We start from the raw sequence: 141,802 nt of genomic DNA on the forward strand, positions 1-141,802 counted from the left end.
TGATTGAAGTGACTTCAATGCGGAACAGAAATAGATTTCCAAACCTACCGTAGCTACGGTAGAATGAAACCATCACTTCCAATACAGTTACATAGCTTCAAGTAACGATTGAAAAAAGCCACATAGTCGTAATATGTAATAGAACACTAGCCAATCACCTGTCGCCAATAAAGAAAAAAACGCTTATAATTGTGTTCAAGAACTAAATCATTGCTGCCTACTTCGGGCAGCTTTTTCTAAAACATCGTAAGCTAATCACCTCGTCTTGCTAGAACCGCTAACTGCCGTCGACCCGGTGCAATTATTTCCTGATTGGCTCACAATTATCGGCCTTTCCTATGGTCGTGTTTTTCAGCCGTTCTTCCGAGCAGCGCCTGCAACAAGCCGCCTACGGCCAACGAAATCCGTTCAATACAAATATTAGACTATCACTAACCGCTCTAAAGTTCAGTCAGTTGTGGATTACGATTCAACTCCCGCATCGCTACCATCACCGCCGCGGACGTTTCTGCCGAGTTCTGCTCGATTGGTAAATACCCGGTTTGTTCTAGACAGTCAAGCATGTGTTACGTTGGCAGCAGCCGGAAAATCACTAGACACAGAAGCGCATCGAAAATTTTCGCCAAATCAACAATAACAACAACAGCATCAGATTCCAGGTGAGGCTTGTTTGCTCAACTACCGATCGATTGGCAGAACTTGTTGCTGTTCAAACTTGGAATTTCGGTCAAGCAAAACCGAGCTCCAAGGAAATCGTGTTTCAGAGTGCTGGTATTCCAGCAACAAAATTACTCATATTAGAATAAAAAGTTTTCCTATTTTTAAGCATATTATTAATCCAAAACTCATAATATTTTGCAGTGATTGTTTAACCTGTAGTATTCCATCGTCCTGGTTCTTACGTTAAATTCTCCACGCCTTGAATAAGTTTATTAATGTTCCAATCAGAACGATAAATTCAACGTGTTGTAATTAGTGAATGAAATTTTTATTCATTCATTTATTTGACACGACTTAGGCTAAACAGAGCTGGTTAAGGCTAAAAAAACGAAACCTCTAGTATATTCCTTTACGCTCTTGAATAATTTTTCCTCAGGGGAAAGGTCTATTTACCATAAAGTGAGGCTTGAGGAACTTTTCGTTTACTAATCGCACCATCGTCCATTGATTCGTCGTCACTGTTGTTTCTTTCGTTGTGGATGCTATTATTTATTATTGTTTGAAACTGTTGTGGCTGTTGTTATTTATACTATGGGATGCCTTTTCAAAATTCGTCCAGTGTAAGAATGGGTAGAACTTAATCGTGACTATCTCCTGTTATACTAAACGCAACAACACAATTCTTTCTCCATGCCATCAGAATAGTGTTTTTGAAAAATTAGTAAAACAGACCTTCTGCATCGTTCTCTCATTCGCTTCTCGAATGTCGTGGCGAGCAGTCGCCACAACAGATCAAGTATCAACAACATCATCAGTATCGCATTAAACTTCTGAGTACTTTTATTTTTACGCTTCTGAATATTTTTGGAACTGGTTTCTTGATTAGAATTTGGTAACTGAATTTAGATCCTTAATTTATGGTAGGAATTCTGATTCAGGAATTCAAATTCAGTTTTCTTGAACTAAATTCAATTTCAGAATTCTTGAACAAAATGACTTTTGGATCAGAATTCGGGAACAAAGTTTCATATCTAAACTCCGAACCTGAATTTTGGAATTGACTTCTGAAACAGAATTTAATTCCTTTTCAGGAACTGAAGTTGGAACTTGAATGCTGTGACTAGGTTTTGGAACTGAATTCAGTTCAGATCCGGAATTCAAGTTCTAGAATTCAATTCGGAAAATGAGTTTGGTTCAAGAATTCGAGAACTAAATTCATGAACTGAATTTTTGATCCGGATTTCTAACCTAAATTTTGCAACTGAATTCTAAGCATGTCCCAGGTTTCCGTCCTTTTCAGTTGCAGCTCCTAAATCCTGATCCAGTGTTTAGGTTCTGGTGTAAATAAATAAATGAAGACAAAAAGTATTCAACAGTTGTGAGCATAGGATAATTCCCACAAATTAGTTCTTTTTAGAACTATGCAAGTATTTCCAAAGATCGCAAAGAATGCGAAGTTATCCTATAAAAACATTGTTGTATTATTGTATTTTACGTTTCGTCTTAGACTCGTCAGTGCAGAGCAGTTCAAATTGAACTGCTTATTGCAATCTTAAACAGTTCAACTTGAAGCTCTAAGCAGACTCTGCACTGACGAGTCTAGGACGAAACGAAAAGTACAGTAAAAACGGTTATGTGCCCTAAGCACATACATAGGCTAACCCCTAAATGAACATTGTTGTATTATTTTACTGATTTTCTCCCTCGTGACAGAATATGTCAGTCGTCAATCAGTTGAACTTTAATATAGAAACTACTACTTCGTTACAATTCTAGAAGCGAAGTAGTAAATGATGCAAAATTTATTCGTATTCACGTCCCCCAGTTATGTCTATGATATTACCCACCCGCCTTTTTTCGTTTTTATTATGTTTTGGATTGTTAGTGTCGATGTTAGCCGTAGCAGATGTATCTTATTGTTGTTTTTTATTGTTGACAATTTTCGTCTCAGAAGTCCTGGAGTTGTTTTGAGTTAGCACAAAACAGTTGCCGATATCCTTGAATGTATGGGGTTCCTTTGTCTCATATCTCGCCAGGCTTACCGAAGTGGGTAGGTTTCTTGATAGTACTGACACATTTGTTTATTTGTTTCTTATGATTCATCTGACATAGTTTGTCTTAATGAATAAAAATAATGAGCTAAATACACTAAAATAATAATCACGATCACATATCCCGTTGATTGGCGTATGTTATGAGCGCTTTGAATAGGGTGCTTTCGCTTTCGAAAATTAAGTAAGAAGGGATCGACTTCTTCAAACGCATGCGTCATAAACGAATAAATTTTCCGTATGCCGTAAAAGTTCCTGCACACTTCCTTCTTGATGGAAAGAACCTCGCCACCTTGCTCCATCTGTTTTTGAATAAATCATTCTCTAAGACTCGCAAGAAAGGCCATGCTCACGCACAGCAATGACATTGTCCTCAACATGCACGGATATGTTTTGTTTGACGTTGTTATGCTCAAAACTGTGGGTTTCGTGCTTTTCCGCCACAAATTTGGCTACTGTCATTTCGTACTTGAGAAGGAACTGTAAGTGTTTTGCATTTTTAAATTTGTTCAACTGCAGCTCTTGTACCTTGTGTTCAAATCGAATAGTGCTCTAACTGAAACCAATAACAGTTGACCGTGATCGTGCAACACACACTGTCGATGCTTTTTGATGAACCTTTAGGATTGTACAGCTCCCAATCATCTTATGGTTCACTACATCGAATTGAGCTGTGTTTCTGTCATCGATACCATCGAATTGAGCTGTGTTTCTGTCATCGAGCACGTCTATTTTGATCAAGGCACTTAAGCTGAAAATCTATTCATCACACACCATAGTTTAACTTAAAACAAATTGTTGGTTTTGAGTTAAGAGGCCTGTATGTATGTCATTTTGAAATCAACAAATAGGTTATGTCTGGATAAAACTTGATCCGCATTAAATCGGGACGATTGAAATCTATGTCGTCGAATCGACTCTATTTCGAAATGGTTTTGATGATATAAAACAGTTGAGCGATCTAATCGAACGTATACTAAAAATATGTAATTCCCAATATTTTGTTGAGTTAAGATACTTTTAGATGAAATTTATTCTTTTTTCACGCTACCATTGAAGTGTCCTTCGATTGCTGTGGTAGAATACCAAATATGTCAAAAATTCTACAGGACCTTTGTTTGCTTTGATGAACAATTTTTATGTACTTCTTTTCTGTTCTTCTATCAAGTTCATATACTCATTTTTTGCGAACCCACACGGATAGAAAAAAGCGGCCAACATAGATACTTGCCAACGTGTTACATTCAATACGCCGGCCGGTGCCGATCGCCAGCAGAAGGCGGAATCTGCCAAAGTCATTATATTATCTAAATATACTATCCTAGTTTTAAGTTATTTGTTAATTAAAATTAGAAAAAGCCCTTGGTACCTTATAGCTTTTTTTAAGTGCCTTAAAAAAAATTATATAATTGAATAAAAAATATACTCATTTGAAACGAAAATTTGAGTTTCTTATCCACAGCTGTAAATCGCTTGCCAAATCTGTTTTTTTTTTCTAGCGAACATAGTGCAACGAATTTATATCTTTTATCAGTACTCAAATCATAAACAGACTTAATTAAAACAAATAAACCCGAAGCTTTTCCAATTACTATTTCTATTCATTTTACATTCAAATTACTCTGGATGTGAAACGCACCATTCAAGATTTTAATACGTTCTGGCTGAGGAGGATACCTATCACTTGAGACAAGATAGAGTGCAAATTGGTACAGTCATTTCTGAGATCTCGACCTTTTTATTGGAAACACACACAGAACATCCAGACACTTTCTCAATTAGTTGAGCTGAAGCTAATAATATAGGAAACACGATCCTTTCGGTATTAATGTGGAACACATTTTTGTTTTCTATATAGAGGTGCAAACTAGAAACTCAAGAAAAATACACGTACAGATGTGGTCAGGTTTTGAACAAATACAGATCAGTCAATTTTGTATCAATTATTAATATTATGTCACCATTTGGTTGGAAATATTTCTACGTATTGATTTTAATGTTCATAGCCATGTATTTTTAATTGTATATCGTTGAAATGGTGATGAATAGCTAGCAGTGTCCTATTTTGTCTGCAAAAAATCTCCGGCATACCGGATTTCCCTGCCATAGTCGACAGTTTTGAAGGAGTAAGCGATATATCAAAAGGAAAGCATAGCTCTGATTGGTCAATCGAATCAAAAGCGAAGCTGTTCGAAGCACGCGAATCTATAAATAGAAGCAAAATTATAGCTAACGTTTCAGTCCTACGCGTAGTATGCTAGAGGTAGGTTGTTGCTGGACAGCAAGACAAAAAGTGCCATAAAACGATTTGAAACTTTAATTGGTATGCTCTGATCTTGTGTCATGCAAGATCGGATGAAATTCCATGTTACGTCGTTTCGCCTGAGAAAATGACAACTATCCCAGGGTAAATTTTGAGTGCATAAGATTAATTTCTAATTTATATAAGATGAACTCGATTGATGATGAGATAAAGTTTATCGCTTCAACCAAAATCGCAGAAGGATAGTAATTGTAGAGAAACGCTATAAAAATAACTGCTTGCATACAAAACTTGAACACAAGCTTGGCGAAGAGAAGCTTAAATATCGATATCCGTATCGCAAGCATGTACAAACATATAATTGCATACATTTGGGCTATTGATGTAATTTCGTCGTCTACAAAACAAATACAAATCACGACTATTAGAGTCTATATTCTGGGTTCGCGTGCTCGGTGTTGGTTCCTAATAAAGATCAATCTAAGCAGACTCTCGTGCATTTGCGGATTCAAAAGTGTGACGATTAATTTTTTTTTTTTGTTTCAATTATAGAGGCTTTAACATTAATGTCATTCGCCTCTTCGGGTCAGAAAAACCCTATGACCCTATGTGCGGGGTTGGGAATCGAACCCAGGCGGGCTGCGTGATAGGCATCGACTTACCCATCACGCTATACCCGTCCCCACTGTGACGATTAAATGAAAATATCGATCATTAGAAATTTTGTTGCCTTGTTCCACATCAATGGATCGAACAACCCCAGGGGCTGATCCTTGTAGTTTTTTTTAATTTGAGCGAATTTTATACCATTTTCAAGCATAAAAAGGGATATGTGCTAAAAAGTTCCGGGCCTAACACATAGATGGCGTTAGTTTTATTGCGGGCACCTAAGAGTGACGCTACTTTTGTTATTTTCAGAACAATGGATCAAAAATAATTTCATGTTTTAGTTTTACACTACTTCATGGTGGGAAAAAATACCGTTCAATCAAAGCAATGGCTTAAAAAGTGTTATAGAGACTCCGCTGAAAAAAAAAACAATAAAATACGTTGGTTTACTGACTTTAAACGTGGTCGTAGAGACACCGATGATGCAGAACGTAGTGGACATCCAGGTGGTAACATCAGAAAATATTTTTAAAAATCCACAAAATCGTTTCGAATGATCGAGAAGTGAAGTTACGTAAGTTAGCTGAAATCGTAAAGATATCGAAAGAACGTGTTTAGCCATGTTTAAACGTAACAAATCAGAATTTTTGCGTCGATATGTGACAATGGATGAAACCTGGATTCCTCACTTGACTCCGGAATCAAAACAATCGCCATATGAGTGGAAAGCAACTGGTGAACCTCGTCCAAATCACCTGAAAGCACAACAATCGGCTGGAAAGGTTATAGCCTCGGTATTTTAGGATGTGCGTGGTGTAATATTTCTCGGTTATCTAGAGAAAGGAAATGACATTAACAGTGAATATTGAAGCGCTTGAAAGCTGAATTGCAAGGAAACGACCGCATATGGCAAAGAAAAAAATGTTGTTTCATCAAGACAACTCACAGTGACACAAGCCAACCAAAACGATGACAAAACTACATGAATTGAATTTCGAATTACTTCCACATCCACCGTATTCGCCAGTTTTGGCTCCCAGCGACTACTGGCTGTTCGCAAACCTGAAAAAATGCTCGCGGTAGGAAGTTTTGCACAAATGGAGAGGTTATCGTTATTAATTTTGGACCAAAAAATCGTGTTTTCTTTGTTAGGCCTGGGACTTTTCAGCCCATGTGTTATTGCACTCTAGTTCGCTCTACACTGGACTATGCTGAAATTGTTTGGGCACCACGTTACCAAAGTGATAAGTTGCGCATTGAAACTATTCAGCGCAAGTTCATTCGTTTTGCTTTGTGTCGCCTGCCCTGGAGAGATTCATTGAATCTTCCAAGCTACGAAAATCGATGTAGACTCATGCACCTTCATTTGCCTTGATACACTAGTAGCTGTTTTCGTAGCGGACTTCATTCTCGAATTTTCTCAGAATGCCTCTTGCTAGAACTAACTATGGTTTTAATGAATAGTTTTCGAGTATGTATCGCGTATTCAATACTTGCTCTGACGAGTTTGATTTCAATTTATCTCGATACACCATTAAGACCCGTCTTTTCCTAGCCTTTCCCCGCTTGTTTTATTAAGATAATTAGTCGATATGAATAGTTGTTGGTTAGCTTTGTAGCTTAAATAAGGGTAATTTAAAATTCGGTTATGTATCATTTGGACGAATGTAATCTGTTGATACAAAAGATGAGAGGGTTTTATGCCTGCTGGAGAAGGAGAACAAAAATCTCAGCTCCAGTGGGCTTTTCCCTTGCTCCTAAATAAATAAATTACACATCCGGTGAAACTGTCAACGGGTTAGCACGTTGTATCGTATTAGTGCGGAGAATGCTCGAGTATTTCGCAAGAAAGAAAGAATTTTTATCCGTACTTTGACACTCGCTGTATTTTTCGTTTTTCGTGCCGTCCAACATTTAGCTCGCGAGAAACCATTTTTTTTATTTTCTGAATCTTTCCTACGACACATGGACGATCAGAAAAGGCTTGACAACAACGTTTATTCTCTCTTCCATTTGTTTTTGAGATTCTGTATTGTCTTCGTTGAACAATCCTTTGCGTTCGGGCATCTTCAATATTTCGGGTTGACCTTGTCCTTCATACTGAAATTTTAACTTTTAAAATTGTTCGAAACAACGTTCACAAGACGTGACCAATGAAGTATTTTCTCCGTAAGCTTCAACAATTCAGCAGCTTTAAAAAAAAAACAAAGTACCAACAGCAATGGTAACGTGATGATATAACAAAAACATGGTGGAAAAGTGTCGACGGTAAGAAAATCCCTGTTTGTAGAGACACCTCTTGAAAAAATCTTGCATTAATAAACGGACACACCTTGTACTGTGGTCATAAGTCTATTTCTGCTAAACGTAGACTACTTTCTGCTCTTCCTTCCTCTTCTTCGGATCTTATCTTACGTAGGCAGAGCACCGTAGCCCTGCTGGAATTGAATAAATTGTGCTTAAATGCTCTTAACCAACCGATACCGTTCTATAAAACAAATTCAATCACAAGTCGTAGAAATTTATTCGATCTATCTATGATTTAATAGTGGGACACTTGATTATCTCTTCATGCGAGCATGTTCTAAATAATTCAATTCTTACCGAGCGTACTCTAATTGATACCGATAATTGATTGAAGCTATACAAAGACAATAATGATGAATCCTCTTTGGCAGCCGCCTCGAGAATTCACATCCGCAATTAATTTCTATTCATGTTTCAGATAAAGTTTTTTTTCTCTAAATGATACGATAATATCCAAACATGTTGGACAAATACGAGCTACGACTGATTTCCTAGTTCCTGACTCTAGCTGTAACATGATTTATACTGTTAGACCAAGAATACCAGTGACAACTGAACAATCCTGTGACTGATAACGAAAACGTCTATAGAATACTGCAGTGCTCTTAGTAAACTCGGAATAAACCAGCCGCGAGCGATGAACTTTGATATTCTATGTTCGGTGAAATTTCTCAACAGATTATTAGCAATGGTTGTTATCTGTTTGTGTGCTTTTTAATAGACAGTTCAACAACTGCTAAATTATGAATATTCCGCACCAAACCGTATTTAATGGAAATCATAACTTGATTGCGTGTCCGACCGCGACTGCTGAACTTTTCAATAGAGCACATTACTAAACATAGGGTCATCTACCTGGTTCATAGATATGATACATCGATGTTACCACCTAATTTCATAATTAAATCTCTGACATTGATTCCCACATGAACATTATTCAAATTGATCAAATATTACCATCAAGGTTCGTCACAAGAATAGCAATGCAAGCATTGCGATAAATATGACTTATCTTAGTTGTTTCATAAAATAAATTAAGGAGAACTAACTTGAACACCGAACCTTCTTCAATGTTGGGGTTGGCCATGAAAAATGTAATCACATTTCTCACCGACACCGCACGGCAATGATGATCATGCCGTATCACGCACGTCATTAGCGACGCGGTATTTGAGAATAAAACCTCACGTCATTGAGCAGAACATTTTACGTTCGTGCATCATGCATTCCAACACACGCACTTGAAAAGGTTTTTTTATTGTACCTTCTTACGGACAACCGCACGTGGTATACCGGTAAATATGCGTATGTGAAAATATTTAACGAAGAGTGAATGAAACATGAAACAATTTATTCTTTTCACACTTTTTCCAAGTTCTCATCGCTTGCCACCATTGTGACAATCACGTTGCAGGATTGCTACACTTGAACGAATTGATATAACACAGTTTACCAAATCGTGAAATCATCCTGAGGTATTTTCATAATCAAGAACCTCGCTTAGCTGAAATATCGCCGCCGTATTAAACGTTACCCTAGAAATTTTTCCCCGTGCTCGATGGTTGCTCCTCGATAACATCACGTTTGTACATTAAATTCAGCCGTCTCTCCGTCGAAGCTTACAGTATTTATTATTATGCCATCGTGTCAATGTCAACACCTACGTCGCTACAAAGTACTGAATAGTTTGTGTATACAGTAGCAGCACGCCTGCAATGCAACAAGTGAAGGTGCAAATTCGCCAACCAATGCAAGTACTCACTTGGCAGACATAAAGTTGTCAGCTTGATAGTAAAAAAATTTTCAGTAACAAAGTTTTATTTCAATCAGACTAAGCGTGCGTCGCATATCCTTTACTAAATACTAGTGACCGAGGAATTCTGCATCACCACAAAAGTCACAGGAGAGGAGTGGTGTTAGTGGGACGAGAGAATGATCAGGATATATTTTGGTAGATAATGTGATCTACTTATTACTTATAATATTATCATGTGTTTATTGCTCTGGGTAGCCGGCTACCGAGAATACGTTGTAATTTTATCGTGTTTGGTAATAATATGTGCTCCCTACTAAAACATGAAATTTCTTCCGAAACTCGTAAAACTCCGGTCAGCCGGCTATCGGGAGGTTCGTGATCAATTCATTTAATTCATTTGACGTAGTAATGTCGATATCTACTCTCTAACCAAAATGAAAAAAAAACCAAAATCCTCCTCACAGTCTAAAATATAGTTACATCCGTCCTAGTTAAGCACGGTCGCATAAAAATATCAGCACGGTAATAAACAGAGATTCCAGGTAAAAATTTCAAATATCTTCAGACAGGGTTGCAAAATTCTGTACATTCGAAAAACAATCTGCAGTCAGCAAGTATGTCTTGCTGGCATCAATTTCTTTATAAAGTATGATACGCAAAACTGATTTGGCGAGCAGAAAAAAAAGTCTGTAAATTTTGACGAAAGTCTGCGAAAAACACGATATTAAAAAGTCTGTAAAAGTCTGCACAACAAAAAATGTCTGCAGCACTATGTACGAAATCTGCAGATTTGCAGATTTGTCTGGCATCTCTGGTTATAAACTTCACGACCACTTCTTTAGCTTAGCGTTTACCCTGAAGAATAATAGAACAAACATTTCCCGAACAATAGACAGAATTAAGTCTAGCCAGATTTTTACTAAAGAGAAATATAGCAAGATTGTAAATAAGAACAAATATCTCTAAGGAACGTTCTCACCAGTATCCTGCTTCTCCTATTCGCATTGCTGTAAACAACGCGAGATGACACACCACTACGAAAAAAATAAAATAAACACTCGTGGATGGGTTGCTGCAGACAAATTTTAGATTTTCAGTTTGAATCGCACGATTGACTTGTCAATTTCTATACATTCCATCCAAATATGATAACACCGGCAATGATATGCAGATGGCGCTTCGATCGATTGACGTCGTTTAATTTTGAGCGGTAAATTCGCAGTTTCCGTCGCTTGAACATTTTTTAGTTTCGCGAATCAGAAATATTCAATGAATAACACTTTTCACTAATCAACACACACTTGCCACATCTGCACAATCACTCAAAATAAATGTTTCGATCAATCATTTCACTATAAGTTGTTTGATACACATTGTAATAAGACTTTTTCGGTGGCAACACATCGTACACTCAGTGATGCCAACTCTCTCCTTAGCAAAAATCTTTGATTATAATACGACTATTGTTTTTTTTATGACAAGAAAATTTGATATAAGATATTAGAAGTAAGCGTTTTCACCTTCTTTATAGAAAGCTAGAATTGCTGCGAAAACCGACTTTCGAACGAAGCCTCGGAGACCCATAGTGTTATATACCAATCGACTCAGCTCGACGAGATCAGAAAATGTGTGTGTGTGTGTGTTTGTGTCTACACCTTAAGAAGTTTTTTAAAGCCTAATTTTCTCGGAGACGGATCAACCGACTTCAACAAGCTTAGGCTCTTTTGAATGCTACTATTGAACCATTCAAGTTCGAAGATCAAATGGCTGTCACTTCTGGTTAAAGATATATAATGGAATAAGTGACGTAAACAACGTGTTTTATTTTATTACCACTCGATATTTTCAGAAATTGTTGAACCAATTTTCACAAGCCTAGGCTAGTTTAACAGCTACTGTTGAGCCATTAATCAGGTTCGAAAATTAAATGGTTGTTTCAGTTGGTTGGTAGCAGTTATGTAACCGACAAAACGCGTTGTTTTTTGCCGCTCAATTTTCTTAGAGATAGACAGGTGATTTTAAAACACGTAGGCTCGTTTGAAAGCTATTGTTGAATTGTGGAGCCAGTTTGAAGATCAAACGACTGTCACTTCTGGCTCCGGAGATATGGAGTGTATCGATAAGTAGTTAGCAACATTCAAACAGTTATTACTCTGAAATGGCTTAATTTTTTGCAGCGTGTTTTGCGGTGACATGTTTGTTGACATGTCAATAACAGCTGCCCAATCGATTGGTTTCGGTACGGTTTATCGTTTCAATGATGAGTCGAATTGATCCGGAAACGCGAAAGAAAATTCTGCACACTTGGTGCTCTGAAAGTGGTGTCACGTACACAAAATTGCAAAACGGGTGAAAGTGCACCACACCAGTGTCAAAATTATTATCGAGAAGTTCGGGAAGACCCTTTCCATGAAGGATTTGCCCCCATCCGGTAGGAAAACGAGTCCCAGCCAGCCCGGCCGGGACTTAAAAGTGGTTGAGTACATCAGGAAAACCCCATCGGCGTCGACGCGGGATTTGGCCAAGCAATTCAACACCAGCATCGGGATGATTCAACGGATCAAAGTTCGGAACTCCCTGAAAACGTACAAGAAACAGAAGGTGTCGAAAAAGTCCCTGGTACAGCAAGTTCAGGCCAAAACAAGAGCGCAAAAACTGTATAACCGGATTCTACAGAATAAAGACGGATGCATCCTGATCGACGACGAAACCCACGCCAAGAAAGACTCTCGAGCGCTGCCCGGACCTCAATATTATACGAAATCGGTGTCCCAGGACCTGGACGACGCTGACACCATGGTGGCGATGGAATAGTTTGGGCAGAAGGTGTTGGTCTGGCAAGCAATTTGTACCTGTGGTTTGCGGTCGTCGATTTTCTTCACGAAGGGCACAATTAACGCCAAGGTGTACGAGGAAGAATGTTTGAAGAAGAGAATGCTGCCACTGTACAGAAAGCATAAGGCTCCTCTTCTCTTCTGGCCGGATTTGGCTTCAGCCCACTACGCCAACTCCGTTCTACAGTGGTTGTCAAAAAATAATGTACAATTCGTGGAAAAGGACATCAACCCACCGAACTGCCCGGATCTTCGGCCAATTGAAAGGTATTGGGCAATTGTCAAACGGCACTTTCGGAAGGAAGGTACAGTGTCCCAAAACATGTAGGAGTTAAAAAAAACTGGACAGCTGCCACCAGGAAAGTCACAAAAGTAACTGTGCAGAATTTAATGAAGAATGTCAAGTCCAAAGCGCGAGCGTTTCACAGAAACTAGGATTTTCTTCAATATAATCAGTGAAATGCATAAAAGTATCGATAATCCAGTATCAAATTTGGTTCCCTGAGAAAAAAAAACACATCAAACATTTACTGCTGAAAGTTTCCTTGTATTAACTTCATCATGCATGTAAATATGCCCAATCAAAATCAGTACAGAATTGAAAAGTGGGTGCACATATACCGGCACAACGATTGCTTAAGATTCAAAAATGATTGTACTCACTCTGCACATACAATTCAAGCGAGTAAAAATATGTTAACTGAAATTTCCGCAAAACTGACAGAATCTACTTTCAGCTGGTCCTTCCCACGATAAAATGCGATATTCAACTGCAAACATTTTGTGCATCTCATGAATAGACTAACGAACGAGCGAAAAGCTACGAGCACCGCCGGAATGATGCTTACTATCCTTCATGGATAGTCGTTTTATTGCAAGTAAGTAGAACCGGTTGCTCTAAATAAAGTCATCTCTTTTCACACGGCGCCTATTGCAATTCCACAAGAACCCGTTGCTTACTGGATTGCCATCAGTATGTATGCTCTGTCAATTGAATCAACATTTTCAAGAGCCCACGAATATTTTGTAACAGACAAAAGTGTGTTTGAATGTTTCAGTTGTAAGGGAAGTTAGGAATAAAAAGTTATATTACAGTGTAATGAAACGTCGCACTACACTGAAATCAAGTGGTAGAACTAAAACTTCATCATGAGATGCAAAACCTATTGAAATTAGTGGAATTGCAACTGTTTTCCCTACGAGGACAGCCTTGATATTTGTCAGATGAAACGTCGTGAGTTCCTTGACCTGAAGTTGTTCCAAGGAGCTCCATTCCAAAACTGCGTAATAACACATCTATATTCAAACAACGCATTTTCATCTATATGATAGAAAGCACTAGAATAATCAAGTACAGAGCCAACGTTCTACAGTCGAATCGGGCATCGAACGTATGCCAAGAACTAGTAATAAGGCGAATATATACAAAACTAGTTTGGCTGCCAACTTGATGACCGTAGGTTGCACACCGACCGGATCAAGGCTCAATACCATGTGCAGTGTTAATGCGAAGTTCTTGGAACGATGCTGGCCAATGCGCTTCAACGAAATGGGCTTAGAACTAGACGATCGACTGGTATTAGTTAGTCGACCTATGGCGGATAGTTTCTGCTGATGAGAGCCTACAAGTCACCGAACGGGCGAGCTCACATCGAATCCCATATCTGAGCTTTGTCATCAGTTTACATACTGCTTCAACGTGCAGGCTTTTTCGACATTCCGTTTCAGACTTGCCGCAACGTTAGTCGTTCTGATGCAAAGTTACCGGTTTGGTACGCGAGCACCGGGGGAAGAATGAAAGATGAATGGGTTTAACAATTTTATGTATTGCAGTGGGGGCTGGAACCCATCAGTAGTAGTGCTAAGAAAAACGGTTCGTAACTTGGTTTAAGGTTCATATGTGGGTCAAATTCGGTTGTGTGTGCTGTTTTTGTCTGAGTATCGTGACAGACATTACCTTTGGATGAGAAATTAAGAACAAACCGATTCGTTATTCATATAGAAATTACAAACACACATTTACACTATAAACGACTCTGAATACAATTCAAGCAATTGTCAAACAAGTGTTGTGCACTAATCGAACTAGTTGAAGTATAATTATCATTTGCGTCACGTATAAAATTCTAGACATGCATGATATTATTAATAGACGTAGAATAAAGAGAAAGTAGCCCGGAGGATAATATTCAAAGCTGTGTTACCTATAATTATTGTAACATACTCGTACGGTATGCGGTAATAATTTGGTAATAATTCCAACGATTTTTCGAAGTTAAAAACAGAACACAGTCAGGGGAACTCACTTTCTATATCGCTTTTTAGATAGCACTCACTTTACTATTGCACTATGTATTACCGCTTCCAGGAATTGATACTTGGCCTTTGGCAAATCATAAGACTATTTTACTGCTATACCACTTCAATCGGACATTACAAATGAGCGAAATTTGCATTGCTTGCACTGCTAAATAGCAACGGCATCGAAGTGCCATTTAAAATATCCGATGAGTGCAATCCAACTTTTCAATGTTATTTTAAAAACCTTTTTCAATCAATCTAGTGGTGTAATGATGCCTTTCTCATTTTCAAAAACAATCACTAGAAGATTCTGTTAAAATTTGTTTTCAAACTTGAATAAAACCAAAAACTTTCTTTTGTATAAACTACCATCACCTTTTCAATTTGTAAACAGTTATGTCAAATTAATATAGACTTAAATGTGGCAACTTTGAACACTATACAAAATTGAACAAAGCACGCTGAGAACGAATCAAAACCGTTGTTGTTTCCTTTATCTGTACCGCACTTACCGATGCATACCAGTATTGCATCGTCAATTTGAATTACGATTTGAATATTTTGACACTCATTGCCCTATAATTTCGGAACCAGAAGTCGGATCTGGATGGAATTGCGCAGTATATTTTAAGACAATGAGAGCTTTAATTTGAATCACGGTTAGTGAAAATCGGTTTAACCATTGCTGAAAAATCGAAGTGAGTTCCGTTTTGTGAGCTTTTCGTCACTATTACCGGTACGTTCGATAGTGGAACCCAGGGATTAGTAGTACCAGAGTAGATTTATATATCCACTAACTTACAAGGTCAGCCAATTAGATAAATTTACCACTAAGTTTCGCAATCACTCATCAATCATTCAATCATTGAAAACATCCTCGTGAAATTGAAAATTGTTCACTTATCAAGTTGTACTACCGGAACCAAAAGGCGGATCTGGATCGACCTTTCAGGGACTTTTTAAAGAATTTCAAGACCTTTCATTTGTATCTTAGTTTTTAAAAATCGGTTAGGAATTTCCAAGAAAATTGAATGCTAATTTTCTCATAAATTTGCACATATTACCTTGTAATTCCGGAGCCGGAAGTCGGATACAGATAAAGTTCAATAGCGAGTTATGGGACCATAAGATCTTTCATTTGAGTCTGAATTTTTGAAAATCGATTTTGCCATCTCTGAGAAAATCGAATGACATTATTTGTCACATATACACATACACACACAGACATTTGCTCAGTTCGTCGAGCTGAGTCGAATAGTATGAGACATTCGGCCCTCTGGGCCTTGGTTCAAAACTCGGGTTTCACAGTGATTTAGTAGCCTTTCTATATGAGAAAGGCGAATTTATCTAAAAGGAGACATTTTGCATGTGATTGGACTATAATTAATTCATGTTTGTATCGTTACAGAATACATCCCTTATTGATACAGTGAGGTCTCCTGAAACACGGTTGAATGGGTGTGTGAAAATGGATTACTTATTCTGTAAGGATGTGAAAACCTATTCTGTAAGTTTCTAAGAATGTTAATAAGCCCGAAGACGCCATCTTGAATTCTGAATCGACTTCAATCATCATTTGCCGGCATCTATTTTTCGAACCCGTTCTTAAAATACCCATAACGTTAGATAAAAGAATATACTGAAACGAAACTTTTTGACCGAAATTTGAGGTTTTACTTTATCGAAACCCTCAGAGTCCAGATCTTTATAGCTAATCTATCTTAATACTCTACAGACCTTTTCAAAATTATAAGGCCACCCAAAGCTTCCCAAGACTGAAGAATAGCACTTTTTAGCACTTGTAATGATGAAAATTGACGATTATCGGCATAAATTTGTCGTACCATAATACCCCAGAGATTCTCAATTGGATTTAAATCCGGTGAGCAAGCTGGCCAGTCCAAAATATCAATTTCTTGGACTTTAGCCACTTCATTGTTCCAGCACTTTTATGAATACTGGCGTAATCCTGCTGGAAAATGAGCTTTGACTTGCATCTTCTCTCAATTACTGACAGCAGACTAGCTTTGAGGACATTTATATAATATAACTTTTCATTTTGTGCGATACAAATTGAAGTTCCAGCCTGCCGGTTGCACAGAACGCACCCCAAACCATTACAGAACCACCGCCAAAATTTCGCTTTGAGAAATATCGTGGTTCCTTACGTAGATCACGCCAATAACCGTTGAATCCGTCTGGTCCGTCTAGGTTAAACATTTTTTCATCCGAGAATATCACCTGTAATAGTTTAACACATTTGTTATTGAATAGTTTAAATGCGTTTGTTTTTTTTTTTCAATATTGCAGAACATGTTCATACCTTTTTCCAATCTTGGGGCATGTTCCGACGTGCAAATTCCAGTCGAGCTTCCTTGTGGTGAGGTAGTAAACGAGGAGCACTGTTTATTTTTGCTCGAACTATGTTGGGCGAAAGTTTTAATGCCCTCTAAACCGTCGAAACTGAAGCTTCCAACTTAAATTCAGTGCGGATTTGTGAACAACTCAAGGTAAAATTCGAAGTTTTATTGACAATTCGACGAGTATCTCTCTGACAGTTTCTTTTTTGCGTCCTGCATTTTTATTCTGACCATACTTTGCTGGATTTTTCAGAAAATTTGCGACCGCCCATCTGCTACGACCAATTTCTCCTGCAATTTTCCTGATCCCCCATCCTACCTTCTTGAAGGCCAAAATTTGTCCTTGTTCTGGTTGATTTTGTCTCTTTCGCTTACCCATAATCACATAACGCTGTTAAATGAATAAAAATGATATTTATAATCACTATATTCAACACAAACTGACAAACATACAAGGTGGCCTTATAATTTTAAAAAGGGATAATTACTAACTTCAGCTGCTTCGGCTTTGTTTGTCAACAAATATGCGATACGAAAATGTTTTGCTTGTATTTGTGTCATTCTTCATCGATTGCCATCGTTGAGCTAGAATAAAAAATGTTCTTTGTCGGTTACGTCACTTGTGCCGTTATATGTACGGAAACAGCGACAACAAATTCATCTTCGAACTTGATTCACAACCCAAAAATGCTTTCAAACGAACCTAAGCTTGTTAGGATCGGTTTTGCATCTCCAAGAAAATCGAGCGGAGAAATATTGCCATTATATCTCCGGTATCAAACATTGAATCTTTGATACACATCTAAAACAAAACTTTTATATGAGCCTAAGTTTATTAAGAGCGGTTCAGTCATCTCCGAGAAAACTAAGTGGTGAGGAAAATTTACGTTTTTGACTTGTAATTCGACATGGATATCACTTTTTGCCTTTCTCATATGGAAAGGTTATGCAACCACTGCGAAAACCGACTTTTGAACCGAGGCCCGGAGGGCCGAGTGTCCTATACCATTCGATTCAGTTCGTCGAGTACGCAAAATGTCTGTATGTGTGTGTTTGTGTGTATGTATGCATATACCGTTTTTTGCTCTCACTTTTCTCGGAGATGGCTGAACCGATTTTCATGAACTTATATTTTTATATACTTCCGGTTCCGGAATTACAGGGTGATATGTGCAAAAAACTGAAAATAAGTGCACTTACTTTTCGTAGAGACGGCTGAACCGTTTCTTACAAACTTGTCCTATAGAAAGTTCCTGAATTTTATTTTGATCCGACTTCCGGTTCCGGAGTTACAAGGTGATTAGTGAAAAAAATCTTATTTTGCCTTACTTCATCAATTATATGGTGCTGTGTGTTAAAAATTGAATACCCTCACTTGAAGCGGCGAAACAAAACACGTAAACAATTTTCTTAACTTGCCTTGAAACTATTCCAATCGGTATCCATTATCAATAGACAACCAAACAACCCAATCGGGCTATGCTGGTTCTCGTTTTCTGATTCCAGAGGCACATGAAATAAGAAGTAAAATAATTTCTAAATTTGCCTCAAAACTATTCCAATCGGTAGTCATTGTCAGTAGACGGCCAAACATTAATTTGGCTTTCTTGTTTGTTCTTGGGTTTTTGATGAATGACCGAAGATTGTAGCCATTGACTCAAAAATGGATCCCAGTCACTTTTCTCGAGCCAACTTCGATTATACCGGTTCCCAGATTCCGGTTTCGGAAGTACCTCTTTTTGTTCCTCAGAGATGGCCTAACCGACCTGAGTACTGTTTCACTATGTAGCTTATACTAGTTTATGGACAAACCTTTTTGTTTTTTAGAATCAAAAAAAATATTTTTAAGAATACCACACATTTATATATGAGAATATGTGAGATGTGAGAAAGGCATCATTACACCGCTAGGTGGATTAAAACAGGTTTTTTTACTTGGAATTCGTCATGGGAATCAGAAAATCGTTTTACCACAAAAAACAACTTTTTGCTAAAAAAATACTGTTGGATTATTCAATTCTATTATGAGCTGTAATACAGTCGCTCTCGCTTTCGATAAAAGCACAAGTCCTTTATCGTTTCATTACGATAACCTTTTTTTTATTTAAAAGACATTTTACGTACCCGATTGAGCCGATTTTTAAAAAAAAAAAATTTTTGTATTCGATCTCGTTGTCACCCTTTTTCTAGGGGGAGAGGAGCTTCCATTTCCCTCCTGCGAGGATTGAGGGGCACTTTGTTCATGGCTCGTCTCTTCATCCATTGACACATCGGTGGTATTGTTGATTTCCGTCTTCTTTTCGTTTTCCTTGTTATTCGCAGTCTTGATCTCGTTGCTTGTTACTGTAGAAGCGCCTTGTTGTACATTGGTTGCAGTTGCTAGTTGGTTAGATGGTGAAACAGGAGTACTGCGCTCTCTAGTTTCCGTTATTGAACGGTTTCCGTTGTTTTTATTTGATGATGTCTTTTTCGCAGTTTCAGTGCAAGGTTGGCCGTAGTGTGCAGGATGTTCACAAAACTTGCATGTAATCAGCTGATTTTCATAGGTAATCAGCGTTTTACACGGATGTATTCCATCTTGACCACAAATGATGTAAGATGGAATTGCCTTACGTAGTTGCATACGTACCACTCGCACGCCATTCCGGATACCGGTGAAAAAGTTCCGCCATACTTCCCTTTCGATGGATAGGACTTCACCGTACTGCGACATATTGCATTGTCCACCATGTACACAGGGATTGCATATTTAACATTGTCATGATCAACACTATGCACCTCGTTGTTAACCGAAGCGAATGCAATTGCATCTCTTTCACGTTTGAACATAATGTACACACAGTTAGACGCTTTGTTGAATTGAATTTCACTTACATTATAAGCGTCAAGATGCATTCGTTTTTGCCTTTCTCATATAGAAAGGTTATGCAATCACTGTGAAAACCGACTTTTGAACCGACGCCCGGAGGGCCGAGTGTCATATACCATTCGACTCAGTTCGTCGAGTACGCAAAATGTCTGTGTGTGTGTATGTGTGTGTGTGTGTATGTGTGTATGTAACGTTTTTTTGCACTAACTTTTCTCGGAGATGGCTGAACCGATTTTCACAAACTTAGATTCAAATGAAAGGTCTTGTGGTCCCATACAAAATTCCTGAATATTATTTGGATCCGACTTCCGGTTCCGGAATCATGGGGTAAAATGTGCAAAAAATTGTGAAAATAAGTGCACTAACTTTTCTCAGAGATGGCTGCACCGATTTTCACAAACTTAGATTCAAATGAAAGGTCTTGAGGTCCCATACAAAATTCCTGAATATTATTTCGATCCGACTTCCGGTTCGAGAGTTATGGGGTAAAATGTGCAAAAAAAAGAAAATATGTTTTAACTTTTCTCATAGATGGCGCGACCGATTTTCACAAACTTAGGTTCAAATGAAAGGTCCTGTGGTCCCATGCGTTATTCCTGAATTTCATGCAGATCCGACTTCCGGATCCGGAAATATAGGGTAAAGTGTGTTCAAAATTGTACACCATCACTGAAAATGAGGAAAAACCTTAAACAATTTTCTAAATCGACCTCAAATCTTTTCCAATTTGATGGTTTTTATCAGTAGACGGTCAAACAAACCGATTTCGGTTATTCTTTTAAGAATCGAAGAAAATTTTTTTTTTGCCTTTCTCATATAGAAAGGTTATGTAATCACTGTGAAAACCGACGTTTGAACCGAGGCCCGGAGGGCCGAGTGTCATATACCATTCGACTCAGTTCGTCGAGTACGCAAAATGTCTGTGTGTGTATGTGTGTGTATGTGCGTATGTGTGTATGTAACGTTTTTTGCACTAACTTTATGGGGTAAAATGTGCAAAAAAATGAAAATATGTGTTCTAACTTTTCTTATAGATGGCGCGACCGATTTTCACAAACTTAGGTTAAAATGAAAGGTCCTGTGGTCCCATACGTAATTCCTGAATTTCATCAGGATCCGACTTCCGGATCCGGAAATATAGGGTAAAGTGTGTTAAAAATTTTATACCGTCACTGAAAAGAGCCAAAAACTGTAAAAAGTTTTCTAAATGGACCTCAAATCTTTTCCAATTGATAGTTTTTATCAGTAGACGGTCAAACAAATCTATTTCGATTATTTTTTTAAGAATCGAAGAAAAATAATTTTGAAGAATACAACAGTATTATATATGATATTTTGATTGATATGAGAAAGGCATCATTACACCACTAGGTGGATTAAAACAGGTTTTCAAGTAAGATTTCAATTTCATTTGCTGCTGGTCTAACTTTGCAGCGCTTGAAATCTATACAATTCAATTTGAATTTGGTCTTGTAGGCCAAGTTTCAGGCTTTGTTAAATCGTATTTGCCCATTTCGTGCACTCTATTGCTCACTACACTGTATTGTCTTTATTTCTGTTGTCTCGACCGTAAACGATTTGCTACTGTGTCGGATGAGATACGAGCACGAACTGGTTACGATAACCCTTGATCCCATGTTGTTCTTTTGGTCAAAAACATTTTGAGTTATAGTGGAGAGAAATTCTCATTCATTCTCCTTATAATTCGGACTTTGCGCCTTGTATCGCACCGTGACGAATGCTCTTACAAAAGTTTGGAAAACGATTAATGTTGTTTGTTCCGAAATTCATAAATTGATGGAGTATTAATTGAATCGTTTGTAAGTTTGGAAAGACTAGAGACCGCGTGGCTTAAGTACTACTATCATGTCATATAAAAGACTATACAAGAAGTTGGTTTTTCTTTTTCATCTTTGATTGATACTTCATAGAGAAATTTCAACCTTTATATTTTTTTCATGACAGTCTCGAAGATCAATTACTGTGAAAACCGATTTTTTAACCAAGGTCCGAAGGGCCGAGTGTCATATATCATTCGAATCAGTTGATCGAATACGCAAAATATCTGTCTGTAGGTTTATGTGTGTGTATGAGAGAAATATGCACTCACTTTTCTCCGAGATGGCTGAACCGACTTTCACAAAATTAGACTCAAATGAAAGGTACTATTTGTAACATAGAAATTAAAAAAAGCATATGGATCTGACTTCCGGTCTCGGAATTACAAGGTAATTAGCGAAAAACCTGCCAAATTCAAAAGTTTGCCTTAATAAAAGAAGATGTAAAAATGATCTAATTTTTCAATAATAGTAAGTTAAATACTGCTGTTTACAGGCCTAGTAAGTTGCAGACCACACAAACTCACATAGGATATACCGGTACCCGCTGTCCGGTTCCGGAAATAGTGATCAAAAACGACAATATGAAACTAATTAATTTTTCTTCGCTACGGCTGATCCAATTTTCTCAAACTTAGAATCAAATGAAATGGTCCTTTATAGAATGTTGAATTTCAAGTATTTGAAGTACCGGAAATAGTGGCCAAAAAACTTCAAAAAAGAACACATTCCCTTTTTTCCGCGATAGCTCAACCGATTTTCACAAACAAAATGCCCAAAATAAAAGATAATCGGAACTACAGAGGGAAATGGGTTTAAAATTTCAAATCGTCATTTAGACCGATGCTGCAAAAAACTTTTAGCTAATTTTAACTCGAAACTATGTGCATTTTTAGGCTATGCTAGTTTACGTCCGAATAAACTTCCCTATTTCTAGGTAATTGCGCAGTTTTTTAAAGAATACCACAGAAATGTTACTGAGAATACAAATCACATGAAAAGCAATCCAATTGTTTCAACGGCGTTCTAACATCACTTCATCACTTTTATAACACGATTTCTCCTTAGATTTTCCTAAAACGCTTTAGTCTAAACAATTTTCAACAAGTTTTTTCTTCAAATCTGGAATAGAAAACAGCCGTCGGGAGCTAAATATGGTGAATATGGTGGATGCGGGAGCAATACGAATTGCACTTCGCAATGATAAGTTGTTTTCGATCAACTGTGAGAAAACGTAACACCCACTTTGCAAACAATTTTGTTCATATTCAAATACTTAAGAAAAATTACAAACACGCTTCCTTTTTTATTGTTTCGATTATAGAGGTTTTAGCCGCAAGGTCATTCACCTCTTTGGGCCAGAAAAACTTTCTGATGCTATATGCAGGGTCGGGAATCAAACCCAGGCGGACTGCGCGAAAGGCATCACGCTATATCCGTCCCCTACGCTTCCTTTTGATATCGTTATGATGTCATCTATCTTCTGCAATTTCACTTTTCGATTTTCCATAACGATGTCTCATTTGAACTATCAGAGCGAGCTATACCATCGGTGTTTACACGCCTACGTATAAATTTAGCGTACCAGTCGATACTGATTGATTTGCTCAAAGTGGAGACCTGATCATGCTTATGAAGCCAGCACAAGAACATTTTTTCTCCATTGTTTCAAATTTTCCAACAGTTGCGTCACTGAAACCGAAGCCATCGAAACCCTAATGAACCGACGGTCATGAAATTTTGACAGATGATATCTGATAAAGCTTGCTTCATTTAGAATTGGAACAAACTTTTGCTCATATTGTGGCGCTCCTGGTGGACGGATTTGGAAGTTCTTGGCGCCCACGTGTCGGGAATTTTGTCAGCTTCTTGTGTGATTTTTGACATTCCGCAAATCGACTATACTTTGTAAACAATCAACATGGAAGCCGAAAGAAGGGGAAAAAATTGTGCACAGTTATTTGGAAAATCAATTGTGGTCTGCATCTAGGCTAGCTAAATAGCTGAAATTGCCCAGAAATACCGTATGGCACGTTATCAAACTCGTCGGAGTGGAACTGTCGACCAGAAACTGCGTGGTAAGATTTTGAAGACGATTAAGAGGAATCCTAATCTGTCGGACCGTGATTTGGCCAGAAAATTCGGTGCTGCCCATAGTACCGTGAGGAGAACTCGACTCCGGAAAGGAATCAAGTCGTATCGAGCTAGCAAAGAGCCAAATCGGACCATAAAACAGAATAGTGTGATCAAAATTCGTGCTCGGAAACTATATGACCAGGTGCTAACCAAGTTCGACGGGTGTCTTCTGATGGACGATGAAACCTATGTCAAGGCTGACTTCGGGCAAATCCCAGGTCAACATTTTTTCTTGGCAACGGTTCGGATGGATGTTCCAGGCAAATTTCAATTAGTTTTTGCCGACAAATTTGCAAGAAAATTCATGATTTGGCAGGGCATTTGCAGCTGTGGCAAAAAAAAACGAAAGTTTTCGTTACAAATAAGACAATGACATCGGAACTATACCAAAAAGAGTGTCTCCAAAAACGAATTTTGCCGTTCATTCGATTCCACGACCATCCCGTAATGTTTTGGCAAGATTTGGCAAGCTTTCATTACAGCAAAGTCGTTCAAAAATGGTATGCAGAGAAAGGGGTCCAGTCTGTTTCGAAAAACCCTAACCCACCCAACTGCCCCCAGTTCCGCCCTATTGAGAAATTCTGGGCAATCAAGAAGAGGAGAATCAAGGCAAAGGGAAAGGTTGTCGAAAACATCAATCAGATGACGACCTGGTGGGATAAGATAGCTAAAACGATGGACGAAGAAGGTGTGCGCCGCCTAATGAGCCGTGTTACAGGAAAAATTCGAGAATTCCTTCGAAACCGTGACGAATAATTTTATCCGAATTTTTTCTTAAAAGTATGAAGAAAACGCTACATTTGTATAAAAAAAGATCTTGAATTCAATAATAAATAACTGAAATACAGGCAATTGTTTTTGTTCCAATTCTATCTGAAGCAAGCTTTAGATGTCTTTTATTAGATATAAATTAGTTAGTCTTTTAATTAGTAACGCCATCTGACTGTCAAACCGAGGACTTATTGACCGACGGGTTAATAATTATCAATGGATAACGCAACAATGACAACATTTATGCTATTCTAACGTGATTCTAAGCAAAGTTCTTGAATTTTTGAAACGACGTAGATCTTACGCAACCTCTTACTTACGGGTAATGTCCTCCAGCCCTTAGGGCTTGTCTTAGCAGTTTGGCTTCTGTTTCAGTTTTACCGCATATTAACTTTGACCACTGGCCACAAGTTTGCGAACTTGTCTCCGGCAATTAACATTACCTTCATAAGTACGAGCTGAGGTTGCGATATTTTATTTTTGCTTATAGTTCTCGACAGCTGGCAGGTTCCCCCGCGCGTGATGTTGTCACCCTAAAAGTTGATCTTGCTAACCGTGGTGGTTTGCAGCGCGGAGCCTCCGATTTCCTAATAGAAATTGCAATGGCAATCTGCGGGCAATCACATCTAACTACTGCCGATCGATGCGGTGTTGCGTGGTGCGGAGAAGCTTAGCCGTCTAACCGGATAGAATCTATGAGCAACCGGCTCACTTTCAAATCGGTCGCCGAAGTGTCCGCCAGTACAATATCAGCTACCCCATGTAGTCGAGGAGTAGACAATCTAATTGCGCAAAAAAGGTGCCTAGCTACCCGATGGGTGCCGACCAATTTGGTCACACACACACACACACACACACACACACGCGGTGCCAGGTAAAGCGCTAAAGGAGAGATTGAATTCTGCATTGCGTTGTTCTCAGCGGGTGTTTTTTGGTGGTTTTTCCGTCTTAAAATGTAAGACCAGCTTTCACCGGAGTACGGGAAAAAGTCTCTTTATTTTATGAATAATAGGCATACGAAAGTGATCGCTATTGAATTAGAATTTTTCGGAATTTGTTGCATTTTCGTTGAATAAAATATTCAACAACTTATTATGTATATTTAGCCTCAATGATGCCATTCGTTTTTTCGGAAATATGTCATTTATTCCAATTTCTGTTTTATATTTTTTTCGTTCCGAAAACGCTGACTTCAAGTTTCTTCAATTTCCACTAGGAAACTTTTCCTCTCAGTCGAATTGTTCTGCGATCTAAACAAACAGCCATACGAAAGAGGGTTGAATAGTTCCCGTTTGCAGAGGCAGCCCCGTAGCCGGCCGGCCATCACACCCAAAATAAACAAACAAACAACCCTTTATCGGGAAGTAAAACGAAAACAACTGTATTGACATTTAGGGGTTAGCCAAATTTTGTGCTAGGGCACATAACCGTTTTCATTATTTTTACGTTTCGTCTTTGACTCATCAGTGCAGAGCAGTTCAAATTGAACTGCTTAGTGCTAAACTCGGCAGTTCAATTTGAACCGCTAAGCAGACGTAAAGTTTCTGCTACTTACAGAACACTTTTTGTTTTGCAACGAAGTGCAATGTCTTTTCTGACGTGCCGAACGAAAACGTGTTTTCGACTATTTCTGGCCGATGCAGGTATGGTCATTTAGGGGTTAGCCAAATTTTGTGCTAGGGCACATAACCGTTTTCATTATTTTTACGTTTCGTCTTTGACTCATCAGTGCAGAGCAGTTCAAATTGAACTGCTTAGTGCTAAACTCGGCAGTTCAATTTGAACCGCTAAGCAGACGTAAAGTTTCTGCTACTTACAGAACACTTTTTGTTTTGCAACGAAGTGCAATGTCTTTTCTGACGTGCCGAACGAAAACGTGTTTTCGACTATTTCTGGCCGATGCAGGTATGGTCATTTAGGGGTTAGCCAAATTTTGTGCTAGGGCACATAACCGTTTTCATTATTTTTACGTTTCGTCTTTGACTCATCAGTGCAGAGCAGTTCAAATTGAACTGCTTAGTGCTAAACTCGGCAGTTCAATTTGAACCGCTAAGCAGACGTAAAGTTTCTGCTACTTACAGAACACTTTTTGTTTTGCAACGAAGTGCAATGTCTTTTCTGACGTGCCGAACGAAAACGTGTTTTCGACTATTTCTGGCCGATGCAGGTATGGTCATTTAGGGGTTAGCCAAATTTTGTGCTAGGGCACATAACCGTTTTCATTATTTTTACGTTTCGTCTTTGACTCATCAGTGCAGAGCAGTTCAAATTGAACTGCTTAGTGCTAAACTCGGCAGTTCAATTTGAACCGCTAAGCAGACGTAAAGTTTCTGCTACTTACAGAACACTTTTTGTTTTGCAACGAAGTGCAATGTCTTTTCTGACGTGCCGAACGAAAACGTGTTTTCGACTATTTCTGGCCGATGCAGGTATGGTCATTTAGGGGTTAGCCAAATTTTGTGCTAGGGCACATAACCGAGTTTAGCACTAAGCAGTTCAATTTGAACTGCTCTGCACTGATGAGTAAAAGACGAAACGTAAAAATAATGAAAACGGTTATGTGCCCTAGCACAAAATTTGGCTAACCCCTAAATGACCATACCTGCATCGGCCAGAAATAGTCGAAAACACGTTTTCGTTCGGCACGTCAGAAAAGACATTGCACTTCGTTGCAAAACAAAAAGTGTTCTGTAAGTAGCAGAAACTTTACGTCTGCTTAGCGGTTCAAATTGAACTGCCGAGTTTAGCACTAAGCAGTTCAATTTGAACTGCTCTGCACTGATGAGTCAAAGACGAAACGTAAAAATAATGAAAACGGTTATGTGCCCTAGCACAAAATTTGGCTAACCCCTAAATGACCATACCTGCATCGGCCAGAAATAGTCGAAAACACGTTTTCGTTCGGCACGTCAGAAAAGACATTGCACTTCGTTGCAAAACAAAAAGTGTTCTGTAAGTAGCAGAAACTTTACGTCTGCTTAGCGGTTCAAATTGAACTGCCGAGTTTAGCACTAAGCAGTTCAATTTGAACTGCTCTGCACTGATGAGTCAAAGACGAAACGTAAAAATAATGAAAACTGTATTGACGTTCTTTTCTTTGATAAATCAGCTCTCCTGTTTTCTTTTTCTAAAGCCTAAAATCTTACGGAAGAGAAAGCTGTATAGAAAGTCCTTTCTCACTGGATTTCCGTGGCTTAGAGCAGAGGTCGAGGTCAAAGCACGGACAAGGAAAGTGTTTCCCCAGATTTCATACATGTTCTTGTTTGACAACGACTAGATTTAGATTCGAGCCGCTTGACAACGCTGTTTATGAAAATGCTAAACTGACACATGATAGAAAGCCGAGTTGTTGACAAAAGTGAGAGACTCCCAGGTATTTTCACAAATACTACATGTTTTGAAGACATGTTATCACATTTTTAGATGAAATGATGGAATTATTACCCGTTTACAATATCTTCCAAAATTATTGCAATAATGCGAATCATTTTCGACTTGTTGCTGCGTTCAAATAAAAACTATTAGTATTAAGTACAAACATAGAATGTCAACCTAAAAAATTAGATTAGTGACTTAGAAATTTGATGCTCACGGCTAAAATGATCATGTTTGAATAATGTAACGCACAATATTCAAGCGTTGAAGTTTGGTAAGTAAAAACTGACTAAAACAGACCCTGTCAGTTTAGAGAAAAGTCAGTCTTCAGTTCAGCTACGCCATCGCACGGCATCACACTGAATAAATCATGCCAATTGTATGGGTGAACTATTTTTACCTTATATTGAAAAGTTATGCAATCACTGTGAAAACTGACTTTTTAACCGAGACCCGGAGGGCCGAACTGAGCAAATATCGGTGTGTATGTGTGTACGGCACAAAAATGTGCACTCGATTTTCTCGAAGATGGCTGGACCGATTTTCACAAACTTAGATTCAAATGAAAGGTCTTATAGTCCCATAGGTTGCTATTTAAGTTTATCCGGATTGGACTTCCGGTTCGGGAGTAACGGGGTAAAATGAGCAAAAAAATTAAGAAAAAGTGCATTCGATTTTCTCAGAGACCGCTCAACCGAATCTCTTCAACAAAGATTCAAATAGAAGGTCTTAAGTTCTCATAGGCTGCTAGTTTATTTCATCAGGATCCGATTTCCGGTTCGGGATTTACGGGGTAAAATGTGCAAAATGAGCTAAAAACGTTTCATCGATTTTTTCAGAGACCGCTCACCTAATTTTCACAAGCGTAGGTTCCAATGGAAGGACTTACAACCCCATATAATCCTACCATATTTCATTCGGATACAACTTCCGGTTCCTGAACTACAAACTGATAGGAATAAAAATTTCGTTTTCAGGGACGTGTTTTTATACATGACACGGAAAAATTCCATCAAATACAATTCTTGAATTGGATCTATTTGATTAATTGATGACCAAATACATTGATTTTGGGTATACCGGATCTTCGTTTCAGATTCCGGAAGTATACAAAAAAGTGCTCGTGAACTCCAAACCGGAAATCACTCCAATTTCTTATAAGCGGATGAACCGTTTTACACAAACTTAGATTCAAAAGAAAGGTCATGTAGTTCTATACCAAATTCCTGAATATTGTTTGGGTCCGACGTTCGGTTCCAGAAATATGTGGTAAAATGTGCAAAAAATTGTAAAAATAAGTACACCAAACTTTTCTAAAAAATATACTGAACTGATTTTCACAAGCCTAGATTCAAATGAAAGGTCTTGTGATCCCATATAAATTCCTGAATATTGTTTGCATAGGACTTCCGGTTCCGGAGTTATGGAGTAAAATGTGTAAAAAAATTGAAATAAGCGTAATTTTCCTCAAAACTGGCGTGCCAATTTTTTACAAAATAAAATTCAAATGAATGGTCTTATGATTCCATACAAATTTTCTATATTTCATCTGTATCCGACTTCTAGTTTCGGAATTATAGGGTAAATCACTTAAAACTCGACATCAAAAATGCTACAATCGGTAGTCGTTATCAGTAGACGGCCAAACAAAGCAATTCCGATTATTCCTTCAACAATCGAAGAATATCTTTTGAAGAATACCACAGTATTGTATATGATAGAATAATTAAGATGAGAAAGGCATCATTACACCACTTTGTGGATTAGAACAGGTTTTCTCGACGGTGTTGCTTCTTAGAGCCAAAGCAAAAATATTGTATTCGATTTTATTACAATTCGTTGATTGAAAGTCGAGCAATCGGAAAAATAACCTGGCAACTCTACTCATTATGAAATTACTATTGGTATAATAACTGTACAAGATGCGATGCGGACTCGACTGAGGGCGTCATACTCGCAAAAAAATATCTGGATATCTTGGTAATATGATGTCTTTGCTAAAAGTAAATCAATACGCACAAAAAGACCTGTAATTCGTGATTTAATAAGTTTATAGAGTTCACAAACGTGGATGGTTACCTTTCTCCAGTTCAAACGAACCTTTCTCTCGATGGAGTGCAGTGAATTTATTCCATTTTGTCCGCCTTCAACTGGATGTTGTTGACTGCACTGTTGCTTCGTTGAAGTCGCTGTTTTGAAATTACCGGTATTTTTCGATTGGTAAAAATTCCGGACAATATCATTAGCGTGGGGGAAAACTTGTTGGCAGCATATCACTCCAGAACCACCTTTGAGTAGTGGAAAAATCGCGCCAAAGATGACTTTCACCCCTACTTGCGGATAAACGGCAATACACATTTTTTCAGGTATTCTTCGATGATGATGACATCCCATTCATCGTCGAGAAGGTTACAAAAGCTTCCGTCTTCAAGCCACAACTGCCGATCGTTTGTCTTCTTCCCGAACTTGTCGGAAAACGCAAACTTCAGCCTTCCCGGCACATCCCCAGGTTCAGACACTTTGACCCTTGAGTTTCGTCAAAACACGGTCGATCAAAAACCTTGCACGTTTTTTGATTTCGAAATTTTCCTTCACGTGCCAGCTAGGATATTTACTGACTCTTTACAACTTGCATCCTTCCCTGGCAAGGATGTTCCGCACCATTTGAAAGTTGGCACTATACCTTCTGGTCTCATCTCGGATCGAAAGACCGGAGTTGGTGTTAACGCACAACAACATCTAGCTGTGCAGCTGACTGTTACTGGTTCCAGTTTACTCGTAGATACGCTGATTCCTTTCCACACTACGGGATTCCTTGTAGATGTTGAGCCCTCGATAAACTGTTGTTTTCGGCATCTTCTGTACTTTAGCCAGTTTGGAACCGGACTGCTCCAGGTTTTCCAGATGCTTGAGCTTAATAAGAGAGAGTAAGAGCGGGGCAGATTCGATCACAGAGCAATTCCGATCGCTAGCAAACTTTCAAAGTGTCGTTGATATTTTGAAATTTAGTTCTCAGTAAAAAGTTTACTCCTGTAGTAACCTTCTCATCTCTTACTCTTACTCTTTCAGTCGTACACCACGCGGGTCTCTGCTGTATACAGGAGGCATCTCCATTCAATTCGGTTCATGGCTGTTCGCCGCCAGCCTAGGTAGCTGCGAAGGGTCCGCAGGTCGTCCTCAATTTGATCGATCCATCTTGCCCGCTGCTCGCCTCTTCTTCTTATACCGGTCGGATCATTATCGAGAATTATTTTAACCGAGTTGTTCTCCGAAATTCTAACAACATGCCCGGCCCACCGTAACCGCCCGACCTTGGCCGTTTGGACGAGGGTTGGTCCTCCCAGCAACTGGTGCAGTTCATGGTTCATTCGCCTTCTCCACGTACCGTCTTCCATCCGCACTCCGCCAAAGATGGTTCGCAACACCTTCCGTTGAAAAACACCTAGTGCGTGTTGATCCTCCGCAAGCATTGTCCAGGACTCGTGCCCGTAGAGGATAACCGGTCTAATCAGCGTTTTGTAGATATTTAACTTCGTACGACGGCGAATTTTGCTCGATCGAAGCGTCCTGCGCAGTCCAAAGTAAGCACGATTTTCTGACAACATGCGTCTCTGAATTTCTCTGCTGGTGTCATTATCGGCAGTCACCAGTGAGCTCAAGTACACGAACTCGTCGACCATTTCGATTTCATCACCACCAATCAGAACTCGTAATGGGTGGCTGACGTTATCTTCTCTCGAGCCCCTGCCTTTCATGTACTTTGTCTTTGACACATTGATGCCTAGTCCGATCCGCTTGGCCTCAGCTTTGAGTTCGATGTACGTATCTTCCATCTTCTCAAAGTTGCGTGCTATAATGTCAATATCATCAGCGAAACCAAGTAGCTGGACGGACTTTCTGAAAATCGTGCAACTCGTGTCTATCCTCGCTCTTCTCATCACACCCTCCAAAGCAATGTTGAATAGCAGACACGAAAGGCCATCACCTTGCCGTAGCCCTCTGCGAGTTTCGAAGGGACTCGAGTTTATCCCCGATACTCGAACAACGCACATCACTCGATCCATCGTAGCCTTGACCAATCGTATCAGTTTGTCCGGGAATCCGTAGTCGTGCATGATTTTCCATAGCTGATCTCGGTCGATTGTGTCGTAGGCTGATTTGAAATCGATGAATAAGTGATGTGTGGGCACATTGTATTCGCGGCACTTTTGCAACACCTGGAGGATGGCGAAAACTTGGTCCGTGGTAACGCGTTCACCCATAAATCCTGCCTGATATTGTCCCACGAATTCATTTGCAATCGGTGAAAGTCGACGGCATAAGATTTGGGAGAGTATCTTGTAGGCGGCGTTCAGCAGAGTTATCGCGCGGTAATTGCAGCAATCCAGCTTATCGCCCTTTTTGTAGATGGGACACACGATTCCTTCCATCCATTCCTCCGGTAAAATCTCGTCCTCCCAGAGCTTGGTAGTTGGTCAACGCCAGCGGCCTTATTATTTTTCAACCGGCTTACCTCCTTCTCGACTTCTTAAAGGTCTGGGACCGGCAGTCCATCGTCCTCCGCACGCGCTCCCAAGTTCGTTACCGCGCCGTCACTTTCATATTCCGCAACATCGTTGAGGTGCTCGTCGAGATACTGCCACCACCTCTTGATCACCTTAGTGAGAAGATCTCCGTTGGTGTCCTTGCACATATCGGCCTGTGCGAACGGTTCACCTTCTCGTAGAACTTACTTGTGTAATTAGCACGGAGCAGCTGTTCCATCGCTTCGTGATTTCCGTTTTCCGTTGTTGATGTCCGAGAAATTTTCCGTTATTGATGTCCGAGAAAAATTTTCCGTCGATCAAAACGTAGTCGATTTGGTTTTCGGTCTGTTGGTCAGGTGATCTCCAGGTAGCTTTGTGGATATCCTTGCGGAGAAAGAAGGTGCTTCTGACTACCATTCCTCGGGAGGCCGCAAAGTTGACACACCGTTGGCCGTTGTTATTCGATGCGGCATGCAGGCTGTTCGGCCCGATTACCGGTCGGTACATTGCCTCCATTCCTACTTAGGCATTCATGTCACCGATGACAATTTTTACGTCTCTGCGTGGGCAGCCGTTATAGGCTTGTTCCAGCTGCACGTAAAACGCTTCTTTCTCGTCATCGGGTCGCCCTTCATGTGGGTAGTGCATGTTAATGATGCTGTAATTGAAAAACGGCCTTTAATTCTAAACTTACACATCCTAGTGTTGATCGGCTGCCACCCAATCACTCGCTGACGCATCTTGCCCAGCACTACAAAGCCAGTTCCCAGTTCGTTCGATGTGTCACAGCTTTGGTAGAAGGTAGCCGCTCGATGTCTGCTTTTCCACACCTTCTGTCCCATCCAACAAAGCTCCTGCAGCGCTACGACGTCGAAGTTGCGAGGATTTAGTTCGTCGTATATTTCCTGTCGCAGCCTGCGAAACCTAGCGACTTGTAGTTCCATGTTCCAAGTTTTCAATCGTAGTCCTTTTTTCGTCGCGTGGGTCTATGCCGATTGTTCCGGGTCGTATTCTCTCCTGTATTACTCGTAATAAATGTTTTATGGGCAGCTTATTAGACCTACGCCAACCCCCTGTCTCGCCGGAGGATCATCGTGCTTGCTCTGTTTAACGTCCCAACTAGCACTAGGACGATCCCGTTGGTGGGGTTGCCATCTTGGATTTAGCTGAACGGGATGCAGCATTTAATACTCAGCCGCTGGATACCAGAACAGACGCTGTTTGAAGCCGCTTCTAACATGGAGTACAGACGCTCCGACATCCTCCGACCTTCTCATCTACAGGTACTTGAAAAACATCAATCTACAAGTCTAAACTGTTGTTGTGTCTTCTTCAGAAAATTCAGATCGATTTTAACATCCGAGCGATCCTCCCCATCCCCTGGCTGTTTACCATCTTCATCGGAATGAATTTGATCTTTATGACGTCCCTAACCGTTTCGTCTCCACCCTTCCCGTTTCTTCTCCATCTCTGCTGTCAACTAATAAAATCTTTTTACCGACTCTAGCTTCCTTCGCTCCCCTCTCCCCTGTGAAAACCATTTTATACATCATTACTTCTCTCTTTATCTCTCTTTCTCGTCTACAAAATTACCAACCGTGGCTCACCGAAGGCCGCCCTTGACGACAACCAGCATGCGGGCCACTCGTCGGGCCTTTTTGAACATCTGAAAGAAGTTATTTATTTTTAACTTCTTTTAACTCAAAAAAAGTTAATATAAAGCGAGCGTTGTCAAAGTAGGCTTACCAATATTTTCCAATCTTCCATCTACCTCAATATTAAGGTTCGTTAGTCTGGATTAAGTAATACGCCAATCACCTAAACATGCGGAGATGCATTTTAGTCGATTTTGGGTAGGTTTGTACTCAAAATTAGGTAGCGGCTGGTAACAGTGTAGACACGCATTTAGCCACCCACTAGTGGGCATGATCTAAGCAGACGTAAATTACAACTCTACTTGAGTTGTAACCAATTAAAATGTCTATTCTGACAACTTTACATTTCCGACACATCGAGCATAAAATAAAACTTTCGATTTCGGTTATATCACGCTTATCTACAAACCCTCCACCGTGGTAATTATTCTTCAAAATGAGACTTGAAAATCTACAAAATTTGACTGCCGGGCGGCACCTCTCATGGTAGCTACAACAAACGAGACACTCGGGAAAAATTCTAAGTTCATTCAATTCAACCCGCCCACAGTTAATGCTCTTGAAAAAAGTGTACCGCTTCAGTTCAAGAATTATATCGATAAAATGCCTTTCTCAAACGAGAACCCACGCAGTAACTTTGGAAAACACTTTTTATACGGGGCGGGTATTGACCGACAGAGGATATCCCCCGGTCAACCAATGCAAAAAATAACTCCCTGCCCTGTCTTTCCGGAGCAGTATTTTTTTTCTTATGAATCGTTCTATCACGCGCTTCTAGGCTTGTTCCAATAAATCAATATGTGAAATCAATCAAGAAAATTCTCTTCTGAAGAAGTCAAATAAGATATGACTACGAAATGAAAAACATGTTTGCTAAACTCCTAGCCTAGTATTAATACAACCATCAAAATTCAATGCTATCATGTTATTGAACTTTATCGTCTCATGCAGAAATAGTAACAGTAAAGTCTCCGTTTGCCTTCTTGTGATACGGCGTTGACCCTTCGAGGTTATCCATTCAATTATGTGCCTCGTTTGCCATGTGAAAATTGTGGCTCGATCGGGCAATTCATTGATAAAAGTATCAAACAAAACCTTTTCAAAGCGGATTCTATTCAACATAGAATTTATCAAACTCCAGAAAAAAAATTGATAGACGCTAGAGCGAAAGAATACATCGTAAGCCCATCAGGGGCTTACTTTCGGTTAGCCAAGGCGAGGAAGATATCATGAATAATAAATGCAATATCGCATACTTCCATAGAGACAGTCCTGGGGAAAAGCCGGCTACTAAGTTAGCAGAAACCTCACACAGCGGGAGCCGCTTTTGCTAAATTTCTCGAATGTAGGCGGCCGTTCGTGGGGTGTATAAAAAGCAACAACAAAGCCCGTAAAATTGGCAAACTCTCACTTTCCCTCTCCCGGTTGTCACACTCACGCTCGGCTCTCTTGAGTTTCTTTTTTGGGGTTTGCAAACCAACGGGAATGGAATCACACTCGACCTGACCCATAATGCAGACAAGTTAAAAGCACGAACTCTCGTTAATGTATTAACCTGTTGTCCCAGATGGGTGATAGATAGCACAGAAAAACTGCTATTGCTCTGCGATTTGAAATGAAATAATAAAAAATATATTTCTTTCCTAGCACGTGTCACCCAGTTAACAGTGCAGAGTTGCCAGATAAGTAATAGCAAGGATAATGACATTTCTAATGGGATATAGGAATTTTTTTTTTGCTATGAAAAAAATAAAAGGGACTGGGCAACTTGATCGTCGTTGTGAAATAAATGCATCCACGTGTCGATGGCTCTCTTAAAGCATGAAGAATATCGAAAACAAAAAAAAAACGATTCTCAAACAAGTGCGCTCTACTATTTTTCTGTCTTTTTCATATAGAAAGGTTATGCAATCACTGTGAAAATTTACTTTTAACCCGAGGCCCAGAGGGCTGAGTGTCATATACCATTCGATTCAGTTTGTCGAGTACGCAAAATAACTGTGTGTGTAACTTTTTTTTTTGCTCTAACTTTTCACGGAGATGGCTGGACCGATTTTCTCAAACTTGAGGTAATATCAATTTAATAAATTTCACTGGCATTCCATCTAAGCCCAAAGCATTTGATGTAATACCGTCGATAGCTAATATGATTTCAGCTGTACTTGTAGAAAGTAGGTGATGAAGAAATAGGATAACAGGAAAAACTGTTGCTAAAAAATCATTAGTAGGTTGTAATGCCAAACTTCAAAAATAAATATAAGATTAGCTCTATAATGAATTTTGTAATGAATGTGATACATTGCATACGACATCAATCAACCATGCTTTTCCACTGAGCGGAAGGTATTCTATACGCGGAAAAATAAACTGACAAACTAGCTGTGACGTTATTTGTAACACATGTTCCACAAGTGAAGAACGAGAATCGTAGACAGTTCGCTTTCACATCTCATCCAAGTCAGTCGATAAAACAAAACCGCTTACGTTCGGGACAGAAGAAACCAAGTACAATTTTGTGTAGTGAACAATATAACGACCTCGAAATGAGTGAACCAAACGAACAAAAGCTACCACCGACACGAAAGAATACAATTGTTGTTGACTTCAGGCAGTGCAAAATTCCACCTTCGATACGAGAACTTGAAGGTTTGCTTAAGGAGCAAATGCATCTTGACATTAAACGTGTGCATTTACTTCAATGCAATAAGACAAATAATGTTATTTACATCCAGTTTTATAAAGAGTTCGATGCAATTCAATTCGCAAAAGACAATAACTATGTGGAGCACGAGAACATTAAGTACAACATTCCAGTATATATGGAAGATAGTGCTATAGAAGTGCGTGTGCATGATCTTCCCTCAAGCGTCACCGATTCATATATTCGCAAAACTATGTCCCAATACGGAGAGATTCTCTCCATCGAAAAAGAAAAGTGGAAGAATTTTTTCCCCGGTATTCTAAATGGCGTACGTTTGTTACGCATGCGCTTGAAGAGGCTTATACCTTCTTATGTGACTTTCGGTCAGGATACAAGAATCCCGTGCAAATCACTTGTTACCTATGACAATCAGATGGCCACATGTCAATATTGCCAAAAAGCTGTTCACTACGGTAAGCCATGTGATAAACTGGACAAGGAGACAACTACACCAAAGGACAACGGTGCTTCCTTCACACCAACCCCAAGAAACCCCAGTACACCTGTGACAGCCACCAACAACAATGAAGCATCCCCTTCAACGAATCCATCATCATCCGCTATCGAACAAAGTACACCAGCTGCAGTTAACAACTCACCCTCCAACCAACCAGCAATTGCAACCAATGTACAAAAGAAGACGGAAATCGACAACAATACCATCAATGCGGCAATGGATGACGAGACGAACCACGAACGAAGTGCCCCTCAATCCTCGCAGGAGGGAAATGGAAGCTCCTCTCCCCCTAGAAAAAGGGTGACAACGAGATCCAACTCAAAAAAAAATTATTTAAAAAATCGGCTCAATCGGCCACGTAAAGCTTGTACGCAAATAGGCCTGAATAAAAATATCTTTTAAATAAAACAAGAATCGTATTGAATTATCTTTGAACTCATAACACAAGAGTAAATTATTTGAATTTGCAATTAAATTTGACATAATTTCTTTCATAATATAAGAATTACACGAACAGACAAAATGAAGTGCCCTTCCACCACTTTTTTCAATTTTTCGCCCATTTAGTCTTTGGTAATTTCTTATTTTTCATACTCATTAGAAGTTTGACTGAAAAAAGTGTAATATTAAATCAAGTAAAATTCAATTTCAATTGGAAACAGTAACATAAATAAACCCACTTTATTTCAGTTCGAGAAAAGAATTTTATTAAGATTTATTAGTAAAATTCCTATACTATACTTCTTTTATCACACGTTCGTTACAATCACGACTACAAGTAGATTCGATCTACACCGATTTCTCCGCTGCGTTCAACAAGATTAATCATTACATATCAATATCAAAGTTAAATAGACTAGGATTTAACGGATCATTTCTGAATTGGCTTCACTCATATTCTACTGGTCGCGAAATGATAGTGAAAATTGGAGACGGTACCATCTTACCATTCGCTGTTACCTCTGGAGTTCCTCAAGGAAGTCACCTTGAACCGTTTATCCGTTTTACTTTATCTCAACGATCTAAATTTTTCGATCAAGTGCATGAAACTATCGTTTGCCGATGACTTTAAATTATTTCATGCCATCAAATTCACAACTGATGCAGAGATTCTACAAAATCATTCGAATTATTTGACTAATTGGTGTAACATCAACGGAATGGTTTTAAACGTCTCCAAATGCTTCGTCATCTCTTTTATTCGCAAACAGTCTGTAGTCAGTTTCGACTATAATATTTCACAAATTGTTCTGGAACGTACATCGTATGTGTCCTTCTGGGCTCTAAGATCAAATTTAAAGGAGCACATTGAGTTTACTTTCTACAAAGCCCTTAAGCTATTAGGATTAATTTTCCACGTTACTAAAGAATTCGATGATGTACATTGCTTGAAAACACTATATTGTGCCTTAGTTCGCTCTACGCTCGAATATGCCTCGATTGAAGCAATCCAACGCATTGAAGCAATATAACGAAAATTTGATCGATTCGCTCTGCTTCGGTTTCCTTGGACATATCCTTGGAACCTTCCAAGTTACCATACCAGATGCAAACTGATTGATCTCGATTTGTAATCTGTCCGTCGCGATGTCAGCAAGGCTACTTTTGTGACTGATCTCATATAATCAAGAATACGAGAATAGACTGCTCCGAGCTCTTACAGCTTTTACAAATAGATATCCATCACTGTAATCTTCGAAACTATTCTTTTCTTAGGATCCTCTATGCTAAAACTAATTAACAACGAGCCTGTTGTTCTTAGAGTTACTATCTTTAGTTTTAAGTTAAATGAAACGTATCATTCGGATGATTATAATCTATTGGTGCAAAAGAAGAGGAGGTTCTATGCCTGTTGTAGAGCAAGTTTGGCAGAAACTAACTCCACCGGGCTTTTCCCTACTCCAAATAAACAAATGAAAACCTTTTTTAACCCACCTAGTGTTGTAATTATGCGTTTCGCATATTACTTATGTCTTCAAAAACATCACTAGATTCTGTCAAGATCTTTTTTTCAAACTTGAATAAAATCAAAACCTTTCTTTGGTATAAACGACCTTTTCAATTTGAAAATATTTATGTCAAGTTAATATAGATTTAAACGTGTCAGCTCTGCATGCTATACAAAATTGAACAAAGCACGCTGTATGCTAGGTGGGTGCGTTTTCTTCTTCTTCCGTACCAGCAAGTGCCGATGCGTACCGATTTTGCCTCATTTTGTATGACAGTTTGAAAATTTTGATATTCATTGCCTTATAATTTCGGAACAGGAGTCTTTCGGATCTGGATGAAATTGCACAGTATCTTTGAAGGCACTGAGAGCTTTAATTTGAATCAAGATTCGTGAAAATCGGTTTAACCGTTGCTGAAAAATCGAAGTGAGTTCAGTTTTTGGAAAGGAAGCGGAAACCTGACACTAGTAGTCCCAAAGTAGATCTATATATCCACTAACTAACAAGATCTGCCAACTAGATGCATTTACCACTAGATTTTATAAAAATGAGCACCTCGTTTCGCCATTGCTTGTGCAAAAATACTCAAGAAATTGAAAATTTTCACTAGTCGCACTGTAATACCGGAACCGGAAATCAGATCTGGATCAAATTTTCGGAGAATTTTCAAAGAATTTCAATACCTTTCATTTACATCGTAGTTTGTAAAAATCGGTTAAGAACTTTCCGAGAAAATTGAGTGCGTATTTTCTCATATATTTGCACATTTTGCCTTGTAATTCCGGAACCGGAAGTCGGATAAAGATAAAAATCAATAGCGATCTATGGAACCATAAGGCTTTTCGTATGAATCGAAGTTTGTGAATATCGGTTGCGCCATCTCTGAAAAAAGGTAGTGACTTTTTTTTCATTTTTTGGTGTATATCATCCTGTAATTCCGGAACCGGAAGTCGGATCGGAATAAAATTCAATAGCGATCTATAAAGGGTATTTTAATGGGGGAGGGAGCGTAGTATATGGGTGGTGGATGTAGCAAGTGCCTTTAAAAAGGGGGGTTGTAATGTTTGTAATGTAATAACTCCGGAACTAATTAACGGATTGCTATCAAACTTGGTACAAATACTTGTTGCTGTTAAGAGATGGTCATAAGAGTATTTTTGTGGGGGAGGGAGCGTAGCAAGCGTCCTTGACAGGGGGGAGGTCATGAAAAAATGTGTCTAATTTGACGAGAATCGATACTTTTTGAAAACCATAGAAACATTTTGTATTCCGTAGGTATGGTACTGAAACTTGGCATAGGTACTTCTTGCTCTTTACAGATGATCATTAGGACATTCTCAGAGGAGAGAGTGTGTAGCAAGCGTTCTTAATTTGAGGATGCCATGTCGAATTTTATCTCATTTAAAGAGAATTGATACTTTTCAAAACCATACATACATTTTGAAAAACTCAAATATGGTTTTGAGGATATTGGTGGGGGGTGGATATAATGAGTGCCTCTAAAAAAGGAAGTTTAATGTGAAGTTTATAAAATTTTCCATAAAACGATACTTCTTGCTGAGTAACTCCAAAACAACTCAAACTCATCACACCTAACTAGGTTGGATATTTTAAGGTGGGGAGAGTGGGGGGAGAGCAAAGTTCCATAACAACTCAGTCAATTATCGCCAAACTTGGCACAGGTACTTTTTACTATTCAGAGGTGGTCACGACAAGCTTAGATGTTCATGACAAAGGTTTATTGTAACATTTTCTTATTCGTCGTCAAACAAGATAGGGAGGCGGATTCAGACTAGGAGAAGAGGATCTTGAAAATCAATTTTCATCTTGAATTTTTTATAAAATAAGAGAGAGGCAAGAATGTCCAGATTGTGTCTGTTACTATCTAAACAGTTCGGCTGAAAAGTTCGTATCGTTTAATAGAAACACACATTTTTTGCCAAAATTCGTTTTTATTATTCAACATAATTGCCATCAGAGGCGATACAGCGATTATAGCGATCTTCCAACTTTTCGATACCATTTTTGTAGTACGATTTGTCCTTTGCCTCAAAATAGGCCTCAGTTTCAGCGATTACCTCTTCATTGCTTCTAAATTTTTTACCAGCGAGCATTCTCTTGAGGTCTGAGAACAGGAAAAAGTCACTGGGGGCCAAATCTGGAGAATACGGTGGATGAGGGAGCAATTCGAAGCCCAATTCGTTCAATTTCAGCATGGTTTTCATCGACTTGTGACACGGTGCATTGTCTTGATGAAACAAAACTTTTTTGTTCTTCAAATGAGGCCGTTTTTTGAATGTCACTGTTGATGGTTTTTCCCTTTTCAAGGTAGTCGATGAAAATTATACCATGCGAATCCCAAAATACAGACGCCATAATCTTACCGGCCGATTGTTGAGTCTTTCCACGCTTTGGGTTCGGTTCATCGCGTGCAGTCCACTCAGCTGACTGTCGATTGGACTCCGGAGTGAAGTGATGGAGCCATGTTTCGTCCATTGTTATATATCTACGAAAAAAATCGGTTTTATTTCGATATAATAGCTCCAAACAGTGCTGTAAAACTTCATTCAATTCAATTGAAACTGAATGTGGAACACATTGACGATCTCTCTAATGCAGTAAACTTCACTCTCTGACACCCACAATGTTTGCTGACGGCCCGAACGGGCAGCATTCAGTCATCAATCGTTTCTCTTCAATCGAGGCTCAGTTTAACCACCGTCAGTTGATCTCTTGAAGTAACAAAATATCTCTTTCAATAGTGTGAGAGCGGCCTTCAAATGAGGTTCATGTAAACATTCCAATTGGTTCAAGATAATAGATGAAAGACAAACCAGATTGCTGAAATATCAATCACAGAATATACATAAATTAATTGTTTTCTTCTTCAGTTTTCATTTTTAATACTTTACTGCATTCATAATTCTATTCGTTCGAATTTGCTTACTACCAAGAGCGAAGGCAAGGAAGGAGTTACACTACTTGGCACTTGAAACTGAGCAAGCAAAACTTCAAATGACTATCAACGATTATTCAACTGACGATGAATTCCGGAAGCTTCACTTGAAAATGGCAGCAAAAGTCAAATGAATTAGTGGGGATATGCTGACGGTCAGCGGCCATAAATTTCGTTTTCATCTTATATTATTCGATTGAAAATGAAATTTTACCGCACTGGCTCCAAACACTGCTCAGAATCATCAATTCGTTGTTGTTTTTGATCGATTGTGAGCTCACTCGGCACCCATTTTGCACAAAGCTTTCTCATATCCAAATATTCGTGAATAATATGTCCAACACGTTCCTTTGATATCTTTAGGGTGTCAGCTATCTCGATCAACTTCACTTTACGGTCATTGAAAATCATTTTGTGGATTTTTTTCACGTTTTCATCGGTAACAGCCTCTTTTGGACGTCCACTGCGTTCATCGTCTTCGGTGCTCATATGACCAGTACGAAATTTTGCAAACCACTTACGAATTGTTGCTTCGCCCGGTGCAGAGTCTGGATAACACTCATCAAGCCATTTTTTGGTATCGGCGGCACTTTTTTTCATCAAAAAGTAGTGTTTCATCAACACACGAAATTCTTTTTTTTCCATTTTTTTCACAATAACAAAAGTAGCTTCACTCAAAATGCAATATCTCACAAACTAATAATCAGACAGCTGTCAAATTTACTGAAAATGGTATGGATTTAATTCTAGTGGCGCCCTCTCATAGAAACGATACGAACTTTTCAGCCGATATGTTATTGCTATTGTTAATTTGAATGAATGAATCGTTACTTTTTGAAGAGCACGGATACTTTGTACACTACTAAGAGGTGGTCAGAAGTGTAATCATGGTGGAGAGCTGCTGTAAGTTCATTAAAAAAGGGGAGTTCAATATAAATTTATTCTACGAGAAACGATGCATCTTGACAAATACAGATACTACTTTTATGTCAATGTAGATTGAAAGGTTATTTCAAGGGAGAGGGAGTGCAGCAAGTGCCCCAAACATGGGAAGTGTAAGGTAAAATTGATTGAATAGCAACATAAAACTGCTCAGAGTATTACACTAAGAAGGACAACTTCGGGAATTTTGTTCGGCCTTTTCTTCCCGAAACATTTCCGAGCAACGCCGGGTCATTCAGCCAGTATAGAAATAAAGGTTGAATGAAAACTAAAGGCTTAATTTGTCCTTTAATATTTTGTTGAGATCGCAATCATCACTACCTCTCTCACACATCGGCAGGACCATTAAAGGGCAGTTTACAATTTTAAGAAATCAGTCATTTCTCATTGCCATTGTTTTTCGCAGTCGTTGAGCGGAAACTCAAAAAATAAGTTTCCGTTGGTTAAGGGGTTCAAAACCCACCGCCCACCAGCACCCACTTCAGGAATCGGAATCAGAACTTATTGGCTCAACTGGCACGTTCCCCTAGTTATCAATGACCTAATGAGGAAAAGCAGACTCAATTTACTTTTTATTTGAAGTTCAATTTTTTAATTGTTTCCAGTGCGAGGTACCGTTGAATTGTTTAAAACAGTTTCTATTCCGATCATCAAGCCGTAACAAGTTTATAACAAACTGCTGTTTTCGTGTCAAGTGCTGATATAAGTCTGGTCACGTTAGTAGTAAAAATATCCAAAATTTTCTAACAAGTATCAAAAAGAGAAATTATTTAGATACGATATGTTGATCGGGATCACACAAGACGTTCTTAGTGGTTGAAATCAGTGGCGACAACGATGGGGGGTAAAGCACTTTTTGTCCAAAAGATTTATTGGATCAATATTTGGGCAACTGGAATATTTGAAAATTTGCTAGGAATATAACACTTTTTTCTGTTATCCTCGTAATTCGTCTTCGAAAACGTTCATATTTCTTAACTAAGTTACTAAAATTTTTAAACTAATCGGAAGAGAAACTAAAGTTGCTTACTTGGTTGCTTTTTATTTGCTCTGACCTCTCCTTTCTTTTTATAAAAATGTTTTATATTGCAAAATTTAATGAACTGTTGTAATAATTTTTGTGCATCACCCTTCATGTTCGCTCCTGATTGAAATAGAAAAAGCCTCATAAGGCTTACCTCTCTGAATTGTTTCTCCAAATACTGAGAAAAAAAGAAACTGTAGAACGGTTGGTAAACGGATCAAACTGAAATTTACGTGTATCATAAAGAATATGATTGAATAACATAGAAGACAAATTAATAAATTTTGAAATGCGTGAAAAAAATTTGAAACTAAGATACCTTTTGCTGCTAACTGCTTTACTCGCAACTTATTTTTCAAGAAATAATGATAACAAACTCTGAAACTGGTACAAATGCAATTTTGGTTATGATAGTCAATAACTCTAATATTAACAAACGGCATAAACCCTGATTAAAATCAAGTTTCATTAACATATTGATTTCACGTAAACACCAATCAAATCACAGCAGAGTCAATCATGGATTTATGTGTATGTTCATCGGTTGATGAAGCGATGTTCTTTAAATATTAAGCTTCAATAGCAGCTTTCTCTACATAAGCAATGGAAATAAATAATTTATTAGCAATGGTAAATTTTATTAAATAAACTTAAACTTTTAGTACAACATTTAGGTTCGAAACTTAATTATCTGCTTTGATGGACTGGATGTAGGATTTGTCGGAACAGAAAGTCAAGTTTATTGAAATTCACAGAGTATCAGTTCTACGAAGTCGTGACCATAACGTGCGACCTTTCAGATGCAAACGCCTCATCACTAATCGAATCACCTACCGTGAAAATCGTCCCCAGCGATATCCAGTGAATATTCAGTGACACTGTATTGCAATGCGAACTCGTCGTTAGACCGCAGCAATCATCGAAGCAACGCACAAAAATCACCGGCTGCTACGGCAACACTTGCAAAGCATGACAAACTGACGGCCACCCACCGCCCACTTTGGCCTGTATCCTTCGGATCACTCGCGAGGTGGCGGCTCATTAACTCGCATCACGATTCTAGCAGGATAAGCACATATTTTTCGCACACACTATAGATATTTCCCAAGGAACGTTACTTGGAGGATAAATTGATGCCAAAGCAGTCATGGATCGTGAGCTCCTGGAAGTATACTTTCGGAGTGTGCACCCCTAAATGTTATCAATGTATCGCAGCAATGAAATAAAATGCATCAGAACCTATTAAATCGTTATCACAACAATCCTGAGAGTCACGGATTTATATGAACATCTGAAAGCTTTGCTTCTACCATCTGTTCTGGGAGCTGTAAAAGTAGAATTGGAATAAATCTCCAACAAATAACTAGACCGTTCGGCTTCGAGATCGAAGCTGTACTAGCTTTACGACATTCCGCTGATATGGCTCTCTGTCTCTGTCTTTCTCTCTCTCTCGCAATACCATTCAGCAGGATTACAGTGAGTGAATGAGACCCGGCTCTACACTTGCATGTTTGCGTGAGATAGAGACTTGCTGGGGATGCAAGATTTGGATTCAGCTCATGCTCACTAGACATCGTCGCGAGGCACATTTCGATTGAAGTTGAAATAATCATAGCAATTTATTTAATTCTCACAGAAACGAATTGGTTGTACTATTTAGTAATAAATTGTTCAAATTAGATCATTGAATATTTTCTCTGGTTTGAAACAATAAAAAATGTTTATAGCTTTGATCCTTTTTCAGACAACGTAGGTTGAAAGTAGACATCTCTAGAAGTAGTCCAACTGTTTCCTACACACTCGGGATTACTTGCGATGATGATACCTTTCAAGCATCGACTAGTAAACATCCAAAGCAACATGTAATCATCACTGGAGGCTGTGTGAATTAAAAAAAACAGTGAATTTAGCAACTAAAGTCAGTGCATGCCGTTGATTATAGATGTCGTGATATTTCCTGAATTTTTTTTTAGACAGAAGAAAAAGACTCAAAATATACAGTTTATTGCAATAAATAGTGAGGGTGTTTATTGTACTATTAGCATCCCTAATACCATCCAAAACATATAACGCGGTGGAATAAAGCTAAAAAAAAGCTGGAACGGTAACTTTTAGCTTTCATATCTCAACTGTGTTTTAACCAGGCACGTACCCAGGAATGAGAAATCAGAACAGATAGGCTCGAATGGCACGTTCCCCTTGTTGTTTGGAGATTTATGCCTTGCCGCTAGATCTGTATTATCATCATTTTCCTGATGGGAAAGGAAAGGACAAAAGGAAGGAGCTAGGCAATATAGGAGACTAGGATAATGAGGATACAATGCATGTAAACATAAGTCAATTCTGCACCCCTAGGAATGCTGAACATTCTGTTGAACTGCACAAAGAAAAACATATAATCAGTACTAAATTCTGCACCCATAGGATGCTGAACAATCTGTTTTAACCTTAACAAGTGTAGACTTTATGGTCTTAATTAGTCCTGCCGAATAGTTCGAATAGAAATCTTCTGAAAATTGTAGTTCAATTTTAATGTCTGTTTGTTTAGAAGATTTGGAGAGTGATCGTCAATGCTGCAGAAAAACAATCGTCCTCCATCTCACAATCTGAACTACTGGATTTTGCAAATATATCCGCTTCAGAACATCGTACTTTGTCAGTTTTTCCTCGGGATCCCAAGGAATAACGGAAGAAATCCTGTTCTGATGCAGACAGTAAGGTTCTATCACAATCCTATTTTCGCTCGCCTGTTCGTTTATCACTCCGAGCTTTTTTTTGAGCCAGGTCGAGCTGTTCTTGGTTTCCTGAGCGAAACAGATCATCCCGAACCTGAATCCGCACCCATTGAAGTTATTTGAAATCCTCATCAGATTGTCTTTCAGGTCCGTTGTGAACAATCAATTCAACATACGAACCTGAAGACGCTCTGTTGAACTGTTGGTTCATTGTCCTCGGAAGAAGGTTTTGTGCGCTATAATGGATTCTTACGGAGTCTTTTGTTTTGATTACGTTCGAAGTTTTTGCCTTTTGTTTTCTTCGCACTCAGGATTTCCATCCGGTATAGCCCGACACTCAGACGTACGTTTTCCTGCAGGATTTCCAAAGCTAACATCGCCAGGTGCAGTAATCCGATCACCCCGAGAATCAGACGTGCAGTTTTCGAATTCCCGACTTGCAGGCGATGAAGCGCCGAAATTTCCAAATGCCAGGATTGGTTTCGTTTTCATCAACTACTCGCTATGGCGGTGCGAAGTAAACAAGTTTATCCAGACACGTAGCCTGTCTTTCTCATGAAGGACGAGTATAGCTTGATGGGTTAGTCGATACCATTCACGCAGCTCACCAGGGTTCCAATCCCGCACATAGGGTCTGGAAGCTTTTCTGACCCGAAGACGCGAACGATCTTATGGTTAAAACCACTATAATTGAAACAAAGATAATGTCTTTCTAACTACTGGTAATACATATAAGCCATTTTTGCAAGTTTAATTTCAGAAATTTTGGCTTTTGCCGATATCGGAATAGCAAAGTAAATTAATAAAGCCTTATTCTTACAATCCATATTTTTGAACAGTCTTTAGTACAGTTCCACAGAATTTTCACATCGTCATCTCAAATGACAATAGTGACCATTACTACTTCTCATTTCTACCGGAATCTTCTATCGAGATTTCAGTAAAAACAACCTTCGAAACAAGATGTTTTAAATTTTTATATATTTTTAAATTTTACGAAATAAATAAATAAGTTTATGCTGACGCTAGCTGAATGAAAAGGCTCTTTTTAAATACTTCGTCGTTGAACGTTTAAATTCGATAAGGCGGGGCCAATGAGAGCAATAGAACTGCCCGGTCGCAGAACTGCATCAAAACCGTCGTTCGAATGCAAAAAAGGAAACAAACGCAATGAAACATAATTTTTGAGTCATTTATGGCAATCTCACACTTCTGCAAATTTAATCACAATTTCTGATAATTTTTTCATTGAATCATTTAGCCCCGGTTTTAACCAATTGGTCATTCGTCGGGGTAAAATTTCTTTTCATATTTTCAATGGGATAGAAAAAGAATGAAGTTGTTACAGAAGATATTCACGATTAAGCTCTATTCATTCTTTTACAAATAGAAATCTGCAAAGGCGCCCTCGAAAGTAAGTAACAAGTCAACTAGTACAAAAGTATTAAACTCTACGAGATTTAGAAATTATTTTAGACCCTAAACTCACATTCATCAAAAAGTATAGCTAGAAGAGCACATAGAATCAGTTCAAAAATAAATTAGAAAGCTACAACTTGTTTTTGATGCTTACGACTAACGGCTGTTACGTCACTGTTTCATTGCTCAATGCATTATTATTATTATTATTTATATTAATATTATTATTATTATTATTATTATTATTATTATTATTATTATTATTATTATTATTATTATTATTATTATTATTATTATTATTATTATTATTATTATTATTATTATTATTATTATTATTATTATTATTATTATTATTTATTTATTTATTTATTTATTTATTTATTTATTTATTTATTTGTTAAAATAATTCATCTGACAATTAAAAGTCGTAATGAATAACACGAAGTACATACGATCAACTTTTTAAAATAATATACTTGATAACTTCTGTGAGAACTTGTGACGGTTCACCAAATTCAAAGAGATGCTCCACTTTGGAAAATGCACGTATACATGCTATCATTGGTTCAAGTAGTCCGAATGTAGTACGATGAAATTTTGGTTGAAGTAGACTCGTCGAGCGTAGAGATCGCTGAGAAGCACGGAAGTCAAGAAGAGATAACATTTTTGGGGAATCAATATCACCATTGATTACTTTAACCACAAGTAACACTTGTTGCATCTTTCTTCGTCGCTCTGACGATTCCAGGCCAATCAGACGACAGCGGTCAGGATACTGTGGTAAATCCAGTGACAAACCATGAGAGGGCCGCAAAGCGACCCTGATGAATCTCTTCTGTACACGTTCTATTCGCAAGTTCCAAATGAGTTGGTACGGGCTGGAAACCAAACACGACGCACCAACGAACAGTATAGCGCTTTTAGACAGTTGAGGTCTCGTTAAATTTTCGCTATGAAACCGAGTCGTCGTCGTGTTGCTTTGGAAATCAAAGTTGAAAGGTGTTGGTTAAAGGTAAGCTTTGCATCTAGCAAAACTCCGAGGTCATTGACAACATCCACTCTGCCAAGCGTTTGTCCATCGATTTGATAGTCGAATATTATGGGATTGAGTTTGCGATGAAATGTTATAACTTGACATTTCACGGTACTAATAATTCAACAGTTTCCACCAGCCAACGAAAATATTTAGAAGTTCCTGGAGACGAGCACAATCTTCAATAGACCGGACTGCCAAATACAGCTTCAGGTCATCACCGTAAACCAGTCTGCATCCAACGCCAAGTAGTAAAATAGCGTCGTTAAAGAACAGCACAAACAGTAATGGACCTAGGTTACTGCCCTGAGGAACACCATATTTATTTGTGAAAGGTGAAGAAATACACGAGCCCAGCTGCACACGTAGCACTCTGTCACAGAAATAAGAGCTCAGCCATTTAACAAACATTCTCGAAGCGCCTAATCGGGATAATTTCGTTATAAGTATTTCATGATCTAGTCGATCAAATGCAGCTTTCAAATTTTTCCTCCATCCGAGTGATACAGGTTAATGTAAAATCTGTGTGCCTAAAAATATATTGTAATATTGAATAAAAAAAAATGTAAAATCTAACAGGTTCGTATTCACCGACCGCCTTAACCATGCTGATCAGTAGAAGTGTACGTTTTTGTTTAGGAAAACTCATAAAGTTTCGACGCTGCAGACAAACTGGTTATACCACGGTAACTTCATACATTTAGGCGATCGACACTTTTGAATACTAGGAACATATAAGACTGTTTCCAGATTGTCAGATACATGCCTTGCTCGAACGATTTATTGAGTATCACACACAAAGGATCAGTCAAGACGAGGGCGCATCGACTACTACTGCTGGAATATCATCAGGTCCAGTAGAGTATGACTTTCTTAACCATTTTGCAGCGGTTACGATCATATTCGGAGTGATTGCAGATGTACTTTAATCCACTAGACTAACAGGAACGTCAATTGCGGCGGTTTCAGCCTGCGTGGAAGAGGAGGTACTGTCAGCAAAAACAGATGCATGATAAAAACTGTCAGCAAAAACACATGCATGATAAGAACAAAAAATACCGAAGCAATTCAAGTGGCTATATTTCAACAAATGTAATCATTCACTCAGCACAATCGATGGGTTACCTGACAAACATTCCTCATCCTCGGAAGAACTGGTTTCCGAGATTTCCGATTCATCAACAGGCAGAGGAAGCGGTTCCAGCGGTAGCTTTGAGTATTCATAGTTTTCAAATGCCTCAGGTCGCCAGAAAACCGGCTTGGTTTCGCTTGCCTCCCTTTCATCGACATAAAATTTTCCTTTCACCATAACTTTCGCACCAAAACTAAAATATCCAGGCCCTCGCGGAAAATCCCCGTCCCAATAGCCATGAAAGCGACAGCCTTCCATAATTATTTCAGCAGGTCCCCGAGCCATACCTTCCAACCATGTACCGTTCAAAATGATATCACCATCACTGAAAAAATAACGCCCCACCCCATGCCGTTCATCCGCAAGCCAATTGCCCTGATAGCGTGCTCCATTGGAGTAGTAGTATGTACCGGAACCATGTCGACGATCTTTACGAAACTCGCCTTCATACCAAGTACAATCCGGATAGTTCATACGACCCATTCCATGTTTGAGTCCTTTACGCCAACGACCAGCATAATTATAGCCATCCCTTAGAAAAAGTCGCCCTTTTCCATGTGGAAGACCCCGTCTAAATGAACCCTCGTAACGGTTTCCGTTGACCAGTTTCGCTTTTCCTTCTCCGTGTGGCTCGTCGCGACTATTTCTAGGTCCATTGTATTTCTGAAATATTCTATTATCATAATTTGGAATTCTATTATTTAAAAGAAATCGAACCTGAATTTCGAACTCACGATTCTCCTCTTCGGATGGTCTGAATTCGCTACAGATTTTTTCGCGACCTAAAGTGTGCGTCATTTTTGTCAGTCTATCTAAAACTGATCGTGGCATGCTATTACTGGTTTATGATCAAATAGTATACTAACATGAGCGAGCAGTGTACAAGTTCGGAAGCACAAACCGCCATTGAAAATTCAACAGATCATGCACGAGATCTTTCAGTCTCAATGATTTATCGAACTATCCAAAAAATTACTAGAACGTAATGCGGTAAAAGAAATTGTGATTGTAATTTATCAGCCCACAACCTGGCAGACAGTGTCTGCCCATCTGCTTGAGTGAGGTTCGCTACAAGCTGGTTGTGAACCTACTAAAATCTGACCGTTGATATGCAATAGACTGTACAGCACACCAGCAAGCGCTTCTCTGAATCAGTCCCACTGGTTTCAGATACATTAGGTTGGGGATAGTGGAGATAAATAGGGAAATATAGCATTTAGAAGCTTGCTAACTACTACTAACTACTATGTTTATGACTGAAAATAAAGCGTAAGGAACAATAATAATAATAATAATAATAATAATAATAATAATAATAATAATAATAATAATAATAATAATAATAATAATAAAAACAATAAAAATAATAATAATGATAGTAATAATTAAGTGATAATAAAAATAGTACTGCATTTACCTTTCTCTTCCACCGCATCGCAACTTACCCAAAGTTAGGTTATTACATAAAATACCTCTTTTTCGCCAATTTCCTGGGACACCCTGGGTCCTTCCTCTTCAAACCTACTTGGTCTTCGGCCCTCGATAATAGTCCCTTATTTGTATTTGTATTTAATTTTTTCCAAAAACTTAAGACTATTGTCTTCTATGTTCACGTATGAAGTAAGATGAAGTGCCAGGTTTTTCATTGAGAAAAATACTTATTAACATACATTGAACAAAAGGGCTTTCTTAAACCCTATCTTGGAACGAATTAACTGTAGCGCTTGTGGCAGTTGATTCCAGTGTCCAATGCTTCTCACAAGCATAGATTTGGCATAATGAGCAGTCATGTATCTTGGAATATGATACTGCTTCCCACGCGGACACCTCACAGGAACCATTTTGCATTTTAAATATAAAGCTGATCGGTTTGTTACGATACTCTGTAAAAGCATTAAGCACCTGATTTTTCCAAACGTATTAAATGTGCATCCTAACAGTTCTTGTTGTCGATGAGTCACACTTGAATAACGACTCAAGTTAAATACAAACCGGACACAGCAGTTCAACGCTTTTTTCATTATATTGTAAGCGAATCCGAATATCTGGTGCATTATAAAATCACAGCACACAAAGTGAGGATATATTAATGATTTGAACAACCATAGTTTTTTATAAACATGCAAATGACATGCGAGTAAACGTAGTGAACGCAATATTGAATAAATTTTACCACATTATTGTAATATATAACTGTCCCATTCTAAGTCGTTTTGTATTGGTCCTCCTAAATTTTTTACTTTATCTTTATAATCAATAATTTTGTTACTAAGCATGATTGTAGGGTTGGCCGTAAAGGCTTTTGTTCGAGAAAAGTAAATTGCTTGGGTTTTATCCGCATTTAGTTTCAATGAATTTGCCCTAGCCCAAACCGCAATGATCTCCAAATTTCTGTTGATAAGTGATGATACTTGCTCTACAGATAAGTTAGAACAATAGAAGTTGGGACGATAAGTCATTGATATATAGAGAAAACAGTATTGGACCAAGCACAGAACCTTGTGGTACTCCAGAAATAGTAGGTAACATTTCCGAAAAAAAGTCCGTTGCTGAAAACTACTCGATATCGTTTAGATAGATAAGATTCTATTAATTACCCAGCTTTCCCGCTGAATCCGAAATTCATCTGTAGTTTGCGACATAAAGATGAATGACAAATGGTATTAAACGCTTTCGAAAAATCTAACAGAATAAGAACAATTGTACCTCCAGAATCAAGTATGAAGCCTATATCATCGCAAACCTTGATAAGAGCTATTTTCGTGCTATGTCCTGGACGGTGGCTGAACCGATTTTCATGAACTTAAATTTAAATGAAAGGTCTTGTAACCCCACACAAAGTTCCTGAATTTTATTCGAATCCGACTTTCGGTTCCGTTATTACAGGGTGATATGTGCAAAAAAAAATGAAAACAAGTGCACTTACTTTGCTCAGAGACGGCTGCACCGACACTTCCAAGTTCCTGAGTTTTATTGTGTGGTGTGTTTAAAATTGGATACCGTCACTTGAAGCGGCGAAACAAAACACGTCTAAAAACTGTTCCAATCGGTAGCCATTGTAAATAGACAACCAAACAACCCGATTACGGCTATGCTGGTTCTCGTTTTCTGTTTCTTGAAGTAAAATAAAATAATAAAAAGTCAAAAGTCAAAACTATTCCAATCGGGAGTCATTTTTTTTTTTTCATAAATACGTTTATTTCTTAAGGCAGTTTACATAAGTTTTTCTTCGCCGTAGCATCACTTTTACATAAAATTCTTATCCTAATTTAATTCTAACATAGTCACAACGATTTGAATTCATTAAAATATATTCCTCTTATTACATCATCTTAGGTAACTCGTCATTAATTATGAAATCTACTCGGAAATATTATTTGAACCAAACGATTAACTTCTATAAATTATAAAATAAGCTGATATTTTCAGACATTTTGTTGATAATTTCATAAACTGTTTCGAGTTTGTTTGTATCATTACATAATTTTTATTCTAATTTAGCTATTGGTTGAACTCATGGACGCAGCTGGAATCAGAACTAAGTCTTAAAAGGGGCCTTTATTAAATTAAATCTCCAATTTTCTTTATGAAATGATAAATAAGTTTCATGTATGAAAGGTCACGACAAGCAAGAATGTCTCGAACTGGGACATTGGATAGTCTACCTTGGGTACGCAAAGAATTTATTAGTTGAGATCTGACATCACGATACTCCACACATGTCCAAACGACATGATCAATATCCCGATAACCTTCTCCGCAAGCACAATGATTAGTCTCGGAGAGCCCAATTCGAAGGAGATGTGCATCTAACGTGTAGTGATTGGACATGAGTCTGGACATCACACGAACGAAATCCCTACTCACATCCAGTCCCCTGAACCATGCCTTTGTAGATATTTTCGGAATAATTGAGTGCAACCACCGACCCAAATCATCTTTATCCCAAGAAGCTTGCCAGCTGGCAAGTGTTCTTTGGCGAGACGAGCTATAGAATTCGTTGAAAGCAATCGGTCTCTCATAAATTTCACCCTCAATAGCACCACGTTTAGCTAAAATATCGGCTCTTTCATTGCCAGGAATGGAGCAATGAGCCGGGACCCAGACTATAGTGATTAGATAATTATTGTTTTATTTTGCTCAGGAAAAACGGTTCAGTCTTGCCAGTCATGTTTGAGCGAATGGCTTCAATTGCACTCAGACTATCTGTGAAGAGGAAATAATGGTTTGGAGATAATGTGACGATTACACTCAAACTATAATGAACTGCTGCTAGCTCTGCTATATAAACAGATGCAGGTTCTTGAAGCCTAAATGAGGCCGAAACATTGTTGAACATATCAAACCCTGTCGCTTCTTCAATTCGCGATCCATCCGTGTAAAACATTTTCTCAGAGTCAATATGCCTGAACTTACTTGAAAATATTTTTGGGATTTCCGTCGAGCGTAGATGATCCGGGATTCCACGCACTTCGCGCTGCATGGATGTATCGAAAAATGAAGTTGAGTCAGGGGCACTTAGGATGCTGACACGGATAGGAATATATCTTGAAGGGTTGATTTCCTGTGACATGTGATTAAAATATACTGTCATGAATTTTGTTTGAGATCGAAGCTCGACTAGTCGTTCGAAATTATTAATTACCATGGGATTAAGCACCTCACATCTTATTAGCAGGCGAAAGCTCCCAAAAACGATCTTTCAATGGAAGAACTCCCGCCAGAACTTCAAGACTCATTGTATGTGTCGAATGCATGCAGCCTAAGGCAATTCGCAAACAACGGTACTGAATTCGCTCAAGTTTGATAATATGAGAGTTTGCAGCGGAACGAAAACAAACGCATCCATATTATATCACTGAAAGTATCGTTGTTTGATACAATTTTATTAGATCTTGCGGATGAGCACCCCACCAAGATCCTGTTATTGTTCGAAGAAAATTTACTCTTTGTTGGCATTTCGTTATCAGATACCTAATGTGTCCTCCCCACGTGCATTTGGAATCGAACCACACCCCGATGAATCGGGAGTCATTGTCAGTAGACAACATTGTGGTAGAATAATCCAGCCACAAAAGAGAATAATAAAAAAAAAATATACATCGTGAAATAAATATTATAAAAATTGAATTACTTAGTAATCCAAGTACAACTCAAATAATATTGTAAACAATAATTATATTGTTTTACTAAATGAGGCAATGTAGTTTTAGCATATTTATAGATTGTAGTCTAAATTCGATAAAACAACGGTAATTATTGCGATACAGACAATTCTCAATCTAAGTAGTCTGGAAGCAGAAAGAAAAAAATGACAGGATTGACTCGACGAGTTCCATGAAGAACGGGTGCATTTTCCTCTTGAAAATTGAAAGGATGAACAAAGATAGCAGAATTCCAAGAACAATCACGACAAACATTAATTTGGCTTTCATTGTTCTTGGGTTTTTGATGAACGACCGAAGATTGTAGCCAAAGACTCAAAAATGGATCCCAGTCGCTTTTTTAAAACCAACTTCGCTTATACCGGTTCCCAGATTCGGAAGTACCTCTTTTCGATTCTTCAGAGATGGCATAACCGTCCTGAATACTGCTTCGTAGGTTATTTTAGATTATGAACAAACCTTTTTGTTTTTTTAAGAATCAAAGAAAATTAATTTTAAGAATACCACACATCTATATATATATATATATATATATATATATATATATATATATATATATATATATATATATATATATATATATATATATATATATATATATATATATATATATATATATATATATATATATATGAGAATATGAGAATATGAGAATATGTGAGATATGAGAAAGGCATCATTACACCACAAGGTGGATTAAAACAGGTGTTTCAATGTTTGATCAGTGCAGTTTGCCATCGGAAACTGAAATAAAATAATTCATTAATTATACATTAAAAAACGGAACATCCATTTTTCAATCGAAATATCTTGCGAAGATTAAGTTTATCTATCGTAATAACAAACAAATATACCAGTTTTAAAAAATTCGAAAATTATTCGTTCCGTGCACCGTATTTCCCAGCAGAAAAAAGCTCGGAAGCCGTGTACCCAGAGCAAATAAAAAACACATCACAATATTTTTATACATTTAAAATTTACTAACAAACTACCGCTTTCTATGATGCAGATGGGAATGCAGAAGATTCCTTGGTTACTAGCAGCAACATGCACATCGAAGATCGTTAGTCTTTCCTTTTATAAGAAGATCTGAATCCGAATTATAAGAAGATCTGAAACCTCATGGTTAGAGCTACGATCCTACTGACTCTAAAAATTCTTCCCGGTCGGCATTTGATTTAAGAGAACAGTGCATTACTTCCAAAGCCAACGACCCAAAAATACTAATGACAATAGCTGTAATACATGTAAGAAGATCTGAAAAATTCTTATCTATAATCTAAAATGGCATTCTTTTCATTCCTAAAATCAAAATGAAACTATAATCTCATTCACATTTTCTTCCACAACAGTATCGTTTATCGTTTATTCCACAACAGTAATCACACTCAGAAAGTAAGTATGAAGCACGCGATCCATTCAATCATTACGATATTACACACTAGTCGTTGATCTGCATTTAGAAAGCATAATCCACTGCACTTGTCTGCAAAGAACAAAACAATCATTTTCCTCACAGTCAGTATCTGCATTTTGGAGATAAGAGTAACACCTACACAAAGACAGTAATGTTCGATTGGATCTCGTTTTCACCAGAAGGATTGTTTCATAATTTCCAAACTTTCATCCAAAACAAACTTAACTCTGATTAAATAAGCTAAGAAGTGCTTGCTTTTCCTTGTCCTTTTTCCGCACCATCTCCAGACTGCGGTTTCTCCAAGTACTTTTGCGCAACTTAATGGGCCGGCTGCCGACGTAACGTCCTGGAAAAAAGATGGAAGAAATACAGAACGTTAACGGTAAACAAACTTTGAACGGGAGAAAAAAATGTGTTCCATAAGTGGATAGGTACTTGTTTGTGCTATCACCGGGGGAAATGAAAACACCTGTTAAAAGTGAAATGCGCGGATCGAGCCGGTAGAGTTTCTCTTATCCGTATACGGAAAGCACCTGTCAGTTTGTTGAAATGCAAGAATATGTGTGTATTCCTAAGAAATTATATTTGGATTATCGTAACATTTTAAAACAATGTAGTCGTTAGTCGCTACCGATTTCACCAAATCTAGTAATGTAATTGAACTCGTGTAAAATGAATGACAATCTTAATCTGTTGATCAATACCAATTTAGGTAGAGACTGCTTGCGAATTTTTTTTTCTAAACACATCGAAGCACATTTCGAGGCGTGAATACGTATTCTAAGAAGCAGCAAGTCAGTTCCTTTCCAACTATGTTTCAATGCTTTTGGAGTAGGGAAAAGCCCAATGGTTGTAGTTTCTGCCAAACTTGTTCAACAGTAGGCACAAAACCTCTTCATCTTAGGCATCAACACATTAAAATCATCAAAATGATACAATTAATCCTTAAGTTTCATGATATTTCTACAGTAACTAAAACTAATTTGACTGTAACCTAGTGATAACATTACGTTATAGCTAAGAGGAATCCTAATCTGTCGGACCGTGATTTGGCCAGAAAATTCGGTGCTGCCCATAGTACTTCGACTTCGGGTAAATCCCAGATCAAAAATTTTACTTGGCAACGGCTGGGGGGGATGTTCCAGACAAATTAAAATTTGTTTTTGCCGACAAATTTGCCAGAAAATTTATGATTTGGCAGGGCATTTGCAGCTTCCTTATATCCTTATATTACATTTTGGTGGGGAAAGGGTTCCAATCAGCTTTTTACAGCCCTGTCCAAAATGTATTGCCCTCCCCGTTAATTTGTATCAGGCCGAATTAGCGCATGCGCGCCATATAAACGCCTCTTTCAATATGAGGAAATTACATTGTTACCCAGCAGTTTCTATTATTTCTTCATGTTGGTTTTCTTACCTTTGTTCATAGTTTGTATTCTGTTTTACCTTAATTCCAGTGTTCTATTCAGCTGTGATTCGTGTCTTTTGTTGTCATTTTTCACTCCGTACTTTTGCTGGCATGTCATGTTGCTTCCAATATTCCTTTCTAATTCTTTCAGCATTTTCGTATTTCTTGTTCCTCATCCAGTCATCCGTTTCCAAAAAAAAAAAAAAAAAAAAAAAATAGTGTTTCATTGATCTTTGTAGGGCAGCTCATCATGGTTTGACGGATAAGAACTGAGGACATGCGTTTTTATTTAAATGATAATAACACTTGGGTTTAATAGTATTGCTACAGCATGCTCACATTTCGTTATCTTCGTTTGATTCTTTACAGTATATTACCATCCGCTCAGGCACTTTTGAACATCTGGTACACTGACTCGCAATCAAAATGTGTCACAACCAATTTGATACAACACACCCGAGGGAACGGTATAATGTATGTTGTACACACAAAAACACTTACATACACACAGGCACATACGCATACACACATGCATACATACCTACATGTATTCCACAAGCAAGCATCACAACATTGAGTTACTATTTCTATTCTAATAGATTCTAACTAAAATTTGTGTGCCAATAGTCATCTCATTAGTAGAGTCACCATGTTATTTTACCGATTACTCGACTTTCAATAAATTTATTGAGATAAAATCGAATACAAAATCTTTGCCTCGTCTGTAAGAAGCAATGGAACATAAAAGTAGTTCAGAAATGATTCAATACTGCTGTTTTAACGAACAAAAAAAAAAGCTCCAGATTTCATGTTATTCTTGAAATTAATCTATCAAACAGAGATAACAGATCTCACTCTAACTAATGGTTTTCGTACATGAAATGACTAATGGATTTGAGATAAATGGGGGTACCGTTACCCAATTTCTATCTCTTCTATTGGTCGATCGTTAGTCCTAAGCTGAAACGGTGGCCTTTATTACCGTTCTTGCATGCACTCACTCTTACATTTCATTCACACATCATCTCACCCATCAGGTCCCAAACGATACATCCTCACAATATAAACTGGATGAACATCGTTTGACAGCTATCAGTGGTTTGCTCATTGGTTCGGTCATTATTATTTTATTATATTCTACAATATTCTATTTCATTCCACAGTATTCCATGGTACACAAACCACCAATAAACGTCAAAGATGGATTCGATTTACCGTTCATTTATTGTCATCGTGTGAAACCCAATTGGGATACGTTTACTCTACTTAATTTTCACTTCACACTGGTAATAAGGGCCGGTAGTATGAAAATAAACCATAAAAAAGAGCTCAGTTAAGCCCTACCGGCCTCTCCAACCCCGGATGTTGGAGCGTAATGCAATCAACATCTTATTCAAGTCGTTCCATATATTATTCATTTAATTCAATTATGAAACTAAAAACTGTAACGCATATCTTTATCAAATTGTAACGCTAATTGATTGTATGTGATGATGTTTGCAATACCGTCAAGCCCACCAACCAAAGGGAGGGGATTTGGCAGGGCATTTGCAGCTGTGGCAAAAAAACGAAAGTTTTCATTACAAATAAGACAATGACATCGGAACTATTCCAAAAAGAGTGTCTCCAAAAACGAATTTTGCCGTTCATTCGTTCCCACGACCATCCCGTAATGTTTTGGCCAGATTTGGCAAGCTGTAATTACAGCAAAGTCGTTCAAGAATGGTATGCAGAGAAAGGGGTCCAGTTTGTTCCGAAAAACCTTAACCCACCCAACTGCCCCCAGTTCCGCCCTATTAAGAAATACTGGGCAATCATGAAGATGAGACTCAAGGTAAAGGAAAAGGTTGTCAAAAACATCAATCAGATGACGACCTGGTGCAACAAGATAGCTAAAACGATGGACGAAGAAGGTGTGCGCCGCCTAATGAGCCGTGTTACAGGAAAAATTCGAGAATTCCTTCGAAACCGTGACGAATAATTTTATCCGTATTTTTTTCTTAAAAGTACGAAGAAAACGCCACATTTGTATAAAAAAGATCCTGAATTCAATAACAAATAACTGAAATACAAGCAATTGTCTTTGTTCCAATTCTATCTGAAGCAAGCTCTAAATAGCCCGAACAGATTGGTGAACCATAATATTAGCGACCGTTGGAAAAATATTTTAGCAGATGAAGCTACTTTTTGGGTGTGAGTTCGAGTTAAACGTACCTAATTGAGAAACAGCGCCAATTTCGGTCAGCTCCTGTCAAACATCCGGCAAGTATGAATATTTGGGGACCGGGAATTTGGTGGCAAGCAGAATTTGATGGCAACGAAAACGCTCGGAACTTACAAACGAAAGTTATCTCGTGGTATTCGGAACATTTAGTGTGGTCTTTCGACACGCTACGCTGAAATTCTCGTCGGAAGCACACCTTGAAGATGCCAGAGTTTCGAGATCGAATGTTTATGTTTTGAGTTATACGAAGTTTTATGTGAAAATTTTCAGTTGTTTGACAATATCTGTCACAATTGACCTTGAAACAGAATATGTTTTTAGACTCCGCACAGCAATAGTGTATTGAGAAATATTTCGATTCAGTTCGCTTTCACATCTCATCCAAGTTAGTCGATAAAACAAAACCGCTTACGTTCGGGACGGAAGAAACCATGTACAGTATTGTGTAGTGAACAATAGAACGATCTCGAAATGAATGAACCAAACGAACAAAAGCTACCGCCGCAACGAAAGAATACAATCATTGTTGACTTCAGGCAGTGCAAAATTGAACTTGAAGGTTTGCTTAAGTAGCAAATGCATCTTGACATTAAACGTGTACATTTACTTCAATTCAATTAGACAAATAATGTTGTTTACTTCCAGTTTTATGAAGAGTTGGATGCAATTCAATTCGCAAATATATGGAAGATAGTGCTATAGAAGTGCGTGTGCATGATTTTCCCTCGCGTCATCGATCCTTATATTCGCAAAACTATGTCCCAATACGGAGAGATTCCCTCTATCGAAAAAGAAAAGTGGAAGAACTTTTTCCACGGTATTCTGAATGGCGTACGTTTGTTACGCATGCGCTTAAAGAGAGCTATACCTTCTTATGTGATTTTCGGTCAGAATACAAGAATCCCGTGCAAATCACTTGTTACCTATGACAATCAGATGACCACATGTCAATATTGCCAAAAAGCTGTTCACCACGGTAAGTCATGTGATAAACTGGACAAGTAGACAACTACACCAAAGGACAACGGTGCTTCCTTCACACCAACCCCAAGCAACCCCAGCTCACCTGTGACAGCCACCAACAACAATGAAGTGTCCTCCTTATCGAAACCATCAGTATCCCATATAGAACAAAGTACTCCAGCTACAGCTAATAACCTACCCAACTGTGAAAAAATAACGATTGTTCCGCCAATAACAGTGGTGCTGAACCAATGGACGGAAGTGTGAATAGCGAACCAATGCTCCTCCTTCATTTGCTAGATAACAACGAAAGCGATAAAAAATTATAACAAGATCCAAATTCCAAAAAATTATAACAATTTTTTTCTGCTGTAAAACGGCCGCGTTAAACTTAATTGTAAAGGAACCGAATAAAAAAAAACTTTATGAAAAAAGACATTTCGATTCGTCGGTTACATCACCTATAAGATTACATCTCCCCAACCGGAAATGTTCATCATGACCCTTCCGAACTTAATCAATGACCTCATAGTAGCTTTTAAATGAGGCTGACCTGGCTCTTTAAGTCATTTTGGAGAAAATTTAGAAAAAGTACTATATCATTGAACGATCCAGAGAAAAATTCCATCTGCAAAATGAATCAATCTATCCTCAAAATTCAATACTAGTGCATCCATAGGCCGAGGAAGACGAGAATAGCTGCAATGCTATTCTTAGTAGGCTGATCTTGCAAGGGAACTGCAGTTGTGGACAAAATTGTTCATTTATCTACTAACCACCATTATAAATGAAAGTATTTTTACTCGCCATACGACCATCATTAGGTTAAAGGCGAATTTAAATAAACGATGTATAATAATTATGAACACGTTTCTTGTTGGGCTCATCAGTGCATTAGCAGTTCAATTTTACTGCTCATAGCAGTTAAATTTAAACCGCAAAGCTCACTCTATTTGAAAAACTAGTTATAGAGCCGTAGATAAGGAACCGAAAATTCTTAGTAGTTATGAATCGTCACCAGGATACAGGTCTGTCTCACAAGAAACAACTTGCTTAATCCACCTAGCAGTGAAATAATACCTTTTTTATCAATCAGCATGTGTTTTTCACGTGCATATTTTTCGTAGTGTTTGGTTTTCATGAAATTACTTTAATGACCGTCATTGTAAATTAATTGTAAATAAAATTTTGAACTGCAAGACGAATCGAAGATAGTAATTGTAACAAACCTTAAAATTATTACTTCCAATGCAAACGTGTGACAATCGATTAAGCATTCCATGAGATGTAGAAGTGAGTTCCTCTGTGAAGTTTTTGTCCTTATTTAAAGTAGGTACGCCCATGAATTAGTATGACGAATAAATTAAAATAGTTTTGAGCCCCACTTTGAAGGTTTTTGGCATCTTCTATGACGGTTAGTTTATTTCAATTTGAATTTTCGTTTATTAAATTCATTCCGGCCTTCTTTAAGCTTCTCTAATTTCGATACTTTCGGAAACGGAATTCGAAAATCGGTGCAGTCGAAATCAGTTAAAGTCGCCTAATTATTTGTTAACCATTGCATTAGATTCGAGATTTTTGAAAATCAGTGTAGCCATCTTAGAGAAATCGTAGTGCGTTCCACATTCAATTTTTAGGTACCTTCCGGGATCGAAAAACGAATATCGGTAAAACTGAAATATGTTTATTTAGTCGTCGACTCTCAAAATCTGTGAACCAGATAAACTCGATAAGTTTATGTGAAATTTTTACACTAATTACCTTGTGTCTCCTGAACCGGAAGTTGGATCTGATTAAAAAAACAAACAGTTTTTTATGGGACCTTAAGATCTTTTATTTGAATGTTTGATGAACGAAATCGGCTCAGACATACACACACACACGGACATTTGCTCAGTTCGTTGAACTGAATCGATTAGTATTTGATACTCGGCCCTCCGGATCTCGGAAAATTTTTCTAAAGTTTGAGCGAATTTTATACATATTTTTTATTTTAAAAAACATAAAAAAGTATTCATGACTGATATTACTGTAAAAAATATGCACTTCATGCACCATTTTGATAAAATGCAGCCCCATAATAGATCAAAAATTCAAATTGGAGCGTTGAGGAAATGTTTTGGATGAAAATAGTTAAAAATTTTCCGATCATTTTGCAAAAAAAAACATAATTTTCTTCGACTGTAAAAGCCAAAAAAAACTATCAAATTGGAGAAAAACTTTAGGGATCATTATTCGAGTTTTGATTTCAATTATATAGTTCTAGGTGCAGTTATGAAAACAATTAACCCGAGCTCAGAATCAGCATAAAAGCATGATGCATTCAATATTAAATTCGTCTAGCCATCGCTACAACCTAACGCATTTTTTCACTCGGTCCAAAGTTTAACGTCACTACTGAATGCTGTTATCAACAGGACAATTACAGGGTGCAATGTTCAGCGATAATTAAAAGGATTCAAAAAAAAACCGTCAACACAAAATGAAAATAAAAATCAAACTATTTAATATGTACCAGTAATCTAATTGAAACAGCATAGAAAAAAATGCGAATACAAACAAAAAACATTGGCCTTCGTCGGGCAGCGCTTTAAATACTTCACACAGGATTCTGCTGTCTAGTGCGGAAAGCCAGTATCACTTGCAGGCTTTTCCGCTTTCAGTTACACATTAGCCGAGCGGCAATTTCAGCTCGAAGTTCATCTCGCCGCATGTTTGTTGATAAAAAGCGCGCTCGTTTAAAGGCGGCCAACATTTGACTCACGAATCTTGAACGGGACGGTTGTGTGACTAGAAGAAGAGCTTCCTATTGCTTGCGCGATTGTACACCCACTTGTAGAGTAGCCGTACTTCCCGGTAGTAAAACTTATACATATCCTGACTCGGACACCATCCGGCTAATCCAATGTGTAACTCTCGATCCAGTGAAACCACAAACGACTACGTCAAACGCAGTCCAGTTCGGTGGAGGATGTGTGCATAAAGTGAGCAAGAAGACAGTCGAAACTAAGTTTTTATTTAACGATAAAAAACAAACCTTAGTTCGAAGTCGCTGACAGTTTTAAGTAGCACGAAGAAAAAACAAATAAGGCTGTGAATAATTGCATAGAAGTTTATTTATTTATTCTAATTTATACAACATAACTAACTAGAGCATCTACCTGATTTGGATACAAAATTGCAGCAAATAACTATGGATAAGGTAATTGAAAAGGCAGCAAAGATCGTAGTTTTTAGGCGCATAAACGATTGACATGAAACACTTGGATTGGAATATGCTAAAATTTTGAATAAATCGTTTAACAGGATTGAACCAACCACTGACATTTTACTAATAATGTTCGATTCCGATATCAAGTACAGTGCAAATTTGTGACAATCGGTGTTTTTGAATATTTTACCTTATACTGAATGCGACATACATATTCAATACCCTTCATGACAACAGTGTGACATAGTTCGAATACTGGAATAATTTTCGAGTGCCTTGATTATTGATTTTCGTTCAATAACACTCATCTTGGGTGATTAAACGTGAATATATTATTTAATTTACATTGCTGGCATCAAAACATAAGCTCCGTTTGACCTTCCACACCAGGAACAAACTAATTTTTCAACAAATCCGCTCACGCTCCGCGAGGCGATCATTTTCGAAAGTGACTTTAAACAAAGAACAAATTTGGCAACAAATGTAGTTGGATCGGAGCTACAAACAATTTTTTTCTGAAATATTCCAAGAAATGTTTGCTTCTTTTCGTCAATGCTCACACAGCCTCTGAATTTGTTGGTTATTGGCCAGGACCGTTCTGCATTCCAGGAATAAAAACAAGCTTCACAAAGAAGCCTTGTTTGCTGTACAATCAAAATACAATGTCAATGTTCTAGTTACAGTAGAATCAACAAACAAGGCCAAATTCATTTGTGTTATTTTTAATATAGAATTGCAAGTTTTGCGGTCACTCATCTTTTGGAGTAAAAATACTCGTCCAATATTTTGATACTCGAATTCAGTTTTTATTTCACGTTCAATCGCAGCAATGTTTTTTTTTCTCCCTGTGTTGCGTTGTGATGATGGTCTTGACGGATTTCACACTGATATCTTCAAATTTGCTGCTGATTGACTAATATGAGTGTGTTATGGGGAATGGTATTGGGAATTGATACCAACTCAAACTGCACATCTAGCCTCCATTGCCGGCCGCCCTCATTTTTATAGTTTACAGAGAAGGATAAAGAATGAGGAGAAAAGGAAATGTTTATGCAACTTTCTGGATTCAGATAGGAATCTGTTTCGCGGAGTTGGAGATTTGGGTTGGTATGAGGTCTAGGATATGCTCTAAGCTACCGGTAAGACCATGGGAAAAGATGGATCCAATAATTAGAAGTTGGTTTTCATCATGAATGATCATGAAAAATGAAATAAAAAATGATTTAGAACAATCTAACAGACTACACTTTTTTCTGGCCCAGATCACAAAATTACGATACTGCGATTATTTCACCAGAAACGTTTCATGTTGAAAATTTTAAATGGCAATTGAACATAATTTATGTCAATTACGTAGTTGCCGTTTCATGTAAGTGAAAGTACCTCTGCAAAAGAACATAAGCATTAATCGCAAAACAACTTTTCCATATACTGAATAGATATGCTCCTACAGTATAAATGTTTTTATTTCATCTGCAAGTAATGTATTTTCGGACAGTTCATATCAATTTCATGGATTTGAAAACGCTCAACGCTTGAAAATTGCTGCTAAAGTAAAGTGACAGCTACTGTATTTTTTTTAAAGTGTATCTCTAGTATTCCGCTTGTCAGCAACATTTTTGAAAACGGAATTAAAAACGCGCTTCCCGCGAGCCATTATGCAAGTTGAGAAAAAAATTTCTTAATGCCCTGTGAACATTTTGCTGGTTAATTCCATCTAAAAAATTATAATCTATTGTTGTATCATTTTTGAGTTTAATCTTACAGCTATAAGCAGCTTTTCTTAGAAGCAATTCCATACGGAATCCAAAGTCTATCTTTTGCTGTATTTTTTATTTGGCTCAAATTTTGCATATATATTCTTTATAATCAAAAGAAACAATTTGCATCATCAGTTTGCTATTTTAACTCTAGCCTTACTTTTGAGAAGGGATCATGAAAGAATCTCTTGGAAATTTTCCATAATACCTTATGATCAAAAAAGAACCGGAACTTTATTTAAAAAAACGCAAAATTTCAATTTTTAATAAATTTCTTTATTATCGCCTTCAAAGTACTCTCCTCCTGCGGCAATACATGCATGCCAACACTTGATCCAATTTTCCATATAAGTTTTATAGGCCGCCGAAGGTATGGCCTTTAGATCACGTCTGCGGTTTTATGGTTTCTATGGTCTCAAAACGCGTTCCCCGCAATGGCAATTTGAGTCTGGGGAAGAGGAAAATGTCACACTGGGCCATATCTGGAGAGTACGGTGCTTGGTTGATGATATTGGTTGAGTTTTTTGCCAAAAACTGCGACACAACCAACGCTGTGTGAGCCGGTGCATTATCGTGAAATTCAGCTTTTTTGGCACCAGACGAGAAGCGACGCGTTTCAAACCCAAAACATCAGTTAAAATGTGTTCGGCTGATCCATAAGAGATGCCCAACAACACAGCATTTTCTCTAATCGGTACAGAAGGATTTTGCATCACGATTTGCTTCGCCGATTCAATGTTTTCTTCAGTAACAGATGTTGTTGGTCGGCCAGGGATCTCATCATGATCCAAGCTTGTACGACCACCTTTGAAGCGTTTATACCACTCGTATGCCTGTGTTTTTCCTAGACACGATTCACCAAAGACCTTTTCTACAATAACACGGAACACTTAAATCCATTTGCAACACAAAATTTGATGCACGCACGTTGTTCTAAATTTTCATCCAATATAAAAATCGCCACACGAAAATTATTCAACTTCTTTGTATAGACGCCAAACAAAAACTAATCGTACGATATGCGTATTTGACAGAATGTGTATAAAAGTGTTGCCAACGTTGAGAGAATAAAAGTTTACCGATTGGACAAGCGCGGGAATTTTAAAATGAAAATTCCGGTTCTTTTTTTATCATAAGGTATATATTTCAGAAACGGTGAGTCCAATCGGTTTGGTATCTGCTGCATTGTTTTAGGTAATTATAAGGACTATGTAAAAAAATTCAGTGCTGTTGAAAATATTTATCTTTGTTTTATTTTTAAAAATACCAATAAAAATTCAAATGTCTCGAAAAATATAGGGGACGGTGTTCGGTTGCCGGCACCCTACCGTAACTTTTAACAGAAAGCAAATAGCGTCATTCCAACAAATGTCATGTGTGTGTATAAAAGCAGCACGTTTTTTTTTGTGCCGAATACCAAATCAAAAAGACACCTGTACTTTTTGCTGCATTCGAAACAAATTTTAAATGCGTGAAAATCAAAACAAAAGTTTTATCTGACTTTTTTTATAACATAGCATCATAAATTGAAGAGCATCAATCGGAAAGGTGAGTGGATTGAATATGTATGAGGTGAAAGCGTCTATTTCATGATTTAATACCGGATGCTATCAAAATTTTCGCAACCAAAGATTTGTTTTGTAATTTTTTAAATGTCTACCGATTTCGGTTACCACAGCCCATTTTTTCGACTAATCCAAATCATCTACCAAGAGAGCCAAGGTGAAGTCACCATCAGACAATGAAGACTTATGTCCAAAACGCTTCCAAAAAGAAAAAAAAAGTTTTTTCTTTAGAATAACTGCAGTCTTCACTTATATTTTTCCATTTTTAGTTAAATTTCGGGGGGTGCCGGTAACCGAACACCTTTTTCGAAATGGGCAAAATTTATCGCTTTACTAAATTGATAATATTATTCTATTCAATCAAATGAATCAACTTAGTTCCTTTATCAGTTGTTAGCTAAGGACTTCAGCTTTCCATTGATGTATAGATGTCCGCATAATGTGCACTAAGTCAGAAGTTATGAGCTTAATATAAAAAGGGTGCCGGTAACCGAACAATCTCCCCTATTTTGGTTATTTTTTATTTTTTGCTATGATGTAACTGTAGTAAAATACTGTCCAATTTTTAGAATGATGAAATAATATATGAAAAAGTATGTTTCCGGAATTTTTTTTCTTCAAACCGCTGTATCTCGAGAATGGTGGCATATAGTAAAATTTTGTTTAACATTTTTTTTTATTCTATTGGAAATTTAACGTTATTCATAAAACTGTTGAAAAACTTGAAAAAAATTTCAAGATTTTTATAAATGTTCAATTATTTAACTTTTTCGAATATTTTTTGTCCATTGCAAAAATTTCACAGAATTTGTTTTGAACTTCAGCTACATAAAAAAATTAAAAATAGACTTTTTGCAATGACTGAGCGGAGCTTCTCCAATATATATTTCCGCTCAGTCATTACAAAAACTGAACTTAGTCATGGCGGCTTTACGTCAAACTAAAATTAATAAATCGTTAAAGACTTTTTGAGATATTTTAATTTCAAGTGTAAATTTTAAAATAAAAAATTACCAAACATTTTTCAACAATACAAAATTTATTTACCTAGCCCTTGTAATTACCTAAAACATTGCAGAAAATACTAAATCGATCGGACCCACCATTTTCTGGGATATATATTACTGACAATTTCCAAGGGATTTTTGCTTAGTCCCTTCTAGAAAGTAAGGCTAGAGTTAAAATGGCAAATTGATGATGCAGAATGTTGCCCAGAGATTCACCCGTTCATAGTTAAAATATTTTTTCTGCACGTACCATTTTAAAGCAAAAATTGTCCTGATTCAATGGAATTTTTCCGAAAAAAATCAATCCCAAATGCAACTCCTAGGCTCCCAAATGAAAATTGCATTCAATTACATTACATTGCGAGATATTCCGAAGAGACTAACAATAAAAAATATTTATTGCAATAGGCATTTCAAGTTCAAATAACTGAATAATTTGTTAAAACAATTGAGACATTTTTTGCTCCTTGCTGTTAAAACAATTGAGACATTTTTTGCTTTGCTACAGGTAACTTTTGCTGGGAGTGTATCATTGCTTAGTTACACGAATGACACCTCATTGAAAGGTTTCATTTTCCGCAAAGGGTGTAAGTCATTGCTCAACTGTAATGTTTCATTATCCGTTAGTGGTGTGTGTTTTTGCTAAGCTACCAATAAATCAAAAATGACAGTTTAGCAAAAACAACAATCGATTAGTTGTACCAAATTTTAACCAAGTAAAAGTAAAAAAAAGTATTACATCATTAATCTTCGATCATACTTATCTCCAAAATTCAGAGGACCATTTGTTCAACTTGTACCTTCTTTTTAACGAGATACATCTTATCTTTTAGTAAAACTAATTTCATGCACTGTAAGAAGAACTCGAGAATGCTTGAAGTCAACGATGATTGATCTTAGCCGCAAAAACACCTATTCCGAAGTAGGTTAGGTCATCTCGAAATAGTCTATCTTGGTCTATGTTCCTTTCGTCACTATCTTATTCTACGTTTCTTTCGTCGTGGCTTATGAATGTTAGGAATTCGAGGGAGAACTGCCTTAACTCAACCGAGCATATCCCAAATTTCAGGGAATCCAATCAAAGATGTTATTTAACTTTTTCTATGTTTGCTTTATTCAATTTCAATTCCATATCCAATTGCACAACCCTTCCTCTTAACACTACTCATAAGGTCTTGTGTCTTATTCTTCATATCTTTCTCCGATTACACTTCCTTGGAATATTTCCGAAAAGCCTGCATCATGGTGGCCCATAACTTTTCAATTGGCCGCAGTTCCGATGCGTTCCGGGGATTGGAGTCTTTTGGTACGAAGTTGGAATCAGAATCAGTACTAATTGGCTCAATAGGCACGTTCCCCTAATTATTTGGAGATTTGTGTCAGTACTTTTCAATTGGCCGCAGTTACGATGCGTTTGGGAGATTGAAGTCCTTTGGTACGAAGTTAACCCCAGTTGTATCCCTCTAAAACATCATTCGAATAATGGTACGAGGCTAAATCCACCCAGTAAAGCATGGGACCATTATGTAACCTTAGAAGTGGAAGTTGACGGAAGTCCATAGGTTGTCACATATGGAGTGCTCTGCTTTTCAAAACTTTGTACGTGTGTAGTTCAATCGCGTATTGCACGAAAATTTTGAACTACCCGCTTGTGATTCTTCTCACTATACGAAAATCCATTTTTGCCCATTTTTCTTTCCGATCAACAGTTAAACGTTCGTTATACCGATTTAAAGTACATGAGACCGTAAATTCTGCAATTCCCAGCTACCTATCGATGGCACGATGAGAGAGATCCGGAATTTCAAGGTGCATGCGCAAAATTATTTTAGGCCGCTGATGTTCTTCTGACGCTATCTTCGCAACTATTGCAAAGCTACTATTGTCTCTTACAAAAGGTATACATTACACATTAAATTAGTTTCATCCAAAATAGTAATATGTAGTGCACTTTGAATCTGTACACCCTGTGACTGTTAGGAATGAGATTCGAGAATAAACTGACTTATCAAATTTCTGCACTTTACGAGCTGCGATAGTTAAAACTGCAAAACTGATTTAGATTATGACGAATTTTGAGAAAAGCGATTTTTGTAAGATGCTCTCGAAATCTATGATTTTTTTGCATTTTTTCAATAACTCTTGAATACCACGTCGTAACAACTATTCATCGTTTGAAGCGATCCAGTCGTGAAGCCTTCTTTTTCACATCTTTAGAAGCAGTGAGCAGAATAATAAGTTCGTGAGGCGTCAATGAAAACAAATGATAGTCGGAAAGGGCTAAACCAGGAGAAAATGGCGCGAGCGGCAAAAGTTTCCATCTGCTAAATGATGGTTTTGATCGATTTCAGTATGCGAAAGCGTTACCAGTTCTTCTTTTTTCTTACTGTGCATCATGCAGTTGATGAGGAACCCATTTTTCACCTTTCCCTTGACATGATCAGAAATGTCTTCGCGTTCTTTTTCCATAACGTTCTTTATAAGGTTCTGTACCGGATGGTTAGCAACGATTTCAGACGCTCTTGTTCTATGGAACGCATTTCAGAACAATGTGAGGAACTTGTATACTTTTGAACAACTTTAACGTTTTATTTGTGCCAATTTTGCGTCATAGACGAATCAGCAGCAACAAATATATTCTCGAACATTGTTTGATATGAATATCTGTATTCATTGCTTAATTTACGGTGTACGACATCATGAATTTACTGCAAGAGCAAATTGTCTACCCCATCTTTCGTGAGGCAACATTTGTTCTAGATGAAAACAGTAAAACTTTCCCGGATAGGTTCAGCTTTACGTTTCGTCAGTTTTTTTTCTAACCTGTTCTACCGTTGGGTACTGATAAAGGTTAAAGTATCGCACATTTTTCATGCCCGTGGTTTCCGCTGGCTGTCTGTAAAGGACTTTTTTGTCGCTTTTGGCTCGTCGAATGTCGTACTTTGAGGTGTTGAGTTGTTGAGCCTTATCTCGTTGTTCAATTTTGGATACCTCGCAGCTGATTAGCAAAAGACCACTTTCAATCTAACGTTTTTCAGTTTTGCTAACTTCCTTTATGACATCCATGGAGCAGTGCCGCACCTGTGCACAACTCGATTATTCTACCGAAAAAACTAGTTCTACTGAGCCGTTCATTCGTTCTTCATAAATTGTGTATTTTAAAAAGTTCTTACAGTGACTTTTCTGCATGTATTTAAAATAGTTATCGTTTACTGAAAATTTCGGTTCGATGGGAAAATTATAAACGTCATGATGACACTGCGAACCTAACACAATAGCGTCACTGCCAGGGCATGGTCCCCTCCAAATAACTAAGATAACGTGCCACTTGAGCCAATTAGTTCTGATTCCAGATTTCCGATCAGTTTTATTTCTAAATAGCCCAACTAGTTTATCTTCTATGAAAAAACCTTCTACAATTGATCTGGTTCTAACAGATCAATGTCACATTTGTAGTGAACAGACTTTGATTCGGATCATCTACCAATAACCTTCAGGATTTCAAATTAAGCAATGATTAATTCAATTAGTTATATATTCTACCACCTTAGAACTAATCGGTTAGGATACAGATCTCATATCAAAAGCAATGTGAACCATGAAATTGTTTTGGAAAACTCGGCTGATATCGATATAGCTATAGATTATTTAAAACACATGATTAAGGCTGAGATTCCATCAGTTCTAAAAGCTCAAACTAAATTTAATTCTTGTATCATTGACAATATTTAACTGCTCCTTCGTCTACATAAATATCAAAACTTTTGTGATCCTACTATGCCACCCATAGTTGAGGACCATTATGATTAGATTGACCATTGGTGTGAAGGAAGCACCGTTGTCCTTTGGTGTAGTTGTCTTCTTGTCACGTTTATCACGTGGCTTACGGTAGTGAACAGCTTTTTGGCAATATTGACATGTGGCCATCTGATTATCATAGGTAACAAGTGATTTGCACGGAATTCTTGCATCGTGACCGAAAGTCACATAAGAAGGTATAGCCCTCTTCAAGCGCATGCGTAACAAACATACGCCATTTAGAATAGCGGGGAAAAAGTTCGCCCACTTTTATTTTTCAATAGAGATAATCTCTCCGTATTGAGACATAGTTTTGCAAATATATGGATCAATGACGCTTGAGGGAAGATCATCCACACGCACTTCTATAGCACTATCTTCCATATATACTGGAATATTGTACTTAATGTTTTCGTGCTCCACATAGTGCACATTATTATTGTCTTAAGCGAATTGAATTGCATCCAACTCTTCATACAACTGGATATAAACAACATTATTCGTCTTATTGTATTGAAGTACATGCACACGTTTAATGTCAAGATGCATTTGCTCCTTAAGCAAACCTTCAAGTTCTCGTATCTGGTTTTGCACTAAAATTCCCGGTGAAAACAAATTCCCGACTTTTTCCTGGTTTTCTCGATTTTCCCGGTCACTTGTCACCCTGTTTGTTGATAATTAAGAGAAAGAATAGTGATTGAAGGTATGAAATTTTCACTAATGTAAGTTGCGTTACGCATAAAAAATTGTTCACAATGGCAATACTATTAATCATGGTATATTTCATAGAATGGAAACTCGCCCAGTTCCAGAATTATTGCTCGATTTATGGTTAGAATTGCTTAGGCAATCTCAATTTGTTTACCTATTAAATTGACTTCACTTAATGATGCTGCATCCACTAGGCAGCATAATTGAACCAAGAAACAAGATCTGAATTGTTTTGCAACTTTTCTCAAAATACCAGCACCAATGAAGGACAAAATGATTATCATTGGTAATCGGATAGCATTGATGAAGTAACAAAGAAACCGGCAAACGACATAATACCGACGCTCTTTTATGCTAATAATCTTGTCATCGAGCAACGTGCTCCATCTGGTGGTGAACTTTACCTTGCTGGCAAATTGCGTTTTGCGTCTCACTTCATGTTCTAAGATGGCAAGAACATGTGCGTGAGTCTGGTACAAATGGCGAGTAACCCGTCGAACTAACATCTTACCACAATCTCGGCTGATGGCATCAAAGTTGTCTCTGTAAATTGAATATCCGGTTGCATACGTCCTGTTGTTCACTTGTGCCACGCGTTGACATTGAACAGGATGAAAACAGTGTCTCCAATAATGTTCTGCTGTCATCAGTCTCTACCAATTTGTCAAGAGAAAATGGTTCGTCTAGAATTACAACAAAAAGCTTTCTTCTAAGGATGAACTTACAATTAGATTAGAGGAACAATTTAAATTGCAAAATAACTCAGTAGAACAATTATCTCATTTCGTCGAACAATCACAAAATTGAGAAATAACTTAATTGTAATTATATTCATTTACGGCACATGCTTCATGAACCTGTTACTTTCTCCTTTGCTTCTATAATTTGACGAAACAAATTGGTTCATCAATCGATTTTCATCAATCCTAAATTCGAAACATTAAATATTATCACGTAGCCAACGTCACAAAAAATTTGCAATTTGGAATGGGTTTGCTATGATGACGAAAACTAAATTTCACTCTGGCTTATTCCGACTTTGAAGGATGTTTTGCATCAACCGATTGGTACCGAGAAGCTGTCAAGTTTGACTGTTAATTGAATGGAGGTACAACATCAGTATGCGGACAGAAGCCTACCCGCCTACTTTCGGTTCACTCATTGCATTCTGTATTAGGCGTAATGAAAACATCAAACGCCTGTTCAGACACCGATTGCTTTCGGCAGTGGGTGGCCACAATTGGTAGATCGATGTGCGATATGGGATATGTGGTTATCTGTTTCTTTCTCGATTCATCAGTGTCACTCTGGGTGGAAGCTGGATGCAAGATATTAACGACAAATAGGCCCATCTGCCTAATGGCAGTTATTGCGCCAAAATATGCTGTTTTATTGCTGATTGAACGAAATGTGGGATCCATCTAATTACTATGCGTATCAGTTTCCAAATATAACACAACTTTGGCAATTTGGCTTCCGTGGGCGGTTCAGCGTCAATCCAGGTGGCAATTATTGCTTATAGTTTTTATATTGTCCTCTTTGTATTTAGCGAGCGACAATTGTATTGAATAAATAAGAAAGACATGTGATTCAGGTGATCGTCTTTAGAAATCACACACGAAAGAGGCCATTTGATGATGTGCCATCGAAGGGGATAGACAAAAAAATCGGGCGGAGCAATATCTGGGGAATATAGTGGGTGAGATACAACTTTCCATTCGAGCGTTATCGAGCAAGATTTATCAGCTGATGATGCCTTTCTCATTTCTTTAAATAACTATTTATGAAATAGTTCCGCAGGAAGGTTCGCTCGGTCCTAAACTAACATAACCTATAAATCAAAACATTCTTCACACTTAAAAAAATCCCTGTGATTTTACATCTTATTAGATGCACATAAATGGAGCGTCGCAGTTCACGCAAATTTACGTCGAAGAACATTTAATATTGTGTCTAAGACTCCATGACATAAAATTCATTGAAATAAAAAAAAAGAATACTGATAGCAACCGCCGCGACTTGAACCGAGAGTCATTTGATCGTAAGTACGTCTGTTAATCGACTGAGCCACAGAAGCATGCATCTGCTTGGCAGGTAAAAGGTGCATTTAAATTTATACAGTCGAACCTGCCAGCAGAACGCAAGTTACAGTCGAAACCAGTAAAATTCAAGCACATCTAACATTAAGTCATTACAAATGAGATTTTCCGTCATTTGACAAATTAGGTCTTTATGAATTACATCGTATGAGGGATTAAGTCACCTGTAAAATTCAAAATTTTTTAGAGTGTTGAGCGAAATTTAGAGAATGTTTTCCCTTTTTTCTATAATGACTCTAAACGACGACTTGAAAATCACTTTGTAATTCCAAAACCGGGAGTTAGATCCAGACAAATTTCTGCAATACCGCATGGGGCCGTAAGACTTTTCATCTAAATCTAAGTTTTTTTGGAATCGATTCAGCAGTTTCGGTGGAAAATGAGTGAGCTCAATTTTAGAGTTTTCTACTACAATTTCTGTTGTCTTCCTCATCCTTTCTATATGAGAAACTGATCAACAAATATTGTTTTTCCTATGCCAAATAGTCTTAAAGTTTGATTCCATGTATTTAGAAAAACGGCAGGAAATGCCACTATGCTCATTTTACTCTAATTTTTCTTTCTACAGGATTGTTTTCATGTTTCACCGTATAACATACAACTAAGGTACCTGCAGAAGACTACATATAGCTTTTTTATCGATATGCATTTTCGATTCAGTAATATTTCATGGTGATCTCTACCTCTTGGTTAAAATAATCAGATCAGTTGAAATGACGTTTACAGTTGTACTTAATTCTTCGTCTTAATCTTTATTTCGAAAGAAAACTGATTGCGGTTGACAAAAACTGATTTATGCTACGCAAAGAACCCGAAAAATAAGTGTACAGATAGTTTCATTCATTGAACGAATCCTATTATACTGTTTTACTTCAATTTTTCCTTAGGTAGAGTTATTAGTTACTTTTTGATTTACATTTCCGAAGCAGGTCGGAAGAAATTTACAAAAATTGATCTACTTTATGTAGAAAACATCAGCGATACAAATATAGACAGTTGGAATTTTTAGTCTTCTGCGGTTTACCAGATTTGATCGATATTACTTACACTCAAAAAAAATAATTTTACAGATGACCTAATCTCTCATACGATGCAATTCATAAACGACGGAAAGTTTCATTTGTAATATATTAATGTTGGATTAGCATGAATTTTACATGAATTTTCGACTGTGATTCAGCTACCATGTGCGACAGTATGAATTTATATGCACCATTTACCAGCCTAGTAGATGTGTGCTTCTGTGGCTCAGTCGATTGACAGACGTACTTTGTGATCCGATGACTATCGGTTCAAGTCGCGGCGGTCGCAAGTATTTTTTTAATTGCATCGAGTTTTATGTCTTGCATAATCCATTTATGTGCGTCTTATAAGATGTAAAATCACAGATTTTTTCGAAGTGTGGAGAAAACCAAAAAAAATAGATTACAGATAGTTTTAATGATCGCACAAATTCATTATGCCGTTTTACTCCAATTTTATCTTTTAGTGTGTTTAATTGAAATTCGACATACATTCTCGGAAACCTCACATCTCTATCCATGAATAAGTTGGGGTAAAACGGTACAACAAGATTCGGTCGACCATTAAAACTATCTTCAATTCAATTTGAAGGAGGTCAACCGTAATCCGTAACCATAATACTCATCAGTAGAACGGATTTTTCATGAAAATTCATGTAAAAACACCTGAAAATTCTGACTAACAGGATTCGATTCATTGAAGTTATCAGACTTTTTATGAGTTTTTCAATCAGTCATTAAAGGAAAGTAAAAACTAATAAAATCGGGGTAAAACGAGCATGATAGCATGAGCTTTGTGACTGGTCAAATAACCATAATTATTAAGCGATAGCACTGGCACTGAAATCAACAATAATATGAAATACACAGTGCGTCTATTCGGAATGGAAGCCCTAAATCTTACAACAACTCAAAAAAACACGAAGATCTCCTTCAAGAATCAAAGCTATGCTCATCACTTTTTTCGATAGCAAAGGCACAAAGTGTTAGTTTCAACTGATCAAACGGTCACTGGTGCATTTTATATCGAAGTTTTAAAACATTTGATGACCAGAATCCGTCGTGCTGTCGAGATCAAATCTGTGTGTTGGACCACCCGCCGTATTCATCTGATTTGGCACCGTGTGTCTTCTCCTTGTTTCCAAAGTTGAAGTTGAAAGGATGGTACTTTTGAATATGTTGAGAACATCAAAACAGCTTCAACACAAGCATTAGAGGCTATTCCACAAAATGATCTAGAGCACGCATGTGAATCACTTTTGAATCGCCGTAAGAAATGTACTGCGGAGTACTGCGAATAATAAATTACCGGACGAAAACAAAACATCAACAAAAACAACTAAAGTGGAAATAATTTCCTCGAAGTGCTGCTTTTCATTTATTAAGCATTAAGCAACGACGAAGAAATTGTTCTAATTATACCTTAGAATATGTTGGATTAGAGTAAAGAAAACTTTTTGATAAGTTTATGCAATGACTGAGTGGAAACATATATTGGAGAAGCCAAATGAATGAAAAACTTAACAGAAAAGATGATTTTTTGGAAAAAGATACGCTACGTGCATACGCGCTACCATTTTGCCACCCTGAGCCTTGTGATAGACACAGCACTACAACACGGTTAGGCATGATAGAACGTACATCGAACATGGTCTACATCCTGGAAATTTTGAAATCATATTTTCGATTCTCTTGTTCATTCGGAAAAATTCTACTCCAAGAACAGTTCATTGCATATCGAATATAATTCAGAATCAAATGATCAAATATTTCGACTATATAGTAGGAGTTCAGTAGAACTGTTTACAAGGACTTATGTTCGCCTAATGTTGAACCAACTTGCCTTACGAAGACGTAAACTAAAATATAAAAAAAACCTTCTTAATGTTTTTTACCTTTTTATTAAATAATTTCTGACACTAATATGGGCTAATTTTTGACACCGATTAATTATAGTATGATTGATTCAAAAAGTTCACAAAAACATGCTACAGCGTTTATGTCATATAATCGGCATCATTTCTTAAACCAAGCGCCTTGACATTTAGGGCATTTAGGGGAGTACATGAAAACGTATTTTGTCGGTTACGTCACTTATACCATCATATCTCCGGAACCAGAGGACACAGCGATTTGACCTTCGAACTTGATCAATAGCCCAATACTTGCTTTCAACAAGCCTAACCTTTGACTTCTCAAATGAACATATTGTACAGTCATTTAAAACATCAATTTGGAACATAATCCTCTCAGGTTTTTGAGTTGATTACAAAAAAACGCATGTAATCACTTATCTAACATATCTAACCAAAATAACCAATGATGAAGCATACCAATTTTAACAAGTTATAATTTCACCTTGGGCAAAATATTTTCATCCGTTGCATTTCAGGATTATTCATGCCTTGCCGTGGTAGTGGAATCTGACGCGTTTATTTTTCGAATTACATAAAAAGAAGACAACTGACGATGGCAAAGAGACAAATTATACTCGGATTCCTCAATTCTAATCAATTGAAAAAAGACACAAAAGGGAAAGTATGGTTTATCTATTGAGGAAAAATTGTAAGGCGAGTATTCGACAGCGCTTCCCAATAATTAAATTGCACATTCCAGAAGGATACATACGAACCTGTTTCTGAAACATACGATCAAACACACAATCGTTATCATACGCACACACAATCAATTTATCAATGAAAGTCGATCAAGTCGAATTTATCGTTTTGTACCAGACAGCATCGCCTTCACCCTAAACGCTACAAGCAACCAAGTGGCATTCAAATTCTCTTTACTGGGAATTTCCCAAGGACACGGAGCTGTGTACTTCCGAAGAAAACACTTAATAGCGAAAACATTGCCCCTCGTCTGCTGTTGGGCATGCTTGAAGTGTGTCAAATGTAGAAGTAATTGAAATTACAAAGATGGGCTGTCTTTCTCTTTCGGTAGAAGACTTTAATTGGGAAACAAATGAAAAATGAAAAGCCGCTCTAAAGCAAACGGAATACAAAAAAAAATTACAAAATAATGGCATAAACTGCTCGAGTAGAGTTGAACGTAAGCGCATGAATGTGAGTGAAATTAACAGTTGTCAGGTTTTTAATTTTGAAAACTAAAGCTACCGAAACTGTGTCGAACCTTTTGAAGATAAATGAAAAAATGAACCTTTCGTGAATAGTAGAAGAAATAAATCAACAAAATTTGAAACTCGTCATCGGGTTTCTCAGCTAATACGTAGATATGATTCAGAAAAAAAACCTGTCTAGCGTATCAAAACATGTACCTCGTGCAATTTGCGAACGACATACAGCGAATCAGAAATCTTGTGACCGAGGATGAAGAAGTATGCTCTGATTTGATAGTTTTTAATCATAATCACAAAATAAATAATGGTATCGCCGGTACCGATTGCAGGTTAAATTATAATTAATTAATTGTAATACACCCACACCTCCGTTTACGTGAATTTTTTTTACGTTACTTTCATTTACGTAACTCGTTTGTGACGACCTGACTGAACGATTAACTGAAGTGACTGAAGTAGCCAGAAAGTGTTTTAAACAATATACGACCTTTGAAGTGGAAAAAGAGTGTCGTTCTTATTTGGAATAAATAGATTATAACGAACCGTAGTTTCCGGTCCTCGCCGTGAAGGCTACGCAGTTTGTACCGTAGAACTCAAAGTAAAACAAAACAAGCGTAGCCCATTTCATCATAAATGTTCAAAACATAAAAGTGACACAAAAAATGCCTAACACTTAACTAACGGAAAATAAGTTGAAAAAAAATCATATGAGATGCAACTCGATAAAAAATGTGTCCTGTACATGTACATTGAGTACGCTCGGTAGAGTTGGACATTATTCACCTGTTGTGCGATTTTAATGTTATTGACAAAGACCGCGAAAATTGACCGAAAAAGTTCAAAGAAGACGAATCAAAACCAATATTGGGCGAACATGACAAATGATGGCGAAGGAGCTGAATATTATGAAAAAAATCAAATGGTTGGTAAATAAGTTGTACTCGAACTGAACGAAAGGCAAATGGATGAAAACGCGGAAAGCACAGTGCAAATACTTCTTTTACGCTATGAAAGAATGATCGGATTGCAACTGCTGCCGAAAAATGGATACATATTGAAATTTTGAATTAGCTGAATATGAAGTTAACGAAGTACCTCTCCTAAATAAGCTTGAAAGTAAATCAAACCCCGTGAATAATTTGTTGATCATTTATCAGCTAACTTATTACGGTGGTTTGGAAATTGCAGCTCAATTTAGCTAGGTATATTTGAAGCTAACGAAGCATTTCTCCCTAATAAGCTTAAAAACTAATTGAAATCCGGTGGATAATTTGTTGCTTATTAGTTGCTAATCGGTTAAGGAGGTTTTGAATTTGTTGCTTAATTTTTCTTTCGAGTACTTCGCTAACTTCATAAGCGTATTTCATAATTTCATAAGCGAAGTACTCAAAAAAAATTTAAATGAATTGAGCAGCAAATTCGAACTTACCGTAACTAATTAGCAACAAAATATTCATTGCGTTTCGATTTGCTTTCAAACTTATTTGGGATGAGTGCTTTGTTAACTGCATATGAACTTAGTACTCAAAAAAATAAAGAACTTGTTTCGTAAATTTCATATGAACCTAACTCAAGTACTCAAAAAAAAATTGAGCAACAGATTCAAAATTACCGTAACTAATTAGCAACTAATTATTGACCTGTGGCGCTCTCCACCATTCGATTAGATTTTTTGTAGATTGCCACATCTGTCATTGATATTCTATCAAATTTTCAGCTTGATATTTGGACATTTGAAAAAGTTACGCTGTATTTAGTACATCTGCGATTGTGCGTGTCCTCAGTTTTGCAGAATTTTCATAATTGAATGGAATTTGCAACAACGATTTAGCATTAAATTTTACGTTATAAACGGTTTCATTAGTGCGACGACATTGCAAATGTTAGAAGAGTGTTTCGGCAAAGATACCCTGAAAAAAACAGTCGTTTATCAGTGGCACGAATATTTCAGAAGTGGCCGTGAGTCTGTGAATGATGATGAGAGAAGCGTTGGGCCATCGCCATCGAAAACCGACGAAAACTTAAAATAAAATCAAAGAATGTATGACCGTAGACCGCAAATTAAATATTAGAGAGGTGACAGAGGAGTTGAACATTGTTTTTTTTTTTATTAATTCGCCGAAAAATACCAGATTTCTTGGCAAACAACTCGTGGATCTTACACCACAATAACACACCGTCACACAATGCCATGAACATTTTGCTAAAAACGAAACGAGTACCGTTCACCAACCACCGAATTCACTTGATTTGGTTCTCTGCGACTTTTTCCTATTCGGCCGACTCAAGAAACCGCTTCGTGGAACTTCGATTCAGCACCCGAGATGAGATTATGGAATAAATCGCAGATGGTTCTGATGGCCATACCGAAAACTGAATATGAAAAATGTTTCGAGGATTGCATCAAGCGCTGACATAAGTGTGTTGCAGTCGATGGGGAGTACTTTGTAGAGGACAATATCGATTTTGATGAAAAAAAAATTTTCTTTCAAATTATGATAAAAAACGATATTTTATTCAAACTAAAAATTGATCCTTTATTGTACGAGGTTAAACTTGAGCATAATGAAAACCGGATGAAATTTAAGTTGTTGCGCGACTTCACGAATTTTCGTACTTTTGATCGAACGCTCTTCATCAAGTTCCGGACAAGTGTTGTATTGGACGCTAGAGCCCAAATTTGTCTGAACTCCTGCATGTTCCCAGCTGCCTTACCAATCTTCTTGAAGACCCTCTTCACGATTGCCCAGTAACGTTCGATGGGTCGAAGCTGAGGGCAATTTGATGGATTGACATTTTTCTCAACGAAATTGAGCCAATTGAGAGTGGTTCTGGCATAGTGAGCCGACGCTAAATCAGGCCAAAACAGTGGAGGTGTACTATGCTTCTTATATAAAGGCAGCAATCTCTTCTGGAGACACTCAGATCGATAGATTTCTGCATTTATAGTTCCGGTAGTGTAAAAAATGGTTGACTTCAAACCACAGGAACATATTGCTTGCCACATCAGTACTTTTCGACCGAATTACTCCTCTTAAATCGACCTGTACGCATCGCTCACATCCTCCCTAACGACGACAGTAAAGTATTGTGGACTTGGAAGGGTTTTTGAGTCCTCCTTTACTTAAGTCTCATCGTCCATCAAAACCCATGCATCCGGACACTGCAAAAGACGCGAATACAATTTTCGGGCCCTTGTTGCTGCTCGCTTCTTCTGTTCTACACTTTATTTCGAGATTTTCTGCTTCTTGTAGGTCTTCAGGTGATTTCGCCTCTTGGTACGCTTGATCATTCCGACACTCGTTCTTGCTGTTTTGGCTAAATCACGTATTGACATTGATTTGTTCTTCATGATTGGAGATACATCATTCTGGTCCAGTTTCGAGTTGGAAGAACCGGGTTTTATGCCTCTTCCTTGTAGCTCATCCAAACAATAGTGTTCCCCAAACTTATAATTGATGGTTTTAACACTGACAAGATGAATTCCAAACCGCTTCGCCAATTTTCGCATAGTAATATCCTTCTCACTTAGCATTGTGTCCAGAACCGTAATTTTAACTTCCTTTTCAATACGCGATATTTTGAAAACGCAGAATTTCAATCAGACAAACAAGTAAACAAACGAAAACTGATAGCCAAATGCACACCATGCTGTGATCTGAACAGAAAAACCATCACAAATACATGCGTATGTGGATAGCTTATATTCGATACATTCCTTACGTCTCCGCCGTTTTTAAGGTTTCCTTTCAGAACTACTCAGTATAACTCAAAGCTACAAAATTGTGGACAGTTTGATGAATTACAATTCTTGGAAGCGTTAGCAGTGTGGTTCGGGTTTTACCAAGCGATCGCGTCCTTATCGTAATGGTCCCTAGCTAAAACTGGCCCGGGTCGGTGGCAGAGTTACCATATTCACAGATTTTTCTATAAAACCACAGATTTTTTTGCCAATCCTGCCACACAGATTCTGCGTCACAGAACACAGATTTTATCAACATTCACTGATTTCTACAGATTTTACTACAGATGTCATAAAATGACAGATTTTCAAAATATTTTTCACAGATTTTCACAGATTATGATCGAAAATACGCAACACAGATTTTTCAAGTTGAAACACAGATTTAAAAATGACAACTTTGGTCGGTGGTTCAGAATATAAGGCGCAATTCAATATTCGCATGATCGAACCCCGACCAGGTGTTTTTGTTTGTTTCACTATTGGATCTGGATATGTTCAAGCTTGAAGTGATTTCAATCTAATTTTATTTTAACATTTTTCAAAAATGATACATTTAAAGTTTCATTTCCGTAGGTAAAAGGAAAAAAACCTCTACTTTTTTATTATGCATTGCCGTTGCAGCGGAACTGTAATACAAACTTCTTTTATTCAAACCAATTTAAATGTTTGAAGTATATCCGAAACATGTAGTGCAGAAATGTGACTTATGTATAACATTTATTATTAAAATTCGAGTTTTTATTTATCGTTTTATTCATTAGATCCATCGAAAACGATCCAACGAAATCAGTTAGTAAACATTTTAATCACTGCATCCTCTTTCGAAGAAGCACCCCCAAATATTCAGAAATTTTTCGGATGTTCGATATTGTTACGGAAAACGGTACTGTTTCCAAACCAGATACGCTTCACTCGAACTCGCGCCCGAAAATTTGTTTCATTTGCGAACATTGCGATGCCTATGCATTTCCGCCTAGTTCAAATGTTTTTCCATGTGCACGCAAAGGCCAGCGATCCCAAAACAACTAAAATGTTAGTTGTTGTTCTGGATTTGATTGGTTAAAATTTGATACAACTAATCGATTGTTGTTTTAACTAAACTGTCATTTTTTATTTATCGTGTTGGCAGTTTAGCAATGACACCCAGCAAATACAGCCACTACAAACGAGTAATGAATCGTTACAGTTGAGCAATGACATGCACCCTAGGCAGAAAATGAAACGTTTCAATGAGGTGTCACTCGTGCAACTGAACAATGACACAATCCCAGCAAAGTTATCTGTATGCATGCAAGCAAAAAATGTCTCAGTTGTTTTAACCAATTATTTGAACTTAACATGCATATTGCAATAAATGTTGTTCTACTAATTGGTCTCTTCGTGGGGCAGCTAATCGTTCACCCTTACAGCCTTATCACTTAACTCCTAGATGGTATAGAAATGCAACAAAGGATTATAGGTCCCAAAAGTAAATGCACCAGAAAAATGTTCACAGGACATTAAGAAATTTTTCCTCCACTTGCAGAACGGCTTACTGAAGGTACTATCACTTTACTTTAGCAGAATTTTTTAAGCGTTAGGCGTTTTTAAATACAGTGATATGAACAGTCCGAAAATACATTACTCGCAGATGAAAATAAAACATTTACACTGTAGGAATATCTATTCAGTACATGGAAAACTTGTTTAATAATTATCTTTTATGTTCTTCTCCATACTTTCACTTACATGAAACTTCATTTGCCATTGAAAATTGTAAATATGAAACGTTTCTGGTGAAATGAAGAGGATTTTTATTCAGAGATTAGCTGTCTTCGTTCTCCGCCAAGTGACAGTTTTGAATAGAGCAATTTTGTTCACTCGAATGGTTATGACAAAATCAACAGATATGCTAGTGAAATCAATAACACTTTAGTTGAAACAACCAGGGTCAGAAACAACAATTGCAATTTTGATATGCAGGTTCTCCGTGTGGGTTGCGCATAGCTTGCACCGCAGTTTGGCTTCTTGTAGAAGTTACCTGATCGTGTTAAAACTGATATGAATTCCTTTTCTAGCAAGTTTAACCTTGGTTTCACGCATGCGTAGAATAAGAGTGATTCCTAAGTATCTGCTTCATCACTTTGTCGTGTTTCCTAGACGTCAAATAAACAGACTGTAGTCGGAAACCGGTCCAGCAGATCGATAAAGCGCAAAACTTTAATGATATTATTTTTGTTTACAATGCGACGTAATCCCAAGTAATCTTCTAAAGGAGAAGCGTATATTCTCCTTGTCAAATGCTCGTTTCAGTTGAATTTCATGTGACGAACATTCCATAGATAAACCCAAAACATAAAAATTGATGCGATTAAATGTTCGCCTCGTTGTAAACATTTCTTAGATCCAAAACAATGATATTGTGACCGAATATAGCGCTGATTGTAGACCGAAGGATCTACACAATAGGGTCGGTAACGGTGTTTGAAATGGTTACATACAGCAACTCGGATTGTCAAACTAAAACCAGCCAGACCCACGGCACTTTCAAATGGCTAAGAGATACAAACCTTCTACAAATAACACGTTAGTTTACTTGACCATGCTCTGATGACTAGCACCGTTCCGCAAGCGCCAATGAATCTTTCAATCAGCACCTGATTGAGTGGGATCACACTCGCTTATCGGTAGCATGCAAGCGCCGGTGACAAACACGCGGTCCCGATTATCAGGACTTGTTAATCTAAAAGCAAATTCTGCATCTTCCAAAACAGCAACAAATCTAGCTCCCACGCAACTGGCGCTGTAAAAAAACATAAACACATAGCATTCCTCCCGGATGTAGGGGGAATACACTCGATCTGGGTCGGTCCAGCGGTCAAATTAATCATTACAAATTTGTCAACAACAAGGCACATTACAACAGATTATTCTGATACAGCCTGGAGGTAATCCCGTGTTGTTCAGTCTTCTAACGGTCGGTAGCTGATAGCCAACGAAGTCCTGCATATTATGTTGCCAATTTGTCGAATAGGTTTTCAGCTCCAAACCACGTGAGGCGGTCGTGTGAAATTTGACGTTTGCTTGCGGTGTCCTGAAACCGGGGAAAAGCGCCAGCTAACGATAATCGTTTACCTTCGAGAGGTTTCCACACCTTGTTCGGACATAACACTTGCTGCATTAGTTCAAAACGAACCGCGAATACAATCGCGAAAAGGACACAAACGTCCAAGTGCACGGAACCTGTTCGATGTGTGCCGCGAGCAAGAGTAATTTCGTCCAACGATATTTCCCTCTTTTTCCATCGTCAAGCTATAAATCATCGGTTGTGCTGATGCTCAATTGCCAACAAATTATCGCTTTGCTCGTTTGCTTGTTTATAAACATCGGTGGAGAGTTCCCGTAATGCCGATTGATCCCACAATCGGATTTGCCCCCCCAAAGTGCGGACTATTATCTCTGGGGCCGCACACTCGACGAGGGCTAGTTTTTGGCAATTCAATGCTTTTCTTGTTGCAGTGCACGCCTGCGGAACGAGTTCAACTTGCTTCAGTGAGCTTGTTTTCAAAATAAAGAACCACGGTTTATAAACAACAAATTGTTTATGTTCGCATTCGTAAACCGTGGAGGCCGAAGTCTATCAATGTGACGTCTTGTGAACCGCCGATACAGGGCGTGATAATAGAGGAAGGACGTTTGAGATGTCCGGAACAATCCGTGGAGACAATTCGTGGATCTTGAAATCAGTAGTGGCCAGTGGCGGTCCTAGGGAAATTTGCCCCCGGGGCAAAACTTGATTTGCCGCCTCCATCATTGATTTATTGAGTAAAAAAAATCGATTTCGTGAGCAAAAATATGGTCTCAAGAATAAATTTGGGATGCATTGTCTTGGTGAAACAGTGTTTTTTCTGCGACATATGAGATCATTGTTTTTCCTTTCTCAGGATAGCCGATGAAGAATTATACTAGGTGCGTCCCAAAATACCGAAGTCATAACCTTCCCAGCTGAGTGTTGAACCTTTGGACACTTGTGACTTCGGCCGGTGGCAGATAATGATCGTTCTGATTCCGGAATGAAATGATGGACCCATGTTTCATCAATTGTCACATTTTGACGCCAAAAGTAAGATTTATTACTTGTACACATAGCCAATCTTGAATCACGCAAAAAATGAAAAATTATTCTTTTCTATGAAGCAGAGTCTGGATAACACTTTTGAAGCCATTGTTGTGCTTGTACAGTATTTATTTCATCAAGAAGCAATGCTAAATTAACACACGACATGATTTCAATACATTGTTTTGAATATGACAAAAATAGCTTCTCTTAAACAGCTGTCACTTTTTTTCTGATTTATCGAAATACCATGAAATTTCATACCATCTCGGAAACAAAGTTTTCAACGGGCGCAGTTTGCTAAGCAGAGTTCTAGGATACATCTTGTAGGCAGTATTGAGGAGCGTTATGTCTTGATAGTTTTTAAAGTGAAGTCAGTTGTCTTTTCTGTATTTGCATCTCTTTCCCAGTTTAATCCGGTCACTTGGAGAAAGGCATTGTGATTTCAGATTTTATCGCCAACACAATTTCATAAAACGTACGAAACATCTTCATGTTGCATCTTTTCTTGTAGATATTGTTTGCATATAAACTCTACGAGAATTGTTGATGCCCTAAAAAGGACATTTGTTGATGATGAAAGGTGCTTATTACCATCATTCAGCACTCCACGATCGAGGTCATCACGCGTTTTCCTCGAATGCGGAGAAACCGCAGAATTTCATTGGAAATATACCTCGTGCGAGGCGAACGACACGCAAAACAAATCCACAGGTGATCCAAAACGACTGTTTGTACGTTTCTATTTTCCGTATTTTGAATTCGTATCCCTATATAGAAAACAAAGATGTAGTCCTACGTCAAAAATTGGTACCACAAACAAAAGCGAAGTTGAATGGCACGGAAAATTGACAAGTATCGTGTTTGTGTGAAGAGGTGTTCAAAACACAGCTTTTTTTTTTTTTTTTTATTCAACAATATAATATATTTTTAGGCACACTGCTTAAGCTCTAAGATGCCAAGGGTATTTTCTAATCTTAATTAACGACTAACTTAAAACTAGAATAGTATCATTAGATTATGTCGTCTTAGATTTTCTAGAATCCATTGTATGTTGCATGGGTCTTCCAGATGGCGCTATCTATGGCCGATTCCTTTCGGTTCGTGTGGGTCCGCGGGAAACACCCCCAGGCTACGAAGGCCCGGCGGGTGGCCCGCATGCTGGTCATCGACTGGAGCGTAGAACCGTAGACGGTGATGGTGATGTTACGGAAGAGAATGAAAAAAAAAAGTAAATATTGTGGAAACCGAGGTAAATAGGGGGTATGGAAACAAAATGTCTGAAAACTACAAAGATCTAATTAGTTGCCATCGAGATGGTGAAGAGACGGGGGAAGGGGGAACGAATAGTTAGTGACAAAAAAAAAAAAAAAGATCTTGTTAGTTCCAATGAAGATGGTGGACAGGGACGGGGATCGAGAGAATCGGGCGGATATTAGTGTCGAACCTGTAGGTGGAGATTATACTTTCTGAGCGAGGTATATCAGATTACACTTGGATATTAATGTGTTTAAGGTACTGATATATGAGAAACATATATGAACTATCCCGACTCGCCATCACATCTCGGACCGGAACCTCAGGTGGTCTACCTCGGGCCCTAAGGGATTCTAGTAGCTTCGACCTGGCGTCGCGATACTCTACGCACGACCACACGACATGCTCGATGTCCTGATAACCCTCGCCACAGGTGCAGAGACCGCTCTCCGTGAGCCCAATACGCCGGAGATGTGCGTTGAATGTGTAGTGGTTTGACATGAGTCGAGACATCACACGAATGAAATCGCGACTCACGTTCATCCCCCTGAACCAAGGTTTCGTCGATATTTTGGGAACAATGGAGTATAGCCATCTTCCCAGTTCGTCATTGCTCCATGAAGTTTGCCAACTTTCGAGTGTCCTCTGACGAGAAATGCTAAAAAATTCATTGAAGCAGATTGGTCTTTCATAAATTTCACCTTCTAATGCACCCACCTTAGCCAATGAGTCTGCCTTTTCATTTCCCGGAATGGAACAATGCGAAGGGACCCAGACTAAGGATATTAAATAAGACCGACCAGATAAAGTTCTCAAGTGTTCCCGTATTTTCCCCAGAAAATATGGGGGATACTTTCCTGGCTTCATTGAACGGAGAGCTTCTATTGAACTTAAACTATCCGTGACAATGAAGTAATGGTCTTTGGGTAAATTTTCAATGATCTCAAGAGTATACTGAATAGCAGCTAATTCTGCGACGTAGACTGAAGCCGGATCACTGAGTTTGTACGAAGCGGTGATGTTTTTATTGAAGATACCAAAGCCTGTGGATCCGTTGAGATTTGACCCATCAGAGTAAAACATCCTTTCACAGTCAACTGCTCTGAATTTATAATAAAAAATATTAGGGATCACTTGAGGGCGTACGTGATCCGGAATCCCACGAATCTCTTCTCTCATGGATGTGTCGAAAAACACAGTAGAATCAGAAGTATCCAAGAAATGAGCACGGTTGGAAACAAACGAAGAAGGATTAATATTCTGAGCCATGTAATCAAAATACAAGGACATAAAACGGGTCTGAGAATTGAGCTCGACAAGCCTTTCGAAGTTTTCAATCACCGTCGGATTCAAGACATTGCATCGAATCAGCAATCGATATGAGAGATCCCAGAATCGGTTTTTAAGTGGTATAACGCCCGCCAGCACTTCGAGACTCATCGTATGAGTCGACTGCATGCAACCCAAGGCTATACGCAAGCAACGATACTGAATTCTTTCCAGCTTGATGAAATGGGTGTTCGCCGCGGATCGGAAGCAAAAGCATCCGTATTCCATCACGGACAATATCGTTGTTTGGTACAGCCTGATCAAGTCTCCTGGGTGAGCACCCCACCAAGTTCCGGTTATTGTGCGAAGAAAATTAATTCTCTGCTGGCATTTTTGTTTCAGATACCTAATTTGACATCCCCACGTGCCTTTGGAGTCGAACCAGACCCCGAGATATTTAAATGTGAAGGCCTGAGCTATGGTTTCACCCCTTAGTTGAAGCTGTAATTGTGCTGGTTCTCGCTTCCTTGAAAATACAACCAGCTCAGTTTTCTCCGTAGAGAACTCGATACCCATTTGAAGAGCCCATGTCGACAAGTTGTCGAGGGTATCTTGTAATGGTCCTTGGAGATCGGCAGCTTTGGGTCCTATAATGGACACAACGCTGTCGTCGGCAAGTTGTCTTAGCGTGCAAGATGTGTTTATACATTTGTCGATGTCGTTTACGTAAAAATTGTATAAAAGGGGGCTTAAACATGAGCCCTGAGGAAGACCCATGTAACTGAATCGTATTGTCGACAAATCATTCTGCGCAAAATGCATATGTTTCTCGGACAATAGATTATACAAAAAGTTATTCAAAACTGGTGAAAGACCATGCTTATGCAACTTCTCAGATAGGATATGTATTGAAACTGAGTCGAAAGCCCCCTTGATATCTAGGAAGACTGATGCCATTTGTTCTTTACGGGCAAATGCCATTTGAATTTCGGTTGAGAGCAACGCAAGACAATCGTTCGTTCCTTTGCCCCGGCGAAAACCAAATTGTGTATCTGAAAGCAAGCCATTGGTCTCGACCCAATTGTCTAGGCGGAAGAGAATCATTTTTTCAAACAATTTCCGGATACAGGAAAGCATAGCAATCGGCCGATACGAATTGTGGTCGGAGGCAGGTTTCTCTGGTTTTTTAATGGCGATAACCCTCACTTGTCTCCAGTCATGAGGGACAATATTACCCTCAAGAAACTTGTTGAATAGATTCAACAAGCGCCTTTTGGCAGGGTCAGGCAGATTTTTCAACAAGTTGAATTTGATTCTGTCTAGCCCCGGGGCTTTATTGTTACACGACAAGAGTGCAAGAGAAAACTCTACCATCGAAAACGGTGTTTCGTTTGTATTCGCTGTCGCGACGCGGGAGATCTTCTGGTCCGGAACAGAGTCGGGACACACTTTTTTAGCGAAATCGAATATCCAGCGGTTAGAATATTCCTCGCTTTCGTTCGTGGTGTTTCGATTGCGCATTCGTCGGGCTGAAAAAAAAAACACAGCTTATCGTCGATTTATGATTATTATATTTTAGTTTGAAGTAAAGCCGCCATAACCAAGTTCATTTTTTGCAATGACTGAGCGGAAACATATATTGGATAGGCCAAATGAAAGAAAAACTAACAGAAAAGATGAATTTTTGGAAAAAGATATGCTCAGAGACAGGACTCGAACCTGCGTTCTTATGCATTCCGTGCATACGCGCTACCATTTCGCCACTCTGAATCTTGTTTTAGACACTCTAAAACGCCAGACAGACATAGTAGAACGTACATCGAACATGGTCTACATCCTGGCCGTCACCCGACCGATACCTTCTATCCAAACATCTTCTCTGTCCATCAAACACTAGTCCTCTCGCTTTATATCTATTTCTCCGATCAAGCATTGTGTAGGAGAGTGTATTTATAATCGCTTGTCACCTTCTTTAATGGTGCCAGTCGCTGGCTGGACATCTTTTCTGTTAGTTTTTCTTTCATTTGGCTTCTCCAATATATGTTTCCGCTCAGTCATTGCAAAAAAAACAGCTTATCATATTAATTGCAAAATCCGTTTTTTGCTAACTATTTGAACTTCCAAACTAATTTGAAAAAAGGAGTAAATTAAATGCTTAAACAGATTTAGTTTAGTTCCTTAGAGTCGTGACAAACGTTGGTGGATAATCGTAATTTGGAATCACATCTCATCTTTTAGTACTATCTGTCATACGCTCCATGATAAATCGATTAATTGAAAAACATAGGCCTTCCAAATACTAATGCGTGCGAACCGAATTTTTACATATCTCATATTTTTTTACATATCTCATATTTTTCATAAGAAGCGAAAGAAATCATATTCGATCAAGTTCTTATTTCTTTGGCACGAAACACGAAATGACGAGAGTAATCTTGAAACTGTCAAGATGTTAACCTTCTTAGGTAAAGGCCATATAAACTCGTTTTATATACGGCCAGTTACCAGTTTTCCGTTTGCGGAAATCACCGGAGGTACTGGTCAAAAACGTCAAAATGGATCTCACATCATCTTCTCAGTGTTGGCTGGATCTGTTTTTAATTCGGATTCGCGGCTCGAGTTGAATGGAAATCTTCGAGAAAATGTAGCAGATGAAAAAAGGATGGAAAGTACACACAAACATTTTCCGATCTTGTCAAATTATCAATACATCAATTGAGGTGGGTTTGTTTACTTTCTCTTTCGATTATTACGGTACCCTTAGCAATCCTTCTCTCCAACTATTTTCAGAGAATAATAACTCAATCTGCACGGGAGAGGTTATCGAAGTATCCCTTAATAAAGAGAAAATAAACAAATAGAACCTGTCATTTGCACATACATTGTAATAAAAATTCTACACAGATTTTATTTTGAATGAAAACAATAAAAAAACCCTATTTTTGTGTACATACAGGGTCCGCCACCTAACATTTTTTATTTTGAACTAGAGGTTATTTCGACATTGGTAACCTTAATGTCACTTCTGATTTGACAGAAACTTAGTTTTATCCTTCCGCTGAACCAAAATGGTTTTGTACACGCTTGAGGAACACGTGAAAATAGTGCAGTTTGACTTTGAAAATCATGGTAATGTTGCGAAAAGAAGACGCCGATTTTTGCCAAAAAATCATCTTCTCGGATGAGGCACATTTTCTACTCGGCGGGTATGTTAATAAGCAAAATTGTCGCATCTGGGGGACGGAAAACCCACACGTTATCATGGAGAAGCCGATGCATCCTCAGAGAGTGACGGTTTGGTGCGGATTTTGGTCTGGCGGCATCATTGGGTCATTTTTCTTCGAAAATGAGGCAGGAGCCGCCGCCACGGTCAATGGCGAGCGCTACCACGCCATGATTAGCGATTGGTTCTTCCCGTTACTTGAAGGGAAGACTTGGAGACCTTTTGGTTTCAACAAGACGACGCTCCGTGCCACACAGTCAACGCTACGATCGATCTTCTGTGCACAGTCTTCGAAGATCGAATTATCAGTCGAAACTCGGATGTCGTTTGGCCGCCTCGGAGCTGTGATTTGACGCCGTTAGACTATTATCTTTGGGGGGCTGTCAAAGATAAGTGTTATGTGGACAAGCCAGAGACAATTCAAGCCTTGAAGGACAACATTCGTGCAGCCAAAGCTGAAATAAAGCTGCATACAATCGAAAATGTACTGAAAAACTGGACCGACCGTATGGCGTACTGCAAGCCGCCAGCCGAGGCAGTCATTTAAATGAAATTATATTCCACAATTAACCGGAAGGATTGTACTTTAATATGAAAAAAAAAATTTTGAAATCGGATGAACCGTTTGTGTTTTATTGCATGTTTAAAAAAAAGTTACATGGCGGACCCTGTATGTTTGTATATATGAATTTTGATTAATACTCAACATTCATCAAATTTCTTCAAAAGTGTCAGAGTTTTGTGTGTAATATACGCGAACGAACCCTTACAAAAATCTGTATTTGGCGGAAAAATCTATCTGTACAATATCTATCTCGACAAAATCAAAAATCGATTTAGTGAGGAGACTGTTTTGGCGAGCAAAAAAAAAGATCGCTCAACCTGGCAACCTGGTTTACCCCTATGGAACCAAACACAAAAACCTGAAATCGGTATTTATCTGTATGAAAATTTAATTATCCGTATTTTTAGAGAGCATATCTGTATTCCTGTATCGAGTACAAAAATCGGTATAGTTGGCAGCGCTGCTTACAGCAAAAAAACTTGGCAATGTTGATACTAACAACCAAAATCTTTGTATCAACCAGAGATGCCAGATATTTTCATAGAAAATCTGTATTGCTTTATATAAAAAATCTGTATTAATCTGTATTCACTAATAAAATGAAATTCTTACAACAAAATGATGCAAAAATATTTTATTCCAACAGATTGTGGTTGTAGGAAGGTAGATTCAATCAGTCATTGCCGCACTCACAAGAATATTCAACGACGAAATTTCACAGTTTTTTTAATTTTTAATCCACAACAATTGAATTGTAATTCCATATATTTATCTAGCTTGAAATTGGTGACTTCATAATTTGAACGCCTAATATGCAACGTCAAGTCGGTTCATACAACTCTCAGTTTGACAGTAAAGTTTCATGATGCCATTATTCCCTTGAATAAAGTACTGTCTCTAAGCGTATATTTTTCCAATAAATCATCATTTTTCATTCATTTGGCTTCTCCAATATATGTTTCCACTCAGTCATTGCAAAAAAAAATTGAATATCAGTTCAAATTGGTTTCAAATTATAATATAAATGGATTTCACAGATTTTCATATTAATTTGTGATTTTTCCGTTGATTGATAGACTTTTATCTCGTCACTGGAATCAAATACTAAAAGATAGCTCAGACAGAAAAGTTTAATTTTTTCTTCCTTTTTGTGAGATCTGTATAAATCTGTATTGAATTGAGAAAATCTGTATAAAATCTGTACTCTGTATTCAATCTGTATGAGCATTAAAAATCTGTATAATACAGATAAATCTGTATAAATGGCATCTCTGGTATCAACTTAGAAGACTGCACGAAACAGGAAAACAACCTAATTTTAAGTACATTCCACCAAATGTGGGGGTTCCGTTCAGTAACCTAATTTTAGGTCAAGTGGCTCTAGATAGTTTCTATAAGGTAAGTGCAAAAAAAATACTTAAAGATGAGTTATGTCTACTCAATGGTAAGTTATACTTACTCTACAGCTGAGTCGTATTGACTCAATTTCTGGTTGATACGGTTTACTTAATTTTAGCATATTGAACGAAACTCTCGCTGTTGGGTGGTTTTGCTCTTTGTATTTTGACAACAATGGAAGGAGCGAATGAAAGAATAGATTGAAAAGAACTCCAAATTAAGTAAAAATAAGTCAAATAAAAGGTAGTTTTTATTATTCGTGTAAGGATGGAAGCAAATAGCATTCGAAATACTGGTTTTTGTCAGTCACTATTACGTTAGTATTATAACAAAATAGTTTTAAAAAATTCATAGTGGAATTGAGGAAATTTTCCTTTTCTTTTCAAAAACGGTTTAGTTTTATTCCACTAACCGCTCAAACCCCAAACATTGAACCAAAAACAAATTGTAAGAATAAAATAAATCGATGAACTCTGTTGCCTTTTGAATGTTGAACGTGATGGACGAATTCAAAATTCTTTGGTGGACTTACTTAAAAATACATAAAACAGCCTAGGGAGATGTTTAATATGCACGGCATTTTTAAATTATTTATTTCAGTGGTTTTTCATAGCACGAATCTCACATAAGTAAACAAATCGAGTTTCTCTTTCCTACAAACAAATGCTTGAAAATCCTGCAATTTTACCTAAAAATTTGGATCCTCCAAAAATCGCAATCTTAGTAATACAAAGAACTATAAAGAGCTAAACTGTCATTCTATTCGTTTTTGTAAGTTTCCCCTCTATATTCCATACCAACAAACAGGGTGATACTTCAATTGCAAGAATGGAAACTATTTCCTTTTCGTTATATTAGATGATTTCCGAACTTTTAACTACTGGAAATAATAAATAGACGATAGACTTCATTATTCACACATGAAGAATAAAGATAAACTAATCGAAAAAGGGCGAAACTCTATTTATGTTGATTTATACAGTCGATATAGAAGGAAAGTGGTAAAATTTGCATACCAAAAATGGATCTGAAAATAAAGGATAATTTCTAAATAGAAATTGAAACCAAATTCATCGATGTTTTTCTCCATTTGCTAAACCAAGCCTTAGTAACTAGCTGTCAGTAGACAGAGTAAACAAACCGGTTAAAGGATTATTCGCACTCAGACGATCAGACCGCCACGACATTCGTTTTTGCTTCTTAGGCTCGATGAAAGCCGAAGAGGGAACAAACGAATGAATTGTTGTCTTGAGGCCAGTCGAAGAATTTTATATTTTTTCTAATACTCATTCAAAGGCGGAAACTCTCTGCTCAGAGTTCAAGTTTTATTTAAAGAAATGGCCTCAAAAACCACTATATTGACGAAATAGTTTACTCGAGTTTTTTCCCACATCAACCTTAACCCGCTTCAAATGGCGTTGTTTCACCCATCAAACCTCCCGAACCGGCAGCAAAATGATAACCGAATTTCTTGTCTACTATCTTTTCAGAGTCGACTTTCAACTTGTTTTTATTTGTGCCTCGCTATGCTACTGGATTCGTCACAAGGGCACCCAACCCCGTCACAGCAGTTAAAGATCAACAGCAGCAGCAGCAGCAGCAATATGCTGCCAACGGTCAAGAAAGACGTCTTCATGTCGCGAGGTTGGGGCGCCTCCGGAATGCCTTTCACCATGTTTTACCTCAATCACTACGCTAAGGCACAGAAAGCGTACGCCCAGAGTCAGGCGCAGCAACAACAACAACAACTTCAAAGACTACGTCAGCAGGAACATGACGAAAGCAGATTGCGACCCGGTGAGGACCAGATGTCCTTTGAACAACCAAGAATACTACCATACGGAACACGATATGCGGAGCCACAAGCAGACGCACATCATAGCGACTATGATCGAAATGGCCCCAAAGAGGACGAGTACACCGATAGTACTATCTATTTACCCGCAAAATCAAGTTTACCTCGACGGCACTACAATGTACCTCAACTCTTCGTATCCTACGGCTGGGGACCGATGGGTTAATCGTCTCCGCCAGCGCACGACGAGCACATTCAATCAGTAATGACTACTCTGTGTTATTCTGTGTAGTTCATCTCTATTCATGTATATATTTGTACCCGTGTGCGCCTTCCATTGTTTCGCAAGCAAACGCTTGCTTGCTACTCTCTGCTAAATGTGCATCAACAGTCAAAAATAAATAAATTTAAAGTCTCACTTACCATCCATTTCTTTCATTGCTCTACCAAAGTCCTGGGGGTCTTTAAAACTAACAAATCCATATCCTTTACTTTTACTCGTTCGTTTATCACGAATCACTTTGGCACGTTGGAACGAAGGGTACTTGTTAAAGGTTCGCGTCAGCAGTTCATCATTAACGTCGTTACCCAGGTCTCCGCAGAAAATACGAAAATCATCGTCGGCCCAATCACTCAACGACGGATCCTCCCACGTTTGACCACCAGCAACACGGACAGTCTAATAGAAGTAAAGCAACAAAATGATTATTCTAAATAATATGCTCTAACCAGAATAATTACCTTGCGATCTTTCTTTCCTCTACGGTCTGCATTTCCAAAGGACTGTAATGCTGAGGATGCTCTTGCCGCTTTGATGGCTTCCTCAGCAATAGGATTTGGACCGGATTTTTCAGTTTTCTGCTTTTTGATTTTAGTGGTCACTTCAAACTGTATATTGGCAATATCGTACTGTAATTTAAATTGCATGTTAATCACGGTTCTAATAATCAAAACTACAAAAAATGTAACAAACCGATTGCACCGAAGTGGACGATATATTTGGCCCAATTGGACCAGCACTACTAGCTGGAGCATCAACCTTAGGTAGCGTACCCACCGTGGGTCGGGCATTGTATAGTTTCGGTGCACTACTGACGACGGCCGGGGTTGGTTCGGTGGAGTACGACTTCTCCGGATTGAGCTGATGCGTCGGTGTCGTGTAGGTAGGAAGAAAGGGAGGAATCGGAGGAGGTGGAATACGGGTAGGTGCTGTGGCTAACTTTTGCTGCACTTGATTGTATGTCTGAGAACCTATCACCGTGCGTACTTGGGAAGGAATAAAAGGATTCGACATGCTAATCGTTGGTAAAGCAGCCGCTGTTTTAGATATCTCCGCCTCGAATCTTAGGAAAACACCCAATTAAACATCGATATGAAAAATAATTTGCTAAAATTACCTGGACATTTCGTCTTCCATATTTTTACGCTTCGTGCCCATTTTTGTAGGGAAATAAAATACAGCAACGGAAAATCAAAACTTCACACGATTAACCGATGCCGATGCGTTGATTGTATTTACTTTTTGTACTTTATATCCAGAGATGCCAGGTAAAAATTTCAAATATCTGCAGACAGGGTCTGTAAATCTGAAAAAAAATCTGCAGTCAGAAGTATGTCTTGCTGGCAGCAATTTCTCTATAAAGTATGACACGCAAAACTGACTTGGCGAGCAAAAAAAAAAAAAAAAAAGGTCGCGTAAATTTCAAAAATCTGTAAATATAGACGAAAGTCTGTGAGAATTTAAAAAATCTGCAAAAGTCTGCGAGAATTTCAAAAGTCTGTAAAAGTCTGCACAACAAAAAATGTCTGCAGCACTATTGAACAATCCAATCAGCGTGGTCACCACGAGATAGCGTTATGGTGATTGTTTTGACATATCCCATGTATTTAGAAAAATTTTTGATGATTTTTTCAATTTACTTGAGTTTGAAAGAATGCAGATTGCAAAACCTTACAAATATGGGTAAGAAAAACGATTATTCACGTGTTGTCATCAAACATATGATTTCAAAATGTCCTATACTCTTGACAATCTAGGATGAAATTTGAAATTTTCAGTTCACATACAGATTTGATTTAGATGATAAAACATGAGTAAATAGACTAGTCATAAAACTTTTGATCATAATTTATCAATTAATCTCAAAATCCAACCCAAAAAACAAAGAATATCCCAGATATGAAAACAGTACCCAACCTCACTTCTTCGAATTTGGTATTTCATGTTACGATTTCTCCATAAATATCAATCAAACATACCACGGAAAGTTACTGAATCATTAATGATCGATTTTTTTACCAAATTTTCACACGTTTTTGTATGTTTGTATTCGATTTATAAGAAAAAATAATAAAAACCCTGCATTTTGTTCGAATCTTCAAGCAAAATCTGAAAATTATCACCATCGCTTAGTTCAAAGCTCGCCACTCGGGCAGCGCTGCGATCGCAAAAGAGTTGGTTGGATTCTTCAATACCCCAAATCTGCAGATTTACAGACAAATCTGCAGACCTGGCATCTCTGTTTATATCGCATCGAGCAGTGATGGCAGGAATAAATTTCAAACAACTTCTGGTAGGGAAGAAAAAGTCTGTGTTTTCTAAAATAACCTGTGAGCTTAAAGTTCTCTATAATGTTAATTCCACTGTAAAAGTAGTTGTTGACAAACAGTCACGTTCAAATCAGCTGTTTTTCAAAGAAGGACGAATCTTACAAAAGCAAAAAAAACGAGTTTCTCTCCTACCAATAAATACTTCAAAATCCTACAATTTTGCTTAAAAATTCGTATTCTACAACAAGCTCAATCTTATGGCGTTTTCGTTTTTAATTTGCACTACACCGGTGCAGTGCTACACTGAGGCATGAATAAACGAACAAAAATGACGAAAACATAAACAGTAACCATTGACTACAATAAACGATTCCATTGCACAGAGCTACACCAAACATTTGATGAGTACTACACCAGTGGTATCGGTGCAGAAAAAGTGTAGCACTGGTGTAGTGCAATTGCCAAAAACGAACGGTTTCAGTGCAACCTTACCTCCACCGGTGTAGTGCTATTTAAAAACGAAAACGACATTAGTAATACGAAGAACTATAAAGGGCGAAACTGTCATTCCATTTGTTTACGCAAATTTCGCCCTCCGTGTTCCATGCCAACAAACAGGGCGATACATCAATTGCTAGTAAGGAAGGGCGAAACTATTTTTTTTCTTTATTTTAGATGGTTTCCGAACCTTTTACTACTGGAAATATTTAAGGAGACAATAAAATTACTCGCAGATTTGTCTTAGTCGTGAAAACCAGCCAATTTCATGAAAAATGCACAAGGGCGTATCTTTATAATTCACACAGGAAGCATAAAAGTAAACAAATCGAAAAAGGGCGAAACTCTTTTTATGTTGATGCAAAGTGGACATAGAAGTAAAGTGGTAACATTTGCGTGCCTTTTGAAGATAAACTAACAATTCATCGACTAATCATAATTTGATCTGAGAATATACGATAATTTCTAAACACGATTTGAAACCAAAGTCGAAACATTCATCGATGATTTCCTCCATTTGCTGTCAATGTTAGATTCGCTGTTCTTACTTACGTAAACAAATGGTATGACAGTTTCGCCCTTTTTAGTTCCTTGTATTACTAAGATTGAGATTTCTGTAGAATCCGAATTTTTAGGCAACATTGAAGGATTTTGAAGCATTTATTGGTAGGATAGAGAAACTCGATTTGTTTATTTTTGTAAGATTCGTCCTTCTTTGAAAAACAACAGAAATTTGGATTAAATTCTTAATTATTAATTGTGAATACAGATAAGTACAGATTTTTCAAATAGAGTGATACAGATTTTCTATGAAAGTATCTGGCATCTATGCTCCTGAACGTCAAGTTTTATACACTGCTAAAAATCAACACATTTTGAAAAAGTGTTCCTTCAAATACATTTCGACGTCAACATTTCATAAGGTCACATAAACGAATGAGAGTTTCTCTTTGTTTACTTTCTCTTTTGTTAATATCTCCTTAATTTTCACGTCTACTTACAGAATATTCGTATAGAATGAAAGATTCATATTTCTACACCCTCATTGAACACAACTCAAAATTGAGTGACACACCAAAACCGGATCTAGAAAGGCTATGAAAAACGATGTATTCTTGAATTCCTAAATTCGACTAGAATATTCCGATAATGAAAACGCACTGAACTGCAAGAATTATTTTTTCACACAAATGCTAGGAAACTTAACACTTACTCTAATGTATGAATAAATGCGAGAGAACGCATGGCCTGAGTATAATTTTACTCAAATTTTTTACATATGTTCCAGTTTATGAATTTGAGTAATCGCAACTCAAACCATGAGTTATGTTCAAAGAGCGTGTAGGCGCACTAACATATCAAGTATGCCCCATTTGTACTTTAGAAACTTAGCAAATAAACTTAGAAACTTAACAAATAAATATAAAGTCGTCATCACATTTGATTCATAAGTGTGTTGATATCGTAGGTTTGATGATTATATGTTTTCTCAATAATCTTAATATTCTCTGATAATTGTGGCAAAATTCAGTGTCAAACATATGTATGAAGTATTTTGAACAAAATGAGTGCATGCACTTTATAAAAATGTGTGGATATTCAGCAGCGTAATATTTTTACATTAAATGCACAAAATATATAACTAACGTAATAAAACTTATTTAACAAATTATTTTTTACTTCACATCTAACTGATGACATTTCAATGACAAACTCTCATGCATTCGTGGTTCACATGAGAACTAAGTGTGAAATCTATTGAATCCGAAGAATTTTCATCAGTTAATAGGTATAGTTTACATCTAGACAAATCTATTAATTTGTCAGTGTCTGGTAATTTGTAGGTGTAATGTATTTGGTTTAGGTTTCAAAACGATTTCATTTAAATAAAACAAAAAGTTATTTACACGTGGAATTTAAGCGATTAGTCGTATGCGGCGAAATTAGGTGTAAAACACTTTTGTACAGCACCGATCTTTATCAGTGATAACAAAATATACGGAAGGGCTAACATTTATTCATATGTGTTAGCCGAATATTTATGAGAAATTGAAGTGTTGTTATATATGATCGGTCTATCTGATTTTATTAATGTATATTTTGATGTCGTCACTTTGGTTATAATAATATCTTTTCTCTAAAGAGTTACATAAAATTTGGGTGAATTTACTGTATTTCAATGAATCTTGAATATGTTACCATTGTGCAAGTTTTTATCAGCGTGTATAGGGCATCTTCGTTCCGTAATAATTCAAATTATTTCCTAAAATCCGGCTGTCATCTCTATGATACACTCAGAAAAATATTATGGTAACAGTTACTATATAGAGGGCCAACCTGACCATGCGAGTATAGTGGTTTTCAGCCGACTATTAAATCAGATGATTTCAACAATGTTCATGTTTACTATAAATGGTATCGGCTCTAGAATAGTAATATTGAACAGTATATTGTATGAATAACTAATACGATTGAGATGGTTAGGCTAACCATGACCGAATCTTTATTTACATTGTAGTTTTCGCTATAACCAGAGCCATGGTATTTTTGACATTTCACTTCTAGTTATTTCGAAACTAAAGGCAGTGGTTGATTCAACAATGCTGAAGATCAGCAAAACATGAGCTAATGTTAAAAAGTTTTATGAATTTGAATTCTAGAACAAGAACAACAAAATAGTTTCATTGAATGCTTTTTATTTTTGCATCAAATCAAATGATGATGTGCCTGGTGAAATATTGATTATCAACGTAGACACGGAGCAGCATTGCTTGGTTGCAACTGTTGATCCCAGGCTCTGTTCGGTGAAGTTTTTCCTGAAGCAGGAATGGGCAGCATGGAAGAAATTAATAGCCAAGTCCAGATGCAAACCTCAATACCCACCTGCCATATATTGTTATTTTTTCCGTCGGATTCGAGCGATTTGAATCCGGGAATCGGATGATGTTCGTCGTTTTCATCAATCGCTTGATGTTGTTTCTACAGCGACCTATAACGAATAATAAAAATTATACAGAACGTCGATTTCACTAGAAAACAGCCGTTACCGGCAAAATTGTTGAAAAATTTAATTTCAACGACGGAAACTAGTAAGGCTACAAAATTTACTCACCTGCAAGACCTTCCAAATTGCACAATATACTTTTTTTTTCAAATCAATCACTGATGTGTTACGAAATTGTCTGCTGTATTGTAAATTTATGTGACAATAACAAAGTACACCCGTTTATTGACAATCGGTTAAAAAACACTATACGATAATGTGCTTACTACATAAATTCTGTTGATATGGAATACATGAATAGTGTTTTCAAACTTCATTTCTTTTAAACCATGTATCTATTTATGGTAACATTATTATACTGTGGACATATTTACATGGTAGCAATAACTATTTAGCTCCTCATATATATCAAGGCTTGAGAGCAATTTCACCTTACTAGAAATTGTGATTTTAACTATTTGTTCTTATATTTGAGATGACTACCATTGTCAGGATGACCATGCCAGAAAATTCATAAATACAAATAGTTTAGTCAAGTCGTAGTCTTTGTTGTCTAATAATTTATACAATACAGATGGTGAATAGTCATATATCATGATTGTTGCTACTATTTAAGCGTATAGTTGAAATGACAATGCAAAACAGGCTACGGTTACTATGGTATTTTGCTCAGTGTATGATGCCAAGTTTACAGATTAGCGGATCTCACACGATCATTAAAAGTGTCATTACTAAAATATAATATCATTTTATTGAACGTTTAAAGTGCAGTAATGACGAGATATCCAAGAAAATTTGAAATATCATTACTTAGTCATCGTTAAAAATGACAAAAATAATTCTCGTGTAAGGGCCGCAAGTAATCTGTGTTTCACAGATTTTTGGAAAGCTGCGCATGTTTTAAAAATTACACACACTAAAAAAAATGATTTCAAATGTCAAATGTAATATTTTACGGGACGAGAATGAATGTTATGTGAATCAAAATTTGTAAAAAACAATAGAATCATCCCCTTACGTGATGTTTTCACGTGTTTGGAAGTGGCGAAATCGTTTTTTTCTTTCCTCACAGAAATAGTTAATGAGACCTTTTTTATTGCTCACCAAAATGATTCCGTTTTGCACGGACTGAATTGAAGACAAACTTGGGACCTTTTCTAATGTTCATCAAGAATTTTCGAGCACAGATTTTCGTAAAAATGATCTGGCAACCCTGCTGTATGACATTAAGGATCAAAAATAAAATTTGTTTTTGTCGATATTGCAGTTTTCATTTGCTTTTAATAGATAATTCGAACAGGACGAGTTTAGAACTTTTCTCTAAAACAATGCAAATTTGTCGAATTTGCACTGAGGATATCAATTCCGAAGCATATGTCTCAATATTCGAAGGATATGATCCGATTCCCGACATGATAGAAGATTTGAGTGGGCTAAAGGTAAAGACATCTGAATCAATCTGTTTAAAATTACTTAGCATTTGTTGCTTGCAGGTAACGAAAAACGACGGATTACCGGATGTGCTATGTACAGAGTGCTATGGAGGTCTCGATTCTGCTTTACAACTCAAACAAAAATGTTTATTTTCCGACCAGAAGCTCAGGAATCTTATCAATTATGACAGTATTGAGTAAGTGGCTGCTACTCAAATTCAAATCATATTTTATAGTTGGATCATTTTTCAGAGTAACTGAAACCAAAGTTCACATTGCTCCGATAATCAGTTACAAGATTATTTACGAAGATGTGTCAGATTCGGTTCCCCCCGAAGTAGAAACTACAGATGATTTGGCTATGCCAAGCAAGGATTTAAATGAACAACTGGTAATGATTCCTAACACTTTAAACAACTTAGAAGAAGTCGATAATTTTGATGGTACGGTGCTCAAATGTTGCGGGTGTTCGTCTGCGTTCGAAAGCAAAGACCATTTGTTAGAACACTCCAAAGAAATGCACGAGCAGCAGCGCACAACAAACGAAGAACGACCTTTCGAATGTGAAATATGTTTCAAAAGATATATGTCGAAACGGGGGCTAAACTTGCACAAACGAAATCCTTATTTACTAAAACAGTATCAGTGTTCTGTATGTGGTAAGCGATTCAGTAATTTTATAGTGTTAGCAAATCACGAACGAAGCCACTCGAAGTTGAAACCTTTTTCGTGTAACGTCTGTTCCAAAAGCTTTGGTTCGCAATCGAATCTACTGGCACATCTTAAATTACATTCCGTTGTTCCTGAGCACACTAAACACGTGTGTAGTCTCTGTGGAAAAGGATTCAGCAGAAAGAGCTATCTAAAATATCACTATTCATTACTCCACAGCGAAAAAACGCCCTTTTCTTGTACGCTTTGTTCAAGTAAATTTAAAGCTAAAGCAAATTTACGACTGCATCTACGAACCCACACACAAGAAAGGCCGTATTCATGCGAGCTTTGCGATAGGACATTTATGTATCCTACCGATCGGAAGAGACACATGATACAACACACCGGAGAAAAACCTTTCAAATGCACAGACTGTGATAAAGGGTTCACTAGGAAGGGATTGCTGAAGAGGCATCGTGCCTGTCATGAGGACAATATAACTCAGACGGACGACTCTATCTAAGGCACTATCAAGTGCCGTGTGAATAAATATTTTAAGTGTGAATAAATATTTTGATATACAATGTTTGAATCCTAAAATAAAACAAAATCTGTTTTAATCCACCCTGTGCATGGGCGCTGGTCTTACAAATTAGTTGTATGTTCGAGCCCCGACCTGGAAGGGTTCGTAGTGTCAGTACACTGAAAATAATCCTCACGTTCAATCCAAGTGCGTGCTGCATTTGAACGTTCAAACGCGTATAGCACTTCATATTCAAGTGTTTTTCTCATAACTAATATGAACTCAATACATTCAATTCAACAGTTTTGGCATGTACACAGCATTCAATACATGGGATCTTGAGTGTCGTATGCAACAATCACCACTTCTAAATGCTCTGATAGTTAGAAATAAATTAAAATTGATAACATTAGAATCTATATGTTGCACACATTTTCCTCAAATAGACCGCACGTTCCAATCAAATGCACACGTGTATTCAATTTTAAATACACTTGACACTTGGAGTTTGAATACTTTTGTTTTTAAATTCATGTGCCATGCACTTTGTTTTTATGGATCATGGTGCTATAATTCAAAAAGCACCCTGTGATTAATGGAATCAAAATGGCTGAAAACAAAGCACCACAGTCTCTTGCATTTGAAAAGTTTGAATCATACGGTTTTCCGGAATATATTTGCAGAATTCTTTTGGGTAAGCTTATACCTTTTGAAATTTTTCTAATCTCACAACTCTATCAATCTTTCTAGATCGAAACATTATCCCAGATGATGGAACGTAGATTCGCCACATTTTAGCCAATTCGCAGTTAGCGCAATTGATATCAAACGAGACAGAAAATTCAACCACGATTATACTCGAGGTGAGTAAAAGATACTAATAATAATAATAATAATAATCCGTATGTTATATTACAAATGTGTCGTTACTGATAGAAAGACAAATTTCCGTCGTTCGAAGCACCGGAACCTGGTTCGTCACCTGCGAAAGCAACATAATCAGCTGCTCGATCATCAAAAACCGTTCCCATAGATTTTGAACTTGAGAGTACAGAAGATTTTGTTTTGGATGATGTACCAACTACTTCCGGATTGTCTTCGCATTCGTTTCCCGAAGTATGTATCTTAACTGCAATGAAGATTATTATTCGTACATTGTACGAATTCAAATATCATGTTTGTTTTGCGACCGCTCAAAAAGTCGTTATTGTTATATATTTTGTGTTTACCAAAAAGAGACGGACTGTGGCAAAAACAACTTGTAGAACTGATACCTACGATTTCAGTACATGCATTAAGAAGAAGTATTTTGGGACAAGTATTATTAAAACTTGGAAAGCAAGGTGCACCCTTATCCGAAGCTCGTAAATTAGAACTTGCTGGAATTGTTGCTGAATGACACCTAGTCAATCGCTCGAAAACAACCGAGAATGATCTTCAGTCTGGTATTACTCCAACACTAAAAGATAACTGTATCAATTTCTATATTTAATTAGTTTAACTTTTTTACAGAATTCTTATTATTTTCCCAGAGGAGGAGAGAAGAGAAACCCTGGTGGGAAAATCTATAAAATCTATAAAAAAAAGTGGTCCATTAAGTAAAATGATGTGTTTTCGTTTCGAAGCAAAACACAAACAGATCAAACAATACGCCCACATGACTTCATCTCGAAAAAATATTTGTTACACAATAGCAGTTAAAGCCTCGATACAGTTTAGTTTCGATCTATGTGATAATATTTTTTTCAAAAATACTGTCACTAATAATTTTACAGCAATTGACTTGAAAGCAATTTACTATTATCAGAAATTGACGGTCCACCTGTAACAGTACATTATTGAAAGGATACATTATATTTTAAAAAGAGATGATTTTATGTTTCAAGAAAATGATTTGTGAATAAGCAATACATCTTTATCGAGGTTAGCTATAAGCATTATTCGCATTAGGAACATATTGTATTTTTCACATATGTAAAACAATAAAAAGACTTTTAAAATACTGCATATCATTATATTATTAAGTAAATTAAACAGTACCACCTGAAAAACTTTACATAAGGTTTTATGTGATCAACATGTTGCAGTCTAGTATTATTCAGTTGAAGCCAGTTTATTATGATGTTGAAACTCAAGTGTTTCGCCTATGAATGCCATGTAAGATATCATTTCACATATTTCGAAATGCGCTTTACTTGACAGATATGTGTAAATTACTTCAATTTAACATCTACGATGTTGTTCGAAATTAAACAGAAAATTTCCCAAAATAAATAAACACAACATTGATTTAATTAAGGAATGTTATTGTTTGCGGAGAGAAGGGTTCATTGATTTCTATGTGTAAAACACGATCAATGAACGTGCTTTGCTGTTGAATTAGTTGTGCCCCACGCTGGTAGATTTTCAGGTGTTTCGAATATGCATTTCAACTGGGTAATTTTATAGCACAAATTCAAGTGTAAAACCATCGAAAGCAACGTGCAGATTATTTTCAGTGTATGTACTCTGTATCAAATCTGTATGCGCATGAGAAATTTTGTATATTACAGATTAATCTGTATAAATGGCATCTCTGATTGTGTAGTCTAGGGATGTCAAGTTTGCAGATTTGTCTGTAAATCTGCAGGATATTTTTTCTTCAAATAAGCTGCAGGCATGGTTTTGTTGCAGACTTTTGAAAAACATACTTTTCGCAAATGCCGCGATCTTTGTCTTTGTTCGCTTAACCGATTCTGTACAACAATCTTTATAGAAAATTTTGAAGTCCGCTGACATTTTTTTTCGAGTTTACAGACATGTTCAACCTAGAGTGACTATAATCAGAGTGGCGTCAGCTGTTCGTTTGGAATGACAGCTCCCAGTTCCAAACGAGCAAACGACCTGTCAATTCAATGTAAAGCTAATGGAATGTTTTGATTTGTTGCCAAAATTACGGATGAGATGTCGTCACTCTGGTTATAGGCACTCTAGTTCAACCCTGCCTGTCAATATCTGAAACTCTCACCTGGCATCTCTGGTGTAGTCGGAGTCGCGTTTGTTGAGTGAGTAGTAGAGCGTTGCTGTCGATTGTTTGGTTTGCTTCAGAAGTTTGCAATTTCGATTGTAGATTTGTTTCTTTTAAGCGAAAGCAAATACAGAAATTAAGTGCGTGGTACGGCGATTGTATCGCAAGTGGATTAGTTTTCGAGCAATAAAGAAGTTGTCTATCCCGTGAAAGTGGACAGCACGAAACACGAATATGGCGGCTCAACTAGCGGGTGTATTCGAACCGGATTTACAGGAGAAAATAGCAAATTCCAAAATTTTGGTTGTCGGTGCCGGTGGAATCGGTTGCGAGATTTTGAAAAATCTTGTTCTGTCCGGGTTTCAGGATATTGAAATTGTAAGCATTTTTTGCGTTATTATTCATCATAGTCATAACCTAAAAAACCGGCAGAGTTGCCAAGTTGAACAATTTGATTGTTTTGAATTTTAGATTGACCTGGACACGATCGACGTTAGTAATCTGAATCGTCAGTTCCTGTTTCATAAGGAGCATGTCGGAAAATCTAAAGCGAATGTGGCCCGTGAAAGTGCTCTCAGTTTTAATCCTAACGTAAAAATTAAGGCTTATCATGACAGTATTACCACGTATGGATGGATTGTATGATTTGTTTTCAAAACTGAATGCTAAGCGTGTTCTTTTGTTTGTTCATTTGCAGAACCAATTACGGTGTAAGTTTTTTCCAGCAGTTTCAGCTTGTCTTGAATGCGCTGGATAATCGTGCCGCTCGAAATCACGTCAATCGGCTATGTTTGACTGCTGACGTACCACTGATTGAATCTGGCACCGCAGGTTACAATGGACAGGTGGAACTAATTAAGCGTGGTTTGACGCAGTGCTACGAATGTACTCCTAAAGCGGCACAGAAATCATTTCCCGGTTGTACGATCCGAAATACTCCTTCGGAACCGATTCATTGTATTGTTTGGGCTAAACATTTGTTCAAGTATGTTCCGATTCTGATCGTTGTCAGCAGTATTTAATAGGGCGTTTGTTTTCATTTCAGTCAACTTTTCGGTGAAAGTAACGAAGACGAAGATGTTTCCCCGGATACGGCTGACCCAGAAGCCGGTGCTGAAGCTGCCGATACTGCGCTAGCTACTGAAGCCAACGACAAAGGAAATGTTGACCGCGTAAATACCAGAACCTGGGCTCAGCAGTGCGAATACGCTCCGGAGAAAATTTTCAACAAGCTGTTCTACGATGACATCAATTACTTGTTGACTATGTCGAATCTTTGGAAAAGTCGCATCCCTCCGAACCCGGCCAAGTGGGATGCGTTGGAAGAGGACGGGGAAGTTGCTCCAACGGATACGGTTTTGCGTGATCAAAAGGTTTTGAGCTTGGTCGAATCTGCGAAGGTTTTTGGAGAAAGTATTACGGCTTTGAAGGAAGACTTCGCAAAGCTGGCCGAAGGTGACCATTTGGTTTGGGACAAGGACGATAAGAACGCAATGGATTTCGTGGCTTCATGTGCAAACATTCGTGCACAAATTTTCAATATTCCCCGAAAGAGTCGTTTTGAGATTAAATCCATGGCAGGCAACATCATTCCAGCGATAGCCACTACAAACGCAATTACGGCCGGTGTCGTGGTCATGCACGCTTTCCGCGTGCTGAAGGGAGAGCTAGAAAAATGCAAATCGGTGTACATGCGGCTTAGACCGAATGGCCGCAATCAACTGTTTGTTCCGGATCGGGATTTGAATCCGCCAAATCCAAAATGCTACGTTTGTGCTGCTAAGCCGGAAGTCGTTCTCAAGGTGGACACTAAAAACGTGACTGTGAAGGAGTTGCGGGATGACATTCTGATCAAGGCTCTCAACATGATCGATCCAGATGTGATTATCGATGGCAAAGGAACGATCGTAATTTCTTCCGAGGAAGGTGAAACTGACTGCAACAACGACAAAAAGTTGGATCAGTTACAAATCGTCGACGGTTGTATTCTGAAGGTAGATGATTTCGTTCAGAATTACGAATTAACGGTCACCATTGTTCACAAAGACCCAGCACGGGATGAGGCCAACTTTGAAATCGTGGCTGATCCTGATACTCTCAAACCGAAAGAGGACGAAGCGTCCAATGGGGACGATGCCCAGCCGTCAACCTCTGGTCAGAATGGTAATTCGAAACCTTCAAGCTCCACGACAGTAGCAAATGGTGCCGGTGCTGATGACGATGATGATATGTGTATTATTGAGGAGGACACTGATAAAGCTGGTGCTCCCGCAGAGACCGACAATGGAGCAGGGCCTAGCGGCACTGCTGTTGTGCCGGAAAAACGTAAACACGATGATACGGATGCGCCGGTCAGCAAAAAACCACGCGTCTCCAACGACGAGGATGATGACGATCTAATCGTTATCAACTAGAGCAGCTGCTGTTCGATAAAACTAAAATACGATTTAAAAAAAAGATCATTTTTATTGACCTACATGCGCGTAAAATAAACTGAATACATTGTCCTAAACATAACGAATGTGGTAAACAATCTAATAAATGATTCTCCTATTATTTTCTCACGGTCAAAATGAAATCATACAAATTATTTTCAAACGCTCTTCGGTCCTTTCTGCTCAGTAATATCCTATCGCCAAACATAAATTCAAAAACACATTCCAGTGTACTCGTGGAGTTTATATGTATACTAGTAACATTCAACTAACAACAAATTAATTCGTCATATAAATATTTTGGATAACGTAGTCTAGTCCACTCAAAAACCGTAATCAATTCTTGGTCGCCTATTTTTTAACAACCGTAATCTGCTTTTTCGGCTTGGATACCTTCGACTTGGATGACTTCGGCTTCGAAGAAGCTTTCGACTTAGCTTCGTTCACTTTCGATGCCGCAATCCTTGCTTTCGGGGGGGCAACCTTTGGATTGATCGAAAGACGAACACTACCCGTCGTTTTGGAAACTTTAGCTTTCGTGTTCGGCCCAGGTTTATGCTTCTTAGGAACTGCTTTGCTTGTGGCATTATTGTTGCTATCTTTCGACGACTTTCCGCTTTTGGCTTTAGGCTTGGGCTTAGCCTTACTGGTGGGCACCTTTTTCGTTGCAGTGGGCGGCTGTTTTTTGGTTTTGGCACTGGTTGTTTTTGGCTTAGGTTCAGCAGAAGTTTTCGACTGTTTGGGTGGTTTCAGTGCTTTCTTTTTTTCTTTGTTCCATTTCTGCCGGTACTTGGAGGAAAAAGTTATCGATCCACTGAAGCCCACCCCCGAGGTTTTGACGTAGGTTTCGTCTTTAATTCCTTTCTCGATGGCTTTCTTGCAAAACAATCTGGCTCTGTTGTCTTCCAGATCGTACTTTGTTGTAACGAACTTTAAAATTTTACTGATCGATGTTCCGGATCGTTTATTTTCGTCGAGGTCCTTCACTGCTTCGAACACCATTTTATCGTATGTAGGATGCTGGGTTGTAGCAGCAGCAGTTAGTTTCGGAGCATTTGCTCTTGGTGGACCATGGATAGGCTTTACAATTTTAGTTGCTACTTTTACTTGATTCTCAGTTCCATTTTGTTCCTCTTTTTCTTCCTCGTATTGATCGTCATCCTCCTCCTCCTCCTCTTCCTGCTGATCTTCACCATCAGACTGGGCATCACCATTGTCGTTCCTTCCCTGGTCGTCATCTTCAGAGTCGTATTCGTCACTGGATTGCTGCTGTTTGAGCATCGGTCGAGTTTTAATAAACGGGGATTCTGTCGTAGACGTATCTTCTTCATATTCGGAAGCACTCATGATGCCTGTGAAAAAAAAAATTGAATATTACCGTTAGGAATCGCAAACTATATTTTCCGCAAGTACCAGACAGTATAAGCTGTTTCTTGTTACTTATTTATCAGCAATATTGAAAGCGTGGATCTGATTCAGCGGGTTATCGGATTCTACTTTTTTATTCTTTACAATGGCGTCCTTGAAAGGTAAATCTTCAGTAACACACATAACGTCTATTTGCATACCATTGGTTACCAAGGAAACAAAGCATTTGAAATTCTACACATAGAGGCATTCTAGGGCTACCAACTTGGGTATATCTCTCGTCCGGCAGCAATAAAGGAAGAACAGATCCTAAACTTTGGGATAGGATAGAAATAGTTTTGGAAGATATTGATTTAACTTTCCGTTGTAATACCTGATGCTGGGGACGTAACACCCCTTATGTTTGGAGTGTATGCAACTAACTATGGATCTAATTACCAGAACTTCAACGATGCGTGGGAGATGTGCATTGTTTTATCTGAGTGAGTTGATCCTTTGTGTGTCCAGAACACTCCATATAATAAATATGGATAAATAAATAAATAAATAAATAAATAATTATAAGAAGAAAAGAATAGTGAAAAGGTAAACAAAATATGTTGCCTTATTTCGATAGAATAATTCGAAAGAAATAACCCTTTTTGCCTTTCTCATATAGAAAGGCTATACAATCACTGTAAAAACCGACTTTTGAACCGTCATATACCATTTGACTCAGCTTGACGAACTGAGTATGTGTATGTATGTATGTATGAATGTATGTATGTATGTATGTATGTATGTATGTATGTATGTATGTATGTGTGTATGTGACAAATAATGTCACTCGATTTTCTCAGAAATGGCTGAACCGGTTTTCACAAACTCAGATTCAAATGAAGGCCTCACGGACCCATAGATCGCTATTGAATTTTACCCTGATCCGACTTCCGGTACCGGGACTACAGGGTGATATGCACCAAAAAAATGGTCAATCACTTTTTTTCAGAGATGGCGTGACCGATTTTCACAAACCTAGATTCAACCGAAGTCCGAAAGGTCTTATTGTCTCACAGATCGGTTCCGGAATTAGAAGGAAATATGCGCAAATTTATGAGTAAATGCGCACTCAATTTTCTCGGAAATTTCTTAACCAATTTTTACAAACTAAGAAGGAAATAAAAGGTCTTGAAATTCATTAAAAAGTCCTCATAAAGTTGATCCAGATTCTATTTCCGGTTCCGGTATTACAGTGTGGTTAGTGAAAATTTTCGATTTCATGAGTATTTTTTCACAAGCGATGGCGAAACGAGGTGCACATTTTTATAAAACTTGCTGCTAAATTCATCTAGTAGGCAGATCTTGATAGTTAGTGAATATATAATACTACTTTGGGACTACTAGTCCCCGGTTTCAGCTTCCACGGAACTCACTTCGATTTCTCAGCAACGGTTGAACCGATTTGCACGAATCATGATTCAAATTAAAGCTCTCATTGTCTTAAAATATACTGTGCAATTTCAACTAGAACCTATTTCCGGTTTCGAAATTATAGGGCGATGAGTGTCAAAACATTTATATCGTCAATCAAAATGACGATGCAAAACTGGTACGCGTCGATACGCGCGGCTTTGATACGTTCGCAGCGTGTTTTGTTCACATTCATTTAGCGTGCCGGGTTGCCACATTTAAATCTATATTTTTCAGGTGAAATATATATATATTTGTAAATCTTTGTTTCAATTTGTACCTACTTGTTAGTTTTATTACAAAATCATGATAACGATGCTTTTCTATAAAAGTACACTTATTGCCTATCTCATATAGAAAATTTTTGCAATCACTTGAAAAATTGACTCGTGAAAATTGGCCCGGAGGGCTAAGTGTTCTATATCATTCGACACAGTTCATCGAGCTGAGCAATGTCTGTGTGTGTATGTATGTGTGTGAGTATATGTCAAATAATGTCACTCATAAAACAAAAAATCTCATAATCCCATTGCTATTGAATTTCACCATGCTTTCATACCCAAGTCCTATAAGAGTCTAATAATCGCCCTTTTCAGCTTTATAATAGCATTGAAAAAACATGTGTTTCATTTAATCAAATTTTACGCGAATTTTTAAAGCTGAATTAATGTAAAGTTATTATGCGTCGTGGTTACTTGGGTAGGGTTAAGTGTGTTTAAAATTGCATACCGTCATTTATAGCGACAATGCGAAAAAGGGTAAAATGTTGGGATTTGGCTCAAAACTGATTCAATTTGTAGACTATATTAGTTACTAAACGAACCGACTTCGGCTATACTGGTTTCAAGTTGCCGGTTCCAGAAGTACTGGAAATAGTGGTCAAAAACTCTAAAACGAGACTCACTTAATTTTCTCAGAGATGATTTAATCGATCTTCACAAACTTAGGCTCAAATAAATATTCCTATATTCTCAAAGGTTGCTGTTTAATGTGGCTCAATCATTTAGTGCGACGATGCAAAATAAAGAAAAATTCTTATCAACTTGACATAACTGTTTACAAATTTAAAAGGTTATGTTAGTTCATACCCAAAAAAGTTTCTATTTTATTCCAGATCGAAAAAAAATTCTTGACAGAATCTTCTAATGATAGTTTTGGAAATATAAATAATATAAGATAGGCATCATTAAACACTAGGTGGATTAAAAAAGATGTTTTTCAATATGTCTTTGAAAATGTCGTGATCAAAATTAAATTTTGTATAAACCAAAGAGCTTTGTGAAAATTGTTTTTTTCATATACACTTCGAATCAGAACATTTTCATGTAGAATTCGAATCGAGAACGTAAAATGTCGGTGTGTATGCAACATTTTGTTCACTCTCCTTTCTCGGAGATGGCTGAACCGATTTTCCCATACCTAGAAAACCAAATTGAAAGTCTTTTGGCTCTATACAAAATTCCTGAATGATATGTGAATATGACTTCCGGTTCCAAAATAACTGGGAGATATGTGCAAAGAACAATGGAAATATGTGTACTAACTTTTCTTAAACATGACTGAATCGTTTTTCACAAACAGATTTAAATGAATGGCCTTGCAAACCCATGGTATAATCAAACTGTAAATGTTTGAAGTAGTTACTGGGCATCAATTGACGTGGAGATTTTTGCGGAAAATGTTGAAAACAAGAAACAAACTTAATCACGAAGCATAAACCCAGTAACTTTGCTGGTGTTGGGTGCGAACCGCAGTCAAATTTGTTGAGGGTTTTTTTTCGAATCCCATAGATTCCTCGACTCACAGATTATGGCAAATAGTGAAACATCCGAGAAAAGTTGCAGCAAAGTTTCATGATTGATTGTGTAAGAAACACATTCTAACATTTTTTTTATTTGCTGGTGTGTCAACTTGACAGGGCTGGGACCTATAGCAATGTTGCTCGAATATCAAAAATACAACGAATGTCAATGATCATCGCTCGCTTTCCTTCGCCTTTGTTCGATAATCGTTCACCGTATTCGGACTTGTCCGTATATTCGGGCGCGAACGAAGCCGACGCTGCTTCGTTACTTGCACGAATATCTATTCCTTGCAGTTGTTATTCGCATTGGACATACCCCCGAATGACTTAACGCGAGTATCGAACGAATATTCATACAGCGATCATCGCCAAACCGCGATGATCGTTCGTGCTGTCTTTGAAACATGCAAATTAAGATGTTTCCCCGCGCACTATTACCATAGTCTTATGTGTATGTGATGAACCATATTCCAGCATTCTCCCATTGCTGCTACCCAACGAGATATGATGAATTTATTAGATGATGAATGCTTCGCGAAGAATGGAAACCAACGATCTTCGCCGTGACGCTATTCGATCCAACTCGAAGAATAAAATAAATGAACGAATGACAAACGAATGAATAAAACGAACATGCACGATGTATACCAGCAGCGAAGAATGTATTAGTATATTCGGGTTCTTTACGATTATTGCTTATTCCTTTTGCACCCTTCTCTCTTTCGAGCAGTGAATAGTTCAACGTTGTTCGAGACTGGCATATTCGAAGGCAGTATAATCACAGCGAGGATGCGTGAATGAATTAGTTACACGAAGAATATTTGCAACATTGACCTATAGAGATCTATCTCGCCCGTTATGGTTATATGTCGTCGGTTATATGTTCAATTATGTTATTGCGATTATTTTCGACTGTGAAGGTTTACAGTGACTCCCGATGATAGTTTCGCGGCGTCGCAACACTGATTCACTCTAGGACGAGAAAAGTCTTTCTTGCTCGAACAAGAAATCACGCGTTTTTTTTAAAACGGCCAATAAGCCACCTGTCAACTTCCACTTCGAAAGAAATTGCAAGCGAGCTATGAAAGATATAGTATAAAATTTAACACCAGGTGAAAGAGAAAACTTTTCTCTGCCGTTTACTATTATGACTTACTCTCAGCGAGTGCCGAGTCATTCGAAATTACTCTTCAAAGTGAATGTTGATGGATGGCTTATTGGTCGTTCTAAAAAAAAGCGTGAAATACACAAGTTTTCGTTGCACTAGTGTGAACCCGCATGCACACACGTTGAGAGCCTCACCGGAAGTGTAACATTTTCTCGCCAAAAATTTCCTCATCAGCTGATTACTTCAACATCTTCGCACTTGGATTGGACCATTAACTATCGCACTTACACATAGAAATATCTCACTACCTGGCCATTTACTATGTGGTATCCGTGTAAGTTGTAAGGCTCCTATTCACGTTCAGTTTTATGGTCAGTTTTCCGTCAATCTGAGTTTAAACGGAATCGAATCCATTCAAATTTTAGACGAAGTTCATTACGATTCCAAGTTGCACTTGATACGAAATCCAATCCAATGTTTGCAATACTGTTGGCAGCCAAATTGACCAGAATCGCGTGGGAAAAAATGCTTTCTTCTTTTTCTTTTAGTTGATATTTTTGTTTCCTTTCGGGAAACTGATTTCGGATCGAAAAATTGATTCAATTTTAGACCTGATGCTTTATCTATTTATTAGTTTGAATCTGACAAATACTTTACAAATATTTGTCAGATTCAAACTAACAATAAGATGGGGACAGCAAAAACAGTTAGTGGAAATGCGCAATAATCGAACCGATGCAGCTCACTGGGAATCGATAGGCTGATTTTTTTGCAAATTGAAACCGATGACAACACTGTAAAGGGCTGACCTCGTCCGCGATCCCATCGAAATGTCAAAATATTATTCTAACTTTCGGAAATGAAATTTTTTGAATGTTTCGTATTTATTTCTACAGAACTAGTTCAATAATGGAAAATCTTGAAAATGTCTGTCGAATTTGTTTAACCGGTGGCACGACAGGAGTTGATTGTTTGATGATAAACATCTTTCTGCAGCAGGATGTAAGATATGGGAAAGAATAATCAGTATTGCACAGTGAATGTAAATTTCATGTATTAATTTGCTTGTTTCATAGGAGGCACCAGATCCGGAATTTTCGATTGTTTCGGCCGTACAAGTAATTTGTGGCTTGGATGTACGATAGAACAATTATCTAACGGGAAATTGTATGTATAATCGATACAATATTTTTCAGATTTCGGAAACTGACAACTATCCTAAACAAATTTGCTTAATCTGTTATTCGCGACTTGTGGATGCATGCAGTTTGCGTAATCAGTCCCAGAAATCTATAGAAATGCTCTCCGCTATAAAGACCAAAGCGACTGTCTTAGAAGTATCCAGCACTGAGGTAGACGATGAAAGCATGTATGATGTTGAGTATTTGGAAGACGAACAGGACACTTTTGTTCCAGAGTTTGTTGATTTTAAACTCGAGTGCGATGATGGGGCGGAGATTACAATCGAACAGTCTGTTGTGGATGACAGGCCGTATGAACCTGAATATCATTGCTGCGGATGTCTCGAATCATATAGCACTGAAATTGGACTAAGGAAACATTCGTTCCGAGTGCATCGACCTAAGCTAGTAACATCATCGATTGAGAAAAATCAATGTAACGTATGTTTTAAGTCATTTCGTAGTATTCAAAAGCTAAAGGCACACCGAATTGGTAAAAACAATGTACAGCCAATGAAAACGTGCGACTTTTGTGGATGTAGTTTCTGCTCTTCCACCGGACTTTCCAAGCATCACAATTTATTCCACGCTGACAAACTGCTGAAGTGTTGTAGATGTTCTTTTAGTACGTCAAACAGGAACGAGTTTTCCCAACATGTAGAATGTCACGAAACGAAACCAGATCTGGGCATAAAATCCGGACTTTTTGCATGTGTTGTTTGCAGCGCACGATTTGAAACGCTGTCTGAGAGAAGAACACACCGGCGCTACCCATACCGAAAACGTCGAATAAAAGAGCAAGCAGATGAAGTTACGGTTACGGTATTGCGTTGTTGTGGATGTCCAAAGGTATTTAATTCCATCAAAGAGCTACGGAACCACCAAAACGAAATGCACTTTCAAGAAAGGGTTAAATCTTTTGATGATGAATTGACGATCGAGTGCGGTGGATGTTATAAGCTGTTTAAAAACACCACTACGCTAAATAAACACATTCGTCGAGCGGCGGACAAAAAATTGTACGCTTGCAGTAAGTGCACTGTCTCTCGTCGCTCGTTGAAAGAATTGATTGAACATGAAGCTACTCACAAAGGTGGAGGGGCGTTTATCTGTTGCGGTTGTCGTAAAGGTTTCGAGACGCAGGTTGATTTGGAAAAACATTCGCTGGAAGTGCATTCTAAAAGACCTAAAATTTATTACAACGATGAGTCCGATACCATCAGGCCATTCGAGTGTAAGGTTTGCTATCGAAGATACAAATCCGCCAGGGATCTCCGTGGGCATCAACGGTTCGTGTACTACGATAGGATTCACATATGTGACGTATGTGGCAAGGGTAAGAACATTTTTGTGTAAATCATCGAATTGAATCATTAATTGGAAAGTTTTCTGATAGGTTTTCCTCAGGAAAACAGCCTTACAGTGCACATGGCCAGACATAAATCAGAAGCCGAATTTCCCTGCCCTATTTGTGGTAAGAAGTACAAACACAAAAATATTGTGCGCAATTGTGTGGCGCGCCACGAACGCCCCAAGGTGCATAAGTGTAAAATTTGTGACGTAGTTTTCCCGGCCGCTTCGAATCTATATTCTCATATGATTTCTCACTCTGAAGATCGACGCTACAAATGTGACATCTGTGAACAGATGTTCAAAAGAAGCTTTCATCTTCGGAAGCATAAAATAACTCATACTAGTGAAAAAAATTATCCATGTGGACATTGTTCGGCTCGGTTCTGTTCTACAACGGAGTTGTATAAACATGAAATTCGTCACACCGGGCTTTATCCTTACGAGTGCAGCATTTGCAATAAAAAACTAACAACGCGCCAGGTATTCATCAAACACTACGAAAGTCACATTGATGAAAAGGACAAGGTGTTCAAGTGTGAGATTTGCCCAAAACGATTCAGCCAAGAACACTTTTTGGCCAATCACATGAAATACAGCCATCGAATTGAACCGCAGGACAAGCATTGGAATGATAAATTCAATCGTCAGGGACCAACTAGAATGAAGGGTGGTCTGCGAACCGCCGGTGTTAGACTGGCCAATGTTACTGGGGTCAGCAAGCAAAAGGAAGAAATTGAAGAGAACTCTTCAGAATGAAGCACATGTTTTGAAAAGTGAAAAAAATACAAAATTTGTACAACAAATAGCAGAAAATTTTCATAAGTTGAGAAACAGCCCAATATTCTTGATTCTGAAAAGGAACTATATCTCTATTCCTGTTGAATACACATCTAAGAATCAAGTTCGAAATTGACCGGAATTTCAATTCAATTGCGTTTGTAGCTACCTAGAGTCAAAAGGTTTGACAGCATCTGAGGGGGAAACAAGATTTGGTTGGTTCGGCATCAACCAAAAACGACAAGAATTTTTCCAAATCTGGATTTAAACATGCAACATCTACGTTATGAAATCAGTATTTACTGGCTCTGACATACTTGGACATAGGATTCGGGTGAGGACCATCAATTTTATCCACTCGGATACCAAAAGTTGTAAAGGGTGATTTTTTAAGAGCTTGAGAACTTTTTTAAACAATAAAACGCATAAAATTTGCAAAATCTCATCGGTTCTTTATTTTAAACGTTAGATTGGTACATGACATTTACTTTTTGAAGATAATTTCATTTAAATGTTGACCGCGGCTGCGTCTTAGGTGGTCCATTCGGAAAATCCGCTTTTTTATCGACAAATTTTGTTCAGCGATGAGGCTCATTTCTGGTTGAATGGCTACGTAAATAAGCAAAATTGCCGCATTTGGAGTGAAGAGCAACCAGAAGCCGTTCAAGAACTGCCCATGCATCCCGAAAAATGCACTGTTTGGTGTGGTTTGTACGCTGGTGGAATCATTGGACCGTATTTTTTCAAAGATGCTGTTGGACGCAACGTTACAGTGAATGGCGATCGCTATCGTTCGATGCTAACAAACTTTTTGTTGCCAAAAATGGAAGAACTGAACTTGGTTGACATGTGGTTTCAACAAGATGGCGCTACATGCCACACAGCTCGCGATTCTATGGCCATTTTGAGGGAAAACTTCGGAGAACAATTCATCTCAAGAAATGGACCGGTAAGTTGGCCACCAAGATCATGCGATTTGACGCCTTTAGACTATTTTTTGTGGGGCTACGTCAAGTCTAAAGTCTACAGAAATAAGCCAGTAACTATTCCAGCTTTGGAAGACAACATTTCCGAAGAAATTCGGGCTATTCCGGCCGAAATGCTCGAAAAAGTTGCCCAAAATTGGACTTTCCGAATGGACCACCTAAGACGCAGCCGCGGTCAACATTTAAATGAAATTATCTTCAAAAAGTAAATGTCATGTACCAATCTAACGTTTAAAATAAAGAACCGATGAGATTTTGCAAATTTTATGCGTTTTATTGTTTAAAAAAGTTCTCAAGCTCTTAAAAAATCACCCTTTATCTATTTGAATACCAAATTGGTTCTGTAAAAACGCATTCCGCAACGATGACAACCCTAGCTACTGGTAGAGAACCATTTGGCGTCCATACCTGAACGCTGCAGCATAAGTGAAGTTTGGTGTTCAGTGTTCCGGATGTTTTCCGAGCAGAAGCCGAGCAACGAAGATCATCTCTCCCACACGCATAGATGTACTGAGGTCCAAATGTACCAAGACCAAGAACAATTGGTGTTCAATGTTCCGGAACAAATTGACTCAAATAACACGTTCTCTTGGTTATTTGAAGATTTGTACTTTGTCTCCTCCTTATTTTGCTGATGGGAAAGAAAGCGAAAAAGGGACAAGAAGAGAACTTGTGAAGTGAGAGGAATGCACAAGACAGAATCAAATCATCTTGTTTTCCCGAAAAGATTATGCTTCTCAGAAGGATGCAGAATGATTCGCAATATTTATGAGCAGAAGTAAATTCGACACCAACCAGGAATCAGAACTAATTGGCTCAAGTGGCACGTTCTCTTAGTTACTTGGAACATAGAAGAGAATTATGAAGTTAATTGAGGTGAAAAAAAGCACAAAACAAAAAGAAACAAATCATTCTGCATCACCGAAAGGATGCTGAATAATCTGCTGGTGACAAAATGCACATTTAATAAAACCCCGAGAGGATTTTGCTAAAACGACACCAAAAGCATTTCCGAAAGAATGCACAAAAAAATATGCAATGCTTATGAACAGAAGTGAATTCAGGATTAGAGGATGTCTAACATTATGGTAAAAACTTTTAGGTAGAAACAGAAAGGATTCAATCACTCCAGTAAACATAATGAAATCCTCTGACTATAGCTCCTCACCACGTTGGGTGAGACGCGATAGAATATCCTTCAATTTAGCTTCCCATACACAGATTCATCCTTGTATGGAAAACCAAAAACCCGGATATGTAGTTGTGTAAATGCGGGTCAGTTACATATCCGATTTATGAAGTACCGTAATCGCATTCACACAAATCGCACGATAATTACGCTGAATAGTAGCAGTGTGGTAGTTGAGTTTGCAATTTCCGTAAGTTTGCAAGCTGCGTTTGCATTCAAAAATGGACTTCTTTCGGATGGTGATAAAAGAAAGTTAAGACAGATAATTACTTTTAATAAATTTCCCATGGAAGGTAATTATTTAAACTCTATAAGAAAGGTCATTGTGAGCAAATTCATTTCTTTTAATCTGTAAAACTATATTATTATAGAATTATATAATGTTTAAATAAGTATTTTTATCGAAAACTTGAAATCTGCAAATGTGTGTAGATTTTTTTAGCTGTGTGTTTTTATGCCGGTTTGAGGTATTAAATAAAATTATTTGAAACAAAATTAAAGAGACGTATTTTTGCCTTTCTCATATAGAAAGGTTATGTCAGGGCCGAGTGTCATATACCATTCGACTCATTTCGTCGAGTACGCAAAATGTCTGTGTGTATGTGCGTATGTGTGTATGTAACGTTTTTTTGCACCAACTTTTCTCGGAGATGGCTGAACCGATTTTCACTAACTTAGATTCAAATGAAAGGTCTTGTGGTCCCATATAAAATTCCTGAATATTATTTGGATCCGACTTCCGGTTCCGGAATTATGGGGTAAAATGTGCAAAAAATAGTGTAAATAAGTGCACTAACTTTTCTCAGAGATGGCTGAACCTATTTTCTCAAACTTAGGTTCAAATGAAAAGTCTTGAAGTCCCATACAAAATTCCTGAAGATTATTTGGATCCGACTTCCGGTTCGGGAGTTATGGGGTAAAATGTGCAAAACAAGAAAATATGTGTTCTAACTTTTCTCATAGATGGCGCGACCGATTTTCACAAACTTAGATTCAAATGAAAGGTCCTGTGGTCCCATACGTAATTCCTGAATTTCATGCGGATCCGGAAGTCGATCCGGAAATATAATGCTGGAATTTCCGAAGCGGAACGGTCTTTGCTTACACACGTGACTTCGGTTGTCAAGAAAGCAGTAAAGAGTGAAGTGAATGCGATTTCGACAGCACTAAAGTCTACCAAAGCTGACACCTCCAATACTAAGAGTTCCTATGCTAACATAGTGTCTGGTGATACTGGCTTGCCTCGTTCTAAACCAAAGCAAGTTGGTGCGAAAACTGTAACCGGTGACCGCTTGAAGCACAAAAATAATGACTTTCCGACAATCGACGAAGGTGGCCTTTTGAGGTCCGGTAAGCGTCGTAGAGTTGATCGTGATGTCAGTAATGTTGCGGATGATGCTGAAACTGATATAAACTGCTCAAAGGCACAAATCTCCAAATATCAAGGGGAACGTGCCATTTGAGCCAATTTGTTCTGATAGATGCGTCTCTAGTGAGCACGCCTCAAAGCTTGTGTCAACATCTAGAGATTTGCTATCGGAAAAGTATGACATTGAAATCCAAAAACCATTGAAGCCTAGGATCAAAATAGTCGGAATATCGGAAAATTTCAACCAAAACGAGTTTATTGAAAAATTAAAAAAACAAAATACTCTGCCGGACCCGTGTACAATTCAAATCGTAAAATTTTACAAACGAGAGCATGTTCGGAATAATCCAACGGCAGTAATTTTCGAATGTGACTCCTGCACTTACAACTGCTTGCTGAAGTTGCAACATGTGTTCATCGGTTGGGACCGTTGTCGAATTTTCGAAGATGTTGATGTTTTTCGTTGCTTCAATTGCTCCGAATACGGCCACAAAGCGTCAACCTGCAATAAGCCTGTCTGTTGCCCTAAGTGTGCTGAAAACCATGCAGTCAATGATTGCAATTCCAACTTTGAGAAGTGTGTGAACTGTACCAAATCGATTGGAGCGTCTACATCTACCAATGAAACTACTGGAACTTGCCACACTGTATGGAGCTTGGAGTGCCCGCTCTACCTGAAGCGCCTGAAAATGGCCAAATTGAGAATTGACTACTCCTAGCAATCAGATGATACGGTGGACTCATCATGTTCATATACCAGTGCCAACCCTGGTTTCTCAGGTAAAAATCTTACACGTATATGTCACTCCGTAGCTAGGATTGATACTTCACTATCGCTGAGAGAGATGTCTCAATTACAGATGTTGTCACGAACCAGCCCATTCCTTCCAGGAGAATTTGTTGGTACTCCTGAGTGTAACTTAGAAACCAGTGCCAACCCTGGTTCGCCAGGTAAAAATCAAGAGCGTATATGTCTTCCCGAAGCTAGGCTTGATACTGCACACACATTGAATGGAATAATACCGTTTCAGACTACTTTTCAACTTGCTTCTCAACAACATCTCAACAGTATATGGTTGTACTATCAAAACGTCCGTGGCCTGCGCTCTAAAATAGATGCTGCTTTCGTAGCTATATGTGACTGCAATTTGGATATCATTGTGATGACGGAAACAGGACTTGACGATCGAATTCAGTCTATTCAATTATTTGGCAGCTCGTTCAACGTATTCCGCTGCGACCGGAATGAAAACAACAGCCGAAAAAAGAGCTTTGGAGGAGTTTTAATTGCAGTTTCGGATCGCCATATTAGTTCTCGCGTAAACGTTACTCATGAGGCAAACTTGGAACAGGTTTGCGTTTCGGTTAGCATTGGGAATCGTAAATTGCTTCTCTGCGCTATATATATATTCCTCCTGATATTAGCAGAGATGTACGTACTATTGAGTCCCATATCGCATCAGTCCAAGAGCTATGCGACACAGGTTCTACCGAAGATATGGTTTTGGTCTGCGGAGATTACAACCAACCACGGTTGAATTGGGTATCTATTGATAATAATATTCGTGTTGATAATTTATCTCAGCTGTCACCTGCTAGTTCTGCCTTGATTGATGGAATGGATTTCTTAAATCTCAATCAGTTCAATTTACATGCTAACAACCTCGGGCGTGTCCTTGATTTGGTTTTCGGTTCAACTGAACAAAAATTGTGTATTGAGGAATCAACTGCTCCTCTCCTACCGATTGATATCCACCACCCCCCATTGGTTATTTCGATGCAACCACCCACTGTTGAACCTCCTGCAAGAGCCGTAGCTAGTAATGTCCGATCTCTGAACTACCGAAAGATTGATTTTCCAGCGTTGACAAGTTATTTACTCCATCTTGATTGGCGAACATTGTTTGGACCATCTGATATTGACACAATGACATTTAAATTTTGTAATGTATTACGAGACTGGCTTGCTGCAAATCTTCCCGTTACACGTAGACCGATTTCCCCACCTTGGAGTACACCACTACTGCGTTCTTTGCGCCGAAAACGAAATGCCTGTCAGCGTAAACTTCGCCGTAGACGTTCGACTGTCACTGCTCACGATTTCCATGCCGCTAGCATTGCATATTGGAATCTTAATGCTGCCTTATATAGGTCTTATGTTCTTCGAGTTCAATCTGGATTGCGATGTAACCCCAAAGGGTTCTGGAACTTCGTTAATTCGAAAAGGAAAACATCAAATGTACCTCATAATGTCTACCTTGAAGAAGTGACAGCATCTTCTACAGCAACTGCTTGTGAACTGTTTGCAAAACACTTTGCCTCTGTGTTTACTCCGTGCTCTGCATCTGACTCTGAGTTGACCTCAGTATTAACTACTGTGCCGCACAACGTTGCCGATTTAAACACCTTTCATGTGTCACCTGATATGGTACTTAGCGCTGCCAGAAAGCTTAAAAGCTCATTCTCTCCTGGTCCTGATGGAATTCCTGCTGTTATTTACCGCCGCTGTGCAGCTGCTTTATCGGTACCATTATCTCAAATCTTCAACCAATCGTTTAATGAGGCAAAGTTTCCCGATATTTGGAAACAATCCTACATGTTTCCTGTGTTTAAAAATGGAGATAGACGAAATGTTCAACAGTATCGTGGAATTACGAATCTTTCGGCAGGAAGTAAAATATTTGAAATCATCGTCAATCAATTTATTCTCCGTCGTATCGCTGGCTACATTTCAACTGATCAGCATGGATTCATGCCAGGCCGTTCTGTTTTAACGAATTTACTGCATTTTACGTCAACATGTATCGACCATATGGAGAATAAATTACAGGTGGATGTTATATACACTGACCTGAAAGCAGCCTTCGATCGTATCGACCATGAAGTTCTTCTTCGCAAATTCAGTCTGCTCGGAGCCACACACAAGCTAACTACTTGGCTACGGTCTTACCTTACCCACAGAATCATTCGTGTAAAACTGGGTTCTTGCGAATCGTCCGCATTTACCAATGGATCAGGAGTACCACAGGGTAGTAATCTGGGTCCCCTGCTTTTCATACTCTTTTTTAATGATGTAGCTTCCGTTTTGGGTACTGGATGTAAACTAATATTTGCTGACGATCTCAAACTGTATTTAGCAGTGAATTCGACCGAAGACTGCGTTCGATTGCAAACACTACTTCTTCCTTTTTTGTATATTTTACAGTTTCCGAATTACAAAGATTTGAAGAAAGTGCATGGAAAAATACAGAAGCCCTTTTCAAAACTCAGTCTTGAGTCCAATTGGGCTCTGCATCCGTGAAAAATAAATGTTTTATCGTACTGAAAACGTGTGCAAAGTTTCATCCGTATCGGAGCATGTGTATTCTGATGACTTGCTAATTCTTTCTGGAATTGATCAGCATTATCTTGAACCATCTTCAGCTGGTCAGATTCGGGCGAGGCAACAATAGCGCTTATAGACGGGCGCGTCCATGGATGTACATGAGTGTACAAGTTGTTCCGTTCTTTGCTTGCAGCTCGGATGAGGTCATCGTAGTCTGTGGCTGGGCCAAAAAAGGAAAAAGCACACCAGGCCCTCAGAGAAGAAAAAAAGCAATGTAACAAATGATTGATCATAAATCTAATTTCGGTTTTTTGGAACCGTTTTCAATACATATCAATTAATAAGACTGCGTTCGATTGCAAACACTATTGAATAGCTTCGTGGATTGGTGTCGAACAAATCAGCTGACCATTAGCATCGCTAAATGCGCCGTAATGACTTTTCATAGGAAGAGCGATCCGATCATCTTTAGTTACAGCATTGATGGTATACCGTTACGTAGAGTCAATGAAATCAGTGATCTTGGCATTATATTGGACCACAAACTGAGCTTTAGCTCCCACATGGCTCATATAACCAAAAAAGCGAATCGACAACTGGGATTCATATCTAAAATATCCCGTGACTTCACCGATCCATATTGCCTAAAATCTCTTTATTGCTCCTTAGTTCGGCCAATTCTTGAGTTTTCATCGCCAGTTTGGAATCCGTATCAGTTAACTTGGAGCCTAAAACTAGAAAGAGTACAAAAAAGATTCATACGATTAGCTCTCAGGAATCTACCTTGGCGTGACCCGCAGAACCTACCGCCATATCAAGATCGTTGTCAGCTATTAAATCTTGAATCATTGGAACGTCGTCGTCGTATTCAACAAGCCTTAACAGTTGCGAAAATTCTGAATGGTGAAATTGATGCACCGGAACTATTATCCCGTTTGGATCTTCGAGCCACTAGAAGAACCCGCGATGCGTCGTTATTATCTACGAGGTTTCATCGGACGAGCTATGGATATCACGAACCAGTCTCTTCAATGATACGTACTTTTTCACGAGCAGAGTCTACCTTCGAGTTTGGTGACGCATCAAAAAAATTTGCATCCTCTATACGAAGACTACAATTACTGTGATATTTATGTATACTATTTATTGGTGTTTGTATGATTAATGTATGATGTTTGTATAGTTTTATTTATTAACAACGACAATTTTGTATGTATTATGTGTAAATTTTAGTGTATTAGAAAAGATAGTGGTTTTTATGCCTCTTTGAGAAGAGTGCCATTGAAATGTTTTGGTACACTCAAACGGGCTTTTCCCCACTCATATCATTTAGACGGTAATGTCCGATGATAATAAATAAATAAATAAATAAATAAAATGTGTTAAAAATTGTATACCATCACTGAAAATGGGGAATAACCTTAAAAAATTCTCTAAATCGACCTCAAATCTTTTCCAATTGATAGTTTTTATCAGTAGACGATCAAACAAACCGATTTCAGTTATTCTTTCAAGAATCGCAGTATTATATATGATAGTATGATTGATATGAGAAAGGCATCATTACACCAATAGGTGGATTAAAACAGGTTTTTAATTTTTGTTTTTCGGTAGGCTTTTTAATTTTTGAAAAAGTATTCAACTTTTTTCAAAAGTGTATATATTTTTAGAGTGCCCCATCTTATTGCTTCTTCCTTTTTTGTATATTTTACAGTTTCCGAATTACAAAGATTTGAAGAAAGTGCATGGAAAAATACAGAAGCCCTTTTCAAAACTCAGTCTTGAGTCCAATTGGGCTCTGCATCCGTGAAAAATAAATGTTTTATCGTACTGAAAACGTGTGCAAAGTTTCATCCGTATCGGAGCATGTGTATTCTGATGACTTGCTAATTCTTTCTGGAATTGATCAGCATTATCTTGAACCATCTTCAGCTGGTCAGATTCGGGCGAGGCAACAATAGCGCTTATAGACGGGCGCGTCCATGGATGTACATGAGTGTACAAGTTGTTCCGTTCTTTGCTTGCAGCTCGGATGAGGTCATCGTAGTCTGTGGCTGGGCCAAAAAAGGAAAAAGCACACCAGGCCCTCAGAGAAGAAAAAAAGCAATGTAACAAATGATTGATCATAAATCTAATTTCGGTTTTTTGGAACCGTTTTCAATACATATCAATTAATAAGAGTTTCCGAATTGAATATAATTTGCAACTTAAGTGAATAGCCATATATTTTGGATGGGACTGTAAGTATATAAGACAAAAAGTTCTCAGTGTTAAACGGAAAGAGATTTTTAATTTTGTCATATTATGTAATTCCATAGACTGCTTCGTCTGGAGTCGAGTTCTGCTTCAGAGTGATGAGTTATGTCGTTTTTCATTGATTCCACTCGCTCGGAGTCAGTGTTTTGCCCTGACAGCCGATCAATGAAACGCTAAATCTAGAAATAATAAACCTGAAGAAATAAATTATGCTTACCGTCGAATGATGAAGTCTAAATTGCTAAATACATAACAATCTATGCTTTAGTTTGAATAAATATTTTCGAGAGTGTAGCAAAGTAGAGTTCTCGGTTGATTTTTCAATAGGACGTATAAGCAAGTGACAGTTTCTCTTTGTTTGCTTTATCTTCTATTAATTATCAAGCGGTTCCCACGTTTATTACTCAACTCTTTGCATGAAATGATACCCGAGACTTTTGACTTTCAAACAGAATAGTGATATCAAAGAAAATCTTTTTAATCACATCACAATAATCGAAAGAGAGAGAGAGAGAGAGAGAGAGAGAGAGAGAGAGAGAGAGTGATTAAAGAGAAACTGTTACTTGCTTATACGCCCTATTGAAAAATCAACCGAGAGTTTTTAATTGACTGAAATGTTTCCACGTCACTTTGGTTTTGTTGAGTCCATTATCTTACCACATGGTAAATTTAACTGAGTTTAAAATAATTTTCTCAATTATGCTAGTGGTATCTGGCGACCGACATTGACCCTGCCCACGATAAGCTTTTAGGCATGGAGAGTTTCTACCGAATGATTTGGAAGGTGAGCTTTGAGTCTTGGTGAGTTTGATGGTTTAGGGTTCTGAGTCTAGGTCAGTGTGCCTAACTAGACCGATCCGGATTCTTCGTGAAGGATTCTACTATTTGACTTGCGTTATTGCCGTCTCACCCGTGCAAACTAAGGCTGCAGACAGAGTGAGCGCGAAAAGCAGAGCCGAGCAGGTGACTGACATTAGCAGACTAAAAGCGGGAATGATAAAAGTAAAGTCTCGGCGTCCTATGCATTTAACCGCCAACCCGGGACTTACTTTTTCACCTAAGACAAGACCTGACAACTGGCTTCTTATTCTTCCTTCCGAATCATCCTTCTCGTCATTTTCGCCCTGTGGAATAAATACCAACGATTCGGATACAGTGTAGCCATATTTACAGATTTTTCAAAAACTTTATGCTAAGAAAGAAATATTTATTAAATTTAAATTTTTAGACTCGGTTTCTGATTTGAAATAAACATGAAAAATGTTTTGGTGAATACATTTTTTTATTATTCATTAATGCTTAAAACAATTAATTGAGCGTTGATGACAAAACACGAAATATCTCATGTTGAACGCGAAATCGAATCCATTGTTGACGTATTACCGGATCTTCAACAACCGGAAAAAGACAAGTTTGGATATAAATGCTTAGTGTGACCACAGTGTGGAACACAGCAGTTCATTCTTCTCGTAAAACTAAACACACTTTCGAGTTTACACTAATTTAACAAATCGTTTTTGGTTACAATTTAATTCACTAAAAAGAAAAACGGCTTGATGCTGATTTTAATTACACAGTGCTGCCACTATAAACATTTATTACAAATAAGATTTAAAAAAAAGTGAAACATTCTCTGAAATTAAATTATACATTTTAATAAACTTTTTTTCTGATTTTCTTTATACTTGGCATCATTGCTCGCGTACCCTGCAGTACACTCAAAATAATAATCATATTATAGTTACGTGAAAAGTTATGTGAATATTTTCCACCCTACTTTTCACGTAGGTTTTAATGGACTGGCATTTAAAAGCTGTTTAATGCACAATCCAGTAAAAGTTACTTGTTTCATAGGTAAAATGTAATGTACTGTTCATATCACATTTATCTATCAGATCATATCAAATTTTGATACCAGAAAATTACTATTTCATATATTGGTTGAAGTCGAAAGGGAGATTCCAGATTTTAATATAAATCTGGGAAATGAAAGATGCCATGAAATATAAAACATTTATTTCAGAAAATTGTCATATAATTCCAATGGCTTAAAAAGCAACTAATAACTTCGTGGTATCTCAAATCGACAAGCCTCCAGAAATCGTTTATGTTGTCACTGCCATCCAACCGAAGCCGAAGTCGAGATCCATGAACTCCCACAACACTACCGATGCAGGTTGAAGTTGCATTACATGTTTCCAGTGTCTCTAGCTTCATACCGACGGCCTGTTTGAAGCATTCGGCAGGCGCGGGTAAACTTCCGGACTCACGCAGGCACTCGGTCCAGTTGAACACATGGAAACTGTCATACTGGAATGGTCCGGTCGATGGAGTAAAAAATTGTAATTAAATAACTTTTCTCGCAAATATTTACACTACTTACACTTCGAGGGCCACTGCTCGCCATTTTCAAAATCGAGTTTTTCACACTGGAAATTCACGTAGATTGTTTGACGTTTGGTCAATTCACGTAAACTTTATGTGATGACTCTATTCATTTTAGGGGATGTTCGTATAACATTCATTTTCGTCACGTAAAATATTCAATTTGACATTTGAAACCATTCTACGTGATTTTTCAAATGAATCGAACGTGAACTTTTTTTTGAGTGTAGTTTTTTCTTTTCACAATGTACGGGTAGCAACATCAAAATCAGCCAATAGTGGCCCTTACACGATCATTAAAAGTGTCATTAATGACAATGACACTTCTGCTCAAACGCTCGTCATTACTGCATTACTGTACATCATTACTTTTTAGCATTACACGTTCATTATTAATGATGAGTATTTGTAACTACTCCAGCAATAGCAATATTTTTATTTTCGTTTAGCTGAAAATAAATTTGATATGCCATTGAAACGTTAAGGTTAATGAAATATTAACAATTTAAATCTACACTTTGTCATTTTTTCGCGTATAGTTCTAAAGATATTCATCACTTCCACAAAAAAAAATAAGAAGAAGAAATAATGTTGGTAATGATGGAAAATCCACAATTCCATCATTACTGAACTCGTAGACCTTACACGATCATTAAAAGTGCCATTCCTTTTTAGTAATGACACTATTAATGATCGTGTAAGGGCCGCTAATCAGAAACTGGTCCATTTTGGAACAAAAGCAGCCCCCCCCAGTTGTCAGGTCTTGTCTTAATTTTTCACTGCACAAAAGAGATTAAACAATTTTAAGGGGATTAGAAAAAATAGTCTACTATATTTACTTCTCTTGGGACTCTTAAGGAATCCGTTAGCTTTAGAATTGATGGAAATTTTCTCTCAAAAGTGAGATTTCCAATACCCGACGCTTCGATTTTGTCGCACCACTTCCTTTAGTTTCAACTTTTTGAAGATACGTTAAAGCGGACCCTGTGAGCTTGAGGTGAAATCAATCTTCAGTTCGGTATCGCCATCGCACAGCATCATATTCAACATATCTCGGTTGATTTTTCAGAAGGCCGTAAGAGCAAGTGACAGTTTCTCTCTGTTTACTTTCTCTTCTATTAATTACCGAGTGGTTTACACGTTTATCACTTAACTCTTTGCATAGAATGATGCCCGAAACTTTCGACTTTCAAACAGAACTGTGAAATCCAAGAAAATCTTTTTAATCACAGCACAATAATCGAAAGAGAGGATGAACAAAGAGAAACTGTCACTTGCTCTTACGGCCTTCTGAAAAATCAACCGAGATACGTGCTGCTACTTTGGCGCGCATGAATTTGACATTTTTCTCCCCTACTTCTTTGTACGAGATTCGAGGGCACCATGCTAGGATGTTGCCAATGCACTATGGTCCGAAACGGGAAATTAGCGTGACAAAAATATTTTCACTATTAAATATTAGTTTTATGTAGTTGGTGTCTTCACAAAAGTTGTTTGTAATCAAATGGCGCTCTTTTTGATGAAAAAAGTTACTAGGGTGGTCCTCATTTAGATTGAAATCTCAAATCTAACTTTCTTAGTTGAACTCAAAAATGATTTTCTTGTAAAATAAAGTTGTTGGAAATTTTATTTTAAGCAACTTTGCTGAAAAAAGCACCTCTTTAGCTTTTCATTTGATCGAGTTACATCAATTTTCCCGAGTATAAGTAGGGTGGCTGCTGAAAAATCACTTTTTTGTTCTAACTTTCTGTGAAATGTTCAACGGAAAAGTTGTTTTCAGAAGAGTTGTTAAACTAATCATTGAGCACAATTTTGCTCAACCAAGCTTATTTATATGAGCTACCAGTAATAAGTTATGATTGTTTTTTCATCGAAAACTAGTCAATCTTCAAATATCAATATTTATTAGATACCAGATCGATAAAAATGCGATCGAATTGTTATTCGCTTTTTTCGATAAAGTTTTTTATTCGATAAAATTTTTGCGATCGAATTGTTATTCGCAAAAAAGCTTGGATTTTTAAATACAAAAAAAAAAGACTTGAAACTTTATTTGAATTCAAACAAGATTTAGTGGGCTTAGAAATGTGTAGGAGGGATTGTATGTGATTAGCTGGTTTGTGAATGTTTAGGAGGGGTAGTGCGGGATTAAGGTGAGATTTTCTCTGAGTCTGTCCAGAGCTTAGAATGAATTCTCCCTAGGCTTAGACCGTTACCTGAATGAATGCTTTAATGGGCGGGTAGGGTCTAACACTTTTGAAAAAATCATTAATTTTTTTTAATTCTCTATAGCAAACCATTTCAAGAATGTTTTGTCAAATTTCCAATCCTATCGGAACAAAACTCTTGAAGTTATGGGTCTTTATCTTTCCTTATCTCGTACTACGAAGAGGCAACAGCTCGATGCTCTGGCCCAAGAACTCTGTTTCGATTGACTTGAAAATTCGACAAAACATTCTTGAAATGTTTTATCATAACAAAATGCAAAGAAAACCCTGTTAGACCCCCATAAGCTTTAAACACGTTTTTTTTTATCGAAAGCGCGTTTAAAAAGTCCGTGTCCATCGTCATTTAAAAACTTCTTCACCAATTACTTTTAAATTCTGCACTTCTATATAAAGTACTCAACCCCAAAATTTTGGGTTTCGTTTTTTGTTACTTTGGGTTACTTTTAGAATTACAAAATGACGGATTTTTTTCGTGGAAAATTGTAGTTTCGACTTTACACAACCACAAAAAAATTGAAAAATTATCAGATAAGAACGAAGGGTATTAGAAAAGCATCTACCAAAGCTATATTACTTGGATTTTTTGACTTCTGATAATTTTGTGGTGAGCTACAGTGGACATCGCAAATCATGGTTTCTTAAACGCGTCCTGGAAAATATTTCTCCGACTTATTTCTCAATATTTTTCCACGAAAAAATAACAAAATGTTGTTCGAAGAGGACAAATACCTCCGTCGTAAACGCCTTCCGAATGACCATTTTCCCGTTTTGCACATTTGATGGATAATTGTAGACTACCATATGAATATGATTCTCTAGTAAAATTAAACTCCGCTAATATTTTCAGAAAGTATTTATATTTCTCTTTTATATAACAATGTTTTTTTTCGTTCTGATTCTGAGTTATGTGAATGTTATTCGCATGCTATCACTTACAACGTTTAACTTACACTCTATAGGGTCATCTGTTTGGATGGCTTTATATGTACATCTGGTAAAATTTTTTTGTCTCACTTCGGACTCACCTTGTTTCCTCGACACGCTGAACATGTTTTAAACCATATGTATAAACGGTGATATATTGGATATGTAGTACAACATATGTGTAAAAGTTTTACAGTTCTTTCACTAGGGATAAAATGATAAAACCGAAAATATAAAATTCAAATATCATGAACAGTTGATGGAAGATATTTCGATTTTACTCTCTAGGATATGATTTTCTTGGCACATACGCAATAGAACTTAAAAAAATGTATAATTCATATGCACCCTAGTCCCGTTGACATAACCAAATATCTTTTCATGTCTTAAACGTAACAATTTTTATGGTAAACATAGGCACCAAATAATCAGGATTTTTGTTTTTTCTATACACATATTTTTCCAACAAAGCCAGTGTCATTGAGATGCATTCACTGTATTCTTACATTAATTAGTTCTCGGAAGCGCTCTGCTACAATAAATTTATTTAACACTTCCTCGTCAGATTCATCGTACAAAGGTGACGCTGCGACACTTGCACAATATTGTAGGTAGTGTTTTTTTTTCTTTTGATTCGTTTTTGTACAGAAACATTCATTAATTTAATCCACATTTTGCTTGTTTACGTTGTCTCTCTAGATGGCATTACGAGCTGCAGTTCTTGTTACTTCGTTTGTTTCAAATGTAGTCAATGAAATAAATGGTGTGTTCTTTAAACGCTTTCACGTACTGACTGGGGAAACTTTCCCACTAAGGTTTTTCATTCATTTACCAGTTGGTATCTATTAATGCGACACATTCAAATTCAGTGGTAGCTTCTTAATACTGATTAAACCGGAATTTGCTATCTCGACAAAAGAAAATCGATAAACTATTCTTCATTGAAGATATTCGATATAAGCCACCCAGTATAGAAAAAAATGGCGAACAAATCGTGTGGACATGCTGTGATAGTTCCTAGCATAAAGTGTAATTTTTTAGCCGTATCTATCTTGAAAACACCCACCGACCCAATGATTTGTAAATAACGAGTTGAATTGATCGACAATAAAGTGATAATATACAGTTAATCTACGAACAGCCTAACGAAAAAAATTGTGACCGACAAAAAGTCCACAGCTAAATCTCTAGAGCTGTAGATATCCACCAGCTGCACACTTAGAAAATTTCGCAGAATTCGGTAATTTTTTACCGAATTTTCAACAGGTGAACGTTCGGTAATCAGTTCGGCAATTAAATCTATTGCGATCGTTCGGTAATTGCTGAACTGTCAATCAACTACCGTAATATGTAAATCAAATGGATCTAACTGATTGTTCGGTAATTTTTTGTTTGTTTGTTTTCCTCTGGTTAAAATGCTGGATTTTCGGATTTAAAAAACAACACAAATTCAAAAAACGTTGTTCAAATTCTCGTAATCTGTTGTGGCTATGGTTTTATTCCACGAAAAAGAAGGGTCAAATGTTCCGGGTGACCGGACTTATGGGGGCCTTTCAAAACACTGCAAAATCCGTCGAGTCCACCAGAAATTACCCTCGAACGATTTGTGTAGGCAGCAAAAGGACAAGTGATACAAAATTATTTTCTGCCTATAAGAAAACAAAAAGCTTTTAGTGGTTCTAATGTTTTGAAAACTTTAGCACCTGTACCTCAATCCATTCTAAGAAATCTTCAAGATTTTTTTCGTTTGGTTAATAAAAAGACATTAACTGAAAAATTTTAATAACTGTTTGACAGTTAGTTTCACGACAATCAGATTTCACAGAAGTTCGGTTATTGGAAGATAATTTTACCATACGGACAGTATGGTTTTCACCGTACTCGGCGACTATTCAGATTTACCGTATGAATTGTATATCAATTTGAAAAATTTTTTAATGAAAGTTTACGTAAAACTGATCGTCCGGCAAAAATTTGCATAATTATTGTAAAGTAAAACTCATTTACCGAAATATCGGCCATTTCTATAGATTACCGAAATTTCTCGTCAAAAATATCACCGAACAAAGGAATTAAATCTTAGTGTGTACAGAAATAGTTCTTAGCTTTATAATTGCATTCGTGTGTTACTGAGTTTCGTTTGGTCGGCTTTTGGATGACAGTTTATTAATTTGTTTAACTAAAGGGTGTACTGTTTAAAATCCGCACATACAAATTTAAATCTCGAAATGAGACATTTTCTTAGAATTCTTACACTAAATTTAGTTACTACCAGAGCTGCAAATTGTTAGTCATGTCAAATGACCTTGACAGACTGACTAAAATCATCGTCAACTGTAATCGGTACGGTCAAAGTGTCTGTCAAATGAGATACTCGATAGTTCTATGACCAAGTAGAAGTATACTCAGTCAAAGACAGACGAAATTTTTATTTTCTCTCTCATTCTTCTATTCCCTGTTGAAGTAAAAAAATCCATGAGAGTAAACATAAACATAAACATAAATTGATAAAGTTCATTGTTCTTCGGAAAAAGTCATCAGACTTCGGAGTTTATTGGTGTAAATGAATTTAATTCAATGTTTATGCTGCTTGATTAATATTTAGTCACATCGTAATCAAGTAGTGACAGGAGAAATGAAGATAATCGCCCTTGTTCTGAATAACGTCGTATTGATTTTTCGATCGAATGTGGTTCGATCGAATCATAGCTACCCTTGATTTTGCTAGCGTTATGGGGAATACAAATGAAATACGAGCGAAAAAACTATACGACGTTATTCAGAATAAGGGCGAATATCAATCGCATCGGCAATCAATGAGCGTCCTGGTGAGTGTAATATCAAGAGAATTTAAGTTATGACAGATCGGCTCTCAGACACTCAATATATGATGATGGGCAGACTACTGGTTGGCAGTAGTCCAGTGACATCAGCTTTCCAATCTCCTTCGTGCAAAGTTGCTAGTTTATAGTGACATTTAGCAGCTCTGGTTACGGCATTATTTATTTAATTTATTTAGCTTTTATAGCCGAATGCGTCCACCTTGACTACACTAGGTTGTTTTAGAAAGTGCTCCTCCGTGGATCAGATCTTTCGGCACGAGATTGATTTAATTCATCTTATACCACTCTAACACGTCCTTCGTTAAGTGGCCCGATACCAAATCCAGCCAGAAGTTCGTCGGACTGTCGTGAGCTTTCAGGAGAAGAAGAAGTCGCTTTTGGAGATGCTCTTCCAAACACGCCTTGCGGCACCGAAAGGTGTACTCCGCTTTCCACAAGTACAAATTGCATGCCAAGGTATTTTTTGGTGAACTTCAACATCTTCTGTGTGCGCAGATTCTCGGTAATATCGCACCTACATATCGTTGGCAGTCACATACAGATTTCCTTAAATCTGGTTGATGCCCGCCTTCATATATGTTCGTCATCTATTGCGCAGAAGTGTGGTTTCGTTAACTTCTTGTTGAACAACTTCCGGGTACGGCTTTTTGGGACCGTATTCTGTTTTTCGTTACGGTTTGAGAATTTGTGAATCTCAAAAGGAACGTAGTCAAGCTCGAATGTAAATCTAATAATTTCCAGATTGAAGTAAATCAGAAAACGGTTCAACGCGTACATCACTTATTCGATAATAATACCAGAACCGATGGTATCAGCAATAATGCAGCCATCTGTCAACATCCGTTTTGAAGGGGAATTTAGTGAGACAGATCGACACAATTTTGTTGATTGCTCAGTAATCAATATTATGTTTTAGGAAATTTGTGTAGTAGAGTTAACGATATTTTGGCAAAGAGTATATTTTTGCCGAGATTTGAATAAAACTTTTGCTGAACTCATCAGTGATTGAAAATTATCCCGAAATACAGCAAATGCGTTTACCGGAATTTCAAAATATGTGACAGCTTCTGTCAAAATTTGACAAGACAACTGTCATTTTCGTTTAACGTTTTCGCTTGGCACTACGCTGTGTTTTCTGATGAAATATTTCGGAGAAGTTTTCTGGTGAACTTTAGAGAAAATGGAATTAGTCCAAAAGGAAGACGTGCGAATCTATTCAGTAAGTATATTAACTACAAATTATTGTTGATTATTAATTCCAGATCCTACTTTCACTGTCGGGAAGTAATTTTACAATATGACAATCGACATTTAGTCAGAATTTCATATCACACAATTGCATATATTTTGTATATTCATGCGAAAATGAAATGAAATCTTGATTCCCAAGTGGATGTTCATAATTGAAAAAAAAAAAAAGAAACGAATTCCTTGCCTACTTTAAATTGTTGAAGATTCCGTGAATTCGTAAACTTCCCTTCGTTGCTTTTACCGAACATTCAGTAAAGGTTATGCCAAACGGACCGTAAACTTTTTGCTGACGATTTTGGTAATTAACAACGTTCGTCAAATTTGAGATTACCGAGACTCCTGGCAATTTAACTTTTTGCTGAGGTTATTTCCGAGTACTCCGTGGTGCGAATCACGGCAGTTACTCAGTGAAAAAAGTGCGTTGGATTATACCTGTATCTGTAACCACATTGTACTAATCAAATGGGTTCAATTTTTGTTCATATCAGTCAGTGATGCGTATGTTTCATCCCTACACTGCGGATGCATTCGGTGGGCAGCACACAATAAGGAAAGCGTACTTCTTTTCAGTGTCCATTAGACAGACATTGAGTGTGTGCTTGTGTTGAAAAAAGCTGGTGCGAGAGAACCACATTGTCTTCGCATGAATCGCTCTCACGTGCTCTCGCCTAAATACACCCAAGTGATCACTGGCGCGTGATTGTGAGCGAACACTTCTGTGAACTTCAATTAATAGAGAGTAAATCTGGCCTTGCAATGATAATCTTGCAAGTAAAAACGAAAAATCAGCGATAAATTGCTGATTTTGCGTGCAACACGCTTCTTCTATGCAAACCATACACCAGAGTGCTCACCGGCGTGTACACCTCTGTGAAAATGTCTGCGTCCACCTCAGAGAATTCGAGAGCTCTGCTCTAGTACTTTGGTGTAATTCAGTGCTGGAGGTAAAAGAAAATAAACACGCACTCTCATGATGCGTGCATACTCTATATAACAGTGGTGTATATGTGCAAAAAAGAAGAGCTCTCGTTGAAGTTGTAAGTGCGAGGGGAGAAATTTCGCTTGTTCTTCGTCACACAGAGGAGATGGATTTCTCTGATATCAGTTAAGCCATGATCGAGAATAGATGCGAATAGAGAACAATGTTCTTCGTATATTACAACTTAAAACCGATTCTCGAGTTCAACATTAAAAACCGAAACAGATCGGCAAAACGATTTTATACTTATTGTTCAGTAATCCAAATGCTTTTTTATTTCGAATTTTTTTTTTGAATATCTCGGTAAATAGCATCTTTTTACCGAAGTTTGGTTTCATACTTTAACGAACTTGTCAAATATACCGAAACCAGCAAATGCGATTGCCGAAATTTCGAACAATGAGTTAGCTTTTACCGAAATTCGGCAAAACATTTGTCATTTATTGTCACTTGTCGATTTTGTATCGCACCGTGGCGCCATTTCTCGGGAAATATACAAAATACGTGAAGGAGAAGATAAGCGGAGTGACCTACCGAGTAAGTGAAACTAAAAGTAAAGTATCCACTTTTCATAAATAGTTTTTATATCTGTTCATTTACTGATAGATGCATCGAGGGTAATGATTCAGCCACGTAATTTTGTTTACTGGTTTTATGTTTTCAATTATAATGAAGGTATTTAAAAAAAGCGCGTGGGTAATGTCAGCGACATAACTGGATGACGTGAATACGAATAAAATGGATTTGACGTTAAATAATCTAAATTTTGGAACTGGAATTCTGGAACCAAATGCTAGAACTGAATTCTGAAACTCAATTTTGTTGCTAGATTCGGGAATTAAATTCTGAACCTGAACTCGGTAACTGAATTCTGAATTGTTGAATTCAGAAACTGTTGAACTGACCAGTGAACCGGTGTTGTGGAAGTGAATTCTAGACCAAGATTCTTGTTCGATTCTTAACTCTGAACCTGAATCCAAGCACAAAGCTCTGCACCTGGATTTTAATCCGCAGATGAATTTTAGTTACAAAATTTCGGTCCAGGAATTTTGAATTCGGAACCAGAATTCAAAAGTTCCGGAATTTAGTTGAAAATTCAGTTCCTAAATTCAGTTATACTTTCAGAATAGTAGAACTGAACTTTGGAATCAAGTTTTAGACTTGCATTCTGGTCTAGAACTTTGAACCTAGACTCTGGAATGCAGTTTAGAACTGAATTAATGAAACACAAATTAATTGTGGATCTGAGTTCTGTTCCTGAATTTCGGTTTGAAGTTCAAGAACTTCTACTTCAAAATTCTGAAACTGTATTTTGCGTCTGTGTTCCGGACAGGAGTTTTAGAACTGAATTCTGGTCTGAGCCTCTATTTAAGTTCCAGAATTCAGTTTCGAAATTCAGATTGAAAGTCATGGTCTCGAATTTCAGAATTATGATACTCGATTCAGGCCTTGAATTCGGGACGAGGAACTGAATTTTAGATC

The 141,802-nt window shown here is 37.7% G+C and overlaps 7 protein-coding genes across 10 annotated transcripts; 4 read left to right on the plus strand and 3 right to left on the minus strand.

Moving 5' to 3' along the window:
- The first annotated feature begins 546 nt into the window (after positions 1 to 546).
- LOC131427750 (uncharacterized) lies at positions 547 to 97,859 on the plus strand. Of its 2 annotated transcripts, none has more exons than XM_058591212.1 (2): positions 547 to 659; positions 97,137 to 97,859. In XM_058591212.1, exon 2 carries the CDS (start codon positions 97,173 to 97,175, stop codon positions 97,665 to 97,667), a length of 495 nt encoding a protein of 164 aa, XP_058447195.1. In that variant the 5' UTR covers positions 547 to 659; positions 97,137 to 97,172; the 3' UTR covers positions 97,668 to 97,859. The 2 variants fall into 2 exon arrangements, with proteins under 2 accessions (XP_058447195.1, XP_058447194.1); XM_058591211.1 differs by lacking the exon at positions 547 to 659 and adding an exon at positions 64,578 to 65,037.
- LOC131427749 (radial spoke head 1 homolog) lies at positions 50,610 to 51,476 on the minus strand. Its single transcript, XM_058591210.1, has 2 exons — positions 51,377 to 51,476; positions 50,610 to 51,322 (listed from the first exon to the last, which is right to left on the minus strand). Exons 1-2 carry the CDS (start codon positions 51,455 to 51,457, stop codon positions 50,624 to 50,626), a joined length of 780 nt encoding a protein of 259 aa, XP_058447193.1. The 5' UTR covers positions 51,458 to 51,476; the 3' UTR covers positions 50,610 to 50,623.
- LOC131427748 (RNA-binding protein 42) lies at positions 57,152 to 99,114 on the minus strand. Its single transcript, XM_058591209.1, has 6 exons — positions 98,839 to 99,114; positions 98,415 to 98,784; positions 98,183 to 98,350; positions 97,865 to 98,120; positions 57,381 to 57,587; positions 57,152 to 57,310 (listed from the first exon to the last, which is right to left on the minus strand). Exons 1-5 carry the CDS (start codon positions 98,877 to 98,879, stop codon positions 57,463 to 57,465), a joined length of 960 nt encoding a protein of 319 aa, XP_058447192.1. The 5' UTR covers positions 98,880 to 99,114; the 3' UTR covers positions 57,152 to 57,310; positions 57,381 to 57,462.
- A 5,671-nt stretch (positions 99,115 to 104,785) lies between these two features.
- On the plus strand, positions 104,786 to 107,997 carry LOC131427753 (zinc finger protein 84-like). Its single transcript, XM_058591215.1, has 6 exons — positions 104,786 to 104,932; positions 104,987 to 105,123; positions 105,179 to 106,797; positions 106,854 to 106,966; positions 107,040 to 107,548; positions 107,616 to 107,997. The coding sequence occupies exons 1-3, from the start codon at positions 104,822 to 104,824 to the stop codon at positions 106,101 to 106,103; spliced, it is 1,173 nt and encodes a 390-aa protein (XP_058447198.1). The 5' UTR covers positions 104,786 to 104,821; the 3' UTR covers positions 106,104 to 106,797; positions 106,854 to 106,966; positions 107,040 to 107,548; positions 107,616 to 107,997.
- A 1,140-nt stretch (positions 107,998 to 109,137) lies between these two features.
- On the plus strand, positions 109,138 to 111,683 carry LOC131427754 (SUMO-activating enzyme subunit 2). The gene is made up of 4 exons (XM_058591216.1): positions 109,138 to 109,488; positions 109,582 to 109,736; positions 109,808 to 110,095; positions 110,156 to 111,683. Exons 1-4 carry the CDS (start codon positions 109,345 to 109,347, stop codon positions 111,522 to 111,524), a joined length of 1,956 nt encoding a protein of 651 aa, XP_058447199.1. The 5' UTR covers positions 109,138 to 109,344; the 3' UTR covers positions 111,525 to 111,683.
- LOC131427755 (histone H1B-like) lies at positions 111,557 to 113,122 on the minus strand. 2 transcript variants are annotated; one of them, XM_058591218.1, is made up of 2 exons: positions 112,959 to 113,122; positions 111,557 to 112,897 (listed from the first exon to the last, which is right to left on the minus strand). In XM_058591218.1, exon 2 carries the CDS (start codon positions 112,890 to 112,892, stop codon positions 111,897 to 111,899), a length of 996 nt encoding a protein of 331 aa, XP_058447201.1. In that variant the 5' UTR covers positions 112,893 to 112,897; positions 112,959 to 113,122; the 3' UTR covers positions 111,557 to 111,896. The 2 variants fall into 2 exon arrangements, with proteins under 2 accessions (XP_058447201.1, XP_058447202.1); XM_058591219.1 differs by having other exon boundaries at positions 112,986 to 113,112.
- Positions 113,123 to 118,101: 4,979 nt separating this feature from the next.
- Positions 118,102 to 120,617, plus strand: LOC131427756 (zinc finger protein 271-like). Of its 2 annotated transcripts, none has more exons than XM_058591220.1 (4): positions 118,102 to 118,276; positions 118,351 to 118,410; positions 118,471 to 119,791; positions 119,852 to 120,617. In XM_058591220.1, exons 1-4 carry the CDS (start codon positions 118,148 to 118,150, stop codon positions 120,562 to 120,564), a joined length of 2,223 nt encoding a protein of 740 aa, XP_058447203.1. In that variant the 5' UTR covers positions 118,102 to 118,147; the 3' UTR covers positions 120,565 to 120,617. The 2 variants fall into 2 exon arrangements, with proteins under 2 accessions (XP_058447203.1, XP_058447204.1); XM_058591221.1 differs by having other exon boundaries at positions 118,351 to 118,441; positions 118,542 to 119,791; positions 119,852 to 120,616.
- Positions 120,618 to 141,802: the final 21,185 nt, after the last annotated feature.

The sequence above is a fragment of the Malaya genurostris genome, chromosome 2 (genome assembly GCF_030247185.1).
Source record: "Malaya genurostris strain Urasoe2022 chromosome 2, Malgen_1.1, whole genome shotgun sequence".
Classification (NCBI taxonomy): Eukaryota; Metazoa; Arthropoda; class Insecta; order Diptera; family Culicidae; genus Malaya; species Malaya genurostris.

Excerpts from the sequence above, each read along its gene's own strand:
- LOC131427749 (XM_058591210.1), bottom strand. The coding sequence starts at position 51,457 with ATGACGCACACTTTAGGTCGCGAAAAAATCTGTAGCGAATTCAGACCA. Across the intron at positions 51,323-51,376 it reads ATCGTGAGTTCGAAATTCAG|AAATACAATGGACCTAGAAA; the intron begins GTTCGATTTCTT and ends AGAATATTTCAG.
- LOC131427748 (XM_058591209.1), bottom strand. The coding sequence starts at position 98,879 with ATGGGCACGAAGCGTAAAAATATGGAAGACGAAATGTCCAG. Across the intron at positions 98,121-98,182 it reads GAGGAAAGAAAGATCGCAAG|ACTGTCCGTGTTGCTGGTGG; the intron begins GTAATTATTCTG and ends TACTTCTATTAG. Across the intron at positions 57,588-97,864 it reads AGCAATGAAAGAAATGGATG|GACGTTACGTCGGCAGCCGG; the intron begins GTAAGTGAGACT and ends TCTTTTTTCCAG.
- LOC131427753 (XM_058591215.1), top strand. The coding sequence starts at position 104,822 with ATGCAAATTTGTCGAATTTGCACTGAGGATATCAATTCCGAAGCATAT. Across the intron at positions 104,933-104,986 it reads AAGATTTGAGTGGGCTAAAG|GTAACGAAAAACGACGGATT; the intron begins GTAAAGACATCT and ends TGTTGCTTGCAG. Across the intron at positions 105,124-105,178 it reads ATCAATTATGACAGTATTGA|AGTAACTGAAACCAAAGTTC; the intron begins GTAAGTGGCTGC and ends ATCATTTTTCAG.
- LOC131427754 (XM_058591216.1), top strand. The coding sequence starts at position 109,345 with ATGGCGGCTCAACTAGCGGGTGTATTCGAACCGGATTTACAGGAGAAA. Across the intron at positions 109,489-109,581 it reads GGTTTCAGGATATTGAAATT|ATTGACCTGGACACGATCGA; the intron begins GTAAGCATTTTT and ends TTTGAATTTTAG. Across the intron at positions 110,096-110,155 it reads TGGGCTAAACATTTGTTCAA|TCAACTTTTCGGTGAAAGTA; the intron begins GTATGTTCCGAT and ends TTTTCATTTCAG.
- LOC131427755 (XM_058591218.1), bottom strand. The coding sequence starts at position 112,892 with ATGAGTGCTTCCGAATATGAAGAAGATACGTCTACGACAGAATCCCCG.
- LOC131427756 (XM_058591220.1), top strand. The coding sequence starts at position 118,148 with ATGTTTCGTATTTATTTCTACAGAACTAGTTCAATAATGGAAAATCTT. Across the intron at positions 118,277-118,350 it reads ACATCTTTCTGCAGCAGGAT|GAGGCACCAGATCCGGAATT; the intron begins GTAAGATATGGG and ends CTTGTTTCATAG. Across the intron at positions 118,411-118,470 it reads AAGTAATTTGTGGCTTGGAT|ATTTCGGAAACTGACAACTA; the intron begins GTACGATAGAAC and ends AATATTTTTCAG.